Source organism: Thermobia domestica, chromosome 3 (assembly GCF_964235325.1).
Source record: "Thermobia domestica chromosome 3, izTheDome1.hap1.1, whole genome shotgun sequence".
Taxonomy (NCBI): Eukaryota; Metazoa; Arthropoda; class Insecta; order Zygentoma; family Lepismatidae; genus Thermobia; species Thermobia domestica.
In genome coordinates, this window is record NC_137456.1 from 95,844,891 (window position 1) to 95,983,998 (window position 139,108).

Sequence of the window (139,108 nt, forward strand, 5' to 3'; positions counted from 1 at the left end):
GGGCTGTAATCATCAACGTCTTCCTTAACCTCAGGGCATAATCATGGGACGCTAAACTAATAATAATAATAATAATACTAATAATAATAATAATAATAATAATAATAATAATAATAATAATAATAATAATAATAATAATAATAATAATAATAATAATAATAATAAGGATCACATTATACAGGGTGTCCGAGAAGTCCTTCCCTGATTACAGAAATTGATAACTCAGGCTAGAAATAAGATAGAAATATGAAACTGGTGTTGAATTGTTTACAAACTATAAAAGTTTTTGTCTGTGTTAGGTTTGTTCTGTTTTACCAAGTCTCAATTTTGTTTGTTTTAGGTTTGTAGTACGTAAGTAAGAAGCCCAAGAAGCCATGCCAACCAACCAGGAGAAGGCACAGTGTGTCCTGTGGTACCATGAGACACGATCACCAACCACGATGCAGAGACAGTTCCAGACAACATTTGGGAGGACTCCACCTGATGTCAAGAGCATTAAAGCCTGGTATGAGAAGTTCAAGAACACAGGGTCGGTTGCTGACCTTCCGAGGTCTGGTCGACCAAGAACCTCAGCAGACACGGTGGAGGCTGTGCGGCAGTCTTTTCTGAGAAGTCCTAAGAAATCGGTGCGCAGGGCCTCACGTGAATTACAGATGCCAAAAAGCTCTATCCATGACATTTTACACAAACGTTTATTATTTCGTGCTTACAAAGTGCAACTTGTTCAGGCCTTGTTGCCCGACGACGGTACACGTCGATATGACTTTGCGGTCGAAATGCTATCACGTATTGAGGACGATAATGGTTATCTCAGACGAATTGCCTTTTCCGACGAAGCGACATTCTTTGTCAGTGGAGTAGTGAATCGCCATAATGTACGCATTTGGGGTTCAGAACCCCCCAGGGAGGTCAGGGAGTTCACCAGAGGCAGTACAAAGGTGAATGTTTGGTGCGCGTTATTGCACGATCGAATTATCGGGCCATTCTTCTTCGCTGAGGATACCATCACATCTGCAGTGTACCTGGATATGTTGCAGCTGTATGCTGTTCCTCAGCTGCTTCAGTATCGCCCCGATGTTTTTCAGCAAGACGGTGCACCACCTCATTGGGGTTTGGACGTCCGTGCCTATCTCGATAGGACATTTCCTGGGCGATGGATTGGTCGTGATGGACCAACAGCTTGGCCTCCACGCTCTCCTGACATAACCCCATTAGACTTTTTTTATGGGGTTATGTCAAGGATGAGGTCTACCGAACACGTGTACCAGATCTTGAAACCCTGCAGCAAAGAATAACCACAGTCGTTGCATCGATCCCTCCAGTGATGTTGGCTAATGTGTGGATGGAAATTGAATATCGCCTAGATGTGCTACGTGCTACCAAGGGTGCTCATGTGGAAGTGTACTGATGTGACCAAAACTTTTATAGTTTGTAAACAATTCAACACCAGTTTCATATTTCTATCTTATTTCTAGCCTGAGTTATCAATTTCTGTAATCAGGGAAGGACTTCTCGGACACCCTGTAGTTTTATAACCAACATTACACACCTAATTCATGACAATAAATTTACTCTTCTAGTCAACTCTAGGACTTGGTACCGTACTTCAGTGATTATGCATGTATCATTCAATTTTAAAATAGTTTTGAGTGTACCGTTTGTTCCGCTAGTCCGTGGAATATTTAATAACAATATTTAAATACTGATTCTCACATAGGGTACTTTATTATTATTATTATTATTATTATTATTATTATTATTATTATCATCATTATTATTATTATTATTATTATTATTATTATTATTATTATTATTATTATTATTATCATTATTATTATTATTATTATTATTATTATTATTATTATTATTATTATTATTATTATTATTATTATTATTATTATTATTATTATTTGCTTTTTTACTACCTACATGAATTACTTTTCTCTGTCTATCTATACTAATACAATAAAATATCGTTTATGTGTGTCTGTTTGTCTCTCATCGGCTTTCCGCAGAGAAAGACGTGACCTAGAGCTATCAAATTTGGTAGGTTACTAGATCTAATTGTATATGAAGCACTTTCTTTTTTATTTCGCCACTGAAGACATTATAGAGGACTCGAAATTTATGCATAAAGGGAGATTAATAATTCCCGGGAAGCCGGATATTAGTGTCTAATTCATAGTTTTCGGTGTCACTTAGACGAATAATAACACTCCCGAAGCCGTTCAAGTTATATTCTCTACCCATTATCATCGAGGGGGACGGAGAGAAAAACAGTACATCCAAAATCACCGATATTAGTATCGAATTTGCAAGCTGATTGGTGTTAGTCATGATGACATTGAAGCCCAAGTTTAGGCAGAAAGGGGCATGTCAGTTGGCCTGGGAATAGACAGGTACAACCAGGCGCGGACCAAGGGAAAATTTTCACCCGGGCAAAGGGACTTTCTGTCACTTTCTCCAAGTTCTAACATATATTTTACATTTTATTCGAGTGATTTTAATATTTTAAACCCATTGTTCAAAGAGAAAAATTAATATTCAAATACATGACATATGTAGATATATTTAGTACTTAAAAATGAATATGGTATCAGATATATGGTGTTTATATTATTATTATTATTATTATTATTATTATTATTATTATTATTATTATTATTATTATTATTATTATTATTATTATTATTATTATTATTATTATTATTTATGTGTCGATATCTAACAACAAAAACAATATCGAACACCATTTATTGAATACTACTAATGCTGACATGATTAGTGCTATATAATCAATTGTTTTGTTATCAATAACATCAGTAGTAGTATTCAATACCACCCACTACCATAAATCCCACTATGTAACAATCTATTCTAATAACGTGAAATACCAATAAAGACATTTCATATATGTTGAATGTCTTTTACGCACAGCAATATAAACTACCCTTTTTAAGTAGGTCCTACTAGCTGAAGTCCATAGCATTCATAAAACATATCTCATGAATTTGTACAAAAGCTGAACACTCTTACAAGACTAAAGCTTAGCTGAACACTCTTACAAGACTAAAGCTTAATAACAGGTTTTATTAAGTATTAGAAATCCTCTGACTTTGATAAGTAAGTAGATCATATCAATGTCAATTTATGGAACTTTATGAGAAAGAGCGTCCATGTCTTTTTCTTCCATAAAAACAGTACCTTAAAATCTTGAATAATTTACTCAAATTAGTTTCCTAATTTTGCAACATTTAGCCTCAGGCGTGATAATTAATAGTGTAACAAAATTTAGAAACTAAATAAAAAGTTAAACTTTACTATTACTGAAAATTAACAACAAATTAAACAACTTTAAATATATTTGTTTTCAGCACTCACAACAATTAAAATATAATTTTCCAAGTCTTTTTTGTTTGCAAAATACCTAACAATGACATCTGTTTCAATGTCTTGAAGAATGTCAAACTCAATCGGCATCATGGCGATCCCCACGAGGCGTTCCTGGCACATGGTAGATCTCAAATAATTTTTAATTAATTTTAATTTTGAGAATCTCCTTTCGCCTGAAGCCACGCTGACAAGAAGAGGGGACGGCCCCCAACCCCCCCTGGATACGGGCCTGCTGGTTACTCCTTAAGTATTTTAATACTTCAAAGCAAGGCTGACATTTTCTTTGTAACTTTGGGAGGGTGGGGGGCATTAAGATGTGTTTGGTTGCAAATAAGGGTCTAAGAAGGCATATATAAGGATTTTAGGACAAATTAAATTCAAATTATGCAAAATATTGTATATTTGTAAAAAATATAACAATAAAAAATATTTAAAAAATACGTGGGGGGCCACATAAGCATTGGAAGGCCCGGGCCCCCACGTTCTCCAGGATCGGCGACCTTGCTTCAAGGTTTTTTTTTTCTCTCATTTTCACCTGGTAGTAGGAGGAGTAAAACCAATAGTTCCTGTTGAAGTTGGAAACCCTCAATATCACAATGCTCTAGGTCAGCAAATTTCTTCATCAGGGTATCCTAGTCTTCCTTTTTGATCCTGTATAAAAACCCAAATAGGTCATGTTGTTGGGTCGAAATGAATGATTTTGCAAGAACTGTGCATAGCGACACAATAACATTTCCTAGACACTACTTTCAACAAAGGCCGACAGTTAGGTGCGGCGGCATCGTATCTAAGAAAACAAAAATAAGTGGTGCCTGTTAACCCTCCACTACCACTTTAAATGAGTAGCACATATAAACTCCAATAACATTCATTACCTGGGAAAAGTTTACAAAGAAAATGGGCCGCTATAAACAATACTAAATCCCCCTCCACTCTCTCTTGTACATGCCATGTCTCCATTTGTCGATACAGTCCCCTACTAATATGAAACTCTCTTCTTCCATGGTGGAATGGAAAAAGATTATCTAATTGACGCTAGTTTACAACAATATAAACAAACAAACAAACAAACAAACAAAAACAGTAGAGAACACGTTATAAAATTTGCTTTTTGAGACTCGTTTTGGCACCCCCTGACTGTGGCGCCTCGGGTAGTTGCCCGGGTTGCCTGGCCCTTGGTACGCTCCTGGGTACAACGACAAGGGAACTACTCTTCCTTATTTATTCACTTAACATATTTCTTTACTTTCAAATCTATCTTTCTATATTGTATAAATAAAAATGAAAATGTCAATGTTGTGACTTATTAACTCTTCAACAATAAGACTGATCTCGATCAAATTTTCAACATAAATGAGGTCTGGGATGATTTTCATAATTTCATTTTGATGGTGCAATTTGGGGAGGGGGAAATGTGTAAAAATGAGCGAAAATGAGCGTTAGTGCCGAATCCATAGTTTTTGGGGTCGGTGAGATCAACAGTGACACTTCGATGCCGTTTCAGTCCCTATTAGTACTTCTAAGAGAAGATGGTACCACATAAAAATAATTGAAAATGACCGATATTAGTGTTAAATTCATATTTTTTGCGGTCCCTAAGTTGATTGGGGACAGTTTTGACGCTTTTTATGTCCAACATGAAACGCATTCTCCCCGTGCGAAGAACGGATATTTAAGGTAATATGTATAAATTCAATGGCTCATTCACTGAGTCATTCATAAACAAATCTCTCTGTTATTAGACGAACTTTGAAATTATTTATGAATGTTCTTCTTCTAGTCTATATTGTAGATAAGACTTTTTTTTTTTTTTTTTTTTTTTTTTAATGTAACTCCTAAAGCTAAGAACGAGGGGAGAGCTTCAATGATTTTTGCCCTCGACAAATCTCCGAAACTACTCACCGTACAACCTTAAAATCTTTTGTTTTCATCGCACCCTGGGCTGTAGACTATACGGGTATTTTCGAAATGCAACTTCCTATGTAAGGGAGGGAAGATTGTTTTCTTGTCGTTCAGTACAATTTTGAGAGTAGAACTATTACATTTTGAGTAAATATTTTTCTTTCCCTACTGCAGATTTTTTTTTTTTTTTTAATTGTGACTTCCTAAAAAGATGGGAAAAAGGGCTTTTTTCTTTCCGTTCTCCAGATCTTTAACCCTATTAAGTATAAAACCTTGAACAATTTGCTTAAGCATTTTCAATTCACACCAAGTGATTTTGCGAAATTTGAGCTTCAAGGGGAGACTGAGGCTTAAACTTATTGCCTTTCTGTTGGTCTTTGAACTTTTTCATAAATATTTTTGATTCACTCAGGCTCTAGATGATACGGGATTTTTGAAATGGTACCACTAAGAAAAAGAAATAAGAAAAAAAAAACATGATGTAATTTTTTTTCATTCTGGATTTCCTAAAACATTAGGTGCCTGATCTTGAAAACTTTTCATTTCTACCTTCTGAATTAGACACGGTTTTACGAAATGAGATCCTCGGTCTGAGGAAACGGTCTGTATCTCTTCCTTCTCGTTCCCCAGATCTCCGAAATAGGTGTACATAATCATAATTTTGTATAGATATTAGGGTATAAATTTATGGGTAAAACTTTTTTAAAAATTGAATCATGTAAGAAGGTGGAAATGGGGTTAGAGGTTTTCTCGCACTAGAAAGTTGAAATTTTGTGAATATATAATAAACTGTATACTTTAAGACAGAATTTGAAAATGAAATCTTTAAGTTTTACGTCCCACGATTATGCCGGTTAGGCTAAAGGAGACGGTGATGATGAGAGATGAGTGAAATAGTGGAATGAAGAAAGTGGGAGGAAACGGGAGAACCCCGAGAAAACCCACGAGCACGGAATACAGAATTTGAGTAATAACTCCAAGGACACGAGTTAGAATCAAAAGATTTCGCATTATTAGTAATTTGCTAATTTCTTTTGAATGAAATAAAGTGAAACTTTTCAGTTTAACGTCCCACTATTCCTCTCTTTAGGCTAAGGGAGACGACGATTAAGGCAAGTGAATGATGATGGAAGAATTGGTGGAATGAGAATTGAGAGGAAGTGGGAGTATCCTGATAAAAATCACGGACACAATGTTGTCCACCATAAATTTATGTGGCCGGGGATCGAACCAGGGACTCCACATACCAGAGGTAAGCGTATCTATACCACTGAGCCACCTTCCTCTCCCTAACTTCTTTTGAAACTAGCTATATTTTGGCATGCAGAATATTAGTATATTGTGCGAGAGATCGACTTGGTCAAGTTTGGGAACTGAGAAAAGACATTTAAAGGTGCTTTACGGAAAATTAATTTCGATGAATATGAGATTTAGTAACAATTTCCGTTGACACTGTGAACATCTTGTGATTTCCGGTGCAAGAAATTGATTCACCTCAGTCTCAACTCTGATAAAATACATTAAAAAAAAATAGATTTTGGGATTATGCGTATCGCCTAAAAATTTTGCCTAATGATTTACGTAGATTTTGGTGAATCCGCCATTTTTTGCTGCTAAAAACGGTCTGATCCAGCCTTAACGTTGCGAAAAGTTATTTAGGAGCTGTTGCGTGAAGTTTTACGTAATTCCAGGGAAATCAAAATTCTATTAAGAAGTGTTTTAAATGAAGAAAATTTGCACATATATCAAATATTTTTTCATAAACCTATTTTTTTCCGTGCGAAGAACGGACATTCTCCTAGTAATTTATTAAATTACTTGCTTGATTTGCCGAAAGAAGATGTTTACTTTAAGATTAAAATTGAGTAAGACATCATGAAAAAATAAATATTTCCTGTGTTGAGATATGTGCCTGAAATTATATGAACTTGAAAGCATAAGTCACCATTGCCATTATTTTTCTGTGACAATGAACTTTCTGCCCTCTTAAGACACAAGGTTATTTACTTTGATTTTTGAAGCTTATATCTTGTACTATACTTGATTTTGATTGGAAATGCTGTGTGTTATTTGATAGGAAGTCTGATAACATTTTATATTAAAACAGAGAACTTGTTTTATGCCAGTTTCAGTATGTCCAGACGTGATTGACATTATAGTTGGTTGTTTTGAAAATAAAGAAAAGCTCCTTTATTTCTCCGAGACGAACATACTACATATTTCACAGATGTTCATACAACAGATGAGTACCTGGTTGATCATTTTTACACTACACAGCCAGCATGTGACTTGGTCCTATGAGGATCTTCGGCCTTCTTGTTCCTAATCCGCTAGAACAAGACCTCGTGAGAAACGCAAGTAGACAACTCACCTAGTACTATACATCCTTTGTATCTAACAAGCATAAGCTACATATATTCCTAAAGTAATATATCTTGTCCATCGCCTCCTACCTCCGATCCGCTCCCACTAGGTGGATCGAGGAGGCAGTGATTTTGATATTACCACTTTGCCTTGCGCCTTACGCCGCATGGGACACTTTCTCATTGAGAAACAATGTTTCAAAGAACAAGTGCTTCGTGAAATAAAGCTGACTCATATTGATAAGAGAGGAACTGGAAGAAAAGAAAGGTTGCCTTTCCTACAAGACGCAGCTTGAAGAATACGAATCTATAAATACCACATCCACAAAATATCGTGTTCATCTGAAAGAAACCATAATACTCTTTCCCACGGTACCAGATCCATAGCCGGCTACTATTTGAAGTAGTGTGCAGAGAGCGGGAGAGAAATATAGGAAAATGGGCCATTAGGCTATTTTAAGTGCGGTGCATACCAATCTACAACTATGTGTGGTCAATATACCATGAAACAATATAAGCATTCGTTCTTAGAATGTTAGGCGAAAACACAAAATAAGCATAACATATGATGAAAATCTATTAAGCAGAAAAGTGGTGAAACGAAGTATTCAGACTCTCATACAGTATTTTACACTACAATAATGATATACAGTACAGTACAATGATAATAGCCACGATTGGAAGAGAAATGATTATGATCGATCATATAGAGGAATAATCCTCGAAACAATGTTGTAATTAATCAGAAGAAAATATTCCCCAAAATGAATATATTTTTATTCTTTTCTGAATAGAGAAATACGTTCACACTTGCAATGGTACCTAAGGCATGCCCAATCGGACAAATTTTACATGTTGACCAAGTTTATCCCTGGGATATTTATAATATTCCTCAAATTCATAATATTCCAGGTGTCTTTTTCAAACAATTCCTCGTCTTCATCCCACACAAAGTTTATATGCATTCCTTGCACCGCATTGAAACACCCTCATAAAACACCTGGTCATCCTTGAGAATATTCGACTGTTGCCTTTTATTTCCATTAAGCAATATTGTACTGGAATGTACGATTTTAGTGTATTGCTCTTATGCCAATTTGTTTCATTTTCGTGCATTTGCACATTATATTTCTTATTCTTTTCCTTGCTTTGTTCTGCTCTGAATTTCTGGATTTCCTGTACTCTCCTTCAATAACGTGTATTCTGTCTCTCCTGTTCCTCTGTTGTCGAAGCCTTTTCGGCATATTCTCTTCTTTACCTGCACACTCGTTAATGAAGACACTCAAATATACTGTACGAGAATTGAATAATCGAAGTGATGCTGGATTTGGTTCCCAGTCAAGGGCGCCGATCCTGGGAGGGTGGGGGGAACCCAAAGCTCATGTGACCCCTGTATTTTTATGAATATGTATTTTATATGTATTTTCTGTTGTTATATGTATTGTTATATGCACTTTTTTATGAATGGTCCCCCCAAAGTTACAGAGAAATCGGCGCGATTGTTCCCAGTAGGGCTTGCCTGAGATACAGACTTCAAAAGCAATTTGGATTCCATTTTAAATAGTATGTCGCGTAACTTATAGCCTCTGTGTTGAAAAGAATATTAAGCTCCAATCAATACATCTTTTTTTTTAATTGCATATATTAATTATTTTAGATTTTTATGTAATGATTATTTATGGTGTTTGCTTGTCTCTCTTCCTATCGCTGTTTGAAATTCATTCAAGATGTAGTATTATTTTTCAGCTTCTTAAACTCCCATGGCCAATATAAATTTGAATTTTTCGATTATCACGTCAAATGTAACTGACATTTCATTAGTACTATGTTATCATTTCAATTAACTTTGGAGAACCTTTGATTACTCTTACTTCAATCATACAATTTCTTCCAAGACAGCATTTCCCAAACTATGTTTGACGGCTACCCCTTCGTGAATCCTATATACTTCACGTTTCTCCTCTTTCCTGCCGCTCATTGATCTGACCCTTTTTGCGATTTCAGATACTGCATTGAATTATTGAATCTTCCATAATAATAATAATAATAATAATAATAATAATAATAATAATAATAATAATAATAATAATAATAATAATAATAATAATAATAATAATAATAATAATAATAATAATAATAATAATAATAATAATAATAATAATAATAAGAAGAAGAAGAAGAAGAAGAATCTATAAATTACATTTATTTCCAGCAAGACTTCTACAAACGCTTCTATGTTACAACATTCGTAATGTTTGTAACCAGGTGAAATGCCTTTAGGCTTAAAAAGACGGTGATGATGAGAATGAATAAAATGATTCAATGAAGAAAGTGGGAGCAAACGGGAGAACTCCGAGAACATCCATTCACATGGTGTTTATTTATCATAAAACTCAGTTGATACCAGCTGGGATCGAACCAGAGACCTGGTGCAGAAGAGGTGAACGATCTACCGATAATCAACCACGGTTCCAAACCCATCTATAAAAGTGTAGTGATAATTACCAACTTTATTTTTTACATATGCTTTAAACCCACCATCTTCCTTAGGATGTACCCTTTAATAAAAGCTAGATGATAAAAAGCACCTTAAAGTAGGTGGGCAGAATCTGAATCACCATCGGGAATTGAACCCTTTTATCTTATGCCGCAGTCACATTTGCAGATCATATCCACGAGGTATCATCAATTGACGTGAAGTTCCGCAGTTCTATTCGGGAACGGAAGTTACTGAGCTTCCATTAGAGTTCCAAGCCTTGAACATACCCTATATGAATTGACAATTGACTATTCTCTTTTGTTGGTATTATTTAATTATTTATTTCAATTAAAACGTTTAATACATGTTTGTCTGTGGCTTCGTATGTTTGTTTTTACAGTATCATTTTAGAGGTAAACAAATTTAAAATGTAGTTCAAAAATATTAATTCGTTTTCTGCATGCTTAAAAAAAGTAAACAAAATTAGGCCTAAACATACATCAAAACGTAACTTTCCGAAATTATAAAATTAATAAAGGAATTATTTTATTTTTCTCTTCAAAATAATGTATATATGAGCGTTGTAAATAAAACATTATTGCTTCAAAAATCTGCGGAGTATTTTCGCCCTTGAAACAAAGTTAATTATTCCTTTTTTGGAAGTAGCACAAACCACTCCTTTTCACGCGTAATGTAATACGTGTTAGCACAGAGTTGAATACGTGTTAGCACAGAGTTGAGGGGCTGGACGCAATTTCCTCTTCTCTCGCCCGCAAGACGTATGTAACTATAGAAAACATTTTTTTTTAAAGTTACATTAAAAGTGTCATTACATTGTTCACAAGGGCAAGCATTTGAAGGGCTGTTCTGTGAGGGCTGTGTAATAATATAACTTTTACATTTTTAAAAAAAAAAGCCCCCATAAGTATCTATACAGTTTTTGCATTTTTGAAAACCACGAGTCAAATATTTTTAAACATTAGTTTTGTGGAATATCAGAAATCTCATTACTATAACTAAACTCTACGATAGCCTCTTCACTTGTTTAAAAACTGCTTTCTAGAAGCTTTTTCTCGTGTTTTGGGCACTGCCAAATCACACGGAGCTAAATCTGGAGATAGCCGGGTACGGTAAAATATGGACACCCATTTTCTGTAGAAATTCTAAACTTTTCGCTGCTATGTATGGCCGTCCATTGTCGTGTTAATAAAGAAAGCGAGACAGTGAAGACTTTCTGGGAGTAGATCTCCAAGCTTCAAAGACACTCGGAAGGTAATAAGTAACGTACCACTCTGTTGTCACTGTAGGTCGATCATGTAACTGTATAGTTTCTACATGGACAGTCTTAGATAAAAGAAATGCCCATAACTTTACCCACGGAGCGTCATTGTTTCAATTTCGAAGGTGGAGTTACATTTCTTTTTGCAATAAAAGATTGGAAATTCGACTTTTCCTTGGTTCCGTATTATCAAGAGTTAATTTTCAATTGGAAAGTTTTATTTTACGTATGTCGTTTTCTGAGTTCTATTATAATTGTTGAGATAATTTGCTTTAATCTTCACTCCGAAAAACGGCTAATAGTTTTATACACTCAACAGATTTTACTAACGCGCGTACGTTATATAATATATGTAGGTTTACGAGAAGTATTCGAATATCCTTCCCCTTAGAATATTTATTTCAATGAAAGTTTAATAAAAATATGCAGAAAATATTCTACTTTTGACATAAATATTGAAAAACCCTAACCTCTCAAAATACTCCTTTAATCAAATTGATATGAATAAAACACCCTGCTTGTGTATACTACCTACCTTTCAAAAGACATTAAAAACGGATCAGACGTTTTCCTGACCTCGAAAATTACGAATTAGACAAAAATTAAGTATTTTTTAATATTTTATTTTTCACTCCCTCCCTCTGTAATTCTCTGCTGATGGGATGAACTTGGGCTTAAACTTCCTTGGGAGCGTCACTATTCATTTCAGCGACCCAGAAAACTATGGATAGCATACTAATATCAGTCTTTGTGCATTATTTTTACATGCCATTCCACCAAACTCCCATCCATTGAAGTATCTTACTTACTTCCACAGTTTTATCTTTTTTAATTATTTCTTTTAATAGTGAAATTCATATGAAAGTTTCGTTAAAATAGCTCCAGAAGTTCGCTGGAATATAAATGCATACACGTACATCAAAATATTTATAGTTGTGCGACCAACGCCTTCATTGCTGCCCTTGTAAATTATCAATGCAGCTGACATGCCGTTTATGCCTAAACTTCTGTTTAAATGCCATTGCTATTGTAATCTAATAGCTTGACGATTACAAACTATAGATTCGACACTAATCTCAATCATTTCAGACATTTCATTTTTCAATCTTGTCAACCTCATACCTGTGGGGGCTGAGTTTGGAGTTTAACGCTATCAGGGCACGAAGGCTCAGTGGTAGATTGTTCACCTCTGGTGCGAGAGGTCCCTGGTTCGATCCCAGCTCTCACTAAATGGGCTTTGGGGTGGAAAACACCATGTTCGTGGGATTTCTGGGGGTTATTCTGTTTCCTCCCACTTTATTCATTCCATCATTGTATTAATTTCTTATCATCACCGTCTCCTTTAGCCTACCCGGCATAACTGTAGGACGTAAAACTGAAAGATTTCATTTCATTTTTTAACAGTATCAGGATTGTAATTGTTAATCTCTGCGACATCGATAACTATGGATTCTACACTAATATTGATCGTTTTTGATTAATTTCACATGTCAATTCCTTCCCACCACCCCAGAGGTACTAATAGGCAGAGATGCCGTCGGTCAATGAAATCTTGACCCACGACCCACTGACCCACCACCCATCGTGACCCACGACCCACCATGACTCACTCTGACCCATCACCCACTATGACACACTCCGACGCACCACCAATCATAAACCACTCACTCACTGTGACCCACTCTGACCCACCAAAACCCATCGTTATCAAGTCTGACACATGATCCATGGCCTCTAAAGTGTTTACACTTGTAATAAAACCAGGCTGTGAAAATCTGACTAATCGGAGTTTGTATTTCTATGATCAATCGCTCAAGCACCACTCTGTTAGAATATCGGTGGATTTGACCTTTTTGATATAAAATGGTAGTGTTTGTCATGGTCTAAATTAAATTTCAATTAAATTATCATTGTATTAAATTAACATTTCCTTGTTGAATTATTGATACTTTTCAATGGAAAAAGGATGAAATTTGAGTCTGAAATCAAGGTAAGTACACTAACGTAAAGGGGAAAAAAGTGTAAAATTTTTCATACAATTAAACGTACAGTCTGAACTTAAAATTTTCGTGTAATGAAGCTTACAATACAAATATTATGCCTACTTTTCTCACAACTTCGTGGGTTGATTGCCCTGTGCTCTACATAAGCGCTCCATATAATAAATATAAGCTTCAACAATTATTATAGTAGAAAGCAATGGATATATGAAGCGAAGCACTGAATATTTTGTTTCTCAATTAATAATTGTTTCTCAACTAATATCGATCGTTTTCGATTATTTTTACAAACCAAACCACTACCAATTTTTCATATTTAGAAAGTTCCGCCCCCACTCATAAAGGAGAATTTTTTAAAATGCTAGGACACGTTCTGTTCATTTTCAATAAAGAGTTAACACACTGAATTTCAGCTCCGTAAGTTTAAGGATTTGCGAGATACTTAAGGATGGGCACGAGTCGAGCTATAACTCAACTCGACTTGAGTTTCGAGTCGAGTCAAATTCAATTTTCTTGAGTCGAGTCACTGTTTTGAGGTCGAGTTTCGAGTCGAGTCGAGTTTGATAAATGGCTTGCTCGTTCAGCTCGTTTTAACTCGTTTTGAAATCATCGCCAGATTAGCCTGGAAAACGAAAGCCATGAGGAATGTAAACAGTAATGCGGAATACTTTTAATGTTGTTCACGACAGGGATGCACCTCGTCTCGTACTTTTAGTGCATCTTGTGGGGAACTTTTAGTGCGTCTCGTCTCATCTTGATAACGAGGCAATAGATTTTAATAACGAGACAGCCTCAATTGTCATGACCACCAATATAAGTATGTAGTTCTTACCATCAAGGCTGAGACCTGCACGGTCTAATGTTTGAGCCCAAACAGAAGCTCAATCCGGGTAGTGATGTCAACCGACTCGGCTCGGTTCAACTGAGCAAGCTGCTCGCTCCGGCTCGATTGTGATTAGCCATCGGCTCGGTAGGGACAAGCCATCGACTGAGCCGATGGTTCGAGCCAGCTAGGTTGGGATGAGCCACCGACTCGGCTCTAGCTAGCTCCGTTGAAACGAGTCCATCGGCTTGGTTCGACTCAGGTCAAATGAGTAGACGGCTCGAACTGGCTCAGTTGGGTGAGCAATCAGCTCGGTTTGGTTCGGCTTGGGTGAGCCATCGGTTCGAGCCTGCTCATTTAGGTGAGCTGTTGGCTCAGGTCACTTCTCGGTTCGGCTCGATATGAATGAGCTGTGAGCCGAGCCGTTCGAGCTGTTGACAACCATAAACCCAGGCCGAGCAGTATTGAATATCTTTGGCCGGCGCCGTATAACTTTTAACAACTTTTCGCTCGAGTCCGAATACTTATTCCTCCGGAACTGGAACTCAAACCCAGAACCTCGTGACCGATGTTTTTGCCTCCTGAAGACCTTTCGAAGACCGAGATCTACAGTCAACTAGTTTTCATTATTCAGATACAAACCGCCTACCTTTCATGGTTATACATGGTATTGTTCTGATAATAATAATAATAATAATAATAATAATAATAATAATAATAATAATAATAATAATAATAATAATAATAATAATAATAATAATAATAATAATAAATAATAATAATAATAATATAAGAAGTAGTAGTAGGAGTAGCATAATTGATAATTATTTTGTCTCTGAGGATACTTGAAAAGAGTACTTGGAACTACACACAGGGTTTAGCTCGAATTGGCTCATTTTGACTCGACTCGACTCGAAACGGCCCAAATTCGAATCGAGTTGCACGAAATTTTCGAGTCGAGCTGAAAAATGTCTGTTTCCAGTCGAGTCGAGTTTCAAAGAAAACTCACCCGTGCCCATCCGTAGCAGATACTCATTTTTTTTTTTTTTTTTTTTTGCGCAAAAAATCGGATCCCCACTTCCCCCTTAGGATATGTTTTATAATAAAAGCTATGTGATACCATCCCAGTTTGGATTAAGACCTAAGCCAAAAGTCATTTCATTTGACTTTTCAATTTGGCCGTGATGGTTAGGCACACATAATTACATTCAAATTTTTATTATAATAATTTATATATTACAGTAATTCAAAATTTATTATTTCTAGTATTTAGCTCCTCTAAAAGCTCACACGCTGTTTCTCAAAAGCCAAGTAGTAGTATAGGTCCTATTGCTTTTATTACGATTACAAATATCAATATCCAAAAATGCCTGAAGTTCTTTTTTCACTTAAATATACTCATCTCAAGTAAGTAAACAGAAACAAATGAAAAAGGAAAGGAAATGAAGGCCATGCAAGTAAAACGTAGACAAATTCACCAGTATTCAGAAGATGCTGTCTATAATGCAGAGAGTCGGTGGATCAGAGTGAGCCATGGTGAGTGGTGGGTTGCAGTGGGTCATGATGGGTGGTGGGTCTCAGTAGGTCACATACTGTTGACCCACGACCCAATGACCCACTCCATCTCTAGTATGAAACACTGTGACCTTGAACAATTACTATTACCAATATTAGGATTAATTGCATTTAATTTTCACTCACAAAGTTTTTATTTAAATCCCTATCTTCCGCACCAATTTATAAAATTCCGTCCATATGTCCCTACGGTTACCAGAAATGTCTAAATATTTCTAAGTTAAAGAAAGATACATATCCCTACAGTAGACAACACTTATATTCACTGTAGTTAGTTACCATACAGTGAGCCAGCTAAACTAACTTTTGGCAACCAATTAGTGATCAGCGCGCTGTTGTCAAACCTGCGATGAGTGTTTCAGAGGATGAGTGTTTTGTAATGATGAGGCACTCACTAAGATTATTTAATACGTTATAACAATACATAAATACGTGACATTAATTATAAAATTATCTTAGCATGAGTGTTATTGATAATCGTATTAATTGTTATTACGGGTAAAAGCGGATCTGAAAAGGTAGGGGTATGGTAGGTAGCGGCATGAGGTCGCGCCGTCCCCTTGCCTATCTTTGCCCATTGTAATTTTTAGGAACTGGAGGGACGCCCTACATATTTTTTCAGGGTCGGAGGACGGTATCTCCCCGCGTTCCCCCTCACTTTTACCCTTAATTATTATAAATAAATATTAATAATGTAACTATATTCTATTTGGTTCGGATGTTCATGTATTCACCATCTAGTTCATAATCTTTCAGAGTTTAATAACATTGTTTTTCTATTACAAGAAGTTCCTTATATAGAGGAGGGTTACCAAAGAGTACGCACGCCCTAAGAGCGCGCAGTGCCAATTACGCTGAAGTGGTAACACACAGAATTGTTATTGCTACGCTGTTTGATGCGTCTTTGTGTGAGAGTTGATACGAAGAAAAGGGAAGTTAACGGATCGCTGCAAACAGAAAATACAGCTAAAAATAACTTTTTTGAATTCTTGATGTAATATTTTAATACTCTTAGTTAAGAAATTATTCTGATATAGCAGCTAACTACAGTACTCTTGTTGCATGGTAGGAAACATGAATGCAGACAGAATTGTTTACCATGGCTTTGTTTCGGGGGTCTTGCATATGCAGCCGCGTGGATGAATTTTACTCGAGTTGACTGCTGTTTCCCAAAGAGTGCGCGTTAGTGAGTTACCAAAGAACGCGCACGTACTCTTTGGGAGAATTTCTTTGATAGCGTGTGTGGGTAGCGGCATTCATATTACAGACTATGGTTATTCTCATCAGTTACTCTCGGAGTGTAATATGATGTTTGAATGGATTGTAGAATTATTTGCAATTGTTTGTCTTCGATTCAAGCACCAACTGTAAATCACATATAAGAAGTATTTTAAATTCACAAAATTTCTTAAATTACAATGATGATGTGTGCCCGAAGGTAGGCCTTTGGTCCATGGTAGTTTGCCATTGCCTTTCATGGTATGATGATGTCGTCCTAAGTAGTGAGGAAATGATCAAAATAAAGATTCTGGAAGTGTTCTGGAGAAAAATTCTGAGTAAAATATGGCTTCGATTACGATTGTAATGAAACCACAATCTAAGAATTAAAAAAGACATACACTAAAGGTGTTGTTCAGGATTTTTTTCCAGTTGGTGGAATAATGTAATGAAACCACGAACTAAGAATTTAAAAAATCATCATTAATTTTACTCACAAAAATCATAATTTGTGGGTGAAACTAAACAAAGATTTTCTCTAATGTTTTAAATTTCGTGTACGTTCATAATAAATTCTTTAAAACCACATGGACGTGTAATGAAGAAATTGTTGGAAGCAAAATAGTTTAGAATTGCCTGTATGCGAACAATTGGAAGCAAACCTTAGGGTAAATTAAAGTTTACTAAGGGGTTTAGGTTTCAAGTATGATAGGTGTTGAGTGCGCTCTCTTAGGGACCGCAAAACGCACTCTTTGGGACACTGGTCCTTAAGAGTACGCATTTGAGTTTTTTAACTTTTTAACGTATATCTCCATTTCTACATCTAGTAGTAAACTTTTCTATTTCTTACAATGTAGCCTAAACTTCAATTAAAATTTTGTACAGTTTATATAATTTTTGCTTCATTACTTTCGGAGCTATTTGAAAATGAATATTAAGTGCGTGCTCTTTGGTAACCTTCTCTCTCTCTCTCTCTCTCTCTCTCTCTCTCTCTCTATATATATATATATATATATATATATATATATATATATATATATATATATATATATATATATATGTATATATATATATATATACCCACCTAAAGTTTTCTCTTTGGACTCACAAAAATTTGCTCACCACTGTGCTAGGATATAGGATATATATTTTCACTGAAATTTTGTTAGTAATTATGAAAACACGAATAAATTCTTCAATATCCTGCTATTTTGAAAACTCATATATATATATATATATATATATATATATATATATATATATATATATATAAAGCAGTTCGTACATTGTCAGAGCCGTAGCTAAAGAGGGTGGCAAGAAGAGCGGTCGCACCGGGCGCTGATAGTACGGGGCGACGAACAAGCAAGAAAGAAAATACGCTGGAAATGAGTAAATGACGAGTCATTCCAAAAACTTATTGGTGTCCTATTAAATCAATATGTTTATCAGTTTGCAAAAAACTAGATTAAAAAAATTTTTTTTACTCGCTCCACTTGCAATTCGAACGTTTCAATAAGAGTGATTGCAAGTTTTAACTTATTACTTAAAAAAATGTATTGTATATGATTTTTTAATAACGATGTGATATACAAAGTAGGGTGTAATAATATATTATAGTGTACGGAGGAGCGTTTTCAAAATCGGAAACGGTCCAAGTTTGAAATACGTGTTCGGCATTGCGATGGTGATGAATTTGCTTAGTTAATCATAATTTTTTACTCAATCAGATTAACCACGATGGTGAGAATGAAGATATGAAAATGAGAGTAGCGAAGAGACATGCAAGTTGCTGTTTGCGCAGGAACATTAACCAGTTGAGAATGCTCGAAGAGTATTGCCAGAACTAACTTAGAACGAATTATTTTTTTCCGAAATTTATATGAAATTTAATAATTTATTTATTTGTTAAAATTCGATAGATAATACACTTACATATTTGGAACCTGCGTATTAGGGGATCTATTGAATTAGCTATATAGAGCTGTCACATTTTTATCACCGTATATATACTGAAAATGCAGATATAACGAGTGGCCATCGGTTATTATTTGGTACCAAAATGTTCACCATTCTCTTAGGTATTGATCAACACCAATATCATCTCTCTATCACTTAAGGTTCCCGAGATATGGCTCCTTAAATCTACCGAAATCGGAACTTCTTCCAATATCTTGTAAACGGTAAGAGTGACGCAAAAAATGTCATCACTTCTTTTAGGTAGTTTTTGATGCTCTATGGAATGGACGACTCAAAATTGAAAAAAAAAATGCAGATATCAGACACACAGACATAGAGAATTCAGTAACCAACTATTTAAATTCGTTGAAAATGAAGGTAAACAAGGGGAATAATAACATTTTTGAAGTTGAAGCAGTTGTAGAATAGGAGCTTAAGGGTCATAACTTAACCCAGCGAATTTCGTCTTTTTCAAAGATGGATCACTATCAGTGATTTTTTTTCATTCCATTGACATATGAAATGCTTCCAATTTGAAGGAATTTGTTATGATTTCTCCATCAACTACTTGTATCGCCAGGATATTTCTTCTCTGCATACCTATCTATCTAGTTGTGTATTGTTTTAATTATGTGGATGCATAACACACTCTATATATAATATGTATGTGCGTTAGTGTATACCAGACTAGAAATAACTCCCTCGTGTGTATAGCATACGCGCCTTTGGGGTGGGAAGCCCAGGTTCGATTCTCAGTGGGAATTTATGTGGTCCGGATCCCACGTTAAGCTGTAGATCCACGTCTCATACAGCCTTGCTGCTGAACGGGACACTAAACTCAGATATCTAATCCAACCCAATAAAACGAGAATCAGATAGCCTATTATACTTATTTCAAAGTGAAATAGTGTTATGATTTCCATTGGTTATTCCTTGCAATTTGCAGTCACTTCGAATAAGCATACAGGTAATTTTATGAACTACAACTTAGGAAAATATGTGTATCTATTTTAACTAATTGGTTCATTATCCAATCATTTGTCTCTTTTTCTTATAAGCATTAATAAAATATTTATTTAAAACATAATGCAGGCAGAGAAACAAAGAAAAATTAATAAACAGTACGATAAATAAAGTAATAAATAATAACTATTCTTGTACAATAACTGACGTTTTAAAGTCGGATTTTTTTTAAAAAAAAAAAAGTAATTCTCGGTAAAAGAAATGTTTTAAAAAATAACACGCCTTGAAAATGAAACAAAACAAAGAAAACCACAAAACAAATATATATTTACAATAATATTATGGAAAATTTCCTACTTTAAAATGAGACAAAATTAACATGAAACGCAAGAAAGAATAGACATAATAGCTTCAATGAATCTGTAAGTATTGCAGCAGTATTTGAGCTGACTTTCATAATTCTCTTCGTTGGCTTTTGCTCCTCGTAACTTACGTTACTCATTACAAACGGATACACAAAAGTTTCAGAAGTGTTACTCCACGTGGAGTTGATGAGAGTTTGACATTAGACACTGGAATCGTATTGGCTAGAAAGGTCGAAGAATTTAGGGGTGTGGCTGTGAATCGAATAAAGAGCTTTGTTTATGTCTTTTGACGCCAACTAGAGACCCGATGACCGCGTGAGCAGGTAGGGAGAACTAAACTTCCTTATCCTTTCCTTCTGCTTTATTGTCAATCTTTGGTTTTCTTTAAAACTGGTATTCATAGACGGCATCTGTTGGTGAAAGTCATCTCCTTTTAGAAGAAAGAGCTACTACATGTGTTTGTCAAAATAATTTATTGGGGGGTAATCTTTGTGTATAAGCACTACTTTAACTCGCTGAATGATCACCCTGTCCCTTACTCGTACCTTTATATTACTGGCAACCCTGAAACCAACTTAAAAGACGGTATCCTTTTGGTAATATATCTGGTTCCACAAGAAGGAAAGAATAAAAGCGGATGTCAATATGATTTATTGGGGGGTAGTTTTTGGCTGCTCATCTTGTACCCCCCGGTAATGCATGGGCAGCTTCAACTGTGGGCAGCACACCGGAATTACTAAAGCTTCCCACTGATGAAAGGAGCCGATATAGCTAATGGTTTTACCAAAACAGACAGGGTAAACAAATACGTACAACCATTTCCTGAATTCCTGTACGTGCCTTTCCTTATTCACATCTTCCTTCACCACCCTTTTATGAGGGTAGTGTTCTGGCCATTGACCTCCAAGAACAAATCGTGCCAATCTATGTTTCTTTGTGTCCAGTCACAAATACAGAACATCTGCCTCTCATATGGGAATTCGAAAGAGATAAGAAAAATAACAAAACTGTATTTTTCGTGGCCAAGATACGCAGGTAAATTTATCATTATCATCATAGGGTAAACATTGCTTCAGTGTGGCCAACTTCCAAGATAGACAGGTGGCCAACTTATAGAGTAGTAAGTAACGAATGTCTTATGGGAAAATGCAGGTTCAAGACGAACTAGGTCAAGATAAGCAGGTGGCCAACTTAGAGAAATGGCCAAGTTGACAGGTTTCACTGTATCAAATATATCTTTGTTAACCTACAAGTGTCTTTCCAAATTACACGTCACCTTGTCTCGTATTGAATATTGTAAATGCATTGGAAACTTGAGGTCGCTTGGGGCAGCATTTAATATTATTCAAATGAGCTAATTTTTTTTTCATGGGTCACCATGGGTTCCTTCTAATATGGAACCATTTTAGGGGATGAGGCTCAAAAAAGGTAGGAAGTCTAAAAGTAGGGACACTCTAATATATTAATAGGCCTAATACTAGAGAACGTCCATCATCACACACACATATATTAGGCTAGTACTTGGATGATAATGATTTATTTTGCTCCTATTATTTAAAGTTATCCTAAATCGTAAAGTTACCTTTAATCTTAAAGATGTCACTTATTCCGATTCTGTCAGTGGCGTAGGGAAGGGGGGGGGGCAGAGGGGCCGCCCCCCCCAAAGAGGTCCGACAATGTACTTTGGTACTTTGACGTTTGTAATTTTTTATATATTTTTATGTTTATATATTTTTTTGTTTGTAATGTTTCTATATGTACCTATAACAGCATTTGGGCCCCCTCCAAACACACATCCTGGCTACGCTACTGGATTCTGTCATCAGAATTTGGTAAGATATACACTGTCGACTCCTTTTACCACCTATAATATTCATAGGTGCTGCATAATATTCAAGAACGTCGTTATACAGTCTTTGCCGATTGTTTCATATTTCCCATTACTGACTAGATCTAAATCATTATTTTCATATTCTTTTCACTTCGGAATGAATGCATTACTGTTTTTCATTTTAATTTTCTTAAGCAGCCTTCCAAATCTCGTCTATACAACGATAGTATCGTTTTACAGATAATCTATCGTAGACATGCCGATAAAAGCAGCTTTACATTTTACAACATTTTGTGAAGGTTTCCAAATACAGGTGGAACACTGCCTGTCCAAGTGAATAATCAGTGTTACTTCCCTTCCTTGAATTCAGATTACCTCTTGGTCCGAATCTCTAAATTCTGGTTTCGAATATTTTTCAAACCAATTTTGTTATTAACTGAATTGTTGTGTGACATAATGGATTGGTTTGACTTTGAAAGAACTGCGCTGTTATTTTCTATTTCGGAAATGACCATTAGAGAAAATGAAGGGATTTTGAAATACCATTTTGTTTTGCACTTGAAATAAGTTAATAAAAGTTCAGTGCAATAACTATTTATTGTACAAAATGCGAGACATTTAATGGTCTTTAAAATATTATAAATAAGTTTTACAAACCCTCAGAAAACTATTATTATAAAACTTTTTTTTTTTTTTTAAATTCTTAACTGACTAGTATTGTATGAAAGTGTTCCGAAACTTTGATCTAGAACTCCTGTGGTGATATACAACTATAATTACTACATAGGCTAATTACTACTATAATTACTACTATAATTACTACATAGTTGCCTATAATGTCACTTTGAGTAATTAACTCAGTATCCGTTGAGATATTTCACAGTTTAGCATCAAATATTACCATCAGATCCTAAAGAAATTTAATAGGGTTGTATTGAGAACGTAATCCTTTTCTATAATTCAGTTAAAAAGTAAAATAGAATAAATGGCTCGAGTTATAAGAACAGTAGAGCGGATACAGAATTATTATATTAGTGGTTCTTACGTGTCGTAGTTTCACAAAACTAGTTTTCAACCCAATTCAAATCAGAATTATTAACAAAAATTACAAACTTAGGAGTCTTCCTTAAAACTGGAAGGCTAGAAGCTAGAAAACTAGAAAACTAGCTCATTCTTCATGAGCTCACTCATAGTAGTGAACAATTTATACAAATTTCATTGGAGCATCTTCAGAACTTTAATTAGCGAGACTTGTAGAATATATCAAGTTCACAAACAACACCGAAAACTTTTTGGAAGTGATTCCTGGCTCCAAGATAAGACAAAAAGTGTAGACTTCCCCCGTATAGAAAGATTTCTTTCCGGCGCTATGACCAGCCAAAAATCTGTCGGAAAGTGCAAAAACAGCCATAACCCGAAAGTTGGTTAAGAGAGAAAGTTCATAATTGTTTAATCCTCGATTCCATTAATTCACAATTGGATATGATACAGGGGCGGCGCAAGGCTCCCGATCAAAGAAACTGGCAAATTACTAGAGCATTTTATCAAAAGTTTTAATGTGGAAGACAAACAATAATATTTTAACGAACAGAAATCATAGTACATCCTTCAAATTAGAAGAACACCATTAGAATTTGAGAGAAGGAGAGACACACTTGATTCATCTACTTCGTCTCAGTACATAATAAGATCTCCAAGGAAGAACTGTCCCTCCAATGGACACATTCTTTGAGTGCATGACTTTTCATTTACGAAATATATTGAAATGTGTATGATGCGTGGGAGTTCGTAACTTTTATAAGTGTAATTATTAAGAATGTCTTATGCTTTACAAACATTTCACCACTTTAATTTCTCTCTTCTGTTTTTTAAAATTTAGAATTTATCCTTAGCGTGTTTATATTCCTGAACTAATGCACTATTGAACGATATTTGTACCTTCTCTATTACATGTATTATGTAACTGTCCTTCGCTTCTTACTTTTCAAGTTCTCCTAGTTGGAGGTTTTATTGTTGAGGTTCCTTCACTCTTTCTGATGCCGTTCTACTTTTTATACCCTAATACTTTTGCGATGCCCTAAATTACGTAAAAGGTAAGAAGCAGTGAAAATAGTAGAGGTGGAACAGGAGGGTAAGCGACCGCCTCCAGTGACGATGCTTGCTCCCCAGACATCTTGTAATGTAGACTGAGTAATATAAACTATTCTTCTCGATATACAAAAAAATTGCTACCCTCAAATTTTTTTGCTACTCCGGTTGCACCCACCAAGAATTAAAGCTGACGTCATCCCTGTTAAGAACGCTTTAATGAGTTATTATATATTTTCCCCGAATCTAAAAAAACTCTTCATTGACTTTTTCACAGGTTAAGAAATAAATATTGTGAACCAAATGAAGCAGTAGTTCACCATTGTTGACTGCGTAGGTTTTGTAGAATTGATCTTAAAATGCCATAAATGCTGTACAATGTAATAGGAAACATGCTAATGCGAATATACTCAGTAGATATTCTTACATATTAATGGCTAGACCTTACTAGAAATGAATATAAGCTACTATGCTATTTTTCGACACAGTACTCTGCCGCTACAACATGCTTTTGTCATCTGGTTATGAACTTCTTTCCTTCACCATCGTTTAGTACTATTTCCCCGTCTCGCCACCATTACCAAACTGTCTGAATCACTTTGTTACCCGTGATACGACCAATAATGCTTAAGACTTATAAATCGAGCCTGCTTGATATATTTATACGCTACACATGTAACTTGCATTTTCTTACAAATAAACTATAACAGCAGTTCTCAGCTTTTTGAACAATATGACACTCTTTTTGCTAGCCCCATATGATTCCTCCTTCCTTAAATAATGACAAATAATAAAACAGTTTTAACGGGACCCACCAACAACCAGTCTACAACCTCCTGGTGGAACGTGGCCTACCACTTGAGAATAACTGCCCTAGAAAGCGTAGTTTACATTTCAGAATGAAGAAATCTATCGAATTCCACGTTTGAGCGTCAGTATATTTTGTAGATTGACTTATACATAATATTCACTTAACCGATAAATGTACCGGAGTCATAGGTCTTTCGTCAAAGTGGTGGCACGGTGGCTCTGTGGTAGAGAGCCCACTTCTTGTGAGAGAGGTTCATTTGATCCCAGACCATGAAAGTTTGCAACGAACAACATTCTCGCCCGGAGTTTGTTTTTGTTTCTCCTACTGTCACATTCAATGCTTTCATTTATCATCTGTGTACATCAGCCAAACAGACATAATAGTGACACGTTAAAGACTTAGTTTCATTTCAGTTTTTCCTCCAAAAGTTCATTCTGTACTGAGACAAAATAGATCAATTAAAAATATACATCTTCTTTCGAATTCTAACAATTTTCTTCCAACTTGAACGGCCTACCACTATTTTGTTCATTGAAATTTTGTACCTGAGTGTTATTTTCCTCACCCAGGGATTCTTCAGTTTCTATGGGGTCACACTTATGCCGTCTTTGCACAACATCCAATTGCACTATTTTCTTCGATTTTGATCTGACATTTTGTTCTCGAGTTGTAGCTGTTTCTGCATTTTGTGACACGACCCCAGGTTCCATTTCCGGTTAGGACAGTCAGTCGAAAAGGGGCGACAGCTTTGTTAGGAAGGGCATCCTGAGTGAAATTTTTCTGAGTTTTCGTAATTCACGCCAGGTAAATGCGAGGATGCCCTAACATAATTTCTCAGGCCGCTTCCTTCCTTCCCCATTCCTTTCCTCTTCCCCGGATAGTGTGCTCGGCCGGGGATGTCGTTTCTCATTCGTGACGGGCTTAAGGTCATACATAGCCGTAATGTCCAGAAATATGTAAAAATAAATAAATAAGCAAATAAAATGATATTTTGACAAATTTTTGGCCGGTCATAACTCCAAAAGAAAATATTTTTACATTCAGGTTGGTCTTTACTTTTCGTCTTATTTTGATGTCAGGAATCACCTCCCAAAAATTGTTGATAGTCTTTTCAAACATCCTGTATATTAGATTGGTGCGAATATAATGTGCAGACTCACCTCAGCTACACAAAACGCATTTAACATTACAAACGCTATATACGTCCCAGACAGACACGTGGCAGTGCTTCGTATGGAAGCCTTGCAGACAGACAGGAAGATGTTAGTTGGATAACACACATTTTCAAATGGTTTCTCTTTATGAATCCACACCAAGCCATAAAAGACGTTAACAATGCATATGCGCTTCAAATGGCAATCGCCGTTGACTTGTCACGTTTCGTGCCCTTGACACAGCATTGCAGAATGAGACTCGTAAGTATGTGCCAACATTATGATCAAATTAGCTCCGCAGGAGCACCATGGAACCGGACTCTCCCAAAAATGTTCATGTTATTGCAGACGAGTCATAACACTGTCGTTCGGTTGATCCGTGCAATCGATAAGGTGATGATACACGAGTGCTACATCAATTGACACAAGCCAAGAAGAATCGCCGTGTGAAGGTGTACATTTCTCTGATTGTAATAAATAAATAAATAAATAAATACATAAAAACTTAAAAGTTTTCTGTATCCGATTGTCCTTTGATGAAAAATTAATGTGCTAAAACAAACGTAATCAATAAGGAAAGTTGGATCTTGATCAAAGTCCAGGACGGCTTCCTGAGCCCCTGAATGATGTTATCACTGGTATTCTGTCTGGTGGAGTTGATCCATCATGCGTTACGCTATCGAAGCAAAACCATCATTGCGAATCGTTACAGTGGTGCACTCCATGAAATGCACCGCAGCTTTGCCGGAAAACAACCAAAAATGCTCAAAAGATATGGAATCCTCATGTTGTACGACAACTCACGCGCAAAGGACGTTCCAGATTCTCTATTACTTGTACACTGAAATTCTCCTTCAATCCATCATATTCTCCTGGCATATCTCTCACCGACTATCATCTATTCCGGCAGCCCCAATACTTATTGGGAGGGAAACATCTTCCCCCGATAATCGGAAGATGCAACATGTGGTTGAGGACTTCTTCGCCAGATTTCTCAAAACTTCAGATTTCTTTCGCAATGGAATCCAATTGTTGGCTTGGTGATGGCAAAAGTGAGTACTTGCAAACGGTTGCTATTTTGATCAACTAGAATTGTTTTAATTTTTTTGGCCTTTCTAAATGACGCATTTGTATACGGACATTTAATTTACACTAACCTTATATAGAAACATACATTCATATCTACATTTCACTTCCGTTTTACTTCGGTATCAGGTAATCGAGAATATTGCATGCACTCGTTATATTTCTTGAATATTTTTGTAATCGATACATTGTTCAAGCTTAATTTACCTCATTTAACATACAAATAGTACTGATACTATACTACCCAAGTATGTGACCAAAACATTAGCCGGTGTTAACAATTAGGATTTTAATGGAACTCAAGAACAGAATTTTGCACTGTTTTCTTGTTCTGTTGTCTTTTTTGTTTCCCATTTTCCATCTTTCTGGATTTTTTTTTTTTTTTTTTTTTTGTTATCGAAGCAGTTCAATAACAACTTAGCATTGAGAAATAAATATTTAACCTAGCATATATTTAAGGCCTATCACCAGAAATAGGAATGTTTTAAGTAGTTTATTTAAACACTTGTTTTGTACACTTATGTTTCAAATGTCTGTTGCTTTCCTCACTTGCTAGTTGATGTAATGCTAGCTGTTCAACTTTTGTTGTATTGGAAACTTTATGAATTTCATTAATAGCACTCATCTTTAGGTATTTCATCACTTCTTCCCATCACAAATATGTTCCAATAAGCAACAGAGTAACAAATAAATAATAATGGAAAAATAATCATGGATACTCTATCTTGTGGTGTCCATTTTGGATTCCTTATGTAAGTTTTGGCTATGACTAAACCTCGTATACACGGACCAAATATTTTCTGTTTCCATCCAGTTTTCTTTGTCTGAAAGAAAAATTAGAATTTTGGATAAAGTGTTTATTTCAACGTTTTATGACTACGAATGCATAAATCCTTTTTAGAACTTTTAATATTGCATTGTATATTACACTTCATGTATTTTAATATTGTTAAAAGATTTGGGAAAATTTGAGCGATATCCACTTGTGAATACAGAAAGTAGTTAAATTTCTTCCATTAACAAAATGACATTAGTTTCGTCATTCGTGACTTTGCAGAATATGAGTATTTTTTACTGAGTTCAAGCTATGAGCTGAATGTTTTGTGCAGGGTAGTGTTAACTCAAAACTTTGGCAACAACACAAGCCGATTGGGTGAGCTAATTCAAATACAAGGCAGATTTATGAAAAAAAAAAAGAGAAAAAGAAAGGAAAAAACGCTTTTAGCACTTTCAGAACATTATAAATAGAAATATGAATTTTTAAGTACAAAATTTTAACTAAGAACTGATGCAAAAGTTTGAAAAAAGTGCAGATTTATATTGTAAATATTAAAAAAAAAAAAAAAAAAAACAGTGTCGTAAGTAATTTTACTGTACATAATATATATACTCAAAATTCACACACACATATATATATTAAAAAATCTGCCTAAAACAAGTGCCAGAACACATTATTACAGTCCCAAATCCAGAAATCCATTGAAACAGATAACGTTCAGCATTTCAATAAAATTCTCAAATCCGGAAAACTATTAAAACAGACAACATTTGATATCTTAATGTTGTTCTTTAATGATTCTGCATCTCCGATTAGTAATTAAATATGTGCATGTTGAAAACACTCAAAAATAGCCGGGATTGCTCAGTTTGATATTGTTACGTTCCTTTACTTTGTATCGAAAGCTATCAATTAATGGGACTGAACTGAAACGAAAGTAATGTGATGCCGTACAAATTCAGTATTCCCAGAGATGGCCCCCGAAGAAAGTCACACTGATAAAAATATGTTGTTTTTTTTTCGCTTGATACTAAAAGAAGAAAATTTTCTTCATGTAGTAATTGTTGTGTACAACAATTAATACATTAGGTAATCTGGATTCCCTTAGTTTCACAAGACAAAACGTATTATTTTTTAAATTAATGTGACTTCCCCACGAGCTGCCTCTGAAGATCTTATTCAAATTATTATAGGAATAAAATACAGCAAAGGGCTCAAAAAAGGTTTCAAAAGTTGCGAAAAAAAGTGATCACATTTAGAACAGGTGCAAAACAAGTATGTAAATTGAAAAAGAGTGAAAGAAGGTGCAATCAAAACACAGTCTTTATTGTATGTTTTCTTTGCAAGAAAATCTAAGTTAAGCTTTTTAATTGCAAACAATCTTTACTTTCAAACGCAGCTTTATGACTAGTTAACAAGTACTCATTTTGACTATTTCATATAAGCCTAAGTTAAACAATTATTAAACATTTTTCATTTTTTTCCGCATACAGTTATGTAAACTCTTCTGTAGTGCAATATTCTATATTACATTTTAAATGATCTGGAGATATTTTAAAGTATCTCTTGTACGAAGATAGATTATAGAGATCGGGATGCGTACGAGACAAGACGTGGAGCACTCTTGTCTCGAAAAGAAGTTGTAAAACTGATGACTCGTCTCGGAAAGAGCATATTGGTGGAAGTGGCCCCGGGATAGATTCTAGATAGGATAGTATCTTGAAAAATTATTGGGTGCATTACGGCTGTTCGAATTCCACCTGAAACTGTAGGTTCACATCTTATATAGCCTCGATGCTGAAGAGAGAGATACTCAACTTGAACAAACAGACACAAACAAAATCGCAAAGAGTATATGTTATATGTTTTATTGGAAGTGTGTAGTCTTGTCTCGCCTTGTAGGGAAGCCTAATGATAAACAAATACGATGAAGAGTATAAATATAGCGTAAAACGAGACAGTATGAAATAAAAGATGGGCAAAATGAAACAGAAAAATTCAGTTTCATTTATTCAATCATACATTCAAAAATACAAAAAAATAAGAAGTTAAAAGTATCTGAAACGGTACAAATTAAGAATTTTTTTTTAAATATAAAAATGTAACAACTTTTATATGACTTCCCACCTTTGTTTTTGAATTCTATTCTCAACTTTCATCCGTTATCGATAATATACAACTAAACCTTTGCACTTCACCTGAATAATTATTGCTTTTATTCAATTTCTCATTTCTTTGCTTCTTTTTATTTAAAAGCGTCGTTACAGACTGTATTCAGCTTCACTAAAACCTAATATCTGCGCTATATAATGTGTATTAAATACTACAAATCTTTAATAATTTTGCCATTACTCCTACCAGTTACATCTGCGTACTCTACGCACGTAATTAGAATAGAATATTCATTTCTCCAAAATTTGCATGCAAACATTTCAGTAAATAAATTAATTGAATGTCGTAAAAAAAAAAAAAAAAAAAAAAAAGGGCCATCAGTTTGAGCTGCGTTTTCTTACCATTTGCTTTGGGTAAACGGTAATGTAGTTGGATGTTATGAATGTTATTTGATCAGGATCGCTAGTCGTTCCACCATTATCTCGGACGATGAATAAGACAATAGAATATTCGACTAGTGCTCCAAAGACAAATATAATGCATCCTAAGAGCCAAATGTTTAGACTTTGAACCTTCACAGATGGAGGTGCTGCGGACCTAAATAGATAACAATATGAAAAATCAGTAAACACATATGATTTACAGGGTGGGGCACGAAATGATCCACCATTTTCTTTCACAAGCAGAACAGAAAGAAATACACGTTACAAGCAAGAGTGTACTGTGGAGAAATGTTCTAATTCAAAACATGTTAAATGTGGCCGTCATTGTTGATTTGAACTGCATTTAATCGAACGCTGAGGTTATTCACTACTCGACGACACATGTTTTCATCAATTTCACTGCAAGCCTGAACAAGAAGTCGTCTGAGCTCTACCAAATTGTTGGGATGTTTCGAAAAAATCTTTTCCTTCAAATACCCCCACAGAAAGTAATCACATGGGTTAAGATCAGGACTATGAGGTGGCCAAGATTGTCCAGCATGAAACCGGTCTGGAAACCGATCAGAAATAACGCGCGTGTGAAAAATTTCGTGTAAGAAATCCAAGACAACATTTGCAGTGTGCGGTTTGGCTCCATCTTGCATGAACCACTGCGTGTTGATGGCAAAGCAGTGGCAAGCAACTGCGGGACAAAGTTATTCCGAAGCATAGTCAAGTACCGCTCACTGTTTACTGTTTCTTCGAAGAAGAATGGCCCAATCAGTTCATGGCTGGAAATTGGAACCCACACTGTAATCCTAGGAGCGTGGTGTTGTTTTTCATGAATCAACCGTGGATTTTCATTGGCTCCAAAACGCGCATTTTGTTTGTTGACCACTTCGTCCAAATGGAAATGTGCCTCGTCAGAAAACCAAACGTTGTGAAGGATTCGTTGCTTACCCTCTGCCCATTGCGCGAACACTAATCTCTGCTGCTTGTGATCATTTTGGAGTCGTTGCACAACGGTCATCTTGTATGGATAAAAATGGAGGTCACTCTTCAGAATTCGTTGAACCGAACGTCTTAATATGCGAAGTTGCACTACTGCCTTTCTTGTCGACTTCCCGGGACTCCTCTGCATTGCAACTCTAACAGCTTCAATATTCTGACGCGGACACACAGGCTTCTGTCGAGGACGCTTCGGCTCCAATATTGCTCCTTTCCTCTGAAAGTTTTCATACAATCTGTGGATGGTTTTGTTGGAGGGAGCCCATCGGGTATTAAACCTCTCTCGAAACAGTCTTTGAGCAACAATAACACTTTCTGATTCATGGAACGAAAGCACGATTGTTGAGCGCTGCTCTGTGGTCAGTCTGCTCTTGTCAGCCATCTTGAAAACTAGCCCTCTAGCGGCGGCAGGGTGAGTTAGGTGTCAATTTCTTCTTCAACTGTTTCTCCAAACTGTACTGCTACTGCTGTAAAAGTGTACATTGCGATTTCTTGTTCCCCTGAAACGATAAAAAAAAAAACAACAACAATAACAAATGGTGGATCATTTCGTGCGCCACCCTGTATAATATAATTGAGACACTGCAGGTCATGAAGTACTACACAATGTTAATGATTGAAATAGTTTCCTTAATAGCCTACATTGGCTAAACATGCTTTGCGACAAGATGTAACACTCGATTCCATTTTATAACTTTAAAATTTTAAGGTTATGCTGCTCACAGCACAGGAAGTAGATATAGTATATGAGTAGTAATTTTCGAAGCCTTTTGAACCAAAATGGCCAGTGCTTCTATTTTCTGTGTGTGCCGTCCCGAGTTCGATTCCTGGTAAGTGTATTTTCTGTTAAAAACGAATTGTGGTTCGAATTCCACTTTAACAAGTAGTAGTTTCGATTTAAAATTGAAGAAGATTGTTAATTTTCTATCATTAATCCAACATTCACTGGTACTTTTCTAGATCGCCGTAGAATTTTCAAAGGCACGGCTATATCTGAAGTCAAATCATTTGAATAATCAGATTAGAAGTCACAAAAGTACGAGGAAGGATCAGAAATTAAGGTTAGAAGGCCAATATTTCTGGAGTTTCGTCTGTTATAGAGTAATGAGGAGTGTTCGGTCCACCCGTCACCTACGGCACTAGTTGTATGTAAACACAAATGGCGACTCGTTTGGAAAACTGGTCTCAAGAAGAAGTCCGCTCAGTTATTTGATTTCTGTGGGAATAACATGTAACTGCGGCTGAAATTCATTGGCACCTGGTAGACGTTTACGGAGAGACTATAATGTCGCTTCAGAATGTCGCAGAATGGTATCAAACTTTACGTCAGTATCATCGTTGCCGTTTGGGCTGGCAGAGAAAATTATCACCGACAAGGGCACAGCCCAGAAGACCACCACGCTGTTGAAACAGTTTAGCTGAGACATCATGACCATCCTTCTCCTTTAACCCGGACCTCTCTCCAAGCGACTTTAACCCGTTGCTGCACTTGAAGAAGCACCTAGAAGACCGTTGTTTCGCTTCAGATGAAGAGGTGCGAGACTTCGTGAGAACGTAGCTGAATACGTAAGGACAAGAGTTTTACCAGGAATCTTCAAATTCATACCACCTATAAGTGCCTCAACCGACATAGAGAATATGTCGAAAAATAACATGTATGCACTATCTGTTGGATGTATTGGTTGTAAGAAATAATATATATATACACACACAGTGGCGTACTTAGGGGGGCTTCCGGGCTTAAGCCCCCCGAAATCTTACTTACTATAGTAAAGTATATGAAATATCTTGCAGAATTTTCACATTTTCAGGCAAAGCCCCCCTCCCCTATCCAAAACCGTAAATATGCCACTGTATATATATATATATATGTACGTTTCACTGCAGGCTTTGTAATCTTACGTTCTGTTCACTCCTTGTAAATACATATATAATATATTCTTATTAGTATTATTGCTACACACTTTCTATTCGTATTAAAAATAAAATAGTAATGTTCAAAAATAACGTACAACACATTTTTTCATACTTTCTATTTTCACCTGTAGATAATGGAGTATATTTTAGATAGATTTGCAAAAAAAAAAAAAAGTCTCTCATAAATACTATGAATAAACCACAACTACATAAAAAATTATACTTTCTTAAATAAATCACTTGTTCGAACTTTTCTCGTGCGTTTTACATGCATATTTTTTAAGCTACGGTATTACTATATTTAACACAACAGAACTATCCATACTTGTAATTAAATCTCTTCGTTTATCTACATTGCTCCTTCAGAATATAATGAAATCAAATAAGCTTAACACGTCATTTCATTTGATACTTTTAAAGTAAAAGTAAAACTCCGCGGGATGTGATAGCAATAGCGTCACTTCAGGATTTTCTTAGATGAAGAAACAAGGTACCGCACGCTTGTAAGTAGAAATTAACGTTTTCATTAGTATATTATTATTCTATTAATTATATATATATATATATATATATATATATATATATATATATATTAATTATATACAAGTAAAAACTTCCCATCGACGTAAATAAAACAGTATCTATCTCTGCAGGATGAGTGATGGTAGTAGGGTCACTCCAGATTTTGCTTGGATGAAGAAACAAGGTACCCCACGCTTGTAAGTAGAAATTAACGTTTTCATTAGTATATTATTATACTATTATACTATTAATGGGTTACAGATGTTGCAGAAAATGAGGGAAGGAAGACCTGGAAACAGGTGGATACAGAAAAGGGCAGAAAGATGTACAGAAAGTTAAACAATGAATTACGAAGGGGAACAGACAGAGCAAGGGAAGAGTTTTACAAAAGAAAATGCGTGGACGTAGAAGAATTAGAAAGAGTTGGGTAATATAAGGAAATGTACAAGGAGGTGAAATCTATGGAATTTCAGAGGAAACAAGGGGTATTACGATGGCAGTAGAAAATCAGAATGAGAAGGTAGTCAGCGAGACAAGTGAGGTCACAGGAAGGTTGAAAGAGTATGTTGAGAACTTATATGAGAGTAGGAATAGACCATGTAGCCTAAGTGTTGAAGAAGAAAATGAAATAGGCGAGGATGATAAAGGGTTTAAGAAAAGGAAAAAGCAACTCCGATAGATAATATATCAGTCAAATTCATTAAAAACATATGAGACACTCACAAGAAAGAATTTTTTCCGATTCTGCAATGAAATATATGTAACAGAAGCGCAGCCGAAAGATTTCCTGAAGACAATCATAGTACTGATGCCTAAGAAAGCGAACCCAAAGAGATGTGAGGATTATGGAAACTATTAGTCTCATATCTCATAGAGCTAAAATTCTGCTCTGAATACTGAACAGAAGGTTGTATGGAAGAACAAACGAAAAAGTTGAGAAAGAACAGTTCGGGTTCAGGAGAGGTAAGAGCACAAGAGATGCAATTGGATTATTAATAGTAAGCGATGAAAGATTTATAGAAAAAGGAAAAGAGGTGTATGTTGTATTTGTTGACCTAAAAAAGGATTGTGACCGCGTGAATTGGGAATTGTTGTTGGGAGTTCTAAAGAAGATTGGATTGGAATGGAAAGATTAAAGATTCATAAGAAACTTATATACGAACCAACAAGTAAGTGTTAGGATAGGGAAGGAACTACGTGTAACAGAGGAAAGTGCATTTGGAAGGGGAGTTCGAGAAGGATGTTGTCTTTCGTCAACAACATCTGTTTAGAAGAGATAGTGAAAAACAGCATACATGATAAAGACGGAATTTCGCTACGAGGAAGAATGATTAGATGTATAAGATTTAGGGATGTGCACGAGACGAGTCGAGACAGAATTTTCCTGACAAAATTCGAGTCGAGACACAGCTATTCCAATAAAGAAGAATACATTTTTCGAGTCAAGACGTCGCATTTACATCACATTTTCGAGACGAGACAGCCTCAAATCTTGTCTCGTGCGCATCCCTAATAAGATTTGGAGACGATATGGCGCTTGTTGCAGAATCAGAAAAGAAAATGAGTAGGATGTTAGAAACTTGAGAAAGGGCTTTGAAAAATAAATGTTAGAAAGAGAAAAGTCATGGGTTTGGAACGAAGCGGTCTGTGTCAAATAAAAAAGTGGGAGGGGCGAAAATAGAACAAGTGAACAGTTTTCTATATCCGGGTAGTATTCTTAGTAATGACATGAAGTGCGAACGTGAAATAAAAGCAAGGATAGGAATGGCGAAAGAAGCCTTTAGAAGGAAGAAAAGTCTGTTTTCTGGGACCTTAAATAAAGAGTTGAAAAAGAGACTTATAAAATGGTTCGTATAGAGTGTTCTATTGAATGGGGCAGAAACTCGGACATTACGTAAAAGTGACGAAAAACGACTGGAAGCTTTCGAAATGTAAGTGTGGAGAAGAATGGAAAAAACTAATTCGGTCAAGCGGGAAACGAATGGCAATGTGTTAGAAATGACGGGAAAAAAGAACACTTTTAGATATTACTGAGAAGAGCAAGAGAAACTGGTAGAGACATTGAGACACTGCCTGAGAAGAAATTGTATCGTGAGGGACGTTCTAGAGGTTGTGCTGGCAGGAAAGAAACTGAGAGCTCGAAGCAGGCTACAATTAATTGATGATATCAAATCACAAAGATCGTATGTCAAGACGATTAGGTTAGCGGAAGACTGTGGATAATGGAAGCTTTCCAGCTGCGGCTAGTGACCTAGCAATAAGGGCAGAATACCTATGATGATGAATTACATATACATAAGTAAAACTCTATCGATCTGCCTAGGATGAGTGATGGCATTACCGTCACTTCCGGTTTCGCTTGGATGAAGAGACAAGTTGCTTCACCATTGTAAGTAGAGATTAACATTTTCATTAGTATATTATTATACTATTAATAATAATATACTATCCATTTCCGCAGGATGAGTGATGGTGGTCGCATCATTTTAGGTTTTCTTTGGATGAAGAGAGAAGATGCTCCTCTATTGTAAGTAGAGATTAACTTTTTCATTGGTATATTATTATACTATTAATTATATATATATATATATATATATATATATATATATATATATATATATATATATATATATATATATATATATATATAAGTAAAACTATATCCATCTCCGCAGGATGAATGATGGTAGTCGCGTCAGTTCAGGTTTTGCTTGGGTGAAGACACAAGGCACTTCTCTATTGTAAGTAGGGTTTAGTGTTTTAATTAGTATTATACTATTAATACTATAATACTACTAATTATTATACTATTAATTATTATATACTATTCATTTCCGCAGGATGAGTATGGCAGTAGCATCACTTCAAGTTTTCTTTGGATGAAGAGACAAGATACTCCAGTATTGTAAGTAGGGATGAAAGTTTTTATTAGTATATTACTATACCATTATCCACCTATCTATCTATCTATCTATCTATCTATCTATCTATCTATCTATCTATCTATCTATCTATCTATCTATCTATCTATCTATCTATCTATCTATCTATCTATCTATCTATCTATCTATATACCGGGTAAGGCAGCTATTTGAGAACAAAATAACATCCGCGGAAAAAAGGAGCAGAGACTGAAGATAGAGCATTTAATGACAATTGAACGTTACGTTCACGTGAAGACAGACCCAGTGCAGGATATCATTCAATGAAACAGCCATGTGCCGCAATAAGAGCCTCTAAACTGTGTCGAAACCTTCGGGAGGCATGAATGAGGTGGGTCCTGAGAATGTTTGTGATGACATCCACAATAGCTGCCCTGAGAGCCGCAACGGTGTTGTGTGGATGCTTATTGGAGGTCCTCTCAACCACGCACCAGACGCAAAAGTCCAATGGGTTGACATCAAGATAGCTGGGGGGACTACATGTTTGGGGTGACGTTGTCGTTAAAATTCGTTTCCAACCATTCTTAAATTGAATGGGCCGTATGGGCGGGAGGAGTCTTGCTGAAACACATACGGCCTGCCACGTGCTATAGCAGTTATCTAGGGCTTCAATACATCGGTGTAAGCAATGGCGTTGACTCTGGCACCTTGACTAAAGAAATGTCGAGGCATCACATCGCCCTACTGCTAACGACCGCCAGAACCATCGCTGATGCGGGAAACTTGGTGTGCATGACAATCGAAATCTTCTCTGGTGTTTACCCAGCCACCGATCATTTCCGCGGTTCACCTTCTGGTCCTGGACGATTTTCTCATCCGAGAAGAAACATCCGAGTATTTCTGGCTGCTCGGGATGTTTCAGCTTGTTCAAAAGGCGTGTGGCGAGGTTAACTCAATTCTCCCTAGTTCTCGCGATCATGAATTGTTCTCCGCACAACATACGACTTGTAACGGAGGTCTTCATGCATCACTCGTCGAATGGTGGCCTTATCAACCTGCTTCTCCCTTGCGAGTGCTCTCATGGACTTTCCTGGGTCCGCTTCGATAACAGCTTGGACGGAAGCAAAAAATTCGGGCATCCTGGTCCTGTCCGAGCGCTGACAATGTCGTTTCCTGTGGGAAATAGTTTCCACATCACCACTGACGGCCTCCAGTTCTCTCCGAACATTGAAAACGAATGATCGTGCAACTTTCAGGAATGCAAGGAAACGATGCTGGAGTCGGTGTGTCTTACAGCCAAGGGGACGATGACAGCATGCCTTTTCATTTCATGGGTTAGCTTAGAGTTCGCCATGTTAACCTGCAATCAAAAGGGATGTTACAATGACATACAGGATGTTGTGTCACTTATACTATGTGCTCTCAAATAGCTGCCACACCCTGTATATATTCGCAGGATGAGTGATGACAGCAGCGTCACTTCGCGTTTTGCTTGGATGAAGAGACAAGGTACTCCACTATTGTATGGAAAGTTTAACGTTTTCATTAGTACATTATTATATCATTTTAATTATATATATATAAGTAAAACAATATCCATCTCCGCAGGATGAGTGATAGTAGTAGCGTCACTTCAGGTTTTGCTTGGATGAAGAGACAAGTTACTTCACCATTGTAAACAGAGATTAACATTTTCATTAGTATATTATTATACTATTAATTATAATTTGCTATCAATTTCCGCGGAGTAGCATCGCTTCAGGTTTTTTTTATGAAGAGACAAGGTACTCCATCATTGTTAGGAGAAATGAAGTTTTTATTAGTATATTACTATACTACTAGTTTATATATATGTATTTAGACCCATTACGGTTAGTCCCTTCTGAAGTGCATCTGCACCAAAAAATGCAAATCTTCAAACAAGAAATTATTCACATGGTACTGGGAATGCATTTCGTGATGGAAGAACTACATAAATAATGAATTCAGGTATGTGGACATTAAAAGCGAAAGTCTACCTAATCGATTCAGGGAAGCACTGAGCTGGTGGGCCCGTGTGGCAGCCTAGGGATGCGTGCGTAAGGAGCAGGCGCGTTAGGAATGGTAACCATGTACATAAGCGAGGGTAGTGGAAACATACTGTGTTCCTCATGTTATTACATGCTTTACCTTTAGGAGGGCTTTATTGTCACAGATCATGACTGAACAGTGAATCCACTGCATTGACATAGGAATTCAATTCGTCAGGGTTTCCTTATGCATTCAGTCGCTTACATGCTTAAATGCTTAGAAGCACGCATTTTTATCATTATTAAGGATATCAGAGGTAAGATCAGCGTATATTTTGATTATTTATACATTCTTCTCTAGAAATAATATTAGATATTTCTTCTGAAAATTTTACCTATCTATAGGTCCGTGAACTAGCATAGCACAAATGTGTTTAAGTTGTCATGAAGCACCTCCAAAGGCCGAAAATAGAAAATAACGTATTCATAGGCTGTTTTCCGAGTTCATCCACATAAACAGAATACTGATCGCCCATAAGTTTATGAAGACTAATTATAAGTTTGTTACCTATGTAATGAGGTTATTACTTGAGTACCAATATATACATTACCTAATGTATTGATGCAACGTTGATTTTTGCTGTTATAACATATTTATGATTTTCATAAAAGAAATTGCTAACCTTATATCGTTCTGTTTTTGTAACAAAACACTATTTCCTTCCATTTTACATGGGCTTTTAATCTTTTCATATTAATTTAAAAATATCCGTTTAAAGAAAAAAACGAAATACTTACAGGTTTGACTCGTACATTGTGATGAGAGTCAGTAGTGTTGTTACAATAAGAGTCACTCTTCCTGGAACAATAGTGGGTGGTACCAGGAAACTACACCAAGAGACCACCACAAAGATTATACTTGGAAGGAAGACGGATAACACATAGCTGTTGATGTCTCGAGTCATTATAAATCTCACTATCAATTGAGAAAAGTTACCTGACGATAAAAATAATGTCAAAGTTATCAATTTTGAAGCTTAATTTTATTCTTAATATTTATCTATAGTCGGCGTCACCCGAATTGGCGTGTGGTATCAGCCAATAAGCTCGCAATGCCCTATTACTGAACCTTCAGGGAGAAATCTAATCATTCATAGTTGATTTTGTTCATATTTGTGGACAATTATGAATGATTAGATTCCTCCCTGAAGGTTTAATAACAGCGCACTGCGAGCTTATTAGCTGATGCCACACTGCAATTCAGGTGACGCGGAGTATAATTATTTTAAAATGTCTATACAAAAATTCCAATATTCTTTGATAAAATAATTTGAAAATCTAAAGGTTATCCATTAAAATATCCTGTACCTGGTTCTCTACAAAAATTTGAAATAACTACTACTTCCTTTTCTTCATCATCCCAAAACTAGTTCCTTCTTTAATGGATTTATTTTTCTACTAACTCTAGGAACTTCTTGTGTCTGTTGTTAACCTACAATTATACTTAATACCATATAAAATCCTTTACTGTCCTGAAATGTATCATCTTCTAATATCTCTCTTATGCTCTTTTTAAGATGCTTCAGCTCTTGGTTTACTTTTCTCTTATAAGTACTAAGGCTGTTGTTACTTTCCTTTACCGCAGTCTTTGTTTCCTTTTCATTTCGTCTGTGAATTTACAATACTCACACTGACCCAAGCTTCTATTTCCGTTTTGACCTTGACTGGAACAAATTTGTGCATTCCTTCTTATAGTGGATTAAAGTGGAAGCAAACTATCATCATATTTCTTCATGTCATTTAATTATTTATGGGGTTTATGCAAGAAGAATGTTGACTACTGTTTCATGTTAACCCTCTTGAATAGATTGAGTCCCTTTACTCTATCCACTTCTGGATCAATCAATTACTATTCTTTGTTATGATTTTATAAGAAATGAAACAAATGGTAAACGAGTAATCTTTCAAATACCATATTAAAAATATTGTTCTTGTCATGTAATCTTTAGTCGCCATGTTGATAAACTGGTTCTACATTTGGCACAGTTTGGTAAAACTCCCTAAATACACATAGAACACTAACTAGCGAAAATCAGTATTTCTCCTCTTCCTTGAGTTCAACCCATTCTTAAATTCATTGGTATGAAGATCTAGTTTATGAATTTGGGTATGTATGGAAGGTATGTCAGTATCCATCTACAGCTAAAGTTCTAAGATTGTAGTTGATAGCATTGTATATTGGTGTGATTTCGGAAACATTGCTTTGTTATTTAAAACAATAGCGTCCATAATGTAGTTATAAGTAGACAGGAACAATGAAAAATGACATTCTAACTATTCATTCACCAATGCCAAGGCTATCGAGTTCTAACCACTGTTCGTCATCGTGTTTAATGGCACCTACTGAGTTCTCTTATATTTCAATATGTATCTTTATTGACAAATAAACTTCTGATACATTATGTGACTATACTTTCCGCTCTATATTTTATGAACATTTGACTATCTTCGAAACCTTCTCATTGAACCCCAGAAATTATTTAGAACATTATGGTTTTAAACTACTAATACTGGGAATATTTTCTAAGAGATATTGTAATTAAATGGGAGTAATCTAGAAACACCCCCTAAAAATATCTATATTGAAAATTTGTACAGTACGTGAATGAAGGTAAAACATTAAATGATATAATAATCGAAGGATTTAAATCGTTGCTTGCAAAATAAACCAAATTTTGAACTTAGGTTGGACAAACGAAAGCCACTACAGGAAAATTAAATAACTACGTAATATAGTACTTTAATAGGACAGCCAACTGGGGCAGTATCAGCTGAGAAGCTTCCATGCTCCACGGTCCTCCGCTAACCTCTTCGTCTTCACGTATGATTTTTCTGTTTTTATATCATCCATTAATTGTAGTCTCCTTCGCCCTCTGCCTCTCTTTCCCGCCACCATACCCTCTATGACGTCTCTCATGATACAATTTCTTCTTAGGCAATGTCCAACCAGTTTCTCTTCCTCTTCTTAAAAATATCTAAAAGTGTTCTTTTCTTTCCCACTATTTCTAACACCCACTCATTCGTTTTCCACTTGACCCAATTAATTCATTCCATCCTTCTCCACACCGTTTCGAATGCTTCCAGTCGTTTTACATCACTTTTACGTAATGTCCACGTTTCCGCCCCATACAATACAACACTCCACACGAAGCATTTTACGAGCCTTTTTCTCAAATCTCTATCCAAGATCCCACAAAACAGACTTTTCTTCCTCCTAAAGGCTTCTTTCACCATTCCTATCCTTGATTTTATTTCACATTCGCACTTCATGTCATTACTAAGAATACTACCCAGATATCGAAAACTATTCACTTGTTCTATTTGCTCTCCTCCCACTTTTATATTTGACACAGACCTCTTCGTTCCAATCGTCATGGTTTTTGTCTTTCTAATATTTATTTTCATCCCATATTATTCATAGCTCATCCTCAGGTTTTCTAACATTTTATTGATTTCTTTTCAGATTTTGCAACAAGCGTCATATCGTCTGCACATCTTATGCATCTAATCATTCTACCTCCTACCGAAATGCCGTCATCATCATGTAAATTTTTCTCTCTAGATGGACATTAAATAGTGTTGGCGAGAGGCAGTATCCTTGCCGAACTCCCCTTCCGTCTCTTCCGCACTCTCTTCCGTCAGTTCTTCCCCTATCCTAACACTTACTTGTTGGTTCATGTATAAGCTTGTTATGAGTCTTCGATCTTTCCATTCCAACTCTATCTTCTTTAGAACTCCCAACAACAATTCCCAATTCACGCGGTCAAAAGCCTTTTCTAGATCGATAAATACAACATACACCTCTTTCCCTTTTTCTATAAATCTTTCACCGATCACCCTTAATAATCCAATAGTATCTCTCGTGCTCTTACCTCTTCTGACCCGAACTCCTCCTCCTCAACTTCTTCATTTGTTCTTCCATATTCAGTATTCGGAGCAAAATTTCAGCTGCATGAGATATGAGACTAATAGTTCTATAATCCTCACATCTCTTTGGGTTCGATTTCTTATCCATCGGTATCATGATCGTCTTCAGGAAGTCTTTTGGCCACTCACCTGTCTCATGTATTTCATTACATAGTCGGAACAATTCTTTCTTTCCCTTCTCTCCTATATTTTTAATGAATTCGATTGGTATATTATTTATCCTGGTTGCCTTTCCATTCCTAATCTCGGATATAGCCTTTTCAAACTCATCCCGAAGAATACTAAATCCTTTATCATTCCCGCCTAATTCGTTTCCTACTTCAACATTTAGGCTACACGGTCTCTTCCTACTCTCATTTAAGTCTTCCACGTATTCTTTCCATCTTTCTATGTCCTCATTTCTGTCGTTGACTACCTTCCCATTTTTATTTTCTACTGCCATCGTAATACACCCTTGTTTCCTCCGAAATTTCACAGATTTCACCTCCTTATACATTTCCTCATATTTCCCAACTCTTTCTAATTCTTCTATGTCCTCGCATTTTCTTTTGTAAAACTCTTTCCTCGCTCTGTCTGTTTCTCTCCGTAACTCATTATTCAACTTTCTGTACATCTTTCTACCCTCTTCTGTATCAACCTGTTTCCACTTTTTTCTTTCCCTCATTTTCTTCAATATCTGCTCTGTAACCCATGGTTTCTTAGCCGTTTTGTGTTCGTGGTAACCTACTGCCTCTTCTGCAGCCTACTGTAAGCAAAGTTTAATGTATTCCCACTGTACGTTACTATCTGCGCCTATTCTTTTCTGGTTTGAATATTTTTCTTTGAATTTTTCAACGAAAAGTTTTCTTATTTCCTCGTTTTTCAACTTTTCAGTATTCAACACTTTGTTACCTGCTTTTCTTCTGTCTACATTTTCAGTTGAATGTCTACTTCGGCCAGCGCAAGATTATGATCAGAGAAACTATCAGCCCCGGGAAGGGTCTTCGCGTTCTTTAAGCTATTCCGGTACCTGTCCTGAACCATAACATAGTCTATTTGATATCTTCGACAGTCTATTGGTGATTTCCATGTATATCTTCTTCTCTTGTGCTGATTGAACCAAGTATTCCCAATTACTAGTGAATTCTGTCTACAGAAATTCACTAGTTCTCCTCTCCTTTCATCTCTTTCACCTAAATCATATTTGCCTACGATACTACCTTGCTGTTTTTCTCCCAAACTGCATTGAAATCTCCCATTACAATTACGCATGCACCCCACTTCTCCCTATCTATAATTTCTTTTATTTTCTCATAATTTTCGTCTTCTTCTTCAGTTGCATGCGAAGTCGTCGGTGATATGTCTGTATCACCATTAGAATATTCGTTTTCCCTTTAAGTCTTAACATCATAACTCTATCATCAATAAATTGTACTTTCACTACCTTCTCCTTTAAACGCTTTCCAAGAATTATTCCTACGCCATTATGACCGCCCTTTTCATTACGTGAGTAAAACTTTTTATACCCTTCGGTTCAACATCCCATTACCTTCCCATCTAACTTTGAAAAATTATGTCTTCTAAATATAAAAGAATATTAACTTCAGAAAATAGCTATCTTCCAATTACGAAATAGTTGCGAGTATACTATTAAAACAACTGCAAATAATGGATAATATACCTGATAATCCAGAATAAAATTCTACATTCTTCAAAGCACATAGCGTAATAGTGTATCTGGGTAGAAATTGAAAAGTTTCTCCACTGTAACTATCAAATCTTACTGGGTTCCTATTTGCCCATTTTAAAGTAGCAACTTCTGCTCTATAAACTCCTGAAATATAGAGCAGAATTAACATCTAAATTATTTAATATCTGACATGAAAGGGATTTCTGTCGTAGTTCGTCGATCAGATATTACGTTGACAAGATGAAGATTCTTAAAATCAATTTTCTGAAGAACTATTATATAATTTTCTAAATGTAAAGAGAGTAATGTGTACACGAAATCAATAATGTAATATTCCATAGAAAATGTTCGTTGTTTTAGAATTGATAATAAAAGTATTTGAATCCAAAACCCTAAGACGAATATTCGAACAAAAGAGAAACGGGAGTGATGAATGACGGAAACCTCATAAAGAGGAACTACATAATTTATATCGTTTACCAAACATTGTTAGGATCATCAAATCTAGGAGGCTCAGATGGGCAGTTCATGTAGCCAGAATGGAAGAAAATAGGAACGCTTTCAAAGTTTTAACTGGAAATCAAATCGGCAAACGAGTATTAGGAAGACCTAGGGGCAGAATCTAGCAGAAATAGGAATACAAAGTAGAAACTGGATCCAGCTGGCTAAGGATATAACTCAATGGGGAGCTTTGGTAAACGCGACATTGAACCTCCGGGTTCCATAGGACATAGAGTTAGTTAGCTAGTTAATAAAAGTTGTTAACTTTGTGTTTTGTGAATATTTCACAGTTCCGTACAAATTCTCTCCAGCATTGTGGATTTCAATACTAGAGTGTTATCTTCCGCAACATTAACTTATAATCTTTCAATCTAGTCATATAACGTAAGATTTATGATAAGCTATTGTGATGTTCAGAGATTTTCAAGACAATTATCTTTTCTCCATTTTCACAATCTATCAGCTTTTCAATTCATAATCCATTTGCATTTATTATTCTCTTCTTTAGCCTAAATTGGAAGATAAATTGCCACTTGGATAATAATTAAAACCCTTATTTTAAATTCCAACACTGAAACTAAAGATGATGGGACCTATGATTGACAATGCTAGACAGTATACTTAAAATTGAGAAATTTAAATTCATACAAATATTTTGAAATAGATTATATAACCCACATTTGTTATATTCCATTTTTCATTATTTGATTTTCGTAGGATCTATTCAATATACAGGATGCTGCAAAATATACATATTTTACTCAGTTGAATTTACATATTTTTGATGTAATGATTAACAATGTGATATTAATATCTGAGCTATGTAAGTTACGAAATGAATGGGTAAATAGTCTAATCTTTGATATATCATGACTAATGCGAAATATAAAAAAAGTCCTTCTCTTAGTACATTGATACTCAGTAAGTTAAAACATCTGCATCGTAAAAAACCATCGAATGATTTTAGGAGTATTAATATTTATTCATTCACAAGAACATTCATATGCCACTAGCAGATTATACCGCAATTTTTCACAATATAATTGTAACAAATACACCGATATCTAGATATTGTGGTCTTTATAGCTAATGCGCAAGTTTTTCTGTTCATGGTCCCAGATTTAATCCCGATAAGAGTACTTAGCCTTAGAGGATAATCCGTGTAGCTGTTCAGATTCTACTTTAATTCGTAAGTTCCATCTTAGATTGACTTAGCGATGAAAAGAGACGTTAAGTTCCAACAAATTGAACAAACTAGATTTAGATGTTATTTTTTCTATTTCAATAGGATATATATCTTAAGATACTTCCGAGCAAAAACTGAAAATTTCTTTGTAACTGACTTAACGCAAGCTTCAAGATCATTAAAAATAATCTAAATTCATAATACTTGATTATATTATATTTTTCTAGATATACCATGGATATCAGCAATTATCTTCAAACTGTAGCAGAAAATGAAGCTATGTGAGAATCATTTAGATACAAGTGCAATGGCCAGCAAGATATTTATGTGAGGTCAACGATAAAACAAAGAATGTCTTAAGTACAATTTTATATGAGTTATTGACCTGTCCATTATTTGAAGGCTAAATTTTGTGTTCTACTTGATTTGGATTTGCCAGCTAGAAAAGAGAATAATATTGTTTCTCATTTGCAGTCCAAAACGAGGTTTGATAAGCAGATGTTCAACTTCTCTCATAACAAGTGAACTTCTCGTTATGTCTGATGTCCTGCAAGTTACAGAACTCCAGAATACATCGAAGAGTGATGAACATTTGAAAGCTATTAATTCTAACTTGGACCATTTACTTTACAAAATAACGTTTGTGTCTTTTGCTCGTATTGTAAACATTAATTTTCCATTGTGAAATGTTTACCTTGAACTATTATTCATGATGGAAACTTTAAATAGATTGATATATTACAACAGTAATTTAAATATTTCTAATTTAAAATTGATTTAATTTTAGTGTATTTAACAACGAATAAAGTTTTCACAATTTATTTGAGGAGTGCTTAATGTTTGCTGTCTGCGGACTACATTAAGAATTGTAAAAGGTTTTGCGTACTGCTGCTTTTAATTCGGTCTATCTTTTCAGACATTGATTGTAACATTTACGTAAAATGGAGATCAAAACATATATGTTTTTATACTACCGCAATTACTAGTATTTAATTCCGTTCATAATGAAACACACTTGTAGAATTCCGTTCATTCAGCTATTGTGCGTTACTGAATGTAATTTTTATATACTCCCGAAAATACTAAAATTGAAAACTTCGTACTCAGAAATTTGGTTACCGGTCTACAGATTAGACATTCCTGATTGTTTTATATTTCAAAACAAGTTACAGTTATGGCTTATAACGGCAGTTTACACTGGCATTCTTAACAACTAACATCATTAACAACAATAAATGGTACAGAAGTGAAAGGAACTCAGGCAAAGCCTGTGTTTAAAGGTATCAATCCTGCATTCGTAGCTTATGGAACTAAGGACAGTAATCTAGAAGACAACTTGAACTGAGTGGTGATGGTATGCACACCCGAAATTTCCAGAATGTGAAACAAGAATCCCTAACAACTTGTCTACACTTGATATTTATAAATGAAGATACTGTCATTTAAGTCTGTGAGCTAAGTTTGAAGTGTTGTAATTCTGAGATGTAACACTGGTAGTAGAGAGAAAAGGTATATTGCTAACATGAACTGAAAACTGGTTAAGTATATTATATTTCTTTTCCGAATTTGGTAACTCTATGCTTCTAGATTATTTTACCCATAATAATCTATGCTTTTATGTAGGATAAATGTGAGTCTTTAAACGATTAAAATTTTATTGAAAACACGAAGAAACATATTGACTCTAAATAACATTCAATGTGCAATGTGTAAAACTTTCTCAATAGAAGTTCCCAGTGTATATAATTAAAATTCGTAATGATCAAACACAAGGAAACCCAAGGATGTTATAAAATAGAGGATCTGCCTATACAACAAAATCTTGAAGCCATACGTCACAGTTTCACCACCCCTACTCTGCCCACTCCACCCAATAAGATCGCAATATTTTGAGCCAACATTTATGGCGGATAAGAAAGCAACCAACCAGACGATGGCGGAAACAAGAGTAGCTAATCAGACGTACCGATGCTCGTTTTTTTTGGCTTAATTCAGTTAATAGGATGAAGATACATATGGGCAGATCTTCTATTTTATAGCATCCATGAGGAAACCACAAGATCAGTAGTATTGCGTTTACTCCTGATGACATGAATCCTTGGTTTAATTTTAGGAACACAGAGTGAATTTTCTTGGAGTTCTTGCATTTTTCCCTACTTTTACATTCTAAGACTCCTTCCTAATAATTCAAATTATAGTTGTCATTTGTTTGATTTAGCCTACACAGCATGATTTTAATATTCAATATATTTCATCGAGATATTAAAATAGTTTAATTCACAATAACAGAATTGATGTAATCCTAAAACGCTGTTGGACAGATAATTGTACAAAAACCAATAAACTAAATTTCAAGCAAAATAAAATAAAATAAAATAAAGTTATGATAAATTCATATTTTGTTGCAAAAAATTATGGTAAATTCATATTTTGTTGGAGGAAAGAACTTTTGGAAGAGGCCGGATTGCACAAGAATAAAGCTGTTTTATTTGTAGACTTTCATAGAAAGTTATCAAATTACAACATTCAGAAAGACTCAATTAATGCAATAAAATTTTACGTATATTAGATTTTTTTGTAAAGAAAACATATCAATGAGTCGTATGAGAATTGTTGATCCAAAATTATTTCTAAATGAATATTTCGTATCATCATGGTGCATGAAACTTTTATAAGTACTACGTTTTCAATTGATTTTATATTACATAGTTTTTTTTTTCATAAAATAATAACTTACGCATTGTAAAGTTGACATCACAAACTTGTATATCGAATGGGTATGTTGCAAAGTGAAACGGACATGGTAACAACAGAAGAACCCTGGAAAAGAAATTGATATTACACACTTATTCTGAACTAAGAACAAAATCATACTTACCTTGACACGGTGAGATAGCTTGTAAGCTTCATGTATGAGATAAATGTATGTTGTTCTTTAAACAATTATGGCATTTACCCACAATAAGCCAATCACTTAAAGTAAAATGTATTTTGTACTTTTAGTGTCAAGATAGTATATCAATAGCAATTATACAGACGAACAAACAGTAACGCCAGCTGTAACTTCTTGGGGGGGGGGCTTAGAGTGGCAGAAGTATTTTGGGGACAGCTCCACCCACACAAAAGTTATATTTTATTGGACCAATCTTACAACACAATATATCTGGAGGGCAGTCGCGGGATACACGATCCCACCGGGGCACCTGCCCCCTTGGCCCTCCTCTAGTGCCGTCATTACGAGCAAATGACAAAAATGTAATAAGACGTTCATGTGGATTTGCCCTTGATTCCATAAGTTTTAATAATGGAGAAGGAACATTATAATTGAGCTTCATAGCGATACGCGCACATAAGAAGTGCCACGAAGTAGTTTCGGGAGGTATTTGTTTCTATATCGTTTGGCCGCACCTCAATATTTCATACATTTTTAGGTCACTCTTTTGCATCTGATAAAGTGCACGCTGGGTGAAATGTGCAATATAGTAAATCCTTGCGTTAGTTAAAGTAATTCTAGAAATTTGAATGTCAATAGTATTGCGAAATACTATAATTATTATAGTATTTAATATACTGGCATGGATGTCGGCACAGGAAGCAGGTGCACCCTGTCCTATTCTAGAATTCAATTTTTAATTGCATTAATATTAGGTGTTTGGGGAGATTCACAATACTTATTCATAGAATAAATATTTTCACGAGTCAGCAAATAAGCATATGAGATCGTTTTGGCATCGTCATACTGTAGAGAAATCTAGTAATATTTAGAAGTATTGAAACGCAAATCATCAAGTATAACGCAACAGAAAAATCTGGTGTTGTCTTGCGTCTTATAAGAAGGTAACTTGACAGAACCGTCAAAAGTTTGATCCTGATATGTCGTGCATCTTTTGTTGTGGGGAGGCGTAATTTACACTTCCGGCATCTTCCATAATTATCTCAAGTTTAAGAGTCGATGGAGAAGATACTATACTAAATATCTTCCTTGAAACATACAGTGGAAGCACTAATAAATGCACTTTAGTTCAAATTCAAAATCATCGCGAGAAAATTGTCTTCTATGACCTAGTTTTAATCGAATGAAAGTACCAATTTTTCAGTGTTAGCTGTCGAATCTGCTGATACAGGAAAAGAAGCAGCTGTCGATAGGATATTGTTTTGTTGATTATAGCAGTAGAGTTTCTCAGGGTTGCCCCTAAACCGATTGGACCTATTGCTTCCAATCGAGCCAGCGCTACAGTATAATCTACTCTCAGCTTGTCCATTACACACAAGAGCACATTGCAATATTACTATCTGTAAATTTCAATATTACATCCAAGCATCTTGGACTGTGTATTATGTTCCTTTTGGTAGCGATTATGGGCTAATATTAATCAATACTGATCCAATCTATGTTAATTCTTCTTTCCAAACAGTTATCTTGTATGTAAACTTAAATCTAAAACTAACAAAGTTTGTAGCAATTTCAATTGGCACGAATACTAACGAGAACTTTAGGAAGCATTGAAACATCCAAGTCAAACTAATTGAAATATACATAATTTGAATAACTTAATAATTAATCAACTGAAAAGAAACATAATAAACAGAGAAAGAAAAAGGTTCAGTTATCAAAAAATACACAAGAAATTATTATAAACAGATCTAGTGGAACAGAGAAGTGAAGTAACATTACAAAAATTCATACATTCGAAGAACATACAAGATTACCTCACATGCTAGCATTTAAGAAAAGCACATACAAAGACTAATTTGAATACAATTAAAAGAACCAATTGGGAGAATTTCTGTAATCCTTCATTTCAATCTCCTAGGACACTAATTTGGAAATTCTTTTATCTTCAGTTAAACAAAAATACAAATAATATCATTATCAATAGACTGAGTTCAAATGACAATAATTGAATAAATCAGTTTCACTGCATATTAACTACGGATTTTTCGAATACTGATAACGTCTTAATTACTGAAATCAAAAAATATCCATAAATGAAGAAATAACGATAAAGCTTAGTGAAATTGAAAGCAGTTTTCAAAAAGTTTTTAAAAATATAAAAAAAGAACACTTCGCCAAGATTGAATGGAATTCGCTATACACATAATAAAAATTTCCAACAGAAGGTAAACAATTATTATCTTCTTGGAATGAGATTATGTGAAACCGAAAAAAAAAGAAACTGAAATTTTGAAGAAATCATTAATAATACCTTAAATGTCTCTTCATCTGTACGCATTCTTTAAGTGCAATATCAGCACTAAATAATACTAATTGGTCATTAAAACATCTTGGAATATAATATTAGTCCAAAAATTATTTCAAATTCTAAAGGAGAATAATTTTGAAATTTTACTATTATATACGAAGGCACACGTACACATAGAATAGAATGAAAAAGCAGTCAGACTATGAAAAAATGTAGTTATACGGGAATGAGTTAAATCATAAAACACCCTTATACAATTTTAAATACATTGTTAACAATAGGATAGAAGAAATAATCACCCAGTGGGAAACAAAAATAAGAGATGGACTTGGGATACATTACTGGTATCTACCATATAAAGCAAAGTTTATAGGATTTTTATTGTAGCATGAACAAGATCGAAAGTAGTGTTATATCAACTGATCCTTCAATACAACATTAATGTCTAACAAATTAAATGTAATCCCGAAAAAAGAAACAAATTATTGGTAGTGTGGAAAAGAAATCTCATCTGATTTTCCAATATGAACTTCTTCAACAAAGAGGAATCGCTTCATAAATCATCTTAAATTTCTTCAATACTTTTCCAATAACAGTTACTATGATTTTAGAAACGAGAAACTTGCACTTAATAAAAATCCTACTGCAATTTATTCAAGAAAGCATTCTGAACTTATATAAGAAGGTTCATAAATAAATGGCGGTTAGTATCAATTCATGTCCACATATTATTCAACATTAAAACATAAAATGAATGGCTGGGAAATCATTATTTATCTCAAAATTGATTTTAGAACTTCAGCTTTCATAATAAAAACTTTAAAAATATATACATTATAACAAATTATTCTGAGTGATTCCAATGAACAACTCAAATTAGAATTGTATAAATCAGGCACTTAATATTACAATTTATTACTTTGATAGGGAGAAAGCTGCTGAAACTCAATGTTTGAGCCTATGAAGAAGGCTCCTTAAAAGAGGCCGAAATGGAAATAAAAATGTATATCATATATCTGTTCCCCATTCGGAAAGGGAATTACAGAAGCAAGGATCTAATTTAATATTCGAGTCCCACTGTATTAGTGACCAAACTCAACGTGAGTCTACGCACAAACTTTGATCGCCCTTAAAATATTTTTCTTTATTCAGTTAATTTAAATTAGTATATTTCTTTTTGACTAAATATAACACGAAATCTGGTTCTGTGATGCAGTAATTTCTGTATCGCGATTCTGACATCGGGACAAGAACAAAAAAGTTTCGTTTATCCTCTTCCTTCCCTACAGTGTAGGAAAATAACGATATTGCCAATTCTTTTAAAGTTATTAACAGTGCTTGTTACTGCTCCTATTGATTTTTTCTAATACGTCTCCGAAAATATAATAAATACGCCGATTCCGAAATATGCCTTTCTTGAGCATAAACACATTTATGAAATCAATATTTAATTTCTACAATAACAAATACAATATGATAAATAGCATCAAGGAAAATTCATAGTTTTTACAATTTAAATAGATGAGTCTACGATAATGATCGGGCGTGATTTCTGACTGCAATCATATTCTTCTTCATTGTATGACATTTTCTCATAATAGTTTCATGTCACTCAATTGTGAGGTTTCTCAACTTGAGGGTTGCGATCCCTAGATGGTAATACATGAGGGCGAAGGTAAGTGAAGAAGTAAATGCAATTACTAGTAGTAAATACAACCCACAGTATACTTTACTTTTTGTTTAATTATGCTTTATTTTTTCCAAATTATGCCTTTTTATGCTTTATTGTTCATTTCAATCATCGTTTCACATTAATCGTTATAATGTATAATATTTACTATACATTAAATATTCTAAATATCTTAATCTTTTTATTAATATTTTATGCAATCAATTTCTTTCATATTTAATGAACTTTCTATTTTATTCACTGTAAACAGATATGCTTTACTCGAGTCAATCTTTTTATCACATGTGTGCACCTTAATACATACAGAAAGGGAAAATGAAAAATGCCACCAAAAAGTATAGAAAGTGCTCAAGTTCAAGTGTGAACATAATAAATACGGTGTGGAGTTTTTGTGCACATTTTGTACATTTCGAGTCATCATACATACAATTCTTATACACATGATTTTTGTACCGGAGAAAGTAACTCACTTAAAACATTTTCACAAACTATGCACAATACCACTAATATTACTCACATAATATCACCTTCACTATTCAGCACATCTGAAGCCAAACGCTCCAAAACAATATGTAACTTGTTTGAAGTTTGTTAAAGTATCATTTATACACCATACTAAAATAGGTTACCAATGAAAAGTTAGTCACCTTCATCTATGTTACACTCAGTCTCTTCGTTTCCACCACCACCACCTTGGTTAATTGCAAGTTTTAAGTGCGCCTAGAGATTTTCTTCTGTGAAACACGGTCTTTGGGAATTCAAAATCCAACTGAGCGTAAAATAACTTCTCTCTACCGAACAGATGATGGAGGAACCATTATTGTCTTCGTTGCTAGCTTACCAAGTATAAGCATCTTAGTGGAATGTTTCTGCCAGAAGGATGAAGCAGAAGTAGAAGACATTTTTTTTCCTTGTACCATTGCTACATACGTTGCTATTTCTTCTATTGGAACATCAACAGTCAAGAAACGTTTCAGTTTACCCGAAAAAAAGACGGAAGAAATCTTCTCAGAAACGACTAATGTTAAATCTAAATTCTGAACTTCCAGAAGTTCACAGCTCGATGGCGTTCATTCATATAGCTTTCAAGTTTTTTTTTAACATAAAACACCAGAACTTTCAACCTTAAGAACTGCTGACAGAAGCTAGACCCATGTTGCATCAACATTTTCTGATTCCAGGACCTGTATTTGTTTACAAAGTCCATCAGAAACTTTAGTAATAGTTCCAAGTTGAAACTGAAGGATTTCATGTTCAACCAATTATTTTAACTTTGTTGTGCAGCCCTATTTTCCTAGTCTTCTAATTCAATCCAACGTTTCACTATATTTAAATACTGTTGTGATATTTTCCTGCCTTCAGCCATGTTCCGCAGCAAGTTATTACAGGAACTGGAGGTAGATGAAATGCTCCTGTTTCTTTCAAACAGTCCAGTAATCTCTCCCTTCTGGCTGGTGTTTTCGCTAATACAGTCTTAACTGCTGCAATAAATTCATTAGGAATTTTAAGACTTCGTCACAAAGATGCAATACATGAGCCTAACAAGTAGAATGTAAGAGCTGTGGGGCAATCGCAGCTAGTCGTCTACCAACAGAAAGCATGGATGATGCACTACTGTTATCAAAACAACCAAATTATTTCTGTGAAACCAATAAGATCTAGTATATCAAATACTACTTCTACTATAACATCTGCAATATTTTACAATTTTAGTTTTCAGAAGACAAGGTTTTCGATTCACAGCATCTAATGGAGCAACAAGAAACATTCACCAAGTTACGATTTCTTAAATCTCTAGTTTCATCAACAACCATATAAAGAGAATTTCCCTCACATTTTTTATTTAGTTTCCTGGAGATTTTCTTCTGCACACTTGACAAAATACCCTCTCAGAGTGGTTTCACTGAGAGCCGGTTTTATAGATGTAGCAGATGCTATCCAGTGACAAAATTGTTCATTTCTGAGCACATGAGATGGAATACCTGCAGAAGTAAATGCTTTCACCATTTTTTCTTTTCACCACTTCAAATTAGAAATACCGAAAAGTTTACAGAAATAAAAATGAGTTTTTCATTGTTGCATTGTTATATTCTCCAAGATTTTGCATTGTAAATATTGGTTAGTATGTTAAACTTGCAGTTAAACAGAATTTTCCAAGAATGGTGCAATATGTTTTAAATTATGCTTTATTATGTTTTTAAAATTAGTTTATTCTGGACCCTTAGACAACTACAAACATATTCAATGTACCAACCATATGTGTAAATTGCTGTTACGTTTTTCATGCTTTTGTGTTGCACTAGTAATTACGATTTAGTAGCGGATAAATATTTTTAAACTAGCAAATTGCTCGTTCTTCGCAAGGGAGAATACATTTCATTTTGGACATAAACGGTTGAGTTTGGTTTTAAATGGCATCGGAAGTGTCACTGTTCGTCTCAGCGATCCCAAAAACTATGAATTCGACAGTAATATCAGTAAGTTTCGACTATTTTTAAATATCTCTCCCTTTCCCTCGCTCAAGTTGCGGAGCTGAATTTGGATTTAAACAGCATCAGAAGTGTTACTGTTTATCTCAGCGACTCCGAAAACTATGGATTCTACACTATTATCGGTCATTTTCGATTATTTTTAAACATCTTCTCCTCCCTCTCAACTAAGTTGCACCGTCAAAGTGAAACGATAAGAAACATCCCAGGCCTGAACCTCATCTATATTGAAAACTTGATCGAGATCGGTCGGATGGTTCAAGAGTTATAAGTCACAAATATAGGTCTACTCACTTTCAATTTTATGTTAGATTTCTTATTTTGGTAGACATATTTTTATCTCCATACTTATTGTCAAACTGTTACCCTTATACAGATTTACACCTAAATACAACTACAAGTGTTGAAATGAAATGAAATTCAACATCCGACGTTTCTGTACCTAAACTAACTCTAGTTATAACCAGCACACACGCGATAGTACAATGCCCTTACCTACACAAATGCAAACTTATTGAATCTCAGATTTGCAGGTGGAAGCTTATTCAATCACATATAGCGATGTAACAACGGTGGTATACACGGCTCACTATTACTAAAGCCACTACCATGGTGGAAAGACTACAAGGTGGATGTAATGCAGTGCTACATTGTTGTCGCTCTGGCGCATGACGTCATCTTGGTCGCAGACGTGGCTAGCGAGAGTCAGATGAACTTTTAACAAGCGCTTGCTCCCTGGTATCTTACACGCAAACTTCTCTTCTATTTATAGTGATCTTCAACGAAGTAAAAATTTTAGTACAAACAATAATTATATAAACGTAATGTAATCATTGCTTAAGCTAAGTGAATTCAAAGGAAGATATTTACAATAGCAAAAGAAACAGCAATATCAGTTCATATTAAACAACTTTGAAGCTTGAACAAGCCAATATTACCCAGTACATTTTCTGCTTTTTCTTTCTTTTCGTTTCTTTCTTTCTTTCTTTCTTTCTTTTCTTTTTTAAAAATCTGAAGTAATACAACTCGAGTATGTATAGGCCTGAATAATCTATAACACAGTGTGTCGTTAATGCATTTCATTATTATATATTAATGTATGCTCAAGTATATTTTCATAACACATTGATCGGTTTTGATTTACTATTATTATTATTTTTCTTGAAAGAGAATTCTTTACTGATGACCCCATATAAATTTTGAGAATATCTCAGGGAAGAATTCATGGTTTTCGTAAACAGAAATGCACGTACGTATATTTTCGTTATGCTTGGACAGTTTTTTTTTTTTTTTTAAGAGGTTGCACCCACGTAAGTTTCGTCAGAATCTCATGGAGGTTAAAAACTTTATTGAGCAGGGACGTACGTATTTAATATTTTAAACATTGTTTTTATTTTTTATTTATAAAAAAATAATCTTATTTGAAGTCGCTGATCGCTTATATTATAGAATTTGTATTTAAACAAAAGGTTTGGTGAAACTGACAGTTCTCTGAATATTAGTGTCAAAATTTACGCCATAACAAACTGTATTATTAAACATTTGTACGAAATAAAACGTTACATATACTATTGTGTTCTAAAAATATATAGAAATAAATATGTATATACAAAGCCCCTCAAACAAAGAAATTGCAACTCGACTATTTCAAGCAATAAACAAAGTACTAGGCGTAGGTGAAGACGATGTAGGGATGTTACAGCTAGACTAGAAAACATATAAACCATAAAATTACATAATTTTCTTTATAAGTTTTCTCTTTTCTGTCCCGTGGACTAAAGAAGACAAAAGATAAACGCAAGTGAATGATTATGTGGAATTTGGTGGAATGAGAATGCGGGAGTACCCCGAGAAACTCACTGACACGATGTTGTCCACCACAAACTCACTTGACCGAGAAGCGGACCAGTATCCCAGAGGTGAGCCTTCTGCCACTGAACCACCGTGCTTCCTTGATTGGTTGAAAATCTACCATATTTTTAAATTTACTGCAGTCATTTTTAATTTTATAATTCTGGAGGGGGCCCCTAAATATGTATATCTAATTATCTAAAGTTATGATTAAAATTAACAAAAATTTCAAAATCTGAGTATAAAAATGTCCCGACAATTTCGCCCTGACATGGTAGGTGGATACTTTATTCTCTTAATCTAATACATTGTTATATATCTTTGTAACCGTTAATCGTTATTACGAAAATACGAACCTTCCATTCGTTAGTTAATTTGAAGTGCAACGTCCCGTTTTAGCACCGAGGCTACAGGGAATGCAGACTTCCAGAATGAAATGGGACCTGAACTACTTTAACGCGTTCAATGCTCTCCATTTGCGTAACTCGAGGGAGGTAAGCCTCCTAGATCATCGTGCCTCCCTTCTCGAGTTACATGCCTGCCTCTGTGGGAAAAATTTTGTCTCAATATCTTATGTAGAAGGAAATGATGATAGAAACGATCACCTCTGTTGGTTCCCCTCCCTCATGATTTCGAATCCGGGTCTTGCCTCAATGTTCGTCTTTTTAAATCGTACTATTGGATTTTTATATGCAGAATCAACACAAGCTACTGTAGCCCTATATACTATTATTACATACTATTAATACTAAAAAGAAACTACATAATGCAATCGCTTTTTTATAATTTCATTTAACATTGCATTTATTTATTACTTTTATGTAAAACTACCATATTTTAGGTTTATTTTGTCCTGTCGCCTGCAAGCTAAAATCCATTTTTGGAGACATTCCCCCTCTTTTCGAGGAAATCTAAAGTATTTTATATTAGTTCCCTTAGTTTTTCAGTAATAATTACTACAGCCGTACACTATACAGTTAGGCATTCTCGATATCATTTAAAAGAACAAAGTAACAAAGAATTTCCACTTGTCACTTAAGGTCGCGCCTTTTCCCGTTGTCTCTTGCAAACCAGATGACGTCACAGCCACGACAACGCTCCAGGTGACATGCGCATGCAACCACCTTGTAGTCTTTCCACCATGGCCACTACTAGCGGTTACTTTTGGAATTACTCTCGTAACTTGAGTATGTGACTATTGGTAAAGCATACCTTTATTTAAGTATAATATACACAGCAACTATTGATCAAGGTATCTTAAGTGACTGCAATTGTAAAGGTTTAAGAATATTTTGCTTCCTTAAAAAATATGAATCAAGGAATTCTACTTACCCATAGAAATGACGAATCCAGTGATCATTTCCGACAAAGAAATAAATCATTTCTTCAAGTCCTAACTTTGGAGTCATAAATTCCATGTTGAGAACATCAATATATGGTTTCCATAGCTGCATATATTGTTCTTTTCTTAGACTGATTATTTTCTCCTTTGTTGTCACATAATGATCTTCCCATTTTAAGGCAAAATGTAGGTTCAATTTCATTTTCTGGAAATAAGTTTTGAAAAGAAGAAAAAATAGATTACTTCATTTTTTCTCTACTTTCGTGATTTTATCTAGTTCATAGTTTATATACTGAAATGTTTGACGCTTAGGAAGCAGTAAATGATATAAGGCCCAAAGTCGATAAATAGTGGTAGGATTGGTAGGATTGATAATATGGAATACCAATGTGTCTCACTTGATGGGTTCTTCCACCTACCGAGCGTGATTTAAAAACCTTGTAAAGAGAACCCACAATTCATTGTTGTTCAGTTTGGATAGAAGTGAGTGAATTCATGCACGCTGAGTGTGAATTTCTAGTTTTGAAGACTTGATGATTTCCATAAGTGAGCTTTTAGTAGTAGATTATTTTATGCATTATGTAGTTCTGGATAATGGAAGAGAGACACGTGCCAAACTAAGGCTTCAATGTTATGTTGGAATCAAGTTCCATTATTTTATTGTAATGCGAAGCCTGAATTTTCTTGGAATGAGAACAAAAATGGCGAGGCTTGGAATACGAAACACCATGAGGATTTAAATATGTAATAGTATTCCAAATTTGAAATCTCATATCTCCTTTGTTTTCTTTTTCAGATGAGTCGGGGACAAAAGAATTCTCATGAAAATGTCATTAAAAATAAAATTGAAGACTTGTGGAACCATACAAGAGATATCTGAAGGCTGCTAAAGGCTTTTATGGTTTTCCTCGAACAACTCTGTACTGTTTTTTTCATCGTCAAGTGAGGAGTCCCAAAAAATTGATACGAAGGAAGTTACGAAGGAACCCTATGCTGACCTCAGAGATGAAAGGGGAACTGGTACAACACCTGTTGGAGATAGAAAGTAAATATTTTGAGCTGACATGGAGGGATGTGAGGATTATGGCTTACTAGTTAGCAGATTGAAATAGATTTGCACATTCATTTTCCAAGTCTTACGAATTTGAAGGAAAAACAAGGCTGAAATTGTGTCTGAAGAAGCACAAAACGAAATTATTTTTCAGGAAACCGACAGCAACATCCCACCACAGAACTGTTCGTTTTTGTCAGAAACAAGTCACCCATTTTTAAAAATCATTTAGAGTCAGAAGTAGACAAACATAATTTTCCGCCTAATCTCATATTTAGTGTAGATGAGACTGGTTTGACTGTTCTGCAATTTAAGGTTACGCAAGTACTTGCTCATTGTCCAATCTAAGGTTACACAAGTACTTGCACATAAAGGGAAACGACAGCTGGATATAATTTCTTAAGCAAAATGAGGTTCCTTGGTGACAATGATTACTTTTATGGGAACAACGAGTATAACTAAAAATATACAGGGTTTTCATAAAGTCTGGACGGATTTAATTTGCTTATAATTTTCATAAAAATGCTCATAATGAAATCAAATAAAGTGCAAACGGTAGCGGAAGGATTAAATTTTTAGTTGGCAACACTGTTAGATAAGCGGCAACTCTGAACACGTTGAGAGAGGGAGAGGGAGGGCAAGGGTCAGTTTCTTACCAAATTCCATCCATTGTTGTTTTCATTGTTGTTTCAATGTTGACTGTTAAAAGTAAGTTGTAAGCACGTGGCACGTGGAACTGGAGACACGTGGAATCCAGAACGATATCGTGTTCCAACAGGACGGGGCACCCCCTCACTATGCAATCAATCAAGGTTCCTTGACGAGAAATTCCCTAACCGATGGATTGGCCGCGGTGGCCCGACCGCTTGGCCGCCAAGATCACTCGATCTTACCCCCTGCGACTTCTGGCTTTGGGGTCATGTGAAAACGAAAGTTTATGCAAAGAAGCCAAGTGGTTTGGAGAACTTAAAGGACAAAATCAGGGCGTCTGTGGCTGGCATTTCGGATCAAACACGACGGAACGCTGTGAGTGGATTTCAGCGCCGCCTACGCGAATGTGTGGACGTAAATGGCGCCCAGTTGGAGGTGTGGCGGTGAATGAACTGAGCTGGTGCAGATTACAGGTAAAAATTTAATCCTTCCGCTACCGTTTGCACTTTATTTGATTTCAATATGAGCATTTTTATGTAAATTATAAGCGAATTAAATCCGTCCATACTTTATGAAAACCCTGTACTATATAACTTTTATAATATATAATATATAAATTTGTTTTTTTTGCAAGATATTTATAATAAATTGTTAATGTAACTAAAACTGATTGTGGAAGTTATTTATCAAAATAATTGGGAACTTCTTCTCATTTTGTAAGTATTAAATTTTGTGGTAGTTTGAAAATTTGTGTCTTTATGAATGGAATGTCTTTTTTATTTTCTTTGGGTCGCTGGTATCGGACCAATCATGCAACCTGACTGGTAATTGTGGTTTTGTTTCATATTGTGATTTTTATTATTATTATTTTTACTTTTTCGGCAATTGAATACCTTTCTAAATCTTAGAGGCTGGAACGGCCAAGGGTGGGAGTGTAATACCATGACTGCACTACTATTGATGCTATAGTTACATTCCAACTATATTTCGTTTTCAAGATTTCGTACTAGAGAATTCAGCAGAACGATTGAGATGTGGTTCTTAATTCAAATATATCAGTTGGAGGTAGTGTAAGGGTTAAATTCAATGGCATACGTAGAAGTTGGTTAACATGGATTCTAATTTTCAAGTACATAATTTAAGGTGTTTTACATATATCTTACCAAAAGTTTATTTTTTGCAAAATATATTGCTTAAGAAACTCCGAAACTCGCGTACGCACATAGTGAAACTGGTTTATTTCGTTCCAATTTCTAGTTAAGTCCAAAACTACATATTGATAAGAGCAAAGATAACATTTGAAACTTTAGTCGGAAGACTCACCACTTCATTAGCTTCTCAATGAGAGATATTTTGAATAAAAGCAATACTTTGCTTCATTTTAGTGGAGAGACAACAATCATATTCAAAATATTTTCTTCATTTTCTTTACACTCGACATAATGTTCAGTCCTATAAATCTTTTTATGTTTTACAGGTAATAAAATAGCATAGTAATAAAATTATTTTAAAAAGTATTTCGTTATATCGTCTCAATTCGCCCTTATTATCTATATTCTAAAAATGAACTACTAAAGTAGAGAAGTTCGTACTTACATACGAATTAAGCACACTTACTCGTTTTATCTCACTGATTTCTGCTATTTGATAGACAACAATTCTAAGGTGCACAGTCACTGGTTTACCTAAAATTGTTAGTGTGAAAACAGTATATTAATGCATGCATCGAAAACATGTACAGTTGCAATTTATCATACTCCTATAAGAATTTGTTTTCAATTATTATACCCTAAAATTCAGATCTTTGACAAATTGTTATGAGTTAAATATACAGGGTGTTCATTTATTACCGGCGCGAATGATTTTAGAGAGAGGGGAGGAAGAGCGGAACCTATATCGCAGCTCCCTCTATAAAATCCGTTGTGCCGATACGTCTCAACTCTGAAGCATGGTTATTTAGATAGACAGTGTACAGGTTCCTCTAATATGTCTTTAACCGCCGTTGATATCTCTCATAGTTTCCGAGCTAAGCAGACTCAAAGTTACAATTTTCTCGAGATTTCAGCATCCCGTAACTTTAAAACAACACATTTTTCGCCCTATTATTCATATGGAGGATTTCACCAATGGATTTTGGCTCCATAATAAATGAACACCCTATATATATGTACTACGAAGCAAAACCCAACTTACTAATGCATTACGTGACAGACACGATAGTTGAATGTGTTCACAACATTGTGGGTTTTCTCGGGATACTTCCGTTTTCTTTCACGTTCTCATTCCACTATTTTTCTATCTTCATTCACTTGCCTTAATCATCCGTCTCCCTTAGCCCAAATAGCATAATCATGGAATATTAAATTGAAAGATTTCATTTCAAACATGTGTTCAATTCGCGAATTGACGGGGTGAAGCCAGAGATTTTCCCCCTGACAAAAATTTATTCCTCTCTGGAGAAGAAAGTTTTCATTCCTGGTTGGGATAAACTTTTCTCCTAGAATTTTTTGGAATGGTTATAAAGATTGAAACAAGGAACAACTTTCATTTTGTGCAGTCAAACTGAGAAAACGTCTCCAATTTGCTTTTTAATATATCACTGACTGAGCTTTCATAAAATCGCTTTTTTCGTTTTCGAAGAAAGGTTTCAGAAAAAAATCATAAAATGTGTATAAGCGTAGTGTATGTGTGATGGCTGGGTACGTTCCCTTCAATCGAAAAATATTCAATTCGCACTTTGCGTATGTTAATCAATTTAAATTCATATGCCGCACGGTTATTTGAAAAATAACGTTATTAGTACAGGATTAATATAAATTCACGCCCTTCAATAGCTTGTTATAACTAAGTCTATAGCATAAGGAATTTGTAGGTTGAATGCCACGTTCACAAAAGTTCTGCATTGACTTCTGTGCTTAGCCAACTCAATCCAGTCTCTACTTTGTATTCCTATTTCTGCGAGATAAATCTTAATATCGTTTTCCAATATGTGCCTAGGCCTTCCTAAGGGTCTTTTCCGATTGAATTTTCAGTTAGAGATTTGAAAGCGTTCCTACTGTTTTCCATTCTTGCTACGTGACCCGCTTACCTGACTCTCCTAGACTTAAAAAAAAAGAAACAATGTTAGGTAATGGTATAAGTTATGCAATCCCTTGTTATGAAGTTTACATCATTCCTCATTCCTGTTCCCCTTGGGTCCGAATATTCGCCTCAGTGGTTTATTCTCAAATACATTCAGTCTATATTCTTCCCTCAGAGCAAGGAACTACATTTTGCAACCTTAATAGCTTGTTATATATTGGATAAACAACTAATAATGATTGTTCGTTTGGATGTTAAATGGACGCGTCAGCATCAAGGCTAGCCTTGTTACCATAACGATAGAAGCTAATGGCTTGAATTTCTTGCGCGAAAAATGACTGTCAAGCTAAAACCTAACAACAAAACGTAAAAGCACAAACAGATGTTAAAAGTGAAAATAAATGTTTAAAAAGCACGTGAAACTACAACGAAAGATAACGGATGGTGACAAACAAAAACTAAGTATAAAACATTAAGTAGCACTAGATAAAATAAATATAAAAATAACAATAATAAATTAAACATCAAATGATTAAACCAATAACAACTACGAAATACAACAGAAGAAAAAAACTTCAGGAAGGACTTGAGATCGTTGGCTTGGGAAAGAGACGATGTCTTTGAATTTCAATTTGTAATTATATCTATTTCCCACCAAAATAATAATATCTCCGCAAAAATAATAAGACTGACGGACATAAGAGAAATATACATAATAGACCATGACATTGGAGACGATAGATAAATCAAATGAGTTTGAATTTGAATCTAAAATCATTTGGTCGATAGCTTTTTCTTTCCCTAGATACAGGTCATTATATACAGGGGTGGGAGAAAAAATCTAAAAACACTTCATACAGGACACGTAAGTTTGGCCCTCCACTGTACAATGCGTGTTACGGTTGCCGATCCTTTTTTCTTTTCAATGTGTCATGTGGACCAGTAGTAACCAGTTCACTTCTGAGTGTCGTGGTGTGAAAGTGGTGCGGTAAAATGGGCGACCTGACAGACTTTCAAAGAGGCATGATCGTTGGTGCCCGTCTGATTGGAGCTTCAGTGGCAACAGTGGCGAACATTGTGGAGGTATCGAAAGGCACTGTGTCCAATGTCACGAGGGCATGCACAATTCATGGGCAAACGACGTCTGCAAAGCACAACAGTGGTCGAAAGACAATCCTGTCAGATAGGGACCGGAGGGCGTTAAAACGGTTTGTAGCAGCTAAAAAGAAGACCACTGCAATGAAAATTACGTCTGAACGCAATTCCGGCCTACAGTACTCGGTTTCATCGAAAACAGTGCGACGGGAACTTCATAAAATGAAAATTCATGGCAGGGCCGCTATCGCCAAACCCCTGGTCACAGCAGTAAAAGCGAAGAGGCGTATCCAGTGGCGCAAGAACCACAAGGCGTGAACTTATGAGCAGTGGAAACACGTAATGTAGTCCGATGAATCGACCTTCACCTTGTTTCCAACAACCGGTCGTGTTTACGTATGGAGAACACCGTCGCAGGCCTATCATACAAAATGTCTGCTCGAAACTGTAAAGCACGGGGGTGGTTTTGTTACAGTATGGGCAGTGATATCGTGGTTTTCTGCAGGTCCCATCATAGCCCTGCATGGAATGATGAATGCAAATTCGTATGAGGCCATTTTGGTGGACCAGGTTCTACCTATGGCATAAATGGTGATAGCATCTACCGAGATGATTTGGCTCCGTGTCACGCTGCAAAAAACGGTGAAATCATGGTTTGAGGAGCATTGCCAGGAGCTATCACACCTCCCCTGGACCCACAATCACCAGATCTGAATATCATTGAGCCATTGTGGTCTGAGTTAGAAAGGCGTGTTCGGTCTCATTACCCTCCACCAGCATCCCTTAAGGAACTGGAGCATGTTTTGGAGGAACAATGGTACAAAATTCCATGCACCACGATTCAGGAGCTGTATACGTCCATTCCACGTAGGATCCAAGCTGTTTTGGAAGCAAAAGCAGGCCCCATACCATACTGGGTATGATTTTCACACTTTTGCAAACGTTTTAGATTTTTTTGTCCTACCCCTGTACATGCAGACGAACGGACAATACACGGAGAAAAAGATCACAGCAATAGCGAATTGGTTTCAGAAATTCACTGATCGAAATCCATTTGAATATCACTCATTCTAGCTTTGGAATTTCTTGTATAAAATAAAAAACAAAAAACTTCTGACTAAAGTAGGCCTATACACTATTTAATAAATAATATCATTACAGTTTCAGCACATTGTGTTTGCCTTCATCAGACATATTATAAAATACAATCTCTAAGACTACAGCTTATATATATCAGAAATAACACAGGTGTACCAAATGAAAGGTTAAGCTTTCAAGTGAAAGTTGTATCATTAAAAGTTGCAAATATGTAATCAATTAAAAATTGTTAAAAATGAAAGAATTGATCTTATTGATTTCTAGATATGACCTCCTCGCATTTTCTGATATATATAATCTGTAGTCCAAGAGATTCTATTTTATAATGTGTCTGATAAAGGTAAATATATGGGTCTGCCGAAACTGTAACGCTGTTATTTATTAAATAGTGTATGTTTTGGTCAGAATTTGTCTTTTATTTTATACGAAATTCATTGTGTTTATTTTCAAAAAGAAAAAAAAAGCAGTTATAAACAGGCGGACAGACAGGTCACCACATTGTATAGGCTCGAGCCCACAAACGAGTGAGCTCCACAAAATAATGTATTATTCAGACCTTCAAAAATATTGGTTCCGATTATGAAATCCATTTATCGATATTTCTTTCCGTTGACAAAACGGCATAAGATACAGCAATGTAAAACTGGCCTCTTTACACTTTCTAAAGTACACAGGGCGAGAAAAACAAAATTATTAAGTTACATGAAGTTTTAGTTTATGAAAAGATAAGATTGGGCAAGAGTTCTTTACCATTACTTTAGTCCCCTTAGCACATTTCTCTTCAATATTTATAAATAGATGTATAATTATTTGTCTTCGTAATTTACAAAGTGGGTGGGAATTAACACCCTATTGAAAATTGGTGTTAACTTTTTAAATACTGAACCAATATTCATGAAATAAAAAATATTTTGTCCCTTATAATGGCAAAATTGTTATGCATTAATAAAGTTCCACATAAGCACCATCAATACCCACCAGTTTTTGTAGACGGTTGGGAAAGTTTGCGATAGATTTCTGCAGATACTCCAGCAGTACGTTTACAAGAATTTGGCGAATTCGCTCCTCCAATTCATCAAGAGTTTTCATCCTTTAGAACAGTTCGGATTGTGTCTCGGATTATATCACTTTCGCGAGAATGCCTGTCATTGTGATTTCTGCCGACTTCGAGAAAATATTTCCTGGATCACTTGCACATTTTTCACCACCCTGGATGTTGAGGGGCGACAACGTCTCCTAATATTGCTACAAAACCTGTGTCCATTAGCTTCGGATGACAATTCACTTTAGTATTTGAATTTACTGAGGCACTAGATCTTTTCACACTTCGTCACCTTCGTACCACGGACTGCCATACTTCGTACCGGGATGCCAGCTGAGCTTACTCACGCAAGGTTAGTCTGCTCATAGTTCCAGGCCCGTAGTTACGGGGGGCTAGGGCGGGCTCAGCCCCCTAAATTTTTTGCAGCCCCCCTAACTAAAATCATAGTTCGAATTAACGGGGGATGCCGGGGAAATTCCCCTTCGGTAAAAATTTATGTCCGGCTCGTATCACAGAAGTAACATAAATTTTCGCCTTCTACATTTACAGCAACAATACATAAGCATCCCCCTCTCGTTCGAAAGTTTAATTCGAACACTGACTGAAATGTTGTAAGAAATTGTATTTCCAAATGTATTCAAATTTACTTTTATTATCCTCATTTAAAGTATTGGCCTATTTATGCGCTACGCTTCTTTGAATTGCTAATATTTATTTGAGGGTGAGTCTGTTTATATATATATATATATATACAGAGACTCACTTTAATATTCGGCCACCCCACATTGTTGTCATTTATGTCAAAGGACTCATTAATGTAAATGCATAGGGATTTTTAAGCGATGACAGGGAACAACAATCATGTCTCGTGTACTATTTCCAAATATGTAAAAGTTGTAAATGCATACTATGCCTAACTAACTGCTATGTTTCTACGAACTGCCTTCATATTATGCCACTTTAATATTCAGCCACTAAAATGACTTGATGATCTTACTGCTGTATCTCCAGTTTACAGAACAATATGAGTGGGGGAAGGAACGTCGTATGTACAACTCTTTTCTCGTCTTCGTGTTAGAAAGTATGAATGGGTATTGGCTTTGCAGTATAACACTTCCAATGGGGCGAAAAAGTTGTAACACAATCTTTGAGCAGAGCCAGCTGGTCATTTTTCGTCATAAAAGGGGGATTCCAATAGGTATATTGCAAGTCTCTTGAATATGCCACGAAGTACAGTCGGTGATATCTTGCGACGTTATAAGAACGAAGACACGATAGAATCTGTGAAGCAGAAGGGTCAGCCTAGAAAGCTAAATGAACAAGACAAACGTGTGATTGTGAAAAAAGTGAAGAAAAACCCAAAATTAAGTGCACTGAAGATTGCAGCGAAATTATTGCAAGGGTGTGGAAAGGATGTAGACCCAGAGACTGTTCGGAAAGTACTGAGAAACGAAGGATAACACGGAAAGATAGTAACAAAGAAACCATGTGTCAACAAAGTGTGCAGATAGAAACAACTTCAGTTCGCTAAAATCTATGTGCAAAAGGAACCAAAATGATGGAAAGACGTTATTTTTGCTGAGGAAAGCAAATTCAACATTTTAAAGACATATAGCAGGGTCATAGTGTGGCGAAAGGCGAATGAAAAACTAAGGAAACTGAATTTACAAGCAACAGTTAAATATGGTGGTGCTAACAATGGTTTGGAGGTGCATATCTGCTGTCGGTATGGATGAACTCAGATTTACACATGCTAAAATGACAAAAGAACAATGCCTGAGCATTCTAAAAGATACTTTACACAAGAGTGCGGACAAATTTGCAATCAGCGAGACTTTTAAATTTTATCACGATAACGACCCAAAACATAAGGCGCATGTTGTGCGTGACTGACTTCTGTACAACTGCCGCAAAGCTATCGAAACTCCACCACAAAGTCCGGACCTCAATCCCATTGAAAATTTGTGGAATGAACTCGATCCTAGAGTTCGGAAAGTTGCGGTAACATCAAAGGAGGAACTTGAGAGAAGGTTAACAGAAGAATGGGCCAATATTACTGCTGAATATACCGCAAAAATAACTGGAAATATGCTAAATCACTTGAAGGAGGTGGTACATAATAAAGAGTATCCAATTAGATATTAAAACCTTTTTCTTGCATCGAAGAAGGCGACAAGAAAGTTCCACATTATGTGGTGGCCGAATATTAAAGTGATTATAATTTTTGGGTTTGAGAAGAAATGTTCTGATTTTTGTACGTATAAGTTAAAATTTTATAGTTTAATTTTTGTATAAAGTTGCAGAAAATATAGAAGTTTCACATAGCATAAACAATATTATCACTCTACGTTACTGTAGTTCATAATATAAGATAAAATGCCAGTACAATGTGGTGGCCGAATATTAAAGTGAGTCTCTGTATATATATATATATATATATATATATATATATATATATATATATATATATATATATATATATATATATAATGCTCCATGTGCAAACGACCTTCGCCGCAGGAGAAAAATAATTTATGGTTATTCTATCGGCAAACATGTATTTGTGTTCAGAAACAACATACTTTTACCTTAATCTGCGGACGAAGAGTTTACTTCTTCCTGTTCTTTTTGGAATTTGCAACTGAAAACATCCTTTTGCTGTGAGTCATTGGCTTTCGGTTAATATGCGAGAGATTGAAAAGACAGCATCCCTCAACAGGGGGTCGCAACTGCTTCGCTCTAATAATCACACAGGTGTATGGGTTTGTTTTGTGTATATTGGACATGGAGAGAGAGAGAAGTGGGGGATTTTGACTACGTTTTATGTCACGTGATAACGGAGTAAGAAAAGTTTCCTTTTCTGAATTGTATTTACTCTTGTTGTGTTGTGAGTTGAACATGGTTGTAATTGAAAGTTGCACCGAAGTTCTGAAGATGCTGGTTTCTGAAGATGCACCGAAGTTCACTTGAAGAATGAGAATTGTAGTGTAGCAGTAACTTGACTATTTGTTAAATAACTTGGAATAATATATCTTTAAACTAAAGATAAGTTCGACTCACTTAATCTTTATCGGGGGTAAATAATTAGATACTTATATTAAAATAATTTAATAATTGTTGCCAATTTTTGGTACCAGAATCAAATGTTCAAGCAGATCATTAGACGTAAGCCTAATCATGCAAAGTTACTATTTTGTAAATGAATACCTTGCAATCTTCTGGTATGTAAACAAAAAATGCAGCGGACTAAACGGAGGTAGTAGTTGCACTTATAGGAAAAACAGAATGTTCAATTAAAAATTGAACCTTATTAGATTTAGATTTATTTAGATTGACATATAACACAACAGGCACAGGCCTAATTACAGTGTTACATAGTATATCGTTATACAGATTATATAGGTTAATAAAGCTATTTATTGGTAATAATTACATTTGTCTTACAAAATTAATAGACTTTTTAAAACTACTTACATCCATTGCCAGTACATCCAAGTTGAAATTTTCTTTAACTAACCTGTTGTAGGTTGCACTAACTCTCCATATAGGAGATCTGCTTAAAACGTTTGTTTTCGCTGTCATACAAAAAAATGTATTTTTCGAAGCAGTGCGCAATTTAATGGATGGTACTTGGATACATATTTTTTCGTTAAGATCAGGACAGTCTATTTTGCCATGAAAGAGTTTGTGTAAAAACAATAAATCAATATTTCTTCTCCTAAGTTCTAATGTTTCAAAATTAAAATTTTCAACAAGGTTAATGTAGATGATAATATGTATAATGCTTTATAAATTTGAAATTTCACCTTTGACTTAAAACAGGGTGCGTTGGGGAGTTTAGCGTCTCTCTTCAGCAGGGAGGCTATAAAGAAACGGGACCTATAGCTTAAAGTAACATCCAAATCACTATCGGTTTGAATCCGAGGACTCCCAGTACGGTTTGAACCCGAAACCAGACGCGCCGAAGGCGAGTGCTGTACTCATAAGGGTACGGGGTAGCCCACAAAAGTAACAATTTGTTAATGTAGTTTCATTTTGAAGAAGAGATATCTTCAATAAAAATAAGTAAATAGCTCTTTAAATAATTAGTTCTTAACTTAAACATTTTAGTACCTACGGGAGCAACTGATCTCGAATTCTTATTTGTACAATGTAAAGAAGAATTTCATGTATACTTTGATATGAATTGTACTATACAAAGAAAATTTAATGAACTGTTACTTCTCTTATCAATTTCGTTTCGGGAAAGAAGGTAACTGCGCTAGAACAGGGAACTTTTTTAGAGTTATTTCTTATTTGAATGCTCGAGTACCAGATCATAACAGATTATTTTTACTTAAACATGACTTTAGTAGCAATCATCCTAAATGATTGTTGATAGTATGTTCCAAAGAGTCTAGAACAGAGGTTCTCAAACTGGAGTCCGCGGGCCCCAGGGGTCCGCGTGACCTGGCTACGGGGTCCACGACGTCTAAAATTTGAAATGTGTTGTGATAAAATGGAACTCACAGCTGTTATGCAAAAAGTATTTTTTCAGTTACTAAAAAGAAAGCAATTAGAAATTATACGTTTGTAAATTTGAATATTTTCTTTACTAAATTTCTGCCCTGAAGCCGGTCAACCTTTATATAGAACTACTTCAGGTGAGAGGAATTCCTTCTTTGTTAGGGCATTTTTTCAAAAGGAGTTGTACATTAACTGCACCGTGCCGATCTTGTTTTGCTGAGTTACAAGGACATCACCAGAAACCTCGATCTGGACGCAATTGTTTTAAGATTGGCAGCATCCAAAACAAGGAGACTTATACTGTGATTGTGTTGTTAGTGATTGTTCAAATGTACAACTTGTTTCTATTATAGTGTGCCAACATGAGGAGTGTATATATGCGTGTTGTGTTTGTGTTTCTTAATCTTATGAAATTTATAAATTTGTAGATAGCAAAAACCCATAAACATATCATTATTTCTTTCGAACATCACCATTAAAAAAAAAAAAAAAAATGTTTAGAAGTACAAGTGTAAAATAAAGCGCGTGATATTTAAAGAAATATAAAGTTTCATATCTAAGGAAATGTAAATAATAATACAGGTAAAATGTTAATTTCACTTTTCCAATATGCATATATTTGTTTAGGCCACATGTATTTCAAAATATTGATTTAATATTCTGAGACCCTTCTCTGTAGAATCTCTTTGAAGATAGTATTAAATCTCATTACTCTCTAGATGTTTTCAAGTTTCACAAATATTTTTTCAGTCATCAAAAATTAAAATACGTATTTCCTGTACTAATTCTTTGGAAATTTTAATGATTGGTTCGTTCGGTCAACTATTTTTTTAACAAATATTTTTTTTATTTCCTTGAAGATGAGAAAACGGAAGAAATATTTTGTTGCCATAACAAATAAAATAAAAAGGAGACACATAGTATTCTAGCTTTCAGGTACAGTTGTACTAACGCTATAGGGGAAAATTTTAATAATAATTCCTTCACGCTGTAGTTTTAGTTTTAAGAGCATAAGAAATTATTCATCATCACACACAAAGACAGACATTATATATATATATATATATATATATATATATATATATATATATATATATATATATATATATATATATATATATATATATATATATATATATATTGTATAATGTCTGTGTCTCTCTGTGTGTGTGCCCACCCTAATTTACATTTAGCCCCCCCTAAATTTGGAGGCTGGCTACGGGCCTGCATAGTTCGCCACAGATACGTAATAAATTCTATCATTGTAAGGAAGAAAATGTTTTTTGTTTCATGAAAATTGGTTAAGCATTAAAAAGTTATCAACAATTTTCATTGCGGAATTAATTCCCACCTACCATGCAGTATTTTAAAATTAGATATGTATTCTTTCGTATGGTACTAATACGACTTCAAACATCATGGCCCACAAATCTTCCTTTTGACATTAAATTAACGAAAATCTTCTTGCTACTGTCTAGAAAATAACCATTCCCTACGTGCAGGCCTATATAATAAGTCGATTGGAAAGATTATTTACAAATGGGCCCCGTGCCTAAAGGGACCCAACGTTAGAGTGCGACAACCCATCGACTTGTCAAATACAAACAAACAACAACACATTGCGAATTGGCTGAATGTTGGACCGACTAAAAGTGTTCCCAATAAGTCCCTGCATTTTTTAAGGCCGATCTTGCTGTCACTTGTATATCTACAGTATATAATGATGGGTACTAATTTATAGATTTACGCAAATCATATGTAAGCGATTTGCTTTTTTTTTTTTTATCATAGCACGCGTTTCACTGCTATAATACCAGTATCATACTATAATACTACAGTTATATTAGAACAATATAAATGTAGTAATGGGATTGAGACAATGATACGGAGAATGTGCTACTTTAAGATCTGATAAAACTTTTTCTTAGAATTAACTTTAACTTATTACTGAGTAACATATGTCTACTTACCATCCACAACTGGCGGTTTATCATTTCTATATCCTTCAGCTAATTGAAATGGTGCATCTGCAACATGTGTCACACAAACGCTACACAATAAAAGGTAAAATTGTTATTTGCATAATTCACACTTACTTCGTCTTCTCTTTATTAATGAAAATACTTGCAAGGCACATATTATGAAAGTTTGAACGTACCTTAGGAATTCATATGTTTAGCCTCGAATAGATCACAAAAAATATAATAAATGATTTATCAAGTTAATCAGATTAACCAGAGTTATAACGAAAACTAATGAGAACTATAAAACATTTGTTTTTAAAAGCACAAATATATAGAATAGCAGGTGTGCATCTGGTGCACATTGTGCTGCATTGGATTCCCAGTGGGACAACATTGTACACATTAGAGTACAGTGAAACCTCTACTAACGGACACCTCCCATAAAGGACATATTTTGTAATCCCCAAACACTGTAATAGGAAAAAAACATATTGGCAAACCTCTCTAAAGCGGACACTCTCTAGTACGAACACGGACAGTCTTTCTTGTCTTTTATTGGTATTATTTACCTCCTTTTACGGACACTTCATCTAGAAACAAGTTGAAAAGTACAGTAAAAATACACAGAACATGAGGGTGTGACAACATTTTGCCTCCTCAACTGTCTGTTCAGCAACCCTGAGACAGTGGCGAATCAGAGGGGCGAGCGCCTCCCCAGAAGAGGGAAGTTTTTTTTTAATTTTATATATAAATAAAACCCATCCCAGAATTTGAAGCTCTTTAAAAGTAGCTCTAAGTAGCAGTATTACAACCCACCACACCTCAGAAGTCCGTCCTGGATCCGCCCCTGCCCTGTGGAAGGGTCTCTGTTCCACAACACCCTTATGTCCTTTGCTTGCATTCTACTTCCACCTAAGCTGTTTCAGAAACAAAAGTGATTGACAGTTGCCCACTGTTTGGGATGACACATCATTCTACTGTCCCGCTGGAACCAAATAGAAGACAAGTTTGGTATTTTAGACCACAGGTACGCACATTGTCTTAAAAAGGTCATTACTGGACTACAATTAACTCACGAATTAAAGCAACACACCGAAAACGTAGTAAGTAGGGGAGAGTTGTATAAAACTAGGACGTTGGTTCAAACGGGGACATGGTGTTTCTACATGACTGGCGCTGTTTATAGCGGCAAGGCTATGCATTATTGTTCAAGACAACGATTACACCATTTTGGGCAGGAATAAAAACATCACTGTACAGTTAGTGTGGATATGTATTGCTTTGAAGGTTTTGGCGAAATATTTTTCGATGTGTCGCAGTTCTATTTGACTTACTCCCTGATTACATGTAGAAATAAATTTGGTAAACACACTAATGTATTCATTAGATTTAAGCTAGTGTTTACACGTTTCACTTATTTGGTTATATAACCTATGGGCATAGGGAAGCCATGTTTTTCCATTTATGTCACATTCTGCCAAAACGGGGACATAGAAGGTAGTACAAATTGGGGACAACCTCATTTTAGACGACATGTAACATCATTACAATTTACTTGTAGTTCGCGTATTACAGTCCAGCACATACTAACACTAGAAGAAAGTCTTTTTAGCATGTCACTAATAGATTTACGTTCTCTTGCGTTCGAGTTAACTGAAGCGAACCGTATTTCCCACTCGTTTAACATTAACAAGAAGATTGCTGGAAAACACTGGCTTACGGTTTTCTCTGAGGCACCCTAACCGTTCTTCGCGTGAGACAGTCAAAGTTTTTGATCTATTGGAGTCTTTTTATGAACAATATCATTTCACTCCGAATGATATTTATAATGTTAACGAGACAGTCATCATGATGGTACCCAATAAGCCGTCTAAAGTGCTTGCGCTCTTTGTGAAAAAAAGAAACAAACAAACAAACAAAAAAAAAACAAGTAGATGCTTTGACATCATCTCAAAAATGGGTTTTAGTGACTGCAAAAATATAAATATGTATAAACGCGACTGGTAATTTTGTGCCTGCCATGTTTGTTTTCCCCAGAAAAAGGGAAAATCATATGTTGATGGATGATGCAGCTCTTGGTTTATTTGTTGTGTATCACGAGAGTGGCTGGATAAGTAAGGACATTTTTTGTTTGGTTTAATAAATATTTAGAGTTCGTAAATCCTACTTCTGAGAAACCTGTGCTACTTCTATTAGTCGGTCACAATTAACATGTCAAGAGCTTATAACTGACCAAATCTAGCAAAGAAAAGGAACATAATTTTGTTCTGCTTTCCACTACACATCCCACAGATTACAACTTCTGGATGTTAGTTTCATGACACCTCTACTTAACAACTATTCTGGAGAAGTAAGGAAATGGTTGATAAATCATCCTGGCCGGAAAGTAACCATTTATCAAGTCGTGAAAACTCTTAAATGTAGCTTTTGTAAAGCAGCTTCAGTGCAAACGGCAGTAAATTGCTTTAAGAAAACTGGAATATACTTCTTAAACAGAGATGCATTTACTGATCACTTATTCACTCTGAGAAAACCGAAAGACCATGCGGATCGACAACAACTGCTGAACTTTCTACCTCTGTGCCCATTTGTGTCCTGCCATCAGCTGCAGAACTATCTCAACACTCCACGTATGCGGCTGCCACTTCTCCGACGTAAAAATGTTAAACCTTCTCAACCTTCAATATCTGGAATTAATTGGGATCCGGTGGAAAGGTTTTCAAATTTTCGCATTTCATCAAAATTGCTCATACCTTCACCTAAAGAGCTGAAAAGAGTTAAGAAACATAAAAATGATAAAAGAAGGGGTAAGACGGTGGTTCTCACTTTCTCACCGTACAAAGTTGAATTAGCAGCAGAAGAAAAACGAAAGGAAGAAAATAAGAAAGATCTAGAGAAAGTTTGTTAAATAAGGCTAATCCTAGGATCTAATAGTAAAGAACGAAAAGTGAGCAAGCGTATTGGAATGAAAAGTGAGATCTTGTTTGATAAGGGTTATACTCTTAGAGGTCTGAAATCAAAGAAAATTAAACTGAAGACTGAATCAATACTATCTTCATTGTCGGAAGAGGAAGAGAATTCTGATGTGGCTTGTGTTTTTTGTAACGGACTCTATAGTCATTCAAAAGCAAAAGAAGGGTGGATTAGGTGTTCTGGCTACAATGGGTGGGCACACGATGCCTGTTCTAACTTGGATGAAAAGGATGGTATATCTGTTTGTGACTTTTGTAACAAACTTTAAATTGGTGTTTACTAGACAAAAGTATTTTATTTCTAATTAGTTTTATTTAGTACAGAAATCTCATTTTTATTTCTTTCTTGATTAATTATAAACAAGATATTTGTAAACTAGATATGTGTATAAGATATAGACAAGTTGTAAACAAGATGTAAAAAGTTTTAAGCAAGATATTTGTAAGTTTTGAAAGTATTTGGTAAGTTTTTAAAGGCAACCCCATTTTATCCGACTAGTAGTATAAAACGGGGACTTTCACCCTTTTTCAGTTTCCCTTACTTTTTGTTAAAATAAACGTTCTTATGATACAAAAAGGCCTGTTTCATGGTAGCCAACATTCCACTGAATGTTTTGATTTACATCTAGCAATTTTATCATTGATAGTTTTGGTTTTATGTACTAAAGTATATAAAGGTCCCCATTTTGTACAACTTTCCCCTACAGTATTTGGATTTCACTTTAAACTATAGGTCCAGACGCCATATAGACTCACTGCTCAAAAGGGATGATAAATTTCAACGAACAAATTTACATATTTTATACTGTTTGATAATACTGTATAATAAATATGGAATATTGATACACAATGAATATGGAAATAAAAAAAATATATATTAGTTAATGAGGTTGATCAGAGATAGAGCAAGAATTACAAACCATCTAAAATAGTACACGTGGCAATTATATAGAATGTATAAATTAATCATGTATAAATTAATCAAAATTAACACTTACATTAAAACAATGAAATCAATAGACCCTTTCTTTGAGAAACAAACATTAATAAAGAAATTTTTAGTCTTTGTCAATGTAGGCATTTTTTCGTAGTTTTTGGATGATAAGAGCTGATATCGGTCTTCAATCTATTATAAAATCTTGAAGTAATATTAATACTGCAGGAAATAATAATAATTGTTGTTGTACACAGTGATGAAAATTTTCCGATTCATAAAAACATACTCCACTTATTCATACATCGTTCTTTAGCCGTGATGTGAGGTGGAAAATTTTCTTCTGTATTTTTCCGGAAAATTTTCCGTTCTTAACAAATATCAGTGATCAAGTAACAATTCCTCAGTATTCATAAAATTGATTGAATTCATATATAGAAATGTTAAAAATTGAAGGATCGTTTAAAGAATCTGAAAATTTTCATGGCTCAGACAATTTTCAGTACGATGTAGGAACAAGTGGAACAATTTTTCATGAATCGAAAAATTGTCTGTCCTGTACAGTGATGAAAATTTTCCGGAAAATTTTCCGATTCATAAAAACATACTCCACTTATTCCTACATCGTTGTTTAGTCGAGATGTAAGGTGGAAAATTTTCTTCTGTATTTTTAGGGAAAATTTTCTGTTCTTAAATATCAGTGATTAAGTAACAATTCCTCAGTATTCATAAAATTGATTGAATTCATATATAGAAATGTTAAAAATTGAAAGATCGTTTAAAGAATCTAAAAATTTTCATGGCTCAGACAATTTTCAGTACTATATAGGAACAAGTGAAACAAGTTTTCATGAATCGAAAAATTGTCTATAATGTACAGACGAAAATTTTCCGGAAAATTTTGAAACGGAAAATTTTCCGACTCAAAAACATACTCCACTTATTCCTACATCGTTGTTTAGTCGTGATGTGAGGTGGAAAATTTTCTTCTATATTTCTCCGGAAAATTTTCCGTTCTTAACAAATAGTGATCAAGTAACAGTTCCTCAGTATTCATAAAATTGATTGAAATTATGTATAGAAATGTTAGAAAGCGAAAGATCGTTTAAAGAATCTGAAAATTTTCATGGCTCAGACAATTTTCAGTACCATGTAGGAATAAGTGAAACAATTTTTCATGAATCGAGATATTTTCTGTCTTGTATGGAAAAATTGAAGAACTTTTTCTGAGTCGGAAAATTTTCATCATTTTGAAGCAAAAAGTAAAACAACTTTTTGTGAATCGGAAAGTTTTATTGCTCTGCAGAAACAAGTGAAAGGAATTTTTATGAATCGGAAAATTTTCATCACGATGTAGAAACAAGTGAAAAAACATCATAATCCAGACAATTTTGGATATTATGTATAGTGATGTTTAGTGGAAAATTTTCCACTAATTTAACCACACATTCAGCTATAAAATTCAATTCCTGCAGAGGAAAGTTAGACAGCAACAAATTATCATTTTCCAATTAGCTTTCGGAAACCAGAAAATTTTCTAATATTTCAAGTTGGGAAGTAAAAATATACAGTGTTTCTCTTTTTCTCTCTCTCCCTCTCTGTGTGTGTGTCTGTGTGTAAAGTGCAGGGAACATGCATCGAGTGCAGGGAACATGCTTTTAGAACGTAGCGCTAATAGTGCTGCTTTTTATGTTTCTTCTATTATTTTATTGGAAGAACAACTACACAAATCAGCTTCCTTATTAGTTATATTTCACTTTCTCTTCTGAATGAATATATGAATAAGTAAATAAGTGTTTATTTCCAGAAAATGGTCAGTATTTGCTTTCATGAGTTACTTAAATTTGAATTTTGGGTAGTCAAAAATTTACAGTATGAAATTTATATTATATCTACTTATTTATAAATGTTGCAGTATGTAAATCTATAAAAGTAGTAAAGCTATGAGAAAACCGTCTTATGCGTATTAAACTGTCGAAATCTAATATTGTAAGATCAAAGGTGGATTCTGAGGGAAGAACGCATTGAAGTTTTTGAAACATTCTTGAAATCGTTAGATTTTCACTTCATGAAACTTTTTAAGACAATATTTATTACCAATAAATTTTACGGCTAAACAACGATATAGGAATAAGTAGAGTATGTTTTTTTTATGAATCGGAAATATGCATGACTTTTAATAGATTGAAATTTTAAATAATAGAATGGGATATTTGTACTCTTCGAACTCAATGTGTGTTCTCTGCACTTTGCACACACACACACACACAAACAGAGAGAGAAAGAGAGAGAGAGAGAGAGAGAGAGAGAGAGAGAGGAGTTGAAGTGAGTTGATTTTGAGTTTAACGTCCCTTTCAGCAGCGAGACTATATAAGACGGGACCAACTGATTAACGTGGAATCCGAACTACATGAGCTTCCGCTGGGAATCTAAGCCAGGTCTTCCATGCCAAAGGTGCGTATGCTAAGCGCTTAGCAATGAAGGAGCTCGCAGATGAAGAGAGAGAGAGAAACACTGTGTAAAATTTTACTTCCCAACTTGAAATATTAGAAAATTTTCCGGTTCCCGAGAGCTAATTGGAAAATTATAATTTGTTGCTGACTAACTTTCCTCTACAGAAATTCAATTTTGTAGCTGAATGAGCAGTTAAATATAGTGGAAAATTTTCCACCTAACATCACTATACATAATATCCAAAATTGTCCGGATTATGAAAAGTTTTCATTTGTTTCTACATCGTGATGAAAATTTTCCGATTCATAAAAATTCCTTTCTTTTGCTTCTACAGAGCAATAAAACTTTCCGATTCACAAAAAGTTGTTTTACTTTTTTCTTCAAAATGATGAAAATTTTCCGACTCAGAAAAAGTTCTTCAATTTTTCCATACAAGACAGAAAATATTTCGATTCATGAAAAATTGTTTAATTTGTTCCTAAATAGTACTGAAAATTGTCTGAGCCATGAAAATTTTCAGGTTCTTTAAACGATCTTTCACTTTTTAACATTTCTGTACATGAATTCAAACAATTTTATGATTGCTGAGGAATTGTTACTTGATTACTGATAGTTTTTTAGAACGGAAAATTTTCCGGAAAAATATAGCGGAAAATTTTCCGGAAAATTTTCTGAAATGGAAAATTTTCCGCGGAAAATTTTCCACCTCACATCACTAGTTGTACATGAACTTTAATGTCTCGGAAGATTTCAATATGTTTATTTAAAAATTCAACAAATTAAAAAGAAATGAACTTGGAAAGTATATTATATTTAAATCATGCAAAAGTTGTTTTTTAATCTTTATGAATAATGGTGATCTATTGCCTAGCCTTTTTTTTTTTTTTTGTCATTTCCTGTTCTCTCTCACAACGTTTTAAAGACTTTAACTGTCTATGAAAATAAGAAAATTTTTAATCTTGAAACACTAAGCGTATAAGCAAAAGAAAGAGATTCTAACGTCTATTATACCGAACATGGTTTAGCAAGTTTTAAAAATTGCAGTGAAGGTATTAAGTGAACCGCCCACTTTTTTTTATTAAACAATTACTGCAATTGTATTTTATTTGCATTAACTTACAAAATATTGTCACAAACTATATGACAGTTTAAGAACAGAATCCTTTAGGTCTATTATATTATAATTAAAAACTGAAGCTTTAAAATTTCCGTGCAATGTGGGTTCCTGTCACCACGGCATGGCGCTTCCTCAGGTTTCGGATCGAGGAGAACGCTCTAGATATAGAGGTTAGCTACGAATATACTGAATAAGCAGTCGCGTACAGACGACAAGAAGTGGTCCTCCAGCTTGGGGGTTTGGGTAAGACTAACAACCTCATCCTCTATTTTAAAAAAAAGCACTTGTTCAGAAACATTCACAGAAGCCTCGGAAGCCACATCAAGACTGGCACGACCTCAGGAAAGAAAATGGAAATGAGATTTGGAACATGGAATATTAGGAGCCTTTATAGGGGAGGCGCGTTAAAATCCGTAACGAGTGAGTTAGAGAAATACAGGATAGGCCTAATAGGAGTAGGAGTCCAGTTAGGTGGGAAGGAAACGTGACTGCAAATTCTTTAAATTTTACATTCTTTTACGGGGAAGGAAATGAAAATCACCAATTAGGAACATGGGTTTTCGTTCACAAATGAATAATATCAGCAATTAAGCGGGTTGATTTTGTTAGTGATAGACTTTCTTTTATTACTCTAAAGGGACGGTAGTGTGATATTATTGTTTTAAATGTACATGCCCCAACTGAAGATAAGGGTGATGATATAAAAGACAGTTTTTACGAAGAAGTGGAACGGATGGCTCAGTGGTAGAGCGTTCACCTCTGGTGCATGGGGTCCCGGGTTCAAACCCTGCTGCCGCCAAGTGAACCTTGTGGTGGACAAACACCGTGTGCGTGGGTTTTCTCGGGGTTCTCCCGTTTCCTCCCACTTTCTTCATTCCACCATTTTATTCATTTCTCATAATCACCGTCTCCTTTAGCCTAACCGGCATAACCATGGGACGTAAAACTCAAAGATTTCATTTCATTTCATTTTCAGGAATGCATGAAACTAGTAGAGAAGAAAAAAAAAACAGGCAAAATTACGTTGGCTACAAAATCCAAACGAAATAACTACACAAATTTCGTAGATATCAGACAGGAAGCTTCCAATACATTTAGAAAGAATAAACACAATTTTTTGAAAGCTAAAATTAAGGAACTTGAAGACAATAGTAAAAATAAAAACATTCGAGATATGTATAAAGGGATCGACAAATTTAAGAAAGTCTGTCATCCTCGTGCTTATACAGCGTGAGCATAGAAACAGTACCTGATTTTAAAGTGCCATATAATTAACATTTAATTGAATATTTACATGAAATTTTGTACAGAGCTCAGTAAACTCAAAGCACTTTCCCATCTAACTTTTCAGAATTCTAGTTTAGACCAGGGCAGCTAGAGAACAGTAACATCGTAAATGGCGTTCATCCCACAGCAACGAAACTAGTGCGTTTTACAATTTCCAAAAACAAGCAGTTTTGTGAGAGTGCAGCGTGATTTCAAACGATAATGCTGATCCACCCACACACAAATCCATTGTGAAGTGGCATAGAACGTTTATTGAGACGGGGTGCATTTGTGATCAAAGAAAAGGACATTCAGGGCGACGTCCAGTCTCCGAGGAAACTGTGGAGCGCGTAAGAGCAGCCTTCGTACACAGCCTACAGAAGTCTACACGTAAAGCTAGCAGAGAGTTGCAGATGACACAAACAACAGTAAGCAAGATCTTACGCAAGCGTTTGCAGTGTTACCGGTACCGACTGCAGTTGGTTCAGAAATTATACCCACAAGACAAGGTAAAGCGCCGTGAGTCCTGTGAGACTATGCAAAATTTCATGGAGGACGACGAACACTTTCTGACGAAGATCATTTTCAGCAATGAGGCGACATTTCACTTAAGTGGAAAGGTGAATAGACACGATGTAAAGATATGGAGAATTCAGAATCTTCATGCAACTGTAAATGTGGAACGTAACTCACCGAAAATCAATGTTTATTTTTTTGTGTAGTATCAGAGCGTCGGGTGCACGGTCCGTTCTTCTTTCAGGAACAAACAATTACAGGTGAAAGTTACTTAGTATTGCTACGTAACTGGTTGATTCCGCAATTTAGTAATGCAGAGATAGACGACTTCGTTCTACAACAAGATGGAGCGCCGCCACACTGGCATCGTGCTGTACGCAGGTTTCTAAACGAAAACCTCCCACACCGATGGATAGGGTGCTCTGGAGTCAATGATCAAGTTCTTTGCAAGTGGCCTCTAAGATCACCTGACCTCACTGTTTGTGACTTCTTTCTGTGGGAATTTGTGAAGGATAAAGTGTATGCACCTCCAATACCCGCAACTCTGAACGATTGCCAAGAACGCATCAGTGATGCTGTGAACTCCATCATAACGTGTGGTTGGAGCTAGATTACTGCCTCGATATTTCCCGCGTTACAGGTGGCGCGCACATCGAGTGTTTGTGATTTCAATTATTGCTGCAAAAACTTTTTGAGTTTATGTATCACTGTTCAAAATTTCAGCAAAATATTCCTTCGCATATTAAACTTGCATTAATTTGAAACCTGGGACTGTTTCTGTGCTCACCCTGTATATTAAAGAAAGCTGACGAAACAGTTCTCACTGATACAGATAGCATCTTAAATAGATGGAAAGGTTTCTTTGACGATTTGTTTAACACAGCCAAAAACTAATGTGCGTGGAGAAAGGGAAATACATACCGCAGAACCGTATGTTCCAGAACCCAACCGAATAGAAGTAAAAATCGCTATAAAGAAATTAAAGAAACCAAATCTCAGGGTCTAGACGAAATTCTGCTGAATTAATTTTAGCTAGGCAAAATATTGTGGAACACGATACACAAACTCATTCTCCTTATATGGAACAAGGAAGAATTGCCACAAGAGTGGAAAGAATCAATCGTTGATCCAATTTACAAGAAAGGCGACAAAACTGAATGTAATAATTATCGAGGCATTTCTCTTCTGTCAATATCCTATAAAATCCTTTCAAACATTCTATTAACAAGATTGACGAAATACGCAGATGAAATTGGAGATTATGAGTGGGATTTAGACGAAATCGATCAACTATTGACCAAATATTTACCATTCACCAAATACTCGAAAAGAAGTGGGAATACAATACTCCGGTACATCAACTATTTATTGATTTTAGAAAGGCATACGATTCGGTTAGGAGAGAAACATTATACATCATTCTTACAGAATTTGGAATACCGAAAAAGCTAATTAGATTAATTAAGATATGTTTAAATGAATCCCAAGGTAAAGTCCGGGTAGAAAAATGTTTTTCGACAAACTTTCATGTCGAGAATGGCCTGAAACAAGGAGATGCGTTGTCGGCGTTATTTTTCAACTTTATCGTGGAATACGCTATAAGGAAAATCAAAGGTAGCAACCAAGGCTTAGAATTGAATGGTATTCACCAGGTTATGGCGTATGTTGATTATGTAAATTTAATAGAGGATGATAGAAGAACAATAGAAAGAAATACAGAGCTCTTATTAAACGCTTGCAGGGACATGGGTTTAGAAGTAAATGGAGAGAAAACTAAATACATGGAAGTGCGTCGGGATTGTAATACGGCAAATTATGGATGCGTTAAAATACCAAATAATACTTTCGATGAAGTGAATACTTTCAAATATCTAGGATCAATATTAACAGACGTAAACCATATTAACGAAAAATTAAATATCGAGTAAAAGCAGGGAATTCGGGTTATCATTCAGTTTAAAATCTCTTGTCGTCGCGAATTCTGTCGAAGAATTTGAAGCTTAAAATATATAAAATATTTAATATATAAAATATATAATCATACCTGCTGTTCTGCATTGTTGCGAAACATGGTCGCTTACACTGAGGGAAGAACGTAGACTGAAAGTATCTGAGAACAAGATCTTGAGATGAATATTCGAACCCAAGAGGAACGGGAATGGGGAATGACGGAAACTTCATTTACATAATTTATACGGTTTACCAAATATTGTTAGGGTCAGCAAGTCTAGGAGGCTCAAGTGGGCAGGTCATGTAGCCAGAATAGAAGAAATAAAAATGCTTTCGAAGTCTTAACTGGAAGACCAATCGGAAAACGACCATTAGAAACACCTAGGCGCAGATGAAAGAAGAGATATACTTTTTGTATACATTTAGATATTACATGATAAATTTCAGACCGAAAACGTTAAAAGAAGAGATAAACTTTTGGTATGCATTTAGAAGAAATTACGTGATAAATTTCAGCTCGAAAACTGTAAAAGTAGGGAGAAACTTTTTTGTTTGTATTTAGAAGAGATTACAAGATAAATTTCAGATTACAAATTCTTAAAAAAGAGAGAAACTTTTCTGTATACATTTAAAAGATGTTGCATGATAAATTTCAGACCAAAAACGGTAAAAGAATAAACTTTTTTCTATTATTTAGAAAAGGTTACCGTAATTGCGGGCTACTTGGATCCTTAAGGGGCTACTTGGACCCACACCAAAAAAGTTTTCGTCGTTTTAACTCCCATTTGGAATGCAATGTTGAGTGCGTTCATTGTCAAATCCGTTAGATGGTGTCACAATTAAGGTGTAGACAAGTTGAAACTGGTTCTGTGGTAGGCTACGAAATAGCAGCATTGGTGAGAATAATCGTTGACGAAAAGAGTGTGTTTATTGCGCGCCAAACTTTTAAGTGTGGAAGTTATTTGTAAGGAAGTGGATCGAAGGGCAAGTAAACACATACGTAATTAGATATAGGTTAATGAAACTGACAGGTAAACTTTCTAATATATTCTAAGGTGTGTGCCTAATTTCATCACACTGGTCTACAGTGGATTTTTTACAGAAACGAAAGTAGCCAATCTTTATAGATTTTGAGGAGCTGAACACGAATATGACACTAAAAATTAGCTGGTAGCTCAGGGATGCCACTAAATGTGGAATTTACCTTTAAAAAGCATGTTTTTACATTTATTTTGTTAGATTTTACTCAGGAACGTATAATTACGTCCCTATTGATCGACGCGGAATGTGTTTTACCACTTTCTATTCGTCGATGACCGTACTTTCTGAAAATTTAACAATCATTCCGGTAACCGGTACCATTGGGAAAAATCTACCCATATATTCGAAAATATCGAAAAAAATTTTTAAGAGGAAAATCCGATTTTTTTATTTTTACTGGCAACCCTGCAATAGTAAAATTATAATTTATATTTGAAAAGTAACCTGTCAAATTGGGAATGTTTTCTGCAAATGTCTTCATGATCGAAGCGAGCCGAACTGTGAAAAAAAATATTATCCCTTCTACCGAAATGCCGAAATTTTCCCCACCTTTACAACATGCACATTAAAAATGTAATATTGACTTCCGTATGCCAAACAGAACTATAGGACAATACATTCAGACAATGTAACTATCATTTCGGTAGTTTGTACTGGGGTGGGGGATTTTATGTACTGAAATATTGCACAAAAATTCCCTTTCTGCAAAATTCCGACTTTTTTCCGCGTACAGCTGGCAATCCTGCAATAAATAACTGGAAAGAATGCTGGAAAAGTTATTCTAAGACTGGTAACATTATGCGCCATCAAGAAGACCGAACTGAGAATAAATATTATCCTTTGAACTGAAATACCGCAAATTTCCTACACTTACTACTTTTTTGGGCAAAAAAATAAATTGATCCTCGGACCTGCGTTATTGCTGCACAAAAGTAAATTGTACACAAATTTATTACCTAGGATAAATGAATGCACTCACCTTCAATGAATGCGCCATTTCTTTGCCTTCCTCTTGTAGGTTGTGTCTGGAGCATCCCTCTGTAGCGTCCAGCAGAAGTCAGACAACATTGCAGCTGTCCACCGACCCGTGTATCGATGTTCCATGAGAGAAATACCCCTGTGAAATCTCTCACCGTGTTCATCACTGAAAGCACCACAGTTCTCTGGGAAGACATCGAGGTGTGAGTGAAGAAAGTGCATTTTCACAGTTTCATGTTGCAGCCAATGTTTTGATAAGCATGAATTAATTCATCCACAAGGTCCCTGTAATTGTTGGCTCTCTTGTTTCCCAAGAACAATGTGGTCAAATTACGGAAACAACGCCACGCATGCAGCTGATCAGGGGTTAGAGTGGCCTCAAAGTCAGGGTCATTTAGGAGCTGGCGTATCTGTGAACCAATGAATATTCCCTCTTTGATCTTCTCTGTACTTAATCGTGGAAACTTCATGCATTAATATCCGAATGCTGCTTCATTCGTTTTCACTGCCTTTACAAACGCTGTCATAAGTCCCAACTTAATATGCAGTGGTGGGAGACAATTTTCTGAGGGTTCACTAGAGGTTCATTGACAATATTTTTTGAGCCACGAATCAGAGCTGTTCTTAAAGGTATAGTGTTTATCTCTTGCGCGACTGTCCCACTCACATATATAACAACAATACTTAGTATAACCTCCTTGTAAATCCAACAAAATCGAAATTACTTTGAAATCTCCACATACTAGCCATTCATGCTGATTGTAACTAATGACGCGTAGAATAGATTTCAACGTAGTGTACGTTTCTTTCTCTAAAACAGCATATGCGACAGGGATGGACGGTCTTTCGTTATTATTATGTAACAGTACACCCTTCAGGCTTGTTTTGGAACCATCTATGAATAGTCTCCACTCGTCCGGTTTGTATGAAATATATAGGTCAAGAAACAAACCTTCAACATCACCGCAGAATGTAATGTCACCTTCTAAGTTCTTTCTGACGATCCCGAAAAACTGACACTCGCACTGTTTCAGCTAGAAAGTTTCACTGCTGCCGTCGTAAGGCTAACACTTCAGCTTTAGACCTACACTTCGGGAGGTCAAAATCCCTAATAAGATCACTGAGTTCACGTTGTGTGATTTTGTGTGTTTCGCTGGATGAAGATGGCGTAAATGAAGGATCAACAACACTGGTGGATGGATGCACTTCTTCGGTTGAATGTGTAGGATCAGCATTCTCGCTATCACTGCTTGATGTTGTTGCGTTTGGGAGAACAGGAACTGGCAGTCCTTGTCCATGAGGAACAGGGCGAATTACAGAAGGGATATCAGAGTATTCGATATTTATCTTCCTTTTGGTATTGATTCCTTTCTTCAAGGGCGATGTCATACAAAAATAACAATCAGACACATGATTTGTGGGTTCACGCCAAATAACAGGCACGCCAAACTTCATGGAGACGTTTTTCCCCATGCATCCAAGCATTTAGTACGGAAGAACACGACGTATAACACACGTGTGGAGCCCATGATTTGTCTTGGTCTCCCAGTCGACAACCGAAATACAATGAATAGGCTTTCCTTACTGCATCAGTAAGTGGTCGCCTTCTATTACCACAAATAGCGTCTGCACAAATGTAACAAAAGTTATCAGGATTGTTCTTGCAGGTGCGGGGCATTTTCATGAAAACCGACACTCGTTCAAATAACATAAACACTCACAGTTTAATTCAAATACTTTACTTATATACAGTCACCACCAACCACCTCTCAACCAAGACACATTACAGTACAGTAAAAGAGAGCGCGGACACACACACACGCACGCCGCCAACAAATTTCAGCCTGTCGAATGATCAGGTGACTGGATCGTGGGCACATGAGTGAGCTTTACGCATTGTTGCCAGATCCAACAAGTACAACTTGCTTAATGACGGCAGCAAAACCGTTGTTACACTTCTTTGTATATTCCTATTATAACAACAACGCAAGTCATTTGTTCCCTAAGTACGTGACATTTACCCCTTCGAAATTTCTTGACAATACGGTCATCCCATGGGAAAAACATTTTTTGTGTGGATGTGAATAGAATATAAATTGTTGGTGTCAACGTATAATTTATGATTATATTTATCTGAGGATTGCCAGTGCAGTTATTTATTGCAGGATTGCCAGCTGTAGGCAGAAAAAGTCGGAATTTTGCAGAAGGGGAATTTTCCGTGCAATATTTCAGTACATAAAATCCCCCACCCCAGTACAGACTACGAAATGATAGTTACATTGTCTGAATGTATTGTCCTATAGTTCTGTTTGGCATACGGAAGTCAATATTACATTTTTAATGTACATGTTGTAAAGGTAGGGAAAATTTCGGCATTTCGGTAGAAGGGATAATATTTTTTTTCATAGTTCGGCTCGCTTCGATCATGACGACATTTGCAGAAAACATTCCCAATATTGACAGGTTACTTTTCAAACATAAATTATAATTTTACTATTGCAGAGTTGCCAGTAAAAAATAAAAAATCGGATTTTCCTCTAAATAAAAAGGGATATTTTCGAATATATGGGTATATAATTTCCCAACGGTACCAGCTACCGGAATAATTGTTAAATTTTCAGAAAGTACGGTCATCGACGAATAGAAAGAGGTATAACACATTCCGCAACGATAAACAGGGGCGTAATTATACGTTCCTGAGTAAAACCTAACGAAATAAATGTGAAAAACATGATTTTTTTAAAGGTAAATTCCACATTTACTGGCATCCCTGAGCTACCAGCTAATTTTAAGTGTCATATTCGTGTTCAGCGCCTCGAAATCTATAAAGATTGGCTACTTTCGTCTCTGTAAAAAATAAAAAGTGAAAATTTGTTGACCAGTGTTATTTATGAAGTGTGTACACATGATCAGGAAAACAGGGCTACTTGATCCCACCCATCGTTTGTTATCTTTATCAATGTAGCATAGAGGTTTGTTGTTACATGTCACATAAGTAAGGGTTTTTCATTGTTTCCTTACAGATACTGGTACATAATGGTACAACAATATAAACGATTGCCTGGAAGTCGAAAATATGCTGATGTTACAGAACAACAGCTTGAAGAATGTTCGGTCGGAGAATATGTCGCAAAGAGAAGCTGAAGCTTACTTTAAGATAAGTCGTTCCATCATAAAGAGAAGATTGAAAAACAGACCAAGGCAGAATCCAGGTCATCCGAAAGCGTTCATTGAAGAAGAATTAGCCATCTTGAGAAAGTGGCTTTTATGTGTGGAAGAGTGAAGTGAAGTGATTTCGGATTTCCTGTTGATGTACTTGATTTCAGATTTATTGTGAAGTATTATTTAGCTATGAATGGCAGAGCTGTACAATCTTGCCGGTCGAGATTGGGTGAAGTTATTTTTGAAACGACATCCCCAGTTAACGAGTAGATTCGCAGTTTAAGATGAAAAAGTAATCAGCAATTATATGGACAATTTAAGTGAGTTGCTTAAGGTCCTCCCAGACAAGTAAATCTCCCCAGAAAATATTTATAATTATGATGAGACCAACATGAGTGACGACCCTGGAAGATAAAAGATCATTTGCCGTCGAGGATGTAAATATCCAGAACGAATAATGAACTCTACAAAGTCAAGTACCAGCATCATTTTCTGCGGTAATGCAGCAGGATTTTCACTTCCGCCTTATGTAATTTACAAGGGCGACAATCTTTGGACAACATGGACAGAAAATGGACCCATTGGAACGCATTACAATAGGAGTAAACACGGTTGGATAGATTCGGCAATTTTTGAAGACTGGTTTATATCTCATGTCCTGCCAACACTTAGGAAACAAGAAGGCAAATGATCCTGATTGGAGATAATCTGTCCTCCCATTTCAGCGTAAATGTCATTAAACTGTGTTCGGAAAATGATATTCACTTTGTGTGTTTGCCACCAAATTCCTCCCACTTGACTCAACCCCTAGATGTTGCCTACATTAGGCCTTTTAAAATGAAATGGAGGGTTATTTTCACTAAATGTAAACAATCAGATACTGGGAAAAGACTGTCAACTCTGCCGAAAGATCAGTTTGCAATGCTATTCAAAAGAGTGCTACTGGATTTGCGACCAAATTTATCTGACAATTTAAAGGCCGGGTTCAATGGTGTGGGATATTCCCACTAAATAAAGAAGAAATCATGAGGCAATTACCTAATCAAGATAGAACCACAAATTTGGATTTAGTTGGAGAAGCATTCCTGGCACAGCTTGAGGAGAAAAGGGGTGAATTTGTCACTCCTCGCGTCAAGAGAAGGAAGAAATTGCAAGTGCCCCCCCGGGAAAAAGTATTACCGTAAGTGACCTTCAGTCACAAGAAATGTCTACTGGCACACCTAAGCAAGATCGTTCACCAAAAAGGGGGAAACGACAAAAGAAGAAAAAAACGGAAGATGACTGTTTTAGCCTTCAGTCATCAGGAGGTAATGATCTATGTGCTTCTAGTACTGATGATGAAGTTACCAGTCATTTGGAACAAACCATCCGTTTTTCCAGAAAAGAGAAATCAAAGGTTCTTCATTTCAAAATGTGCGGACAGGGGATTTTATCCTTCTTCTGTGTAATGGGAAATAATTTCTAGGTGTAATAAGGAACACTTTGCCTGAAGGTGCTATTATAGACTGTATGGAGCCAATAAAAGAAGTCTGGAAATGGCCCAAAAAGAAGGACACACTTTTCTCCAAATGGTATGATATTACGACGAAGATTAATCCTCCTCAATTAATTAAAAGGGTTTTGTTTTCACTACACTTCTGAGACTTGCAACCTAACTATAATTCCTGAAGATGACCCACGACAGATATGCCTCGTTTTATTTTATGTTCGTAACTATGTATTATTTAATTTCAAACACTTCTCTTGGGTTAAGTGGGTGAATTTGTGCCATTTAAGGAATCAATTTATGTCTTTAGTAGCAACATGTTCTTGTGCCTACAATATGTCTCAGTACTTCTTAACATGTTCTATTTCTGTTTTGCAGTAAATAAAAAGTGTTATTCTTTGAACACCTGCGTCCTACTTAGTTCCAGAGCAGATTTCAATGATATTCTGTTAGAAAATATGGGGGTGGATTCAAATAGCCCGAACGCGAGTCTTACTTGTACCCATGCTTTTACAGCAATCGAATGTGTTTTGTTTTCAATATATGTAACTAAAAACGCCCTCGATATGTACAATATTACCTGTAGTTCTATTAATTATGAGTTACGACAATAACTTTCGAGTTTTCGTGCATGAATACAGGACAAAAGAACGAATTTATTGCAAAAGTGGGTCTAAGTAGCTTGCATCTACGGTACATGATAAATTTCAGATCGAAAACGGTAATAGAAGAAAGAAACTTTATTGTATGCATTTAGAAGGGGTAACATGATAATTTTCAGACCAAACACGGTAAAAGAAGAGAGAAACTCTGTTGTATGCATTTATAAGAGGTTACATGATAAATTTCAGACCAGAAACGGTAAAAGAAGAGAGAAGATTTTAGTATGTATTTAGAAAAGGTTCCACTTCTTTTACAGCTAGTGAAACCGGAAGTAGTAGATCTAATCACTTACTACATCATTATATCTCCACAAAGTAATTACAATAAGATTTTTTTTTAATGTGCGCAGTAAATATTGCCATATCAACTCAACACAATGACACTGTGTTACCAGAGTTGTGTTAAATGTTTACACAAGTCTGGTGCTGCTTCAACTCTGTCGCACTTTAGAGTAGAGCGTTTAACATAATGATCGTTAAATCAATTAGCTGACATGATGAGGAACTATTTTACTACAATTTCCAGAAATAAAAATTCGAAGAAAGAAAATTATTACTTTACCTTTGACTGAAGAGAAAGGCTGTGAGAAGTACATAAACAACTAGCATTGGAGTCTTTGTTTAGTTACAAGCAAATTGGCTATATGCATTTGATTCTGGAAGAAAGAATACAAGTCTTTAAACATTAAACCCGGCAATTTTCACAATTCTATTGTGACATAAAATTTCGAACTCTACTGTTCGAAATTACTAGTACTTAAAGTGCATTTACATATTTGCATTTTCGTTTCTGTGAACCTTATTGTATACATTATCAATAGATGGGACCTAGCTCTTGACATTTGCATTGTTCGTTTGAATGTAATGTCTACTTTTATTAGTTAGAAATATTATAATGCTATCTATTTTATTTTTAATTTTAAAAACAATAGTTTGGTGCAGGTAGATATGACCTCCGTTGGTGCTAGGTGTAATTCATCTTTATTTTCACCATAGTTACTCATGCCTCTTATTTAGCATGATACATTTTAATTTTAAAATTGACACACACAACACACACACACACACACACACATATATATATATATATATATATATATATATATATATATATATATATATATATATATATATATATGCCTACTTACACCGTCAAAGCAAAACCAAAGTTCGGATTGTACGAGTATCGCAACATATGTCCGTGCTTTAAAAATGTGAATAATATCACATATGTAACCGTTTGCTATAAACGTACATTGAAACTGCATCAAGGGTTACTGTTCTTAGTTTAGTTTAAAATATTAATTTAAATTGATTAGATATAATGTCATGATTACTTGAAAAAGCGCGGGCAACATTGACCCTTCCCCCTCTTCCCCCAAATTGACCGTATTTGCTACAAGCTTGGACTTCTGGAGTTAATGCTCATAATTTCAACGGCCCACTCGCTTCACTAGTTTGTCCATGTTCTTTGCTTACTCCCTGATATTCTGTTTCCTTGAAACAAATGTGTAGTCTCTATGTTCAATTGATTGGTCGTTGTAGAAAGCGAACATGTGACATTTTGGGCAAAATTGACTTATTGGTGCATTTGTGCACAAAAAAAGAATAATCAATATTGGTACCCATCGAAGTTACGCGTGAACATGCTAACAATACACACACACACACACACACACATATATATATATATATATATATATATATATATATATATATATATATATATATATATATATATATATATATATAATACAATTATAAACTAAATCAACTTTTCTTACCAGCAGTAAACCTAATTAAAGGTGATTATTGCCACTTGCAATCTGCCAATGAGCCATAGGTTACCGCCGTTACATTACAAAGAGTTCGCCAATTGTCATTGTCGTTAGGAGATACAGGTAAATTGACCACTTCCTTCCTTGAAAAAGGTCACCTGTAGATTGTCACCTTTAAAAGAAAAAGTTGGTTTTGTTTGTGTGCAAACTATAGATAGACCACCTCCTGTTTCTGAAGTTGGTTTAAAAGAATATTTAAAATTAAAATAATATACATATCATTAGAGAGAACATAACAGCTGATACTATTTTCAAAATAAAAATGACAAAGGAAATATTGAGCGTTTCAATGAGTAACACATAATTCATATACTTACAGTATTTCAAACAAACTATATAGGATTTTTCCTTCAGTTTGATTCTGCTAACCGTTATATTGTAGGACAAATATACAAGGACCTCAATGAAATAATTTGATATGTTCTTTAAAAAAAAAAGACATGTCATAAAATATGAAACACGTAAGAGTCGTTTGGACAGATGTATTGGAGTTATATTTCGCTTCTACTTTCCTGAGAATTTCAATTGAAGGAAAAATCTGTTATTTTTATTGACAATTCTACCTTAGGGTACGTGTTGAAAAGATTTATTATTTTGAAAAAACATTTTGAACAGACATTTTCCGTTTCCAAGTATGTGTGGTTTGTCTTTGCTTTTAAAAATGACGAGTATATTTATATATCTAGAAGAAACAGGATTTATCCTCACTGCCTTAGGAAAATAATTTATACATTTTTACATTAAAATTATAATTTTAACAAAGTTACATTACAAATAAATAATAAATATTACCTTAGTTTAGGAAAACAAGCGTACAATATACACTTATCTTAAGCACGTAGAAATTACAATATAGGATAACATTCTGCTTGTGAGAACTTGTATTGAAATATACAACGTATCCTAGACAACATATTAAGCAGCTTGTAAATAGATTCACTGGAACAAACTGATTATTTTTTTAAATACCATTTGCAATACTGGGGCGTCATTTCCGAGATACAGGGTTGCCTATTTCGACGCAATAGTGACTTGAGAAAATGTAAATACAATTCAAAACTGGGGCACAATGGTGATAATATATTGCTGCAAGGTACTGTATACACAATTAATGCAATGAATATATGAAACGTCAGTGACACAAAGATGACAGTGTTGCAAACCATGAATAATATTATATGGTAAAAAGACATCATTCTGTCAGCTTATTGCATGTTTAGTGTCCTTTGGTACTGCTGAACAAAACATGGGGAGACAATAATTCTCAAACTATCAAGAAGAAAGACGACATCATGGCATTGCATTTTGTCATGAGATTCGAAACATGTCGTACTGATCGGTTTCAACATTAAATATTGAGTCTCATGAGGTGGCGCCAAAAGATAACAAATAAGTAATAAACTGTTTAAACATCAAGGACAAAATACATATATTTAAGCTGGCAAGACTGTCAGGAAAATGCACACCTTCGGGAGATAAAAACATCGTTGATATGTATAGAAATTGGGGCAAACAAATATGAAGAATGCGAGTTGTATGTTATGTAGAAATTGAGGGTACGAACACACAGAACGCGGAGCGAAGCAGCGACAGAAGATTAGAATTGAATGTCGAGAACTAGGCAGAACGCAAATCGCAGTGGCATAGTTCTACTATTCCAGCATTAAATTGTCTCTGTGTGTATATTTTTTTTAGGTATATTAGAGTCTAGATATACAAAAGGTACAACAAAATACAAAATAAATAATTACCATTACAATTGTAACTGTATGTTCGTGCAACTGGCACTTTTGTGATAGTTTCAGTATTTTCCATGTACGTGCAATGCGGTGTATATTGTATTTTGAATACACTTCCCACATCTGCTTCCATGCAGCTGTGTTTTGACTGTCACATCGCTGGTCTTGCAAACATTTCATTAATAAACAGTACCCCGTCCATCTTTTCGCTTCTAATCGCTTCTAGAGACCAATTAGACTCTTCCAATTGGTTTCCTTTATGTGTTCTTCGCGTCCAATTCAGTCAGTAATTGTGACACTCTTAGTAGACCACCTATTCATCACGTCCAGGCGATGCCACATCGGATGGGATACATCGGTTTTTAATTGTCCTGAGACCGAGAACTGCAGGAAAAGCAACAATTATATTAGTTTGTAACTATTCCGAGGTCAAGCAGAAAAAGCCACAACGTTGAACATGAAATAAGATCATCCTGTACTATAACGTATTCTGTACTGAAATATTAAGAAAACTGCTTGAAATGATGTTCATCGAGCCTACTTTGTACATCTGTACACATACTGACGAATCGTTGAAGCTGTCTAACATTTCACGTATTTGTCCTGCAACTGCCACAATTCATCCTACGATACTTTCCTAGGTCTCCATGGTGTCTCATAAACAAGCTTCTTGATGGAAACCGAAAGGAAAAAGTCCAGAGGCAACAAGTTTGGTGAGCACGCAGGCCAAAGCACTGGACCGTCATGACCGATCCATCTCTCTCCAAAAATGTTGTGGAGATACTCACGAACTTCTGAAGTGAAGTGTGTAGCTGCACCATCATTCTGAAACCACATTTCCTTATGTACTACCAATGGAACATCTTCCAGGAGTTAAAAAAGCAATTCGTTCAAAAACATCAAATAATATTGTACGTTAGCACATGGAGGTAAAGTATATGAACTTATCAGGTGTTCTCTACAATTCCAGCCAAAACGTTGACTGTGAAACGATATTGGGAGCTTCTGGAATGCAATGCCTGAGGATTTTCAGTTGCCCATATCTGTCTGTTTCTTGTGTTGAATTTTCCCGCCTGTGTGAAGAGAACTTCATCAATAAATAAGAGGAAAGTGTGAATTGCGGATCTTCAGCTACTCTGTCAATTGTTCGCGTCCGTGTGGTTCCAACTTCTGAACCTTCTGGACGGATAAGGATGAATGTGGTCATCGTATAGAATGCGCCACACTGCCATAGACTAATATTGAGGACATGTGCAATAGCCCGGTCTGGTGTAAGGATTGGCCTCAACATGTTGCTACACTTGTTCCTTGAATCTGACGGTGCGAATCTTTCTGGGAACTCCATCTCTTATTTAGTTGTACACAAACAACCTGTTTCACGCAAACGACGTTCAAGCTTTACAAATACTGTATGTTGTGTACATGTTATCGTCTATTCGGAAAACACTCCTGATATCTCCCTGCCTCTTTTCCATTTTCTCCGTCTGCCTGGCTTCTTCGTATATGAGATGCTCATCAGTGCACTCATTATTTGTGTATGGATGCGCAATTCGAATCTTGCATTTGATTGGTCTGTATAACAACCACTGACGTGGATCGTCTGGTTTTACTGAGGTACTGTTAAAAATGAAGTGTGGTCACAAGTGTGATTTCATTTGCACTATTATGTACTGGTCAGGCAGCTCGAACTGCTAGGTGGCATTTGCTGTAACTAAAGTGTAAACTAGTGGACTAGAGGAGAGCACTAACCTTGACGACGTCCGTTAAATGGACAAACCAATCTGCTTGTTTATATTTATGTTTCATACGTGTCTCTCCCCATTCTTCGTTCACATAAGTGAGTGCAAACTGGGCTCGAAGGGCTGAAAGCCTTCTAGATCTTGTCGATTCTCGTCATAGAGTGTGTACACTCTAAAAATTGCTCTTTTCCGTCTCTTTTTAGTCTTCTTATTTTTCTGTCTGTTGTTATTCTTATTTGTTTTATTACTATTGTAATTATTATTCAAATCAAATATCTGTTAGTATGTTTTGTATTAGCTATTAAGAAAACATGGTATAGATCCTGTATTGAGTTTAACAAATCAAAAAAGAATGATATATTACAAACGTTCTTCGAGAAGTTTGGTTGGGAATTACCATTTACTATATAATAAATCGGAATATCTTTAGTGATGTTATAGATAAGAATGTTATAGATCTTGAAAATATTAACATTAGCGAGGAACAATTAGAATTATTAAAGAGTTTAAAAGATGAAGAAAGAAGAATATGATAAATATAAATCAAAAATTGATTCTAAATTTCCATATTATATGACTAGTTACGGCTTTCAATTTCAATTAAATAGAATCTTTACAGCAAACTACGACTCAAGAGTTGATTTTAAAAACAAAAGACCTATTAATATAGTTAACGGTGTTGATCAAATAGATGTTAGAACAACTTGAATCAATAAACATTAGTGTTAATAAACAATTAAAAAGTGATAGAAACAAATTACAGGATACACTAAGATCATTACAAGATACATATATAAAGAAAGATGATATTGATATTGGGAGTTTTGTTACAAAAGAAGACTTTCAAACGATGAAGAAAGATAGTTTTAAATTAATTATGAGGGATGAAACTATAAACTTGTAAATTGAAAAGTGAAAATATTAAACATCCAATCTTCAGAATATCTAATTTATCTAATGGATACAAATTTCTCTATAATGGAAGAATAACGCATACCGAAATAAACCTGGATAAATTCTTCGTAAGCATATTTTTAAACAATACTCTAGTGGAAAATTTTTCTTTAGGCATTAAAAAGAAAGATGAAATTATGCTTCAAACAGATAAATATTCAGGTTTTGAGAACAATTATTGTTTCTTATTTTGTATATAGAAAGAGAACTTCAATAATTTTCCATTAAATAAATAGTAACAATGATGTATTAATTGTAAAAAGCATACTAATACAAGGAAAGATACAATTAGAATAGAGCAAACAAAGCATGGATGATATATAAAAAAGATGTATAAAGCGTATATGGTATTAATAAAACACAATTTGTAAAAAAAAGTAAGGTTAAGTAGAAGATGGTAAAGCTGTTAGTGGAGAATTATAGAAGAAATCCACAAGTCTGCAAGAAAAAACTTGAAAGATTAAATGTTGTTATAAAAGGTTTCGATGATAATTCGCAAACTGATGTTGTAGAAATGTATAGTGGAGTATTAAAAGGTATTTCTAAATTGAATAAAAACTCTAAATATTTACTAACGAGAAGTGATGTGTTTTCTAAAGGTTGAATATTAACCTGTAAAGTATTCAACTTAAAAGTCTCGAAAGGATATACTCAATTTTATAATAAAATCTATGTAGTTCAATTAGCAGGTATCATTGATAATTTTAGAGATACAGAGAATAAAACATAAATTTAATCTAGCAGGGTATTTCGCTAGTCCTGGATTTTTCCGGGACACAATATTAAAAATGACAAAACAAAAATTGGAATTATTAACCGATTATGCTAAATTACTTTTTATACAAAAGGGTGTAAGAGGAGGAATTTCTCAATGTTCAAATAGATATACAATAGCAAATAATAAGTATCTAGAAAATTATAATCCTAGAAAAAAGAGTTCTTACATAATGTATATGGATGCAAATAATGAATATGGATGAGCTATGAATCATCATATGCTTTATGGAGAGTTTAAATGGAAATGTATTGTTAACGCAAACATTCGAGGAACTAAATATTACAAAAAGATGATTCTAATATTGGATATATACTGGAAGTTGTTCTACAAAATCCAAAAAACTTTATTATAAACTTACCATTAGCTCCAGAAAATTATATGAATAATAATAAACTTCCGAAATTATTAACACTTTACGATCAAGAGAATTATATATTATGTTATCAAAATCTAAAGTTCTATGTTTTATGTTTTAAACTGAAAAATATACATAAGATATTAGAATTTAAACAATCGGCATGGTTAAAGAAATATAAAGATTTAAATACAGAAATTTGATCACAAGCAAAGAGTGATGCTGAAGAAAATTTTTACAAGCTTACAACTCGTAATGCTGTCTTGGAAAAATAATGGAGAATACAAGGAAGAAAGTAGATATAAGACTTTAGTGTATGAATTAATTACGAAACCTACCTTTAAAAATAAAAAGATATTTTCTAAAAAGTCTAGCTGCTATTGATATGTATAAAATTAAAATCACTTTTAATAAGTTCATCTGTGTTGGATTATTAGTTCTAGATATATCAAAAATCTGTCTGTTTGATTTCTATTATAATGCGTGAAAGAAAAATGTGGGGTGAAGTGAAGTTATTAATGAGTGATACTGATTCTGTTATAGTGCGTATTGAAAATGAAAAAGATGCAAAGGAAACGAAGGATCAAATAGGAAAAGCAAAAGGAATAAAATCAAATATTGTTAAATCAGAAACATATTTTAAGGATTATGAGGATTGTGTCTTAGAAGATAAGGAATTATACAAAATATAGAATACGATTCGAAATAAAAAAGCATAACGTATATTCAGTAGAAGAAAACAAATTAGCATTAAGCTCTTACAATGATAAAAGATAGTTATTAGAAGATAAAATATTTGCCCTAACTTCGAGACATTACAAGATAGATTTAAAGAAAGAAGATTTAATAACAAAATTTGAAAAATTAGAACATGAGAACAAGAGAAAAAGAGAAGAAAAAATAAAAATATGAGTTAAAGAAATAGGTTAAGTTTAGATCTAAGTATTTTATAGTTAATGCTGTGTTTGCGCTAAGATAATTTGGAGAGTGAGATTTATATATAAAAGTATGGTCAAAGTGAAAATGCACTAGAATCCCTTTAATAGATATTTTATGATTTGATCACTGCAATCTGACCTCGGAGTATTTTATTAACCTCGTGTATACTTTTGCGCTAGGATGATATCGGTATAGTAATTTTCGTAAAATGTCTTAGGTAATTTCGTATATTATAGCTTAAAAAGTGAAAGTGCGCGAAGACTGATATTATTATATCTACTGTTGTCATTTTTAATTAAGTTATTGGTTTTTAAATTTTATAGTATAGTTTTAGTGAATTCTCAGTCTTTTAAAGCACTTTAAATATTATTTTTATTTTTATTTCTTTGAGAAATCATCCTATCGAGATATATATTTACATCTTGAAGTATCTTAAATTGATTTTTTTAATAATAAGGGTGTTGTAAATTATGGTAATGTTTATATTAGTTTGCTTTCAACATATGTAACATTGTTTATAATTGAAAAAAATTAAGAGATTAGGAAAAGTGAACACTGTAGATACAACACCAAATTTGAGATGACTATAAAGTATTCACTATGTTTCTGTACATGAGTCCTAATTTTTTGAATTGCGTATATTGATCAATGTGATTATATTCGTTTGTATTATTTGCGGTTAAAATTTAAAGTTATTTTACAGGGTGTCCGAGAAGTCCTTCACTGATTAAAGAAATTGATAACTCAGGCTAGAAATAAGATAGAAATATGAAACTGGTGTTGAATTGTTTACAAACTATAAAAGTTTTTGTCTGTGTTAGGTTTGTTCTGTTTTACCAAGTTTCAATTTTTTTGTTTTAGGTTTGTAGTACGTAAGTAAGAAGCCCAAGAAGCCATGCCAACCAACCAGGAGAAGGCACAATGTGTCCTGTGGTACCATGAGACACGATCACCAACCACGGTGCAGAGACAGTTCCAGACAACATTTGGGAGGACTCCACCTGATGTCAAGAGCATTAAAGCCTGGTATGAGAAGTTCAAGAACACAGGGTCGGTTGCTGACCTTCCGAGGTCTGGTCGACCAAGAACCTCAGCAGACACGGTGGAGGCTGTGCGGCAGTCTTTTCTGAGAAGTCCTAAGAAATCGGTGCGCAGGGCCTCACGTGAATTACAGATGCCAAAAAGCTCTATCCATGACATTTTACACAAACGTTTATTGTTTTGTGTTTACAAAGTGCAATTCGTTCAGGCCTTGTTGCCCGACGACGGTACACGTCGATATGACTTTGCGGTCGAAATGCTATCACGTATTGAGGACGATAATGGTTATCTCAGACGAATTGCCTTTTCCGATTCCGATTCCGATTAGACTTCTTCTTATGGGGTTATGTCAAGGATGAGGTCTACCGAACACGTGTACCAGATCTTGAAACCCTGCAGTAACGAATAACCACAGTCGTTGCATCGATCCCTCCAGTGATGTTGGCTAATGTGTGGATGGAAATTGAATATCGCCTAGATGTGCTACGTGCTACCAAGGGTGCTCATGTGGAAGTGTACTGATGTGACCAAAACTTTTATAGTTTGTAAACAATTCAACACCAGTTTCATATTTCTATCTTATTTCTAGCCTGAGTTATCAATTTCTGTAATCAGTGAAGGACTTCTCGGACACCCTGTAGTACGTTTATGTGTGTTGTTATTGTCATATGTTTGTATTCTGTGATTCTGCCAATAAAGTAAGAAGGTATAGTTTGAAAAGATCAAAGATACCACGGTTCTACCGGAATGCCAGTGCGCTCCGAAGATTTAGACATTAAATTTTGTATTTTCACTTTTGATATATTTTTGAAGATGTGTTTCAGCATCTTTTTATATCTCTCCTACGAGGGAAAGGAAAAAGGCGGGAAGAAATTAGGATGAAGGTTTCAATTGCTAAAATAAGATAGCTATATCTCGAAATCTCTCAAGATTAGGGACACGAAATTTGATACTTAGACTTTTCATTTAAAATAATTGAGAACATCTTTCAGTATTTTTTATATGAACGAGAAAAGGTGAGAAGATAAAAGGTTGGGAATTACAATTGTTATAATGAGATGGACACATTTCTATCTCCAAATCCCTTAAGGTTACGGACTAGGAAACTGGTATTTAGGCTTTTAACTTAAAATAATTAAAGACATGTTTCAAAGTTTTTGAAGTTTCCCTCAGAAGAAAAGATAAATATAGGAAGAGAAAAGGATGGGGTTTACAATTGTTACAATAAGATGGCCATATGTCCAAATCCTTTAAGATTAGAGACATTTTGGAGATATGAAACTGTTGTGGGCCATCATATCTTTGATATTCCGCAGATGTTTAATCACAATGACCTTTTTTCGTTTTCTCGTTTAGTTGCGAGTTTTGAGTGTTATAATTAATAATGCGCAGTTTCTACTAATATTTTATTTACGTATTTTAACTTACAATTAATATTCACGATTTCATCTGTTTGCAAGATAGACGCGGAAAATGTTTGAAAATGTCGGCACATGCCGCACCTGTAAGAATAACATGGAAAACATAAAGTATGTAATTTATCATTTAAAATATTTGAATCCTTTTAAAATTCAAATTTTAAAAACTAGCGAAATTTCATTGAAACAGTTTCTGTGAGTAATTAAGGACGTTTTGAGGTCTATTACTTGATATTCCGGTCAAAAGGAACGGATGCAAGAACTTTTCTGAAACAAATTGACTCAAATAAGAGGGATAATAATAACACAGAAAACAGCTGATTACTGTGACTTATAGATATATTGGAATTAGATTGAATTGGAGATATTGGATATTAGAGTTCTTACCTTCGGAGTATTTATAGTTTTGAGATGGAGTTAACATACCCCAAAATTGAAGTGTAAATATCTTCGGACCAGAAAAGATCCATTCCTTCCTGCAGTCAATTATCTGACGATGTAGCAGTTGACAGATTTTCAACTAAAATTAAGCCTAACGCTAAATCCCCCTTTTACATTCCTACAATGACCTTAAAGTTATATGTACATTGACATACGTATATATATATATATATATATATATATATATATATATATATATATATATATATATATATATATATATATATATATATATACAGGGTGGGCCATTTTAATTAATCCACGGAAATATCTGAAAAATGATAAAACATAGAAGAAATTTTTGAAGTACACGTTATATATTGCTAAGGGGGAAAACCAATTCCGCCAAAAGTACCCCTCCCCGCCCCCCATAAATGGGGGTCAGGGAGGGTAACTTTGAAATGTCAAATGGGAACATGGGTCGAGTAATACCTCGTTCGAAAGGTCTTGGAAAACTAAGTAACGCTGTACCAAAAGATGTTCCATATTGTGCACCGGTTTCAAAATGGCCGCCATAATATGGTTCGGAAACTCCAGTACCCGTAGTGTGAAAACCATGGAAGGTAAATGAATGGAACAAAATTGAAATACGTAAATATCATAGGGCATATCGAACGGTGTGGTCCCTGTGATTCCAGTGGCCTCCCTAAAGGGGTCTTGGGGGCTAACTTCAAAATTTCAAATAGTAACATGAGTCGAGTGGTACCTCTTTCGATAAAACTTGCAAAATCTAACATATTGCAGGAGAAAACGATTGATGTGAAATGGCAGTGTTCTCAAAAGTCCGCCGAAACATAGTATCCGTGTCAGAGAAAAGGTTTAGTACCCGTAGTATGAAAGCGATTGGAGATAAATCAACAAAAGAAAAACTGGAGTAGCTAACTGACGTAAGGCACATCGAGAGGTGTTGTCGGGGTGACTCCAAGGGCAAACTGAAAGGTATCCGGGGCCAACTTGAAAATTTCAAATAGCAACTTGAAGCAAGTAACATCACGTTACATAGACAAATTAATATCAAACAGCTTCTGTAAGAAAATTTTCGACATGAGACACCGTTTTCAAAATGATCGCAAAGACATGGTGACTGTGTCTAAGAAAACGTCTAGTGGCCATAGTATGAATACGGTTAGACATAAATGAAAATAACGAAAATTAAATAGGAAAACCACGGAGGCGTTCCAAGGCTCGAGAATAATGCAACAGAGATAAAAAATATTAGAGTAAAATTGCCATAATGTATAGAGAGAAATCCAAGTCCTGCAAAATAATCTCTCCCTGCGCTCTGTATGTGAGTGGGGTGGAAAGTGAAGTGAAAGTTCAAACGAGAACTCTACTTTAATTCGTAAATTAAGGCTAACCTTACAAATAGGTATGGTGTGGTTGAAACATTTGTTTGTAAGGATGACGCTGTAGTGACTAAAATAAAGAGAAACTTTTATGCAATGCGTGCTGGTTATTCAGAAAGCATTTTGGGGATTACGTACACACCGTTTCGTCCCTCAAGCTCACAATATGACATGAATGCTAATAGTTAATCAAAATGTAATTGTGGCCATCCGCGTTAACTTAGTGCACCAATTCTCTATGCATGAAGTCTGCCTTCCAAACAGCATTGGGTAGGTCAAGCGTACGCCCGAACCGTTGTCCGGTCGGACATTGAAATTTTGAAGTTAGCCCACAAGACCCCTTCAAGGAGGCCACTGGGATTACATCATTCGATATCCCCCATGATATTTACGTATTTCAATTTTGTTCCATTCATTTACCTTCCATGGTTTTCATACTACGGGTACTGGAGTTTCCGAACCATATCATGGCGGCCATTTTGAAACTGGTGCACAATATGAAACATCTTTTGGTAGAGCGTTACTTAGTTTTCCAAGACCTTTCGAACGAGGTATTACTCGACCCATGTTCCCATTTGACATTTCAAAGTTACCCTCCCTGACCCCCATTTACGGGGGGCGGGGAGGGGTACTTTTGGCGGAATTGGTTTTCCCCCTTAGCAATATATAACATGTACTTCAAAAATTTCTTCTATGTTTTATCATTTTTCAGATATTTCCGTGGATTAATTAAAATGGCCCACCCTGTATATATATATATATATATATATATATATATATATATATATATATATATATATATATATATATATGTCTGTGATTTATTGATCAGTAAGAACAGTTGATTATGGGTTAATAGGCTTTATATGCAAAATGCAACGAACTTTCTTTTGGGGGATAGGAATAATATTACTCTCGCAATATGTTACATTCAATATAGCAGAGCAAACATGAGTATTTTAATACGAAACTCACACTACAAATTGAATATCTTTGTTGGCTTTTAAGATATTACATAGAATGATTAAGTATCAACACCATAAATATTATTATATATTACGTTTTATTAAAGCAGTATTTGATGCGTCTGCTAGAAGTAAACAGTAAATATAAATGAGGATAATGAAATAGCGTTAAATACTTACTACTAAATACACTGTTACATGTTGTTTACTTTATGACAATGCATTCTTTCTCTGCAAGCTAGATAAAGTTAGGTAATCTACAATAGATACTGGCAGTACTCCAACGAAGCTACAGCCGACTTCCCATGTTCACAGTTTACAGCTAATCAACTAGAGTCGATATATAATAAATACACTAAAATACTAATACAAATGATATAAATACCCAGACCGAGAAGCCTAAACTGAATAACTCAATATACTAATTGAATAATACTACTCCAAATATTACTATTCTACATATTGACTACAGCTTACCAAAGCTACTAAAAGCAATCAACCTAACTACGTATACTACACTAAACTATCTAAATAATAAATGAGGAAATACTTACCTCTCTCTTCTAAGATGTGATGTTGGTACCGTTCTTCAATGGACAGCCACCCAATGACTTCGACCTGACACGAAGTTGTAATCATATATAGTACTTACCTTTACATGTAGTTTATTTTGTTGTGAATCTTCCTGATGTATTTTGTGTTCATTCATAAAACTACACAATATATGTTAACCTGGTTAAATTTATGTTTCAGAGTGTCGTAAAAATCATAATTATTATAGTCGATTAACTATTGTAATGCATTATTTTATTGTATTTGGTATTAGTATTCCCTTCCATCCCTAGGATAGATTCCGAAGATGTTTCGCCGAGTCCTGAATTTCCTGAAGAGAATTGGTCAGTTTTCTTGTCCGAACATTGATCTGGTGGCGACTCAGTGCTACTTTATGAAGAAATTATATCATCAAATGTTACACGAAATTAGTGTGACACGCTCTTTGATACTATCGATGAGAAGGTGCGTCACAAAACTTGATATATACAGTCCTTATTCAAAACAAATGGGCGTATACCGCCATAGTGTTTCCAGGACATTCCACTTTTAAGAGAGACTTCGAGATCGTCCATCTCATCATAAGGAGAAAACAGGTAAACCATTTGAATTGAACTTTTGCAGATAGCATTTTCGCCGACATGGCTTTTTATCATCTCACTTTGATTGAATTGCATATTCTAAGGTAGAAAAGGGTTTAAATTTTTCGCAAAGAATGCTGCCACAAACATGTTTTTGCCGTCCGAAGAACGGAAGCAAAGACTGAAATGTGAGGTGCGAGACCATAGGCTCAGCAAACGTGGGAGTCTAGGGCGAAGTCCTCAGCTAGCCGAGGGCTAGTATATAGATAGATAAATAGATAGATAGATAGATAGATAGATAGATAGATAGATAGATAGATAGATAGATAGATAGATAGATAGATAGATAGATAGATAGATAGATAGATAGATAGATATAGATATTGTGTGTATTCGTGTGTGTGAAATGTTGGTACATACATCTGTTTAAACACCTTCATAAATTTTACGGGAAAAAATTCTGAAAAATTCTCTGATACCAACGAAAAAAAAACAACTGTGAAGTTCTTATATTGAGTCGTTTCATTTCTAAATTAATCTTAATGACACGTTGTTTTTGAAAGAGTAATAAAAATATTAGAAACGTTATTCTTCTGCACTTAGGCTTGTTTTCACTTTTTTTTCTCTGATTTCAATAAATATGCAATCGTTAAAAAGCGTGTTAACTAAGTACAACAAACTATCGATTGTCATGACTTCTGCTCGTCACACATGGGAACTGAAATGTGTGAGAAATTAAGATGACAGTTACACTGTGAGTTGAGTTGATTTTGAGTTTAACGTCCCGTTCAGCAGTGAGGCTATATGAGACGTGGACCTACTGATTAACGTGGAATCCGAACCACATGAGCTCCCGCCGGGAATCGAACCCGGGTCCCCCACGCCAAAGGCGCGTACGCTAACCGCTTAGCCACGAAGGAGCTCAGTTACACTGTGAATTATAAGTGTAGAAATGAGAGTTTGGGGAAGTAAACAGTTATGGAAACGTGACGGAAGAATCACATAGCTCTTCCAGAAAATGTCATCTCTAGAAGTATTGAATAGGCTAATTACGCGTAACAAAACATGTTGAATTCAACTATAGACTAAGTTTTGGGAAAATCTGAAATCCATGTCCGCTCTATATCCCACTCTTTGTCCTTACAGACGACTATAATTGACACTTTTACATACCTACATTAAGTAGAAATGAACCTTGCTCCAGATTGTGCAATTCCTTCCATGTTAGATATTATTTGAACCCAGGATGATGAATATTCTTACTCTGCTTTTTAGAATTTCGCTTCACTACCGATTTCACTGTTTTACTAAGTAATATTATTCATTCTTTGACTTCTGCTTGGTTATTTTGTGTTGAAATCACCAATTAGACTTCTATACAGTAGTTGCCTCATTATGAGAAGCAATGTTCTTATCAATAGATTACGATTATGAAGCTATATACTGTTTAATACGTTATAAATAAAAATATCCTTAGCAACAGAATATGCTTAGTTGATTTTTGAATGAATTAATTATAGTGGTTGCGCAACTAACAGCTACCACAGAACAGATATATAACAATTACTATTTTTCATACATAGCATTTCACCAGCTTCTATGTTGCGTGGGGAAAGTCGTTGCTTCATCACGAAATGTCATAGATGATCGTTAGCTATATAGTTACAAAGAGTAGTCATATTTACAATAGAAATGGCAGAATTTGAGGGTAACAGGCACGCGACCTTATGGCGTAATTTGTTGATATTGACGAGAATGTATATGTTATAATGAAATCTAATCAATACACTATTGCATGATTTGTACCTCTTATTGCGACATATATCTGTGAAAAATATGAAACCTATCTATTATTTAATTCTGTATATCTTCGGAGCGAAAGTTCAGAGCTAATTTCGTTTTCAAAGATACATATGTATACCACTGGCGTCGGAAGCTTTTAAATAATGGGGATATATGCTACACTTCACATGTGCTAATTATTTTGTAACGTCATACTATAATTTATTTGGTTTAATTTGATAGGCCTGAAACAGGGAGATACATTGTCGCCATTATTATTTAACTTCGTTCTGGAATACGCTATAAGGAAAATCAAAAATAGCAACCAGGGCCTGGAGTTGAACGGTATTCACCAGGTTATGGCATATGCTGATGATGTAAATTTAATAGGTGATGATAGGAGAACAATAGAAAGAAATGAAGAGATCTTATTAAACGCTTGCAGGGACATGGGTTTAGAAGTAAATGCAGATAAAACTAAATACATGGAAGTGCGTCGGGACCGGAATACAGCAAATAATGGATGCGTTAAAATATTAAATAATACTTTTGATAAAGTGGATAGTTTCAAATACCTAGGATCAATATTAACAGAGGAAAATCATATTCACGGAGAAATTAAATGTCGACTAAAAGCAGGGAATTCGTGTTACTATTCGGTTCAAAATCTCTTGTCGTCGCGAATTCTGTCGAGGAATTTGAAGCTTAAAATATACAAAACAGTAATCATGCCAGTTGTTTTGTATGGCTGCGAAACATGGTCACTTACTCTGAGGGAAGAACATAGACTGAAAGTATTTGAGAACAAGATCCTGAGGCGAATATTCGGACCCAAGAGGAACGGGAATGGGGAATGGCGGAAACTTCATAACGAGGAACTACATAATTTATATGATTTACCCAACATTGTTAGGGTCGTGAAGTCTAGGAGGCTTAGGTGGGCGGGTCATGTAGCTAGAATGGAAGAAAGTAGAAACGCTTTCAAAATCTTGACTGGAAGACCAATCGGAAAACGACCATTAGGAAGACCTAGACGCAGATGGGAGGACAATATTAAGGTGGATCTCGCGGAGATTGGAATACAAAGTAGAAACTGGATGCAGTTAGCTAAGGATAGAAGTCAGTGGAGAGCTTTTGTGAACGCGGCATTGAACATCCGGGTTCCATAAGCCATAGAGTTAGTTAGTTAGTTAATTTGATAGAAGAAATTTAATGATTTATCGTTAACTTATCTAGTGAAAAACACTATCATCCTCATAAATAGTCAGAGACAAATTCAGGAAGTAGTTGGGAGATATATATGTGCCCCCTCTAGCCCCGAAATACGAAGATATTCAAAATATTGGATTATATTTGAAAGAAAACAATATGTTAAGAAAACAATATGTTCTGCAAAATATCAACCGTCTCTGAATTAAAATTCTAGGTTCACTCGTGCAACTACGTACGAAGTCTAAGATCTATCACAAGAGAAAAAAATGTTATTCCTGTCGAAATAATGTACATTCAACATAAAATTATCAATTAACTTACCGAAAGACCAAATTGCAGTCATCTCAGTGATCAATTTCATATCTCAGCGGCCAGCACCAAACTGTTCTTTATGTGATATTCTTCGATAGAAACACTGCAACAACTTTTTAGTTGTCAACATTGTCGATTGTATGAATATAACAAACTGACATATGGTTTAGTCTCTTCTAGATAATAATGGAACAGCATAAATATTTTCAAGCGGCGAAGAACACTGAAACTTCTTTCTGTTTCACAACATGAATTCGGCAAAACTCAACAGCAGTCGAAAAAGCATGCTCACATTCTAAACTAAATATCTTTCTTCAAAATTCACTTCATGGAAAGTAACCACTTTATCCTTAAAATACTGGAAATATTTTTTTATTCTTTAGGAACAACCCCAACTCTAAATCTAAAGATGATGTTTAATTACTGAATATAATTTCAGATTACCGCAGTTCTCCCTCATTAGTGACATATTTTCCATCATTAGATGGCCGAGTTTATTCTTTAGTGCGAAAAGAGCTGAGTCAACTTCTCAACTTATCTTCTGAGCTCCTCCGTGGCTAAGCGGTTAGCGTACGCGCCTTTGGCGTGGGAGACCCGGGTTCGATTCCCGGCGGGGAGCTCATGTGGTTCGGATTCCACGTTAATCAGTAGGTCCACGTCTCATATAGCCTCGCTGCTGAAAGGGACGCTAAACTAAAATCAACTCAACTCAACTCAACTCAACTTCTCTTCTATAGTAGTCTTCTGGAGATTTATATGTATAAACAGGTTGAGTTCTTGTAATCTTATAGAGAGTTTCTTTAGTCTTGGAATGATTATTGCATGATGATTTTTTTTTTTTTTGTGAGAACTGAAGTCACTAATGCCACTGGCAATCAATTTCACAGATTTTAGAAGTTCTGGCAGGGTAACAGTGCTTCCTTGAAATGTTTTATTCAGCAATTCAAGATAGGCTAGTAATTCGAGAACAATATAAGCCAAAATAAGTAGTTCTACTTCCCTGAATAGGGTGTCTACTAAAATTCCAAAATGACATTTCGTGACTTTTTCATGACCTTTTCTTTCCCAAACCCTAACGTTTAGTAACATTCTCAAGAGCGAATTTGGCATGCGATAGAAGTATGCTTCATTTGCAATTTGGTAGCGTCTAAAGCCGACCATAGACATTTTTGGAGGCAAATTTTGACGTTTTATAGAACAAAATTTTACAGTCTATACTTTTTTGTACAGATTAAAAAATCGTGACCCAGAAGCTAAATTTCGTGACTTTTTCTTGACTTTCGTGACCGTTTTCTGATTTCGTGACTTTTTCATGACTTTTCTGACTTTCGTGACCGATATACATCATACTGAAACAAATCACTAGCTTTCTCACATATATATCTTCAACCAATTTCTTTACAGTTTCCGGTATTATTTCAAATTTATTTATGGCTTCTGCAATCTGACGTTTTCTATACGGCTAATGAATTGGGCACAGAGCATAAATTCTCAAAATGTTTGCAGAGTACCACATGCGATTTTTGCTCCTAATATGACTAATTTTAACTTTTGCTTGGGAGACTGGCTGAACACATTACCAATTTCATTAATTCAGTGCATTCAGTTTTTGACTGTGCTTGATGCATCAACACTATTCTCCATAAGTAAATTTACACAGTGGGCACCGCAGTGCACATACAGCGCAAGTGACTGCTTTTTTTTTTTTTTTTCATAATAAGCTTTTACCCTACCGGTAAAATATCTGCCAGTGATAATCTTAGACGTGATACAGAAAATTATTGGGTGGGGCATGTCCCTCCCGCTAATGACTCCCGCCAACTTGCATATACAAATGGCGTTCAAAATGTTTTGTACAATAGGTCATATATTTTTTTAATAGTTGCACTAGAACCATGCAATTTTCTATTTGTAGTTGTGTCCTTTATGTAGATATGCATGATATTCAATATATCCTTCATCCGCTGTGATATTCAGCCCACTGTTCTTTCGATTCCTTAAATGCATTTCGATAAATCCCCAAATGTTGACTATTATACCACTATTTCATACAGACAATGAGTACTTGGTCACTAGCAAACTCTCTACTATGAAGGCGTGCCCTTAGATAACCAAATTGAAAGAAATCGTACGGGACCAGATCCGAACTATAAGTGGGTTGAGGAACCACTTCCCATCCCATACGTCTGACTTTCTGCTGCGTGTGATTGGCAGAGTTGATTTGTTTCTGTTTTTATGAGCAGGTATGGCACAAAGTTTTCTGTAACCTAAAAGCTGTATTAATATACTTCTACAACATATAAGAACTACTTACCGATAATAAACTAATTGTTTCTCGTGGTTGAGTAGTTATCATGAGCTTCTTCAAAGGCACAGATCTAGGCTCGATTCCCGGTAAGATAATGTTATTTTTTGTTTTCAATAACGAGTAACAATTGTTTTAAAGTCATTCACTTTTTGTAATTATTAGGTGCAATATTCGCAGTGATGACTCAACAACAAATAAGGATAGCATGGGCATCTCTGGCATGTTAAAATTGAGGGACGAGGACAACTAGAATGCTAGTAGACCTCAACTAAATGTAAGTCAAAATTATGAGTAAATGGGAATGTACTTGTATTATGAGCTAACGGGATCCTCGTAATACCTTTATCAATACAATGGATAGGTTGAGCATAAAGTATTTCCATCAATATTTGTTGTTCATCTGTTTCCACTGGATTCCAAAGTCATGAAATTCATCATGGAACTTGCAATGACTACATTAGCATTGACATATAAATCTTATAATGAATAAGAGAATAGTAATTTATGTTTAAGTTTCTGAAAGAGGGAAGTTTAAAGACCAAATAGATTAAAGGTAAGTAAGAGAGGAAAACTTATTTAGATGAAAATAAAGTGAATGATACACCAGCCTATGCTTTCTATACTAGCAGACGTACTATTTGGAATCGAAAATGTGAGATAGATTATTGCACTTAGGTTTAGCGCAGAAGTGATGAAATCACTTAACTTATCCATTAACCACTTTTTTTTCATTACTGGTAGGTTACTTGCTACAAATTTAGGTTTACGTGAAATTTGATTCTTAGACAACTCCTTCGCTTTGGAGGAATTATTATACTTTCATATTATATTATAGGAATTATACGTTTAATACTATTCATTAATTTAGTCTTTCTTTACCTTCCTTATTTTCCTTCTACCATACTTTCTACACATCATTCGGAACATAATTTCTTCTACAACGATGTCTTAATATCTTTTTAAATACTTCCAATTATATTGTTTTAACCCATTATTCCCAATGCATTTCATTGGTTCATTGTTCCAAGTTTTACGTTCATGCAGAAGTACAAATTTCGAGAACTTAAGAATTTTGTGTTGTCTTCTTGTAATGCCATATATCTTCCAATGCAATACTCTTTATCTCAGTCCCTTCTATAAGTCTTCTTTCAGTGACTTATAGGGTTCTCATCATAATCATCACAATCTTCTTAAGGATTTTTCACAATTTTTCCATCGCTTCTATTTAAAGCCCACATTTCATATCTTCGTTAGTAATCCTACAGACGTATTGTGAAGTATACACCTATTTTACTGCCTTGCTCAGACATCTATTACAGCCACACTCATCTAGGCACCACTTTTATATTTATTTTTATTTCATATTATCTTCGGAGCCTTTCCTTATGCTTTCTGGCATCAGGTTAATTTTCGATTCAAATTCTGCGGTAACAATCATTTCATCATTAGTTCTTCTAACTCCTATAATCAATATGTTCCTTAATCAAACTCTTCTTCACTACTTCTCTAGATAGCACTCGTAAATAATGTTACTGAGAGGCATTTTTTTAAAAATCAAATAGCTGTTCCCATTTCACCATCCAATATCATTCCCAGTATTCCAATTTTAAATATTTGGTTCGTATTTTTTTCTGAACCTTTGATCTTTTATCCTATGGTTCTTTAGTATCTTCATCCAAATTACCGCGGAAAAGCAGTTAAAACTGTTCTTAATCAATTGACACTACATACGCTTATTTTCTTCCCTTTGTCCAAACCGCTTTCACCTTTTTAACTGAATAGAAGCTAATTGCATATTTATGCTATATCTCTTCCCAAATTAAGCTCTTCCACTTCCTTTTCATTGTCCTCTCTTTCACATTCGAACCTCAATTTTTGCTGTGTGCGACGTGAAAATAACATATTGATGGAAACATTTTACTTCACTTCATATACATCTCCCAAATTGAGCGAAATACGTTCATCGGCCACCGTAAACGGCAGGCTGATCGTAGTGTCTTTAGTGAGGATGTGTTTGCAGTACTTGCACAAGGAAAGCGTAGTTAAGTGTGATCACATTGTGTGTCCGAAATCCTTGAACGATACCAGCGAACACCTATTGCACGTACAAACGTCTTCGAGGATAGCCGTAAACTGAGACCGTGAGAGTACGCGTAAATGTTCCGTTGACCTGCCACTAGCATAGGTCAGGACGTCAATGATCCGTCGATGTTATACACGATCGGAGACAAAAGGCTCTCACACCTGACGTGCACCTAAAAAACAAAGGATTATTTGGATCGCCTAACTGATAGGACTATCAGCAATGCAATAAAGCTAGCATGGTTCTCATGTAATCACGGATACTAAAGAATCAATTGTTGAAGATTGAACTACCATCCTGCGTTCCTTTGCCTCAATTCTGACAGCTGCTTCATTCTGATTTCGTTAAATTGTTAAAGTCTAGATTCCCTTTTCAGCCCAAGGCTATACGAGGCATGGACCAACTTTCAGGTGTAAACAAACCACCGTAATACGTTCAAATTGTGATGCTCTCTCGCCTGAATCGAATCCTGGATCAAAGGTGCACACGATAGGCCACAAGCGTCACAAATAGTGTTTGTGTGATTTCGAAGAAGATCCGAAGCGTGGAACAACTATCGACTGCAAATCTCAAATTCAAATTCAAGCAGGACAACAGTACTGGAAATATATTTTAGGGAGGCTATTTATTAGCCATTGTTCTGTTGATAACTTCAATAAATTTAAAAATCAGGAGTCTTCTCGGAAGAAATATTCAAAATTAATTTACAAAACTGATGGCAAGCAAAATCAAAAATATATCGGAAAAGATGTTAAGGAAAACAAGTACTACTCCATTATTCCTAATTGTACATGAGATATTGATTATATTAAGCGTCTCTCTGTAATATTACCATTTGTAAACAAAGACACCACTGAAATCGAAAATAATTGTGTACTGTCTTCATGACATTTAGACGGGCAATGTTCTTTCGTCAGCACATTTACTTTTGATATTATGCCATGCAACTGCCAAAGGACCCCGCGGATTCCTTGCCCTAGTCCCCGCAAAGCTTAAGGCCGCCTATGCTTAGAAGTAAAATCTACTTCAACGCTTAGAAGTATATCTGTGTCGCTATTACTACCATTATAAGACAAATAACAACATACAGACAATCTGTTACTTAAAATTGTTTTTTTTTTAACGTATTTAGGACATTGGCGGAGTTAGGAATTGTATCCTGGGGGGCAGACCTTTTGTCTGCTGGGGGAGAGCACGGTAAATACAAATGAGAATTGAAGTATCTTATAGATGGCATTTTTATTTTTTGTCAAAAAGTTAGGGGGTAATTCCCCCTATGCCCCCATAGCTCCTCCTATGATTCAGGATATAAATAAGTAAACAATATATCCCAGCAACATGAAAACCATCAATTATTATTGACAACAAATGATGTACATTTTGAACAAACAAAATTTTTTAAATCAATTTTCTCGAAAACTACTCATCAGAATTTAATTCTGAAGCATGTCATTTTGTTCAGCTCAATGTGTTCTATCCATTAATACATGTTTCATCTCTAACCACTATCGTAGTTAAACAAAGCTGAAAGTTTAAGAGTTCATCCTAATTTTGGGTTATATCTCATTATCCAACGTATGTAAAGTCCCGTCCTCATAACGTAAAGCTTGATGAAAGTATGTTTCAGCACGAATTTCTAATATCAATTATTGTACACTATCAATTCTAAAGTTTACAAAATAAAATATTTTCTTCGATTTTCTCTAAAACTACGCACGTGGATTTCCACTTACCCATATAATCTTGATCAGCTCAATGCATTTATGTATGGTATGTGTTTCACTTTTGCACACATTTAACATAAAACGGTAATAATATTGTAGAACTTTCTCTTTCTCCATATTTGATACCAAAGCCAATTCTGTCTCAAAAACTTACTCTCTTCGAGTTGCAATATCAGAACCATTAATGTAAAATTTTTCACTTACTCTACATTACGTTCCACAATTACATGGAATTGAGTAGCAGAAGCTGTTCGTAGAATATCAAACTAAGGGTCAAAAGAAGGAGTGGACTCTTAGGAATAAGAATAACGTATATAAACGTACAGAAATAAGGAATACATATAAAAAATGTCAGTATATGTATGGTTAATGAAAACTGTGTTGATGCTATTTTTAAAAATGAAAAACAAAATTGATAAAGCAAATATTGAGCGTTTGAACGGGTAACAATTAATTCATATACACTACAATTGGTTTTTCTTCCATTTGACACTGATAACCGTTACATTATAAGACAACTATACAAGGACTTCAATAAATAATTTGATAATGTCTTTAAAAAAAGATTTAACGTGTAATAAAATATGAAATAAGTGTCACAATACTTAGACAGATGTATTGAAGTTTTACCTCCCTTCTTTAAACATCTTTCTGGGAATTATGGGCAGAAAAAGTATCTGAAATTGATTTGTAAGAAACTCTGTATTTAATTCTATACACATTTAATTCTTTAAAATACACACTTCACTTTTAAAGTGTCTATGGTTTGGTTTTGCCAAAATTCTAACGAGTTTATGTAAATATATTTTGAAAAGAAGCAATTTCTTCAACTCTCCATAGAAAACGAAACGTTTATACTTATTTTGAATCAAAATAAGATTGATTTAATATATTTGTGTTACTACAAATAAATCATAAGTATTTGTTGTTTGTGTATACAAAAATGACTGTAATATGGCCATGAACTTATGGTAGAAGCCATAATGTATGATGGCATCCTGCTTGTTAGAACTTACCTTCAGTAGTAAAAAAAAAGAAGAGAAAAATATTTATTTCATACTTTGAAAATACATTACCATATATTTTCCTACACTTTTCAAGTGCATGTATTTGAGAAAGGAAAACATAAACATTGAAGGGAAGATTTCTTTTATTAAAGAAAGAAAACACACTTAATAAATGCAGGTCGAATATCCCATATTTTAAGACCTAGAGACTGCAGAAAATAGAAGAAAATAAAGTTTCGATTTTGATATCTTCGAACTTTTATTAGTATAGGTGAGGCGGCATGTATCAGATGACCAAAAAAATTTCTTGCCGTTTTTGACGTTCCATTAATCATGCACTCACAGACAAGAAACTAAATGACGCACGTAGCTCCCGAGCAATCAGGAGTTAGTCTAACAATTTACCTTCAGTAATACAGATACGTTGCGTACATACAACAGTTACAGCTTGTCCAGTGTCGAAGAGGAATGGACGTATCGAAGCAGCTTGTTCACGTGTGTTTGTTGTATGACTTGTCAGCTGCCGCATCAAGTCGCCGCATATGTCAGGCATTTGGGGAGAATGCCGTAAACGAACACATCACCAATCATTGATTCCAGAAACTTTGTTCGGAAGATGCAAGCCTTTCGCAGCGGACGACTACATGTGTTGGATGACGAGGCCCTGGAAACAGCATCGAGCAGGACATTGGTCTACCGTGTGATGAACACTTGTAGGAAAGTTCCATGTTTCCGCTGAAACAGTCAGTCTGCACTTACATGGGATAGGGAAGTCATACAAGTTAAGCAAGTAGATATCCTACACGTCTGCAGCCAGAAAGGAACAGCGAAGGACAATCTGTCTTTCTCACTCGACAGGTGAACATACCCATCTTCGATCGCTTGCGCACTGGTGACGAAAAGTGGGTCCTCTAAGACACTTCTAAGCGTACCAGACATTAGTTGTCGCCACGTGACTGTTTCTCACACCTAAACATACTTCTGCACCCAGTTCAATAATCTCTGTATGGTGGAATTGTCGGCAAACGGTGCATTACGAGCTCCTTCCACCTGATTAGACCATTACTGCTGGCCACTACTCTCAGTAGTTGCAAAGAGTGCATCGTGCATTGCAGTAGAAGGAGCTAGCATTGGTGAATCGCAAGGGCGTGTTGTTCCTGCATGACAACGGCAAGTGACATGTGGCGAAAGGACCCGGGAGATCCTTCAGCAACTTGGCTGGACGACACTGTGCCATGCACCATATTCATCGGATCTTGTCTAACAGATTACCACCTGTTTCATTCCATTGACACCCACCTCTGTGGGAGATTCTTCGCAAATGAGGGAGACCTGCGGAACATACTCACGGACTTCTTTGCATCCACGACCGCCGAGTTTTATCACTATTGTATTGTGCAGCTGCAAGGACGTTTGCACAAGGTGTTGGATGCTGAAGGAGATTATTTCGAAACCTAAAGGTAGGTGCCGTCCACTGTATTACTCTTTGTTTACCATTGATCTAGAACGGCAAGAACTTTTTTTTTTTTTTTTTGGTTATCTGGTACCAGTCTTAGAATTCTAACCAATTATATCTAACAATGGTCATTTCACAAACCTTCAAAAGGTGTGAGAGGTTATTCGAAATTATTGGATGGTAAAGTGAGTGAAAATCAGCTTACAAGGATCTAATAATTACCAAGAAGCTATATCATTAAGGAAATGCGTTATTTCAAATATTTTAAAGAATACAAAAGGTTTACGTTGAATTGATCTAAGTTTAGCGTCCCTTTAAGGAGTGAAGCTATAACGAGGTGAACCTGCAGCTTAACTTGGAATCTGAACCACATGGGGAATCACCGGGGATCGAACCCGTGTCTCCAAGGATAATGGATATGGGTAACAAGGAAAAGTACTTAAAGAACATTATTCTTCGTCCAATGATGACTATTTACGTCTTATCCAAACCTTTGAAATTGAAAATTATGTAAATAACAGTCGAAATACAAAAGTAGGAATTTACAAAAGAAAAGGGGTACCACGATAATTCAGGGTTCTCATTTTTAATGAATAAAATCTTCAGTTGATCCTAGATCGTGTAACATGAATACTGTGGTGACCACATAAGGTTTCATGTCGTTTTCTAGTTTTCATCTACTTTTAAAATTTCATTATTTCCTTCATTATCATTCATTTTCTTTCCTTCACTACGTCTAAAGGCATAAGAGTGGGTCATTAAAACTTTTCTTTCTTTCTTTCAGCTCTACGTTCCACGATTATGCACTGAGGTTATGGACACGGTGAGAATGAGATGAATGGTAATGGTGGTATGAAGAAAGTGGAAAACACGGGACCCGATAACCCCGAAAAACCCAGGTACACGATGTTTGTCCATCACAAATCCCACCTGGCAACAGTTGGAATCGAACCAGAGACACCAGCACCAGAAATGATTTGTCTACCACAGAGGTACTGTGGTCTCCTGGTTAAATTCTCGTTATATTTTGCAACAAAACAAATTTTACGTAGTTGTTAACCTAAGATTTTATTAGGTTATACAGACAATAATTATAATTTGTCTGAAGAACAATATTTTTTATTTGCTGGAAGCAATTAAGTACGATATTCCTTGTATCTCGTATGAAGGTCTGTAACCATGCATATCTGCTTATAAATCTTTAATACCTTTAAAGTATTTCAAATTATGACCTGCCGCAAATTTGTTATTGTTCTTGGTAGCTACTTCGCAAATACATATTCATTTTCACTCAGTTTTACTTCAAAGAATTTTCAAGAACATCTTCACCTTTTGATAAAATTTCCTTGTGCTGCTTTTAAATGGGCAATTTTGGGTAAAGTTGGTTAGAACTATTAATACTGGAATGTGACACTTTAGCTCTATGGCTGATGAATTTGGAGATATTCAGCTCGAAATTTCATTACTCCAATTTTTCGGAAGGCCGTACTTTTTCGCTTGGTTTAATAAGTATCAATTTGTTATCATGGTCATGAAAATACTTCATATATGTTAGGATGGTTCTTATTATTCGACTCCCGAGTTTTTTGATCTCACCCCTTAAAATGGTTTCATACCAGACTAAAGTAACCCATGAAAAAAATCAGTTCAATTAAATAATATTAAATGCTACCCGAAGCAACCTCGAGTTTTAAATGCATTTCCAGTATACAATACAAGGCAAAGGTGCCTTGTATGTTTGGGGCACCTAGAGGAAGTGATCCCAGGTCTTGAATAGGGGTGATGGAGATAGAACCGTTCTATTACTGTATACTACCATTATGGCTGTCATCTTGAAGTTTGCCACCTTGGATTCAGATTCATACTTTTATATAGGAAGAAGGGTTATATGAAATATCGTTTCGGAATAGCTTTTCACCACAAATATACATCTGACGTTATTTCCAAATTATGTTTAATAATTTAATAGTTATCACCTTCATAACATTTCTTTATTAACCTACAATTGTCTCTTCTTGAACACTTAACACTATTGCTGTATCTTATTTTTAATTTCTCAAGGGCGCAACTTAAACTTTTTCTTTAGAAAAAAGCGGCTTAAGGACGTAACTGATTGAGGCACAGTTTTCCCCACCAAAAGTACAACGTGGTCAATCTTTAATACTATCTTCAGAAACACTAGGGTCAAAGCTTTCTTGGTACAAACTTTCACAACACTGTGTTAAAAATGAAATGAGTAATAAAGTATAATGTTATACGAAGAATTTCACATCGTTTTCCTGTAAAATTAAAAATATTCAGGTACGCTTGTACAGTCCGCAGCAAAAAACCTGCAACATGAGGATGTAAGTTTATTGTGAAACGATGAAGTCTTTTTCTCGAAAATAAGTGTGCAGCGGAAGATGCCGAGGTTTCTTCTGGCGGGATTCGTGCCACTTAGACGTTATGTTGACTCCCTGTGCTGTTAGGCGTAGTTTCACAATAAACTTACATGCTCATGTTGCAGGTTTTTTGCTTCGGACTGTACATGCCTTTATCGACTATATATAATATTCATTGGACAAAACACTCCCATCAATAGAACATATTGGACTGGAGAAATGGTTATCCTTCGTTTCTCATTATCATTTGTCCATGAAACAAATGCCGGGGAGATATAATAACCCCGTATACAAATGTGTGATGTTGGAATGTATAACGCATAGAATATGATGATTTACTTTTTAAAATTTCAATATTTCCAGTGTACCACTAAAAAATGTAATAAAGAAATAACGGGCATTTTTTAAATATTCAATTACAACTGAACAATCCTCACAAAATTTGCAATCGATCAGTGAAAACGGCATCTTTCTAGAGCTTGTGGTTTCCGAGATATCATTATTAAAAGAATTGGCCACAAACATATAAACTCCCACAAACAAATAAACTTTTCTTGACCACAAACACATAAACCTAGAATTTTAATATATAGATACCATGAAAATTCAAAATTGAGAATTTACCTAATTTAAATGTGATTATAAAATACCTCGTTTAAAATATAACGCAGGTGAGAACAACATAATTCCAGAGTAGCTGCGAACCATCTTGAGTGCAGAACACATGGTAATTTGAAATACATTTATGTGTCCACATTAAAATATTTTACTACAGTTTATCGTGTCAGCATACAGTCATACACTTCTGTTTACCTGTTTCACACTATCTGATAAATAGGAATGCGATAGCATGTGGCAATTTGCTCTGTATTACAAACGTGATTACATGTTATTTCAAGTTTATTTTCTTAGACAAACAGAATGTTCATCACATTAGTGTGGTATATCATCGAAAAGTATTTTATCATACACATAAAGTGACAAATAAAAACGTTACAATTGCAGAAAGATAATACACAGAAAGTGAACTGAAATATAGAACGTATGCTAATGTAAATAATGTGTTGTGTACTCTTATTGCGCACAAGTTTAATATTAGACTCTCGAGGGATACGTTATTACGGTTCAATTAGAATTAATATGGCACGCTTATCATTTCTTCGATCATACCGACTACATTATATACGTACTGACTCATTATTAAAGTTGGAAATCGAGTTTCCATCAGCTAACAGGGAATAATCTTCAGATCTGAAGTTAACAAATAACTACGTATTAAAGTTTTACTTTGTGTCTTCAGCGTAAAATATCAATATTTGTATTTGCACTTCAAACACAAAACTTATATATATATTGAACAAAAGATACAGTGCACCGTAATAAATTTTCTCGGTACCGCCAGTACCGAGGTCACGATGGCACAGTGGCTCTGGCAAGTTTGTGGGAAACTAGGTCACGTGAGTTTGTGGCGGACAACTCGTGTTCGTGGGTTTTCTCGGATTCTCCCGTATCTTCCCACATTATCATTCCGTAATATGTTTTTTTCATAATCATTCACTATCATTAATCATTCGTCTTATATCGCCTAAAGGACATAAACATGGGACGTAACATAAAAAAAAAAAAAAACATTTTATTTCTCACTTGCATTCTTTAAGTTGAATCATATCATGCTGCAGCTATTAGGGAAAAGATCTATTTACAAAATTTGAACAAAATTAATAATAGACGTTTTCAAAAATCTTTGTTAGAAAAAAACTCAAACTATCTCTTGTGGATGTTTTCGTGAGAAATGACTTAAGCTACATGGCGGGGTTATTGATTAGCTATTTCTTCATGGAATATGATCAGTATCTGAGACATATTTGAGAAAGTTGTCGGAAAAGAAAGAAAAAAACTTGCAAGTAAATCACCAGTTGTAGATGTTTTCCTAGAAAAATGACGTATCATTTTATGAGATTGCTAATGAAATACTGATTTTTTTTTAAAAAAATAAACAAAATTGTTTGAGTGATTTTCGAGAAATTATTTTATTATTGTTTTAACCATTAACAAACTACCGTTTTTTGAGGGTTGGAAAAAAAATTATAAAACTTTTGGCGTCCCGATACGATGACCGGCATTTCCTCCAGGGAAGTGTATAGTACGTACATAGGCAGGCCGGTAGCCAGTCCAAAAATGTAGGGGGGACCGGCTGAAGTTAGGGGGGGCCCAATCCAACCATATTATAGTTCGTCACCATATTTAAGTTCATTTGCAAGCCTACCGTGAAAATTTTAGGGGGGGCCGGCCCCCCTAGACCCCCTTGGATACGGGCTTGTACAGCGGGGGACACTTCTAAATAGTACACCTTAACCGTAAATCTCCATATGGCTGTACCATTTAGAAGTGTCCCCCGCTGTACATAGGTACGAACAGACGGAAAGACTAACGAGTGAGTACTCAAAACACATTTTCGGCATATAGGGGCCTTAAAGTGTGTAGTGTCATTAAAATCTCGAATTCAATTTTGTTTTCATATTTAACATACTTTCATTCTACTATAGTACTTCGAAGATACTAAGAAAAGGATGAAAATGGTTGTCTGACTTCCTAACTATGCTATGCATAAGTATCGGAAGCCATGGCTAAGCGTAGATAAATTATTACGTTTACTCAATGTCATTCTTGACATATACTGTAAAAAATCGTTGTGTTATTTCAACGACGTGCCTATGTGTTAACACGATTGTGTTAAAATATAACACAAACAGGTGGTTACAACAACTCACTCTCCATTTGGAGTTGTGTGTCAAATGCTGGTAGTTGAACTGACACACAGCCTGTGTGTTAAATTAACACAAGTGTAGAATCTTCGGTGTTGTTTTCTGTGTGATTGACAAATATGTTGGGCATCTAATAATAAAGGCTTATGAATTGACGCTACAGACAAAAACACAGAAGAAAGAAATACTTTTACAAATCCAGGTAGCCTATACGCAAAATTTCAATACACAAATCGCGTGATGTTTTCAATTGTTTTACATAATGTTTCTGAAGAAATATGCCAACAGGAGAAACAACACCGTATCACTGTCACTTCTACACTGCACTACAGCTCACCAGTCAACACCGGGGACTGTGCTTCAAAAATGGCGGAAAACAAGTAGAATCACGAGTAAGAGGCAAACATATTAAAAGGATATAGGTAAAAGTTTCCTATCATTTTTGAACAAGGCGTTGGTGAAGGTTGTGTTTCGTACCATCAAGAAATACTTCACAATAAATGTGGGGAGGACGACAAAAATGTTATGAAGATTTTCTATATGAAGTGATCCGTAGTTTATATAGAAGATGTTTTTCAAGATGTTTAATATCACATCAAGAAAAAAATCACATATTATATATTCTTATTTTAAAATTAGAATTTTCGGTAAGCGTAAGGATGCACACCAAATGGTTTTCCAACACAGAAAAATGGTTACATCAACACCACACATGGAGTTATTTCAACACCGAAATAGGTGTAATAGTAACATAGAAGTGGAGTCGAACTAACATTAAAAACAGTGTTAATCTGGTGGTCTTGAATTTTAACACAGGGAGTGTTGAATTAACACCAAAACGGTGTTACTTATACGACTTCGACCTTGAATTATGACACAGATTGTGTGTTGAAATAATAAGAAAATGATGTTGAAGTAGCACTGGGACTGTGTTATATTGATACTTGACATAGTGTAGTATTAACACAAAATAATTACCACACTACACACTGTGTTACTTTCTTCATGTTGGTGCAACACCGCCACAAGTAACACTCAACAGTTTTCTCCACACTACCGACCCTGACATGGTGTCGACTCAACCTCGAAAATACTAACACAGATCCGAATTTAACACCGCTCAACACCGGTTGAGTGTTAAAGACGTAATACACCCCCTGTGTTAAACGTCAACACCACGGGGTCTGTGGGGCCGCGGTGGCTCAGTGGTAGAGCGTTCACCTCTGGTGCTTGGGGTACCGGGTTCGATCCCAGCCCCCGCCAAGTGAACTTTGTGGTCGACAAACACCGTGTGCGTGGGTTTCCTCGGGGTTCTCCCGTTTCCTCCTACTTTCTTCATTCCACCATTTCATTCATTACTCATCATCACCGTCTCCTTTAGTCTAACCGGCATAACCGTGGGACGTAAAACTTAAAGATTTCATTACCACGGAGTCTGTGTTGAACTAACACAGCATAGTGGTAGTCACGCTGGAACCACTGCCCTGTGTTAAAATTGAGTTGAATTAACAAAACCATTTTTTACTGTATAAGAATATACTATACTAATACTTGTATTGACTAGCGCTATAACTAACTTGTTACGTGTTATTCTTCTGTTTTTCTTTCTTATTCTGTGTTGAACCAAGAAACAAACAAACAAAAAAAATGCGATAATACATATATGCAGTTGTTGCCTTCAGCCATACGGTTCAAGTACATATATACTAGTAAAATGTTTTACGTTATCCCAAATATATTATACCTTGAGGTAACGTTTTCGACTTTGTTATTTCCGAAATCAGATAGTAACTAATGAACAACAACAATAACTGTAGGAAATAATTGAATTGCTTCTTTAGGTAACTCGTTGCGCTGTGAATTATGGCATCTGCTTCCAAAGATTCCATCTACATTGGATTATATTGACATGGTGGCGGCACAATTCTACTACAATAGAGGAGTCCGAACAGCAATGGCGATTAAACTGCCTTTGCACCCATCTCTCCCCGTCGCAAAATTATCTTCTGGCTTTGGGATCTTCCACTGATGTTTTATTTTGATATTCTGACATTAGGTAGAAATATTGCAGGAAAAAAAATATTGTATAATCATATATCCAATATACTGGGTGTTTAAGAGTTGATTTTTTGATTTCTTTTTTAGTTTAGCGTCCCTTTCAGCAGCGAGGCTATATGAGACGTGGACCATGTAGACCTGAGAAATGGGAACATGTGTGGTTTGGTATATAATTAAAAAGATAATGGAGAAACAATCAGCTTTTTATGATTTTTTTTAAGGTGAGGCACTGTTTATGAACCAGCCACCATTTAATTGTGAGTCCTTGCACAATTTGGTAAAATGTTCAATGCTTATAAATCACAAAAGGCTGAAAATAAAAAGAGGAAACAAAAATATGAGATTGAACAATGTCGTACAGCGAATTGAAAGAAGGTTTATGTTTGTCCTAAAGGGCCCTTTAAAGGGGCACTGGTCCGTCAGTCAAAACTTAAATCAGTAGTCATATCACTGAAAATATTATGAAAAACTAATATGGATTTTTATTTCACTTCGCGAAATTCACTTTTACATTGAACATCTGTGCGTGATTGTCTAAATGTTATGATATCTACTTTGGTTTTGGATTCTTTCCTGCTTTACCATGTATTAAAAACTACTGTACAAGAGCTCATATTTGAATGGTAATCATTTCAGAAATGATGCCACACACGAAAAAGAATCCTTTAAAAAGTTTTTTTTTTTTATTTTCATAATTCTTTCAATGATGTATTACATCAATTATCTTCCCATTTAAACTTTTTGAGAGATCCCCAGTGCCCCATGATAGATGCGACGAACTACACGCACTCTTCAATGCTTCTTAGGACATTTTCCTATCTCACTTATTGTTTTATCACTTCATTCTTCAGTTATTTGTTATTCATAAGCACTGCGTATCACAAACTGCAAGAACTGATATTTAAATTGTGACATTTCATAAACGGTGACTCATACAAAAAGAATCCTGCATTTTTTTATTTTTCGATGATCTTTCAAATATAGGAGATATGTTCAAAAAGTATTAAACCTTTTTATATTCCCATGTAAACTAATGAATCGCATGAGACTTTCTTCAGTGTAGATGTAGAGGCTACACTCATGTGCAGTTGTGATTTTTTCCCACCCGTAAGAAGCGTCAGTCACTGGCAGTCGGCCAACGAGCGAAGACATGTAATGAGTGGTCGTCGGATTTCAGTTAAAAAAATAAAAATAAAATGACAGAAAAACTTAAGCAACGATATTGCATCAAATTTTGCCAAAAACCTTGGCGATACCCAAGCGGAAACCATTCAATCAGATCGGTACGTTCAATTTTGAACTAGAATTTGTGCATGAGGAGAGTGTCTGCGAAATTTTATTCAGGTTTTCATCGCCAAATACAACATCTCTGTGTGACGTCAGGCTCCCTACTCACCCGATATTTCTCCGTGTGACTTTTGGATATTTCCCAAACTGCAAATGCTACTAAAAGGGACCCAATTTGAGTCAAGACAAGACATCTTGCGGAATGCAACGGCACGGTTGCTCACCATTCCAAAAACTGAGTTCGAGAAGTATTTGCAAACAATGGTGGGAGCGCTGGAAGAAGCGCCTGCATTACCAAGGAGACTACTGTGAACGGGATTAGTGTTTCGGATTTCCAAATCACCCGTATATCTGACATACCTTCTCATTTTAAATTTTCGAGTGATCCTTCCTGTCCCATGATAGGGCGCCTGTTCGCTAAACAACGCTGTTCATTCAATATTTCCTATGACATTTCCCTATCTCAGTCCTTGTTTCGTCTCTTTATCTTCAGCTGTCCATGATTTATAAGCACTAGATATTTTATCTAAAACATCCTGTATATGACTTACATGTAGAATCATTTAACTTAACTTTACATACTTTATGCAACACAACGAACTCAAGTTATTCAAGAAGTGAAATATATATATATATATTACGAACACTACTCAACTCATTTCTTCAATTGAATTTTCTCGATCGATTTTGTAAATGAAATGAAATTTGTAGTTGTACGTTCAATTTTACTGCCGTTTAGGGTAGATGAGCCGGATGAATTAATAAAAGTAAATTATGAAATAATTTGTAGAATAAGAACGTGGGAGGAAAAAGTCGAGGACATGAGGTTGTCCACCACAAACTCGCGTGGACGGGGACCAAACCAGCGATCTCTCGCACCAGCAATGAGCATTGAACCACCATACATTCTCTCAATCGATTCTGTAAAAATCATCCGGTTACATATTCATTAACATACGCACATACCTAAGAGTGTAGTTTGAAACGGAAATAAAAAAAAACTAAGTAATAGTGAAAAGTTAGCTAGTTTCGTTTATCGTATACTTATTTTTGTAGTTCAAGAATGGAGACAAAATATTTTCATAATGCATTAAAACAAGTACCTATGCCTTCAATTTCGATTGTTTCTAAAGCAAATGCGTAATTCATTGGACCATTCAATTTCAGCATCAAGATGTAGACCCCTTTTTTAAATGTGGATTCTGAATCTCACGTGATTCTATCGAGAATCGAACCAAGGTATCCCATGCCAAAGACGCGATTGCAAACCAAATACGCACTAGGAAACTTCAAGATACGCATAAAATACCGCAAATCTACCGGGAACAGAATGTACTGACCCCCATGAATGTTGACTTAGAAACTTTGAATTCTGGCGGTTAGTGTACGTGTTATACGTTACTAATGCTACATAGCACACCATTTAGTGAGTCGACATCCCAGTAAAGAAATTTGGAAACGATGAAGGGTGTATGTTAACATAGTTATGACAGTCAATTTTACCGAAATGTACAATTTGTTTCATAACATCTTTATCCTCTAAACCCTTCATTTTATAATTTTGAATTACAAGTGTAGCACTTACTTGTTCTTTTCCTAAATGTTTGCAAAAAATGTTAGATAAACATACATCAGGTGTTATTAAATCCAGAAATTGTAAAGTAGGCTACACTAAGAAAATATTGTTATTTTTTTCTTCATAATAATGTGAATATGAACGTCGCAAACAAACAGTGATTCGGAAAATTCTGCTGCGGATTCTTATCGTCTTTGATACAATATGAGTCACTCGTATGTGTGTGTGTGTGGGGGGGGAGTGGAAAATACTCATCCCACTTTGCTCGTATTGAGTGAGTCAGCACAGTCACAGAGCATAGGCTTCATCCTACTTCATATTCTCCGCGGTCCCGTTTACCTGCCGAAACGGATTTTTTTTTTTTTCATTCAGCCACGATAAATATGTGATTATTTTGTATTAGTGGGCAAGGGCTGTTCTGAAAGACAGGCAATCGCTAGAAAGAGCTAAGCCAGAACAGTTAACAAAGAGTAACATCAAGCATTATGACTTACCCTGTGTTGTGAGATCTCTCATATACATCAATCAGGATTGCTAACTCTATATTAAAATAACCATTTTTGTTCGGTCCTTCCTCATTCATATACAGAAATAAATGTCCATATTTTTTTCTTAATTATTTTTCTTCGTGTTAATTGGAAGGCACGTAACTTCGTGACTACATTTAATAGAGCCGCCCCTATATTGATATCTCATAGTATCTAATAGTAAAACGATTAATTGCAAACCAAAATGTTTCTCGCACTTTCTTACCGAGCAAATTGGCATGTCACAGTGTTGATGTAACGTGAGTGTATTTGGACGATCGAATAATGTCTCGTCACCGAATGCGGAATTAATTTTAACAGGCTTTCGTATTTCATCTCCGAAGAATTTGAACATATCATGAATGTTGATTGCACTCCTGTGACTTTGATGCAGGTGATACACGGATGACATAGCCACAGAGATGCGGCTGTCCAATCGATAGTTCCAGAAAGAAAATCCACAACGGCGTGCAGAGTCCAAACGTCGTATCATGAACCAAGATTTTCTGTGCGTATGGCGTGATGATAATTAACACCTTACATTATCTTTAGTTCTGGTGGTGAATTATGGTTACGCAGCACAATAGCAAACCTGCCTATTAAATACGAAGTAAATTTTTGGATAGCAAAACGTAAGCCATTAATTGCTGTGTATGCCTATGCCTTTCGTGATTTGTTCAAAGTTGGCTGACATAGTGGCTAATAGCTGGTTTCTCCTCGGAAATTTTAAATGATATCTATCACACTGTACCGGACTACACAAGAAATGTATACAGACTTTAGAATCATGTTATACATGCTATACATACTATACGCTTCAATTTGCGTTGGCTACTGATTCAAAGTCTACTACTATAGTTCAGCACCAACAACATATGGCATTGGTGTTAATCGATGCGGTGCAATCAGCTGAGAAAGTACAGCGTTGCCGTAAATATAGTTGTAATTAGAGGACCGTAAAGAACATTTTGAATTGGTATTGGTAGTTCGAGAGTGTTTGTGAAGTAAGAAACAATAATAATTGTTGCTTGTTGTAACGCAGAGGGAAACTTCCTTCCTCCATTATGCATCTTGAAAGGAGTTATTAAAAAAAGCAAAATTCGAAGACAGCATGCCAGCAGGATCTAAAATGGTAATGAACAAGGACTCAGCTTACATGAACTCAGATATCTTTATGTTGTGGTTACGAGAACATTTTCTTTCGCGCAAGCCATCAGAAAAAGTTCTTTTAATCCTAGATGGACATGTTTCACATACTCGTCATTTTGATTTTCTTGAGTTTGCAAGTGTCAACGACATCCTCCTCTCGTGCTTGCCTCCACACTCAATCTCAATGGCGGATCCAGGGGGGCGATCGCCCCCCCCCCAGAAGAGGAAACTTTCTTATTTTATGTATATAAATATAACCCATCCCAGTGTTTGGAGCTCTTAAGAGTAGCTCTAAGTAGCAGTATTATAACGTACCGTCCCCCAGAAGTCCGTCCTGGATCCCCCCTGATATCTCCAACCATTCGACTCAACCTTTTGTCAAGCCACTGAAGGACTACTACAACAAAGAGTGTAATTCTTGGTTTATGATGAATAAAGGAAGAAAAATAACGCGTTTACAGTTTGGGACTCTGGGAAAGCATAGGGCAACGCCGCTACAGTATCAAATGCAACATCAGGATTTCGAACCACAGGGATTTATCCTTGGAACGACGATGTGGTTCCAGATCATCCCTTTGCAATGTCTGACTCTTGTGTCAATTCCTCCTCGAGTTCATCACAGAAAGAAACTAGCCAAGTTTAGGGTTCATCTCCAGGACTTCAGAGAGAAGAAACTTTTAACGAACGTCCCCAAAGTGTAGAGGAATATCAGCAGCCATCTAGATCGATCAGTTCCATTGTTCCCTGAAGTGCATTGGGTGAAGAAGATATCGCGCCCTCTACAAAAGAAACACCGACTAAGTTACTTATGGAATTGGCTTCATCTCCAGTAATTGAAAAATCAAAATCGAAAATAGCCAATGCTAAAAGAAACATTTATGGCAAGACACCATAAATGACGCAAGGCTAAGACGCAAGGCATAGATCAACTATGGTAAATACACAACAGGTGATGAAATCAATTATACTCAGTAAAGGTCATGTGCAAAGGAAAGTAGCGTTCATGTAACATGTAATGGAAGCAAGAAACAAAATAATGCGTGTAAGGACAAAAACAAACACTGTGCTAATGGTCGTTGTATCGAATGTAACGACTACTGTTAAACTACAAAAGAAGAATGTGATTGGATTAAGTGTATGGGTTGTGAGAAGTTGTTACATGAAACATGTACAATTTTCGTGTGTCACTGCATTAATTATGGTCGCAAGAAACCAAGTTTGAAAATAAAATGAACAAATGATAATAATATGTAAGTTTTCTCTTTATTTACAAATGGATTTAGAAAATATACATGGAGAATATTTGTCATTTTGTTGAAAATTTTCTTTATAATTAGACAGATAGTAGAAATTAAAGTTAGTAATATTGGTTGTATATACAAAAGCATAATTACCTGTTTCTATGATGTTTATGAAGACATTAAGACAAATTGTGAAACTGGGGAATCTGTCCCCAAAATGCATGCCGAAGATGCACCATTTGAAGGCTTTTATAAATGGTTTATATTAAATTCTTAAATTTACTGAAATAAAATTCTTTCGAGATATCACAAACAAGACATCAATCTTCTGATTTTTCATAAAATTCAACAACCTCGCCTCAATTGCAGGAGTGGAAAATGGGTAATATTAAAAAAGTGGGGTATCTTTACCCAAGTTGCTCTAAATGTTTCACTAAAATACACTAAAGTAAAACCAATACACACTGTAAAATACAAGCTTCACAATATTTCAAACTAATATATTCAAATTGCTATGCAAAGCATAGAAAAATATCGGTTACAGAATTTTTAGGGAAGGGGCTAAAAAAATTAATGTGAATACTTTCATTCTATGCATGCAAAAGCAGGAGGTTTGTGGTGAAAGAAAAATCATCCATATCTTTGGCATGTGCAATAAGAAAAGTAGAACGTACAACTAAGGTGGTGGAGGGTGGGGGAAATATTGGTGGCAGGTGTCACCATCCATTATACTAACATCAATAAACCTAAGATACAACTGAGTATTTCAATACAAAAGTGCTCTGTCATGTGCAGTAACACAATGAATGCGGGTAAAGAGAAAAAAATAGACACTTCAACATGTGCAGTAACACAAGTGTACGGGATTGAAAACCATAAAAAATAAAGAGCAGTATCTTCACTATAAGGAGTAAGACAAGGGTTGGAGCTAAAAAAAAAAAGAAAAAAAGAAAAAAAAGAAAAGAAAAGAAAAAAGACCTTTTATTTTAACAAAAGGACATGTTTTTGATAAACAGGCGGAGGAAAATTTTGCCGAATTCCTTTAATCATTCTCTCCAATATACTAATAACACAATTATAAATTATCTTAACTAATTTAAGACAAAAGTACAGTAATAAATTAAATGTAATAAAATATGATAAACAACTCAAATAAGTTATAACAAAATTACAAATGATGGCTACTTCTAAGCCCACATCTTTCATTTAATATTAAACCACATTATAAATAATAAAAGTAAAGATCAAATCCCCCTTACTATTATTCACGGCAGAACTATAAAAACGAAATTTACAACAAGTCTAACCGCAGCTGAATTAAATTCAATTCCTGCACAACCAGGTATAATGAAAACCGAAAGGCATTTCACCACTAAAATAAAATTTATAAATAAAATATTACCTATAATATCATAATATTTTAGCTCTTTCCATTTCGGGAAATAATTATATAATAATATTATTTAGTGCCCCCTGATACAAAAGGTACAACATTTCATGTTTTCTTCCTCCAAAAAAAATTCCACTTATTTAAACATTCCCTTACGGTACTAAAAAAAGAAAAGAAAATTAAAACTAGCACTCCGCCATGTGCAGTAGAGCAAATCTTAAGAGTTCAAACTAATTAAAAACCAGCATCTAGGTCATGTGAAGTATAGTCTCGTCAGTTCTTGTAGAGCTCAAAGAAACAAAAATAAAATTAAGATGTTGCGGATTTAGTACTGACAAGCCATCCCAGGGTATTGTGAACTAAGCTTGTAGAGCAGAGGTAATAAGTCCGTGATCTGGGTTGTTTTACAAATGAAATTCAACACTTTTTAATGGGAAACATATTGTGATGTGAACGGGGTGAAAAGAGGGTAGAAGATAATAAGGATATGCTTGGGAAAAGTAAGAATCTAAGTAAGATGACATCCTCACATTCTAATTGGGTGACAATGAGAGTGGCTTTTATGTATACTAAACTGTACAATCTGTATTACGATTCACCTAAGACCACTTCTAGTTTAGATATCTCAAATTACAAAGAAGCTGAAACTCAAAGTATAAAATTATTTTTTAAGACACCTCGTATTTTTGATCTCTTCTAATGAGGTTCCCACATTCTAAGTTGGTGTCTATTGGAGTAAGCATTCTCTAGATTAAGACTGTACAACTTGTATTATAATTCATCTAGAGTCATTGGTAGTTTAGAGGTATCCAATAATACAGGAGTTAAAAAAGAAACTATAAAATTATTTTTTACGACTCTTCGTATTTTTGTTCTTTGTAATGACGTTCCCACATCTTAAGTAGCTGATTACTGTAACCATTATGTAGACAAAATTGGATAATTCATATTACGATCAGGCCCTACACCCCTGTGCTCTAAATAATTTGCCGCCCTTTCCAGCACAAACTTATGTCTCAAACAAGGAAACAAGCCGTGATTTTGCAAACATACCAGCTAAAGAATAACATCGTGGTATTTTAAAAATAATCGGAAACGACCGATTTTGGAGTTGAATTCATAGTTTATGGGGCCGCTGAAATGAATAGTGACAGTTTTAATCCAATTCAACTTTAAGGTCCAACAGGGAGGGGGCGAACTTTTAAAAGTAATCGCAAACAACAGATATTAGTGTTGAATTCATAGTTTTCGAGGTCGATGAGTTTAGCGGTATCAGTTTTCATGATGTTCAAGTTCATCCTCATCCGCTGGGTGGGGTTGGTAGAGGATCACTTTTTAAAAACAATCAGATAAGCTAGCTAATTAGTAGAGTGAATTAAACACATTAACATATTTTCTCGCACTTGCTCGGGACTCTATGGGTTGCTAGTTTTAAATATTACTTTATTGTGAATCTTTAAAAAAAAAATCCAAAATTTTGCCGGCCCCCAAATTCTGCCGCCATGTGCTCGAGCACAGAATAGCACTTACCTAAATACGGGCCTGATTACGATTCAACTAATTTTACTTCTAGTTTAGAAGTATCCAATGAAAAATGACTTACAATTGAAAGTATAGAAAAACGTCTCGTGTTTTGTTTATTTATAATGAAGTTCCTACATTCTAACTGGGTGTCAATCAGAAGCGGCTTTATCCTGATTAACATGGCAAAATGTTTATTAACATTCATGTAGGATCACTTGTAGTTCAGAGGTCTCTAATGATAGAGCTGTTGAGTAAGTATAAATTTATTTTTTCAATGACATGCATTTTGGGTTTTTTCTAATTAATGTCCTCACATTCTAAACGGGTCTTAATTACAGTGGGACTTCCGTAGATTAATAATGTAAATTTTAATTACGAATATCGTAAAGTCATTTCCCGTTTATAAGTCCTATAAGATAAACTAGTTAAAACTGAATGTATAAAACTATTTTTGACAATGTCTCGTATTTTTGGATTTTTGGCATGACGTCCCCACATTCTAAGTGGGTATCAATTAAAAAGGGCTTTATGCACATAAGTAATGTAAATTTGGAATTATGATTTTCGTGAGATCATTTCCGGTTTATAACTCCTACCTGGTAAAAGATAAACTAGTTAAAACTGAATGTTTAAAATTATTTTTGACAATGCCTCGTATTTTTGGTCTTTGGCATGACATCCCCGTATTATAAGTGGGTGTTAATTAAAAAGGGTTTTATGTAGATTAATAATATAAATTTGCAATTACGAAATTCGTAAGGTTATTTCCACATAATAGGTCCTAAATGATAAACTAGTTAAAACAAATATATAAAATTATTTTTGACAATGCCTCATATTTTTGGTCTTTTCGATTGAAGTGCCCAGTTTCTAAGTGGGTGTTAATTAAAGAGGGCCTTATGTAGATTAATAATATAAATTTGGAATTACGATTTTCGTGAAGTAACGTCTGGTTTAAAAGTTCTAAAAGATAAATTAGTTAAAACTGAATGTATAAAATTATTTTTGACAATGCCTCATATTTTTGGTCTTTTGGCATGACGTCCCCACTTTCTAAGTGGATGTTAATTAAAGAAGCCTTTAGGAGGAAGAAAAGTCTGCTTTGGGGGACCTTGAATAAAGAGTTGAGAAAAAGACTTATAAAATGCTTCGTGTGGAGCAGTGGTGCCCACCCCCCCTTATGTCCATGACGCACCCCCCCTTAATTGTCTATCCATAGGTGTTCTTCCATGAAAAAAAATCTTTTCGATTAATTTTTATACCACCTCAAACATATTTATATAGATTTTTAACCCCCCCTAAAATTTCAATGACGCAGTTTGCGTCATAGCCCCCCCTTGTGGGCACCCCTGGTGTGGAGTGTTGTACTGTATGGGGCGGAAACGTGGACATTACGTAAAAGTGATGAAAATCGACTGGAAGTATTCGAAATGTGAGTGTGGAGAAGAATGGAAAGAATTAGTTGGGTCGAGCGGAAAACGAATAAGAGAATGTTGGAAATAGTGGGGGAGAAAAGAACACTTTTATATATTATTAAGAAGAGGAAAAGAGACTGGTTGATATATTGCCTAAGAAGAAATTGTATCATGAGGGACGTGCTAGAGGATATGATGGCGGGAAAGAGAGGGAGGGGGCGAAGGAGACTACAATTGAAGGATGATGTAGAAATAGACGAAAGATCATACGTAAAGACGAAGAGGTTAGCGGATGACCGCGGAACATGGAAGCTTCTCAGCTGCGGCAAGTGACCTGCCAATAAAGGCAGAATACCTATGATGATGATGATTATGTAGATTAGTAATGTATAATTTTGATTACGATTTGACTTATATCATTCGCGATTTGCTTTTTCTGTTTTGAAATTACTTTTTCATAATGGTGTCTAATAATCACTTTCCAATTGGATAATTCTTATACAGATGTCGTTCTTGTTGGTACGTTTATAAACTTTGAAATATGACTTCTTATTTATATTTATTTTGGTTTGTCGAATATTGAATACAACACTATATAATATTTAATTTTAGATGTTGCTGGCAACTCTGTTTATAAATTCTATTTATTGTAGCAGATGCCTGCTAGGGTAACCCGGGTTTGTTGCATTAGGATTTTTCTGGTATTTCAATATGCAATTCTCATTCGTGTCATACCGTACCTCTTTCATTTAAACTGATTTTTAAACAACGCAATACCTCTCGCGCCAAGTGAACTTTGTGGTGGAAAAGCACCGTGTGTGTGGATTTCCTCGGGGTTCTCCCGTTTCCTCCCACTTTCTTCATTCCACCATTTCATTAATTTCTCATTGTCACTGTCTCCTTTAGCTTAGCCGGCATAACTGTGGGACGTAAAACTCAAAAATTTCATTTCATTTCAACTCTGCACCTGTTGGAAATGTTTAGTAAACTTATTTTTTGTTGTTCTTAACAGTATGTATAAAAATAAAAATATGCCTATTAGAACAATATTCAAAATAATATTTAAAAATATTTTCCTGTATTAGATTCTAATTATATTTGTCTCTTCCGCTTATCTTCACGACCCACATGAAATCCTCTCGCGAACCTAGGTTGAGAAACCCTGGGCTATTGAATTCCACTGTACATGAACCTTAGGAAGGAAGAAGGGGCTCGATTGAATAGGCCGACGTTCCACTGATTTAACTCGCTTAGATTTTTATTTGCAATGTAGTGTACTGTAAGAAGCCACAGTCACTATTGGAACTGGCCTGTAAAATAAATCTTTATGGTAGGCCTACGCTGGAAGATGCCACCAAAAATGCAGAGCATTGTGCTCGAAAGTGTTTGGAGGATGGTGGTTTTCAATTTAAACAATAGTTATAATTACGTGAAGTCAAGGGCGCCGATCCTGAGGGAGCCGGGGGCTTGGGTCCCCCAAGGCTCATGTGAGCTCCTTAATTGTAATTATGAATATACAATATTTGGCATAATTTGAATGCAATTTGTCTTACAATCCTCATATATGCCTTCTGAATGGGCGCCCCCAAATTTACCGAGAAATCGGAGCCCTTGCGTGAAGTAATTGTGTTTCTGTTGTAAATTTTCCCTTTGCATTGTACTTACAATAATATATATATATATATATATATATATATATATATATATATACAGTGTGCGAACTGAAAAATTTTCCCAGGGGGGGATGAATTTCACCCATATGCGCACCCAGTCCTCACACACACACACACACACATATATATATATATATTCATATTCATATTCATATTCATATCGTCTTTATTGCAGAAACTTCAGAGGACATCTAAAGCATTACAATCGTCAGATCTTAAAGTTACAGATTAAAATGCATATACAATATTTACAAAAGGAAAAAATTTGGAGACATAATATTTACAAATATGGATACAGAAAAGAAAGAAAGAAAAAAATATATAAAGATATAACTGTAATACATATCAATTGTAATTCCAATACAAAGAATAACGATCACTACAGAATACAATAGATAACTACTCGTACTATACACGTCTATTTATTTCTCGCATAGTTGTTCAATTTTTCACTTTAATTGCTTTGTAATTTCGTAAAACTCTTCTATATCATATATTGGATTGTCTAATAAGAGTGATTTGAGTTTACTTTTAAAAGTACCCACTTCGGTATCTCTCAGTGCTTTTGGGAGAGAGTTGAATAATTTTGCGGACGTGCCAATAAAACTCTTTTGTGTTTTGGTATAATTGAAATACACTGCCATTATATTATCTTTGTATCTTGTGTTATATGAATGATACCTGGAATGTTCAGGGAAGTTATCTCTATTCTCTTTTACATACATTAAACATTGAAAAACAAAAATAGCAGGAAGAGTCATTATTTTGAGTAGCTTGAAACTAGGTTTGCAGTGACTACGAGAAGGAAGACTACATAACAATCTGACAGCTTTCTTTTGCAGCTTTAAAAGCTTATAAATGTTACTAGATCCACCCCAAAGAATAGTACCATATGATAGAAAGCTGTGGATTTGGGCAAAGTAAACAATTCTTAAGATTTTCAAACTAACGCAACTTCTTAATTTTCTCAACATGTATATACCCTTTGTTACATTAGCTGCCGTGATTTCAATGTGATTATACCAGTTTAATTTTGAATCAAGTTCAAATCTCAAAAATTTAACTGTAGAATATTTTTCTGTGTAATCTAGATTGTTATATGTAACATTAAGATCTTGTATTTTACTCAGGTTTAAACACAAAAGGTTTGCAGTACACCAATCCTCAACTACGGTTGTTATATTTTGGGTTAATTGTTCTCTTTCGATAATTGATTTAGAACTTACACAGACTCCAAAGTCATCAGCGAAACGATAGCCTTTAGCGGGAATAGCAGCTACTTTGGGAAGGTCATTGATATAAATAAGGAATAAAATGGGACCTAGAACAGATCCCTGTGGTACCCCAGAACCCACTTGTAAGTATTTGGAGTTCGAATTATGGAATTCTACTTTTTGATATCTGTCTGATAAATATGATTTTATAAGGTTTAACGCATCATGTTGAAAACCGTAGTATTTTAATTTACTTAAAATAATCTTATGAGATACCGTGTCGAACGCTTTTGACAAGTCATAAAATCTAACTTTAGTAAAGTATTTACTTTCTAAACTGTCTAAAAGATCTTTAACTAAAGAAGTTGTTGCTTTAATTGTACCTAATCCTTCTCTATACCCAAATTGGGAGCTACTAAACAATGAATTACTCTCAAAATATTTAACTATTTGATCA

The 139,108-nt window shown here is 35.1% G+C and overlaps 1 protein-coding gene and 1 long non-coding RNA gene across 2 annotated transcripts; one reads left to right on the forward strand and one right to left on the reverse strand.

Annotated features, from left to right (window-relative positions):
• Positions 1-27,754: 27,754 nt before the first annotated feature.
• LOC145681471 (glycine receptor subunit alpha-2-like) lies at positions 27,755-107,946 on the reverse strand. Its single transcript, XM_081753114.1, has 11 exons — positions 107,741-107,946; positions 93,666-93,831; positions 92,444-92,537; positions 73,350-73,429; positions 62,175-62,242; positions 58,846-59,060; positions 49,017-49,099; positions 44,584-44,736; positions 39,735-39,933; positions 30,578-30,773; positions 27,755-28,110 (listed from the first exon to the last, which is right to left on the reverse strand). The coding sequence occupies exons 3-11, from the start codon at positions 92,488-92,490 to the stop codon at positions 27,898-27,900; spliced, it is 1,254 nt and encodes a 417-aa protein (XP_081609240.1). The 5' UTR covers positions 92,491-92,537; positions 93,666-93,831; positions 107,741-107,946; the 3' UTR covers positions 27,755-27,897.
• LOC145681472 (uncharacterized) lies at positions 34,140-47,216 on the forward strand. Its single transcript, XR_014130788.1, has 3 exons — positions 34,140-34,242; positions 36,886-36,950; positions 46,507-47,216. It is a non-coding gene; the product is annotated as an uncharacterized LOC145681472 (long non-coding RNA).
• Positions 107,947-139,108: the final 31,162 nt, after the last annotated feature.

What these genes read in the sequence shown, in the direction of transcription:
- LOC145681471 (XM_081753114.1), bottom strand. Translation starts at nt 92,490, where the DNA reads ATGCTAGTTGTTTATGTACTTCTCACAGCCTTTCTCTTCAGTCAAAG. An exon ending in TGATGTCAACTTTACAATGC is followed by an intron (nt 44,737 to 49,016) that starts GTAAGTTATTAT and finishes TCTATATTTCAG; the next exon opens with GAGTTTATAGAGCAGAAGTT. An exon ending in CCGTTTACCCAAAGCAAATG is followed by an intron (nt 28,111 to 30,577) that starts GTAAGAAAACGC and finishes TTTTTCTTTCAG; the next exon opens with ACAAAGAAAACTGGATGGAA.